The sequence below is a fragment of the Rhinopithecus roxellana genome, chromosome 10 (assembly GCF_007565055.1).
Source record: "Rhinopithecus roxellana isolate Shanxi Qingling chromosome 10, ASM756505v1, whole genome shotgun sequence".
Taxonomy (NCBI): Eukaryota; Metazoa; Chordata; class Mammalia; order Primates; family Cercopithecidae; genus Rhinopithecus; species Rhinopithecus roxellana.
In genome coordinates, this window is record NC_044558.1 from 102616835 (window position 1) to 102757213 (window position 140379).

The 140379-nt window shown below is 60.4% G+C and overlaps 1 protein-coding gene and 1 pseudogene across 24 annotated transcripts; both read right to left on the minus strand.

Moving 5' to 3' along the window:
• Positions 1-848: 848 nt before the first annotated feature.
• Positions 849-94657, minus strand: FBRSL1 (fibrosin like 1). 23 transcript variants are annotated; one of them, XM_030938455.1, is made up of 21 exons: positions 93709-93761; positions 77269-77405; positions 76338-76535; positions 57940-58029; positions 55681-55716; positions 38110-38235; positions 17825-17870; positions 15249-15564; positions 14950-15155; positions 14355-14423; positions 13967-14184; positions 13152-13208; positions 12857-12952; positions 11326-11394; positions 11137-11166; positions 10923-10994; positions 9481-9613; positions 4388-4591; positions 4081-4164; positions 3644-3848; positions 849-3044 (listed from the first exon to the last, which is right to left on the minus strand). In XM_030938455.1, exons 3-21 carry the CDS (start codon positions 76527-76529, stop codon positions 2237-2239), a joined length of 3057 nt encoding a protein of 1018 aa, XP_030794315.1. In that variant the 5' UTR covers positions 76530-76535; positions 77269-77405; positions 93709-93761; the 3' UTR covers positions 849-2236. The 23 variants fall into 23 exon arrangements, with proteins under 23 accessions (XP_030794315.1, XP_030794300.1, XP_030794301.1 ...); XM_030938440.1 differs by lacking the exon at positions 77269-77405 and having other exon boundaries at positions 10923-10991; positions 93709-94657; XM_030938441.1 differs by lacking the exon at positions 77269-77405 and having other exon boundaries at positions 13158-13208; positions 93709-94656.
• Positions 31092-38087, minus strand: LOC115899914 (annotated as a pseudogene). Its single transcript, XR_004059504.1, has 3 exons — positions 33424-38087; positions 33068-33298; positions 31092-32813 (listed from the first exon to the last, which is right to left on the minus strand). The product of XR_004059504.1 is annotated as an uncharacterized LOC115899914 (transcript).
• Positions 94658-140379: the final 45722 nt, after the last annotated feature.

Genomic DNA, 140379 nt, shown 5'->3' on the forward strand with positions numbered 1-140379 from the left:
GAAGCAAACCCTTGCATAGAAGCCCCACGTGGCAGATGGTCCAGGCCCCAGACAATAACCCAGTGGGGCGTGGAGTGGGACCTGCCCCTCCTGCCACCCTGGAAGGGTCTTATGGGACACAGGGCACTCCTTACTGGGCGCACAGTGGGCCCACGAGGCCTCCTTCTTAGGTTGCAGCCCTGGGGCCCCTCAGTGAGGAGTTAATTGGCAGGGCCAGGGTGGAGGTGATGCTCAGGTCAAGGCCAGGTGTGCACCTGGAGCTTTCCTGAACATCACTCAAGGTAGGTGGGCCTGGTGCTCACTGCACAGGAGGGTGGGGGCTGCCACCTCTGCACCTCTCCTGCCCTCTGAGCTCCTGTTCATTCGGGCACAGCCAGGGCAAGGTCAATCCCACAAGTCCCTGCAGGGCCAGAACTCTCTGGCATGAAGGCGGGAACTAAGAGCATCTTCTATGCAGAAAACCCCGTGGATGTGAGGGAAGGCGGCCATGGGGTCACTGGGGGTGGGACGACAGGGAGCCATGTGACACCCCCAAGAACGAAGCGGCACAATGGGGCATCGGACAGAGCCAGGAACTGGGGTTTCCATGGGGAGAGGTGGCGCTGGGGGAGGGGGCTGGGCAGAGCCGGGGACTGGGGTTTCTATGGGGGGCTGGGCAGAGCTGGGGTAGCAGCAGGGCTGGGAAGCTGGGACCTGCTGTGCTTCACTTCCTGGGTGATGGCACCCGACAGCGTGGGGCCGCCCAGGTGCCCAGCATCCCAAGGCGCCTGCAGGAGGGACACACGGCTGTAGGGGGTCAGCCTGAGTGAGCCCGGCCCCCCAACGCCACACAGAACACACGACCACAGTTTCATCCAAATCAAGGCTGTATTTATCATCGATTGATATGGGAACAGAATATTCCAAACAAACGGGGTCCACCGTGGAAACGTGGCTGAAACACAGAACTGAGCAAAGCAAGTGGCTCAACAGCTGACCCTGAAGGCTGGGAAGCCTGGCAGGGACACAGCCCAGACGTAGGGGAACACAAAAGGCCTCAAGGGGGGGCAGGGCTTGGGGGGCTCATGTGGGTGAGGGCAAAACCCAAACCGAGAGGAGGCCAGGCAAAGGGCCCGGGAGGCGACGCCCACACCAAGGTGACGCTGATGCCTCAGGCGAAAGAAAACACACAATGGTGATTTTTTTTTTTTTTTTTTTGTACTCAGCCTTTAGACTCTTGTACTTCTAAACCTCCACCGATCTGGTCTACAGATTCCGAGAACACTGCACCATCCACACAAACGTCCACAGAATCGCCCTTGCGGCTGGAGCTGGCCAGTCCTGAAGCCCACAGGAGCCGCCCAGGAGTGCTGTTCTGCTGGCCCAAGGGCCCTGATGGGGGTACCCAAGCCCTCCACGGACCCAGGGGCTGGGAGGTCGCTGGCGGAACCTTCCTCCCCCCACCAGCGGCGGGAGCGCTTGCATAGTTGAAGGAAAGTTGCTGCCATTAAACTTCTGAGAATGTTTACAACCGGCAGCGCCTGGGTTTTTGTGACCATGTTAGACAAACAACCAGAGGGGTTTCTGGAAACCGATTTATAAAGTCTATCTAGATTAAGAATTTAATAACGTCGTATATTTATATCAACAGACTATTTACACGTTTCGTTTGCTTTTTAAAAAACAAACCAAAAAAGAAATTCTCTTACACTTCTGCATAATAAGGCAAAAAACAAAGTTTTGTACATTATTATTATTTTAATATAGATCTGTAACTTCGGTTCCAAGTACCAAGGGGGGGCCAGGGCTGGCCTGAGTGGGGGCCTCACAGTGCGCTGGACAAAGTGACCGGTTTTTCTCCATAAATAAGACAAAGAAACCCTGGGGGTCTGGAGAAGGATCTGAGGCCATTAAACTGCAAATCCCAACCGAAAACGAAGAAGCAAAAGTTTCTTTTTTGGTTCTTTTAAACGTCTAAATAGCATAAAATTAAGAAAAATACAAATCCATTACAAACACTTCTCATTTGTGGGGGGGAAAGGTACAAACGCGATTTTTTTTTTTCCCAACAGCCGAATCCCAAACTCGGAAAACAAAAGATCACCCTCAGAAAAGCCGACACCCAAGTCCCCGCCTCCGCAGGCTGCGGGTGGAGAGGCGGCGTCGCCCCAGGATCGGCGGGAGCTGTGCTTGAGTTCTAGGAACTGATGGAGAAACGGACCGCGGTGCGCTCGGAGAGGCGTCTGCGGCCCCGGGGCTACCGCGCCTCCACCTCCGGGGGGTTTCGGGACGGGGAGTAGTCGCGCGCCTCGCCGGGCCCGAGGCCCCCCAGCGGCGTAGTCCGGCTCCGCGGCGGCCCGGGGGGCGTGGGAGGCCCGGCCGCGGTCACCAGTGGGGGCGGTGCGCCGAGGGCGGCGGCGGCGGGCGGGGTCCGCGCCAGGAGCCCGTTGTGCAGCGCGCCGGGCGCCAGGCGCGGGAAGTGCAGGGCGCCCAGCGAGGGCAGCAGCGCGCCGTCCAGGGCGGGGGCGGCGGGCGGCAGGTGCGGGGCCCGCGCGCGCTCCAGCTCCCCCTGCAGGCGCTCGGGGCTGTAGCCGTGGGGCTCACGGTCGCGGTAGGGGCGCTCCGGGGGCTCCAGGAGGGCGGCGGGGCCCGGGGCGGGGGCGGCAGCGGGGAAGGCGCGGCGGGGCAGCTCCAGGCCGCGGAAAGGCTCCCACGCGAAGCCCGGCGCGCCCAGGCGCTCGCGGCCCAGGCCCAGCTGCAGGGGCGCGGGGTGCAGGGCGCCCCCCGGGGGTTCGGCAGCCTCGTCCTCCCCGCGCTCCTCCTTGACCTTCACGTTTCCCGGAGCAGCCTTGCTGTGGGGCGGGGACGCGTGCGCGGGCATCTTGGCGGCCTCCTCCTTGGCTGGGGAGCGGCTCTCCTTGACCCGAGGTTCGGACTCGCGCTCCGCAGGGGCCCCAGGCCGGCCCAGCTCGCTCTGGCCCCGGAGCAGGAGTCCGCTGACCGGGTGGCCGGCGGGGGTGGCGGGCGAGGCCCGGCTCAGCAGGCGCGTCTTCTCCAGGAGGTCCCTGGAGGCGGCAGGGCGGACCCGTCACCCCCGAGACCTCTGTCCCGCCGAGCGGCGCAGCCCAGGCTGCTCCCATTGCCTGGCGGGGCCTCCAGCTCCTGGGTGGCCGGTGACCCCTCAGCACCCACGGCTCCCGCACCCCCACAGGCTCCCAAAACCTACACGTCCTCTCTCCGCTGGGCGGCCTGGAAACCTCGGCCGAGACACGAAGCAGGATGAGCCGCCAACAGCGACTTCAGCTCCCCACGGGCCCCTCCCTGTTAGGACGGGGACTCCTCCCTCAAACTCTGTGGGTCAGGCCGACCTGGAGGTCTCCCTGATGGCAGGTGTGGGTGCCTGTGGTGGGGGTGGGTCTTCACCCTCCTCACCCTTCCCAGGCCCAGGGCCCGGCCTTCACTCCCCATCGCAGGGAGTCGTCGCCGGGGAGCAGAACTTTGGTCCCCATACCCGGGGGCTCAGCACAGAGCTGGACAGAGCATGAGTGGGCAGCAGTGCGGCGAGGAGGGGGAGAGGAAACGGGGAGCAGGAGAGGGGGGAGGGGGAGAGAGAACGGGGGGCTGGGGGCTACGGTGGGGGGATAGGGAACAAGAGACCACTCACCGTTCCTGCTCCTCCTTGCCATTGTCCGGCTCTCGGTCATGGTTGGTCAGGGCTGACACCCGCTCCACCTCCACGGACTTGGGCCACGGGGGTGGGGCGGGGAAGGAGGGTGGTGCCCGGTGCAGTCGGTTCCAGGCCTCGTGGGGGCTGGGAAGGCCGTGCACGGAGGAGCCCTCCTTGGGGGCAAAGATGCTGCCGCCAGGAGCTGGGGGGAGGCCACGAAGCGTGAGGTTGGGTCTCTCCCTCCCCAGCCACACTCCAGGAGAACCCAGGAGGGGTTTTAGGAGGGTCCCAGGAGACATTGAGAAGGGGGTGCCTCCAGGGGGCCCAGCCCAGAGAGGAGGGAGGTCAGCCAGGCATCAGGGTTCCTGCGGAGGACACAGGCATGGGGGAGGGGCGCGGGCATCGGAGGAGGGGGCACAGGCTGGGTCACTCACCCAGTGCGTGGCTGCCCAGGCCCCCAAAGGCGTGGCTGCTCAGGCTCCCCAGGCCCCCGAAGGTGCTCGGTCTGCTGAAAGGGTCTGTGGGGGCAACCGCAAGCCCCAGAGGTCTGTGAGGTGTGGGCTGCAGCTCCCACCTGGCCCAGTGGGGCTGCTGCAGAGGCTTCCGGCCTGGTGGGTGCTGCCTGCATGACCCAAGGGGCTCCCTGGGGCTTGGGGCCACCTTCTCGCCCACCTATTTCCCCCACCCCAAGGCTGCTGAGGAACCAGCCCGGCTGCGTGGGCTAAATTCAGAGGCACCCACCTGTCAGGGGGCCAGCGGGCAGGAAGCTGCCGGGATGGGCTGAGGCTCCAAATGGGTTGGAGGCAGGATGGGCGGCACCTGGGGGGGGCAGCCAGGTTTGACAGAGGCCAGGAGAGAGCACCAGGGCCTCCCATCTGCAGCTCTGTTCACAGGGGGGACCCCAGTTTCCTCTGTGAACCTTCACCTCCCATTCTCTCGCATGCCCTGAGGGGTGAAGTGTGTCCAGTCAGAGTAAGAGGTGGAATTTACCCCACAATTCGGAGGAGGTTTGACTTGGGGCTGCAGTTGCAGCCATCCTGGGAACCCAAGGGGGGCAGGGAGGGAGGTGGTGAGTGCAGTACAGCCCTCAGAGCAAAGGGGCCACAACTTGGGCAGAGACAAAGTCCAAGTAACATGTGCCTTGATCGGACCACTCCTGAAGCCCTTATCCCAGAGCTTTCACCTGGGAGCTGATAAATGGTCCTCACTTCTTAATGTGGTGCTGGGCCTCAGGCCCGGATGGACATGGTGCTGTCTTGGAGGCTGCACGTCGCAGCCCCTCGTGGCATTTCTGGGCACAGGCCTAGCCCACAGCGCCATGTCAACATCAGCCCTGGCCCCCCAACAACCTGGGAGAGCAACCATGTGGGGCCCTGGCCCTGCAAGCGGCTGCTGCAGGGGACTCAGTGCTGTTGGGCCAGGGGCCGTCCTGCACATGGGTCCAGAGGGCAGGTTTCTGGTAAAGACCAGCAGGGCGTCATCTTTAGGTTACTCTGGCTCCCTCCCAGCCCTAATCCTGGGGACCCCAAAGACGGGGTGCTCACGCCTCCCATGTAGGACACGGCGGGTTGTGTTCAGAGCTTCTGGTCTCCACCGAGCTCTGGCATGAAAGCTGATGCCACTCCTCTAAACTAGAGAGGAAGACAGCCTGCCCCATGCCATGAAAACACAGCTTGTCAAAGTGTGTGCAGCAAGAGGTGGAAGGAAGCACACTGCCTCAAATGCCTACACTTAGACACTGAGGACTTAACATTCTCAACCTCCAGATCAAGCAAGAAGGGGCCAGAAAAGTGAGCCACACACAGGAAAACACACAGAGAAGGCAACAAGGTCAAAGCTGCTCCTTTAAAAATACCGGTGAAATTGGTCAGGCGCAGTGGGTCATGCCTGTAATCCCAGCACTTTGGGAGGCCAAGACAGGAGGATCACTTGAGGTCAGGAGTTGGAGACGAGCCTGGCCAACATGGTGAAACCCCGTCTCTACTAAAAATACAAAAATGAGCCAGGTGTAGTGTCGCTTGCCTGTAATCCCAGCTACTTGGGAGGCTGAGGCAGGAGAATCACTTGAACCCGGTAGGTAGAGGTTGCAGTGAGCCAAGATCATACCACTGTACTCCAGCCTGGCGACAGAGCAAGAATTCGTCTCAAAATAAATAAACAAATAAATAAATAGAAATAAAATGAAATACTGGTGAAATGGACGAACTTCTGGTGAGATTAATGAAGGAAAAAAGACAAGATGGCACAGCCAAGCAATATTAAGATTACCAGGGCCTGCGGAGTTCAGGCGTGACGGATGGACAGCTATGGAGCCTGCCCCAAATCAACTTACTAGAAACACTCGAGTTACCGAAACCAATTCAAGAAGAAACAGCTTGAGGAATACCACACCCTACGGGGAAAAACAATCAATACCTGGAACCTGAAGTGTGAGCCTGCCAAGCCTTGAAGGAAGTGATGACTGGACCTCACGAGAGCTCTTCCAGACAACAGGAAAAAGGAAAGCTCCGTAACTCGCTGAAGAAGGCAAACAGCCCTCATGACAAAACCTGACAGACGCAGTACAGGAAGGGAAACTACAGGCCAGGCTTACTCGGGGAAACTCATCTGAAACAAAGCACTGGAAAAGTGGCTCCAGAAATGTATCAACCGTTTATACAAGGAGGCAAAACCATCCACTTGTAGATATGACTTTCTACACAGAAAAGGTGAAGGAATTGACAGACAGATGTCTTTGCATTCGTAAGAATTTAGCAAGATTGCTAGTTACAAAATGAAGAGATGGCACACGAATCTTCAAAACAGATATGCACTTGTTTTCTAGCAACAGCTAAAGAAATGTAACTTACAAATTCCAATCATAGTATTAGTAAAATATAAAGCATCTATGACTAATTCTACTAAGACCTAAATGAATGAGATACTCTATGATCAGGGATAGGAAAATGATACCAGAGACGACATATGAATTCCTCGTAGGTTGATGTACACCTTTAACCCAATCCCAGTGAAAGCCGGAACCTAACAGGCAGATTGAGAGTTTATATGGAAGAGAAAAAAAGAGCAACAAGGGATCATCCTGCCCCTGCCAGCCAGATGTCAAGACCTGCCAAGGAGATGGAGGAGGCAGCGCTGGCCCCAGGGGGCCCAGTCTTGCAGGACAAATAGCAGAGCATTGAGAGACAGCCACCAGGTGTCCAGAGGAGGGAAGGGGAGGCAGGGAAGGAGCAGGGTCAGTGGGGCGGGCAGTGTGGGGGGCCCAGAACTGGGCGCCACACTGAGCAGGTATCCTGGGGGCTTGAGCCAGGCTGCGGACAGCCAGAAACTGCAGCCTGGACTTCTGCTTTCTGAGAAACCCAGACGACTGGGAAGCTCCATGGCCCAGAGGCCACCATGCTTGTGAAACCAGCCTCAGGTGGCTGCTGGGGACACTCATCACCCTTGTGTGAACAGGGCTCTGCCCTCGCATGTCCACGTGCAACGTGGCATCAAATGGTCACGAACGCGGAAGAGACTGAGCACGGTGAAGAGAGAGTGAGGGGGGCTGCAGCGGGGGTTGGGAGCTCTGAGGAAGGGACAGGCCTCAAGGACCTGGTGGCTAGGGAAGGTTCCAACAGCAGGACAAGTGGGCAACGCAGAGCCCATGTGTGTGCCTGTGCGTGCACGTGTGCCTGTGCCTGTGTGTACGTGTACGCCTGTGCATGTGCCTGTGTATGTGTGTGCCTGTGCGTGTACGTGTGTGCCTGTGTACTTGTGTGTACGTGCCTGTGCGTGTACGTGTGTGCCTGTGTACATGTGCCTGTGTGCGTACGTGTGCATGTGCATGTACGTGTGTGCCTGTGCGTGTACGTGTGCCTGTGCGTGTACGTTCCTGTGTGTGTACGTGTGCGTGTATGTGCCTGTGCGTGTGCATGTAGCTGACCCTTGAACACTACGGGTTTGAACTGTGCGGGTCCACTTAGACATGGATTTTCTTCCACCCCTGCCACCTGAGACAGCAAGACCAGTCCCTCCTCCTCCTCAGCCACACTTAGCGCGAGGACAAGGATGAAGACCTTTAGGATAATCCACTTCCACGCAGTGAATAGCAAATATCTTTACTCTTCCCTATGATTTTTTTTTTTTTTTTTTGGTGACAGGGTCTTGCTCTGTTGCCCAGCCTGGAGAGCACTGGCGCAATCATGGCTCACTGCAACCTTGACCTCCTGGGCTCAAGTAACCCTCCCGCCTCAGCCTCCTGAGTAGCTGGGACCACAGGCGCCCACCATGCCTGGCCATGATCTCTCTCATAAGGTTTTCTTTTCTCTAGTGGATGTTACTGTAAGAATACAATCCATCATACATGTAACACACAAAACAGGCGTTCAGCAAGTGTTCATGCCATCGTAAGAATTCCTGTCAACTGTAGGCTGAGTTAAGTTTTGGGGGAGTCAAAGTTATACCTGGATTTTCAACTGTGTGGTGGGGAGTGACCCAGCCTGTGGTTCAAGGAGCAGCTGTATGTGGATGTGCATGCTTCATGTGTGTGCACATGCATGGATGTGTATGTGGAACTGTGTGTAACTGTGTATGTGTAGAAAGGCGTGTACCGCACAGGCTGAGACACCATCTTTGGAAAGGTCTGTACAGACGGCTGGCCCTCAGCCGGCCTCTGGGCGCCCAGACTGTGTCCATCCCACACTATGGTTGAGCTTCAAGCCCACTTTCCTCCCGGGGCCTGGAATGTGGACTTGTGCCAGGCAGTGGTGCCCACAGACCAGCACCCTAGAGCCTGGGTGCCTCTGCGTGCCTGGAGGACACTGGCGTGTGGTCACGTTGCATTGCCGGGGGAGGGGGTGATTCGGGAGCGGGTGACTCGGGGAGGGGGTGACTCGGGGAGGGGGTGACCTGGGGGAGGGGGTGACCCGGGGGAGGGCATGGCCTGGGGGAGCGGGTGACTCGGGGGGGGGTGTGACCCTGGGGAGTGGGTGACTTGGGGGAGGGGGTGACCTGGGGGAGCAGGTGACTCCGAAGGGCAGGGAGGTCCTCGCTGCTCCCGGCAGACCCCAACCTGGGCCGTGCCACTGAGAACAGTACAGGCCAAGTCCTGGGACCCTCCCTAGGAAACCACCGCAGCTGGGCTGGTCCTGGGACCCCCAGAGCAGCCATGCACATCAGGAAGGGGCACTGGGGTATGGGCCCAGCCCGGCCTCAGGAGCAGCTTCCTGCTGTTCAGCGAGAGGCCAAACTCCTCCTGGGACGGCGGGGGCTGGAGACAGAAGGGGGTAGCCCTGCGAGGGCCTGGGACGGGGGCGGCTGGGAGACAGAAGGGGGTAGCCTCGCGAGGGCCTGGGATACGGGGACTGGGAGACAGAAGGGGGTAGCCTCGAGAGGGCCTGGGACGCGGGGGCTGGGAGACAGAAGGGGGTAGCCCCATGAGGGCCTGGGACGGCAGGGGCTGGGAGACAGAAGGGGGTAGCCCTGCGAGGGCCTGGGACAGCGGGGGCTGGGAGACAGAAGGGGGTAGCCTCGCGAGGGCCTGGGTCCCTGTCACTCTTTTGCCTCTGGTGGGGCCAGAACAGGGAGCCCCAGAGAGGGGGAGTGGCCAGGACCAGCCGCCTCAGAGCTGCGTGCGTGGGCTGAAGGCCCCCAGGACACACTGGGCAGGACTTGGTGGGGAGGAGAGGTGAGGTGAGGGAGTTGCCAGGCTTTGACCTGAGTAAATGGTGAGCATCAAAAAGCAAAAACTGGTGCTGAGGTCCAGAGAACGTTCTCACTCCTGGCACAGGAAGGCAGGCTCGGCCGGGCAGGAGCAGGTTTCTGTGTCCCCCACCCGGCCCCTGATTCCCTCTCACCTGTGCTGGGGAAGAGGGGCCGGGCCAGGTCCTGTGGGTAGTGGAAGCCAGCAAACACGCCCGGGGCGGGGGGTCTGCCGAACAGGTCCAGCTTGGCACCCACCTCCAGCTTGTGGGGGTCCAGCTGCATCTCCTGGGAGGATAGAGCGTGTGAGGGCTGCCTGCCCGGCGACCAGCCCCGACCACAGGAAGCCCAGGCCTGGGGGGTCGCAGGGACTGGGTGTGAGTCAGTTCAGAAAGGAGAGCAGGTGGGATGAATTTCAAGGATGTATTCTCCAACTCAGAATGATGGAAACGTTACCGTCATCAGCAAAAAAGGTGTACGGGAGGGCTCACGTCCTCTGAACTATGTATGTACTTAGCACATCTCAGCTGGCATGTTATGTGGTCATGGAAAATAACTTACTTTTTCTGTTTTTAGATTCTTTTAAAAGTTAAGGCCAGGCACGGTGGCTCACGCCTATAATCCCAGCACTTTGGGAGGCTGAGGCGGGCGGATCACGAGGTCAGGAGATCGAGACCATCCTGGCTAACACAGTGAAACTCCATCTCTACTAAAAATACAAAAAATTAGCCGGGCGTGGCAGCGGGCGCCTGTAGTTCCAGCTACTCAGGAGACTGAGGCAGGAGAATGGCGTGAACCCGGGAGGCGGAGCTTGCAGTGAGCTGATATCGGGCCACTCACTCCAGCCTGGGCGACAGAGTGAGACTCCGTCTCAAAAAAACAAAAAAAACAAAAATAAACAAAAAAAAAAAAACCAGCGTTCTGCTCTGAGTCCCATCCTGCTGATACCTCTCCCAAAGGGCATTTAGGACGCAACGATTTTTAAGAGTTGTATGCGCAGGTCATGTGTGTCATCGAGAACAGCACAGGGACAGAAGAGGCACAGGGTCCCACGGGGTTGAGGCCACAGTCCCACTGTCCTGGCCTCCCAGGACTCTATCCCGCCCCCACGGCTCCTAGCCTGATGGGACCTGCACCAAGCTGCCCACGGGGCCCTCCTTCCTCAGCCTTCCCAGGTGCACATCAGTTGTGAGCGCCCAGGGTCCACCTAGGTCACTGCTGAAGACCGAGGAATACAGCAGGCACTCAATCGCTGCAGGGAGAGGGGGCGGGGCAGAGGACCCTAGAGGCACCCCAGTGACTTGGGGAACTGGTGCGGCACCCCGTGCCCCTGCTCTGCTCCCCATGACCCAGCCAACACGCCTCGCCAAGGGGAGGGCCTTGCAGCACCCGGGCACCCAGCACTGCCTTGTGGCCTCGCTGACCTGCTTAGAGTAAGAGCCCAGTGCCCAGACGAAGGGGGAGGCAGCTCATGCGTGAGGATCACACCGGTGCACATGCGTGTAAACACACTTGCCTCACGCCTGGCCTTCCAGGGCCCAACCAGGCTGGAGACAGGGGGTCCACAAGCACCCCACACCAGCCCAAGTGGTCTCACCTTCATCTTCTGCTGGTGGCGGTAGATCTGCCAGGCGATCTGCACGTGCACGGCACACCACCTCCCTGGCTTCTGAGACAGGACGGAAGCACTCAGTGGGGCTGGCGCCACCCCCACCCATGTCTTCTGCAGACTCTTGTTGTCACGGGCCCCCCGAGGCCACCCCGGAGGCACCAGTCTTCCCCTGCCACAGGCCTTCCCAACGCACACTCACCTTAACCACCGCCCGGTACGGGTCAGACACCTGTCGAGACAGGAAAGGAGTGTTAGGTCCAAGCCCCTCAGGAGGCTGAGTCCTGGGGGTGCAGGGGACATGGCCCCTTTGCTGTGGCCACCAGCCCACCCAGGGCCGGGCCAGGGCAGGCCATCACGGGGGTGGGGATGGGTGCCCACTGACACCTACCCCAGGCGCTTTCTGCAGGAGTGTGTGAACCGCACCAGCCCGGCGGGCCACCTCAATGGGGTTTGAAGTCTGAGGGGAGAAAGAGAGAGAGAGCTTGTGTGCGCGTGGGGCAGCCCAGGCAGGAGCACACCTCGGGGCTTCCTGGGTCTGGCATGGGCCTGTGCCCTGCTTTGCCTTGCTGTGGGGCCCCGCACGCTATTACCCAGAGGCAGTCTGCCCTCCCTCACAGAACCACCACACCTTTAGCCCGCCAGTTTCTGCAAAGGTGGGAAGAAGGTGCTCTTGCCAGAGAAGGTGGGTGACCCTCCCCGGGGAGCCACCTGCTGCCAGGGCTGAGTCAGCCCCACCCGGACGGGAGTGGTGCCAACCTAGTCTCCAGCCCAGGAGAAGCTGCTGGGAGCCTGGATGGGCCAAGGGAAGACGGTCGTTTCCCACTAGGGATGCCAGGGAAAGGGAGGTCCCAAAGCAAAGACTGGTCGTCACACCACACTCCTTTCCTGCCCAGACTGGCTCAAGTACCCCTTCCCTCTGGGCTACCGCCCTGCCCAGGAGCAGCTGTGCTCAGGGTGAGGCCGGGACAGGTTCCTTCCCTCCCAGACTCCGGGCCTCAGTGTCCTGGCTGTCTGGGCTCAGGGCAGTGCCCCCAAGAGTCCCAGTCTGGGGGTCCCCGCTCGACATCTGCGGGTGAACCACATGCATCCCCCCTTCTCCATTCATCTGAATTCCTCAACCACGGGGTCTGGGGGCCCAAGACCCTCTGGTGCCCAGGGGTGCCTGGTCCTCGGAAGCGCTATCTGCCCATCCACGAGGTGGGTGGTGCCCCAGGTGAGCCCAGGTGTGTGTACTGGGGCCTTCAGGGCAGCTATGGGCAATGAGTTGGGGGCTGCAGGATCCTATCAGGTGAAGGGCTTGGCAGCTACCGGGGATGGCCCAGGCCCCATCTTCAGAACCCAAGGCCCACAGGTGAGGAGGCTTCAGGACTGAGGTGTGTGCCACTCCGTGGAGGGTGGGGTTACAGCACAAGGCCGGGGACAGTGAGGAGGATCACAGGGTTCCCTCTCCCCTGGCTGAAGTGGCAGACAATCTCCTGAGGTGCGGACGGTCCCATAAGGCCTGGGTCCCCTGTGGTGCGGGCGGCCCCGTAAGGCCTGGGTTCCCTGCGGTGTGGATGGCCCTGTGAGAACCAAGTTCCCTGTGGTGTGGACAGCCTGTGAGGCTGCCGTCCACACTGGGGCCTCCTGCCAAGGACTGGAATGTTCTCCATCGAGGCTTCCACAGTGTGCCCTCTGCACGGTCCCACCACCTCCCAGGGCTGCCCCCAGGTCAGACCCCCTGCTCCTGCCACGGTGGCCACACACAGACCGCAGGGCCCCCCACCCTAGCCAGGGCTGCTCATGCCAGCACCGAGATGACGACAGGTACAAGGGAGGGAAGTGGGGGTGGTTGTGGGCAGAGAGTTTGGGGAGGTTGTCATGCACTCCCTCCAAAATCCCCCCACTGTGCCTGCCCCACCTGCCAGGGGCAGTGGTACCTTGGGCTGAAAAGCACCCTGCAGGGAGCCGAAGGGGCCGGGGTGTGGGAGCAGGCTGGGCAGTCCCGGGATGGCAGGTGGGAAGGACGGGAAGAACTGTAAGAGAAGGAGAGTGGATGGAGTATGGGGCCCAAGTCCCCACCTCACCCTCTGCCTGTAACCAGGAGGTGGGACCAACGCAGCAGGGGCAAGGCCAGGCGAGGTACGGCCCCATCCACCCACAGCCCCACCTGCCCGCCCGTAGCCAGGGCCTGCGTGCACAGCGACACGCGCCGGGCCCCTTGGGGACACTCACACTCACGCTGGAATGTCGGAAGTAGGGGCTGTCCAGCTTGGGCGCGTACTTGTCAAACTGGAAGGGAAGGACGGGAAGGTGAGGCCCCGCACACACGACACCCTCGCTGGGCCCCGGCCCCCGCCCACCTGGCCGCGCTGGACAGTGACAGGACGGCGCTGTGCTTCCCGAGGCTGGCGGCTGCAGCCAGCCGTCCCAGGTTCCCCCACGGCTCTGAACTCAGTCTCAGGCCAGGGCGGCCCCTCCATTCTAAGGCTCCCCTTGCATGGGGTGGGAACTGGGGTCACTCGGGCAGTCTGTGTGCCCGGCTGAGACCTCGGGCATGAAGCCCTGGCTGCTGGGCCGTGCTGGGGACACACCCGGTAACTGACAAACTGGCCAGTTTCCAAATAAAACTCGAGAGAGTGGAGGGAACTTGAGCCCCCAGCAGCTCCCTGCTCAGACCGGGCCTCCGGGTCGGGGGACATGGGAGGCACCCTGAGTCCTGGTCCCTGTGTCCCTCAGGCCTGTCTGGGCCTTCCAGCCCTGGCAATGGGATCTAGTGCGGGTGTGAGGGTGTCCCATGCACGTGGGCACGGGGTGCCTGCCTAAGTCCAGGAACACGGCCCAGGGTGGGGACCTCATGGCACGGCTTGGGGTGGGGACACCAGAGGGCACGCTGGGGACTGGACAGACGGACGGATGACAGAGAGGTGCGGCCGGCCCCCCACCTCCTCCTGGGCTGGTGTGCGTGCGAGCGTGTGTCTGCGTGTGCCTGCTGCGTGTCCCCGCCCCACGCCCGCCCCCGCCCCCTGCCAGCACGCGGGCCTACGCACCGGCGGGGGTGCGGCGGGCGGCGTCGGGGGCAGCCCTGCGGGGAAGGGGGCGAATGTGTGTTGGTGCTGGTGTGTGTGTTGGTGCGTGTGCTGGTGTGTGTGCTGGTGCTGATGGAACTCCGCCCGCAGCAGAGCCCCCGGGCCCAGGGAGGCGCCAGGCCGCTCGGCGCTCTGCACCAGAAACCGCGTGTTCAGCTCTTGCCTGAGCAGCTCGTGATCTACAAGAGAAAAAGAGAGAGAGACAGAGAGGCACGTTGGCCGCGGGCTCCCGGTGGGGCGAGGCGGATAGTCACCTGGCACTCCCGGGGTCGGCAGGCCAAGCCGGGGTGGCCGCTCGCCACGTGCGGGCCCAGGGGTGCAGGTAAGAGAGGAGCCTGTGACCAAGTACCAATCAGAATCCCCGAATGAGGCTGGCAATACATGATTGGCTGGCTGAATGAGACCGACAGGCTGGCATCTAGAGGCAAGAGAGAACACGGTGAGCCCCTCCCCAGGAGCCAGGGTCCAGCCACCCCCAGGCCAGCGTCCTGGTCCCATCCCGGGACACATGGTCATCCCCAGCCTGGGCCAGCCTGACTCGGAGCCTGAGGAAGCGCCTGGGGGCTGAGGGAGGAAGCCTTCGCGGTTGGGGTTCCATTGGGATGGCGCCTGCTTGATGTGCGGTCCCCTCCTCCCAGGGCTCAGGACCCAGCAGGCTGCGGGGGAGGCCTGGCCCCAGCAGGGGAGGCCTGTGGGCCTGTCTCAACGTGAACACGTCTGCACATGCACGCGCACATGTGTCCTGCCTGTCCCCGCACGCACACGGCCCGTGGCCCAGCAGGGACCCCTGGGGAAAGGCACACCTGGAGGCACCATTCAGAGAGGTGCCCAGGATCCGCGGAGCCCGCAGCAGGTGGAGGGCCCGGCTGTGCGCCCCTCCCCAGTGGCTGTGTCCCCACACCCCCTACCCCCGCCCTGGGTGAGATCGCGGCCGAGACACCTACCGGCCGGGTGTCCTGGGAGGACCAGGCTGCTGGCCGGCAGCGCCGGGGGCGGGGGCAGTGTTGGGGGCGCGGCAAACATGGCCGCGTGGAGCTGGTGCTGCGCCTGGGCCCGGAGCGCCAGGTGTGAGGTAGACAGGTGGGGGCCCGGCCCGTGAGGCGACAGCGACACGTGCTTCCCCAGGCCCAGGGGGGCGCTGCTGCTCCTGCTGCGGGACACGGGGCTCAGTGCCTGCCAGCCCGGCCCCTGCAGAGCCCCCCAGCCTGAGGCCGCACAGGCCCCGCCCCCGCGGGGACCCCACCTGAGGCCGTGCAGGCCGTTGGCTGCCGCCTGGCCGTGGCCCGCGAAGGCGCCCAGGGATGCAGGCACGTGTGTCGGGAGCAGGCCGCGGGGCTGCGGGGGTGGCGGCTGCGGGGTGTGGCGGGGCGGGGCAGGGGGCTCCTTCTTCACCAGGGGGCTGGCGCGGGAGCCGGGCGGGGGCCCCGGGCAGGGCGCGGCGTGGGGCGCGGGGCTGGCCGCGGGCAGGAAGCTCTCGGCGCTGAGCTCACGGCTGCGCTCCAGGCCTGACACCTTGGGCACCGCCCCGGCCTTGGCCTCCGACTTCTCAAGCGCTGGGCCTGCAGAGAGAGGGTGGCTGCGTTCAGACCAGCAGGGCCTCGTCCCTGCCCCTCCTGTGGCCCAGAGAGCCCTGGAAGATGCCCGGTGCCCAGGCCATGTCTGGTCTCCTGCTGTGCCCCCATTTCAGATGAGGCAGTCACGGAGCCCACACAGCCAGCTGGATCTCACCGAGGCTCCAGGCCCCGCCCAGCGGAGGGAGCTGGCTTGGGAGCCCGGGCCTGGGTCGGGGGTCGGGGTGGGTAGCCCACCTGCCCGAAGGTGCATGCAGGGACAGGACAGGACCTGCAGGAGTCAGTCCCTGGGCAAGGGCTGCTATGACCTCATTTAACAGACAGAACCAAGACATATCAAGGACTTGGCCCAAGAGGGGAGCTGGATTTGAATGCAGGAGCTAGGGCCTGTGTGCCTATGCCTCATGTTCACTGCTCCCGGATGTGCCCCCAGCCCAGGACATGGCTCCATCCCACCCCAGCAGCAGCGCCCACAGCTGGTGCCCACCTTTTCTTTCTGGAACCCCCTCGTGGAAGGCTTGACCACTTCCCGGAGACTTGGGCAGGGACTGGGGGGGAGGCTGCCCCTGTGACTGCCCACCTAGACATGTTCCCTGCAGGTCCTGTGGGCCCATTTGAGCCTCTGGGGCCTGCCCCCCCCCCCCCCCCGCACTCCCCAAACCCTCCTTTTGAGGCCCCTTCAGGCAGGTCTCAGATCAAGTCCCCAGGAGCCAGGAGAGGGCAGTGTCCATGCAGCGGAGCTCCTGTTGCCTGGGGTCAGGAGCTGTCACAGTCAGGGGGTCAGGAGCTGTCACAGTCGGGGGCCAGTTTCACAGAAGCAAAACCAGGTTCCAAATGCGACATGCCTCCTGTCCCTGGCAGACCCTGCTTCCTTCCTGAGGCCTTGGGATGGTGGAGCCATGGCCCACGGGGACAGCTGCAGCCATCCCTGCCCCATGTGACCATGGAGCCTGGTCTGCTGGGGCCTCAGGCAGCTCCTCCCAGGCAAAAACAGGCAGCAGGAAGCAGCCCCATCTTCACCCTTCATCTGGGGCCAGGCCTTCCACAGCAGCCACCACCCAGTGACCACAGAGAGGCTGTGCAGGGGACACAGGAGAGAGGGAGCCCACAGCACTGTCTCCACCAGTTTTCCCAGCCCCCTGGGTCAGCCCCACCGGACCTCTCCTCCTCTCTCCCACATCTCCAAGCCAGCCCTTCGCACAGTAAGAGCCGTGATCAGGATGGAAAGAGACTTGGGCTGCGGGCCTCCTGTGCCCTTCTAGCACCTCCAGCCCTCACTGGCACATTGTCCATCCAGATGCAGCAGCAGCAGCCGCGGCAGTGAGCTGAGTATTCAACAGCCCCACGTGACACTCTCTCTGCAAGGCCAGCTGCCTCTCCTGTTGGGGTCCGTCCCATGCACACCCCTTCCGACACCACTCCATCTGCACCTGCTTTGCTGAGATGCTCTGATGTGAACAAGCTTCCAAAACTTGAAGGCAGGTGAAGGCCACGACTGCTACAGGGCAGTAGGGCCCCTCCCTGCCGGCGTTGGCAGGGCCTGTCCTGTCTAATCACATCCGGGTGAAGCCGTCCCAGCAAAAGGGCGGTTCCAGCTGGAAACCCAGAGAGGTGGGAGCCGAGACCCCATGGTTCTGCCAGAGATGCTGCCCGCCTAGGCCCTGGTGTGGGAATCCCAGGATCCCAGCACCAAGGAGGCCCTAAGAAGACGCGGGGGCTACCCCCTCTGGAGAGGGTTGCTGGACCGTAAACACCCCGCCCCACAGCTCACGGCCACAGGGTATGACAGCCTGGCCTGGAAAGGCTCTTCAGGCCCCTCTACCGCACCACAGGGCCTCGCAGGCTGCAAAGCCAGGGACGTGAGTCTGAGTCCTGTTTCTCTTTCACTCAGCAGCCTCAGGTGCTTGTGATGCCTGTGGCGGGGGGGCCTCCAGTGCCAGCTGGTCCTGAGTGTCTGACCCCACGAGCCTGGGGAGGGCCTGAGAGCAGGCGTTCCTAATGGTTCCACCTTGGCAGCCGCTGCTGCGAGCGGAGCCCAGGCCCTGCCTACGGCTCAGTGGCCTCCTCTACTCTCCCCTGCTCCTGGGGGCTTCCCAGCAATCCCAGCACCCTAGTTCGACCCAGTTCTGCACCCCAGGCCCCAAGGCCATCTCTCCCCAGACTTCAGGGGGATGTCCTGCCACCAAGATGCAGGGCGTACCATGTCCCTTCAGAGGCCCAGGAGCTGAGCTGAGGGGGACCCACTTACCTTTATCAGTTCCTGGGGCAAAGAGCTTCTCGGAGCCCACGGATGCCTAGAGAGAGAGAAAGGGGTCGGGGCAGTCAGGGTGGTCCTCATCCTCGTGGACACTGCACCCGATGCCTACACACAAGTCTGGGTGGGTTTCCAGCAGAGCCAGGCAGGATGTGCCCTTGTGGATGCCCCATGTATGAGGTGAACACGCTTAGTCCTGAGCTCCACACGTGTGTACATGTGCTCACACCGGGGGCACACGGGCCCCTCTCTGCTCAGAGCAGCTTCCTAGAGGGGGTCTGAGTGAAGATGGGGTTTGAGGGGGGATCAGGAACCAAGGCTGTTGCTGGCGTGCCCTGGGGGAGCACTGGCATTTGGCAAATCTGCATCCCTCCCAGGAGAACCAGCACCAGGAGCTGTTTGGGCCCCCACCCGTCAGGCCAGAGGTGGATGATGGAGAATCCCAGAACACACGTCCTGTTCCCAACCACGGCCCAGCACAGGCGCCTTGGCAAAAGTGAGAGAACCAGGATACCGACCAGGCTGGACATCTGGGTCCACCAGGCCGCAGGACACCTCGCTATGCTCCCGGGCTGGCTGAGCTCCAGGCCTGGTGCCCAGCGCCCACAGGACACTGCGCTATGTACCTGGGGCCATTTGAGCTCCCAGCACCCACAGGACAGCGCGCTATGTGCCTGGGGCCGGCTGAGCTCCCAGCAGCCACAGAACACCGCGCTACGTGCCTGGGGCCGGCCGAGCTCCCAACACCCATGGACACCGCACTATGCTCCCAGGCTGGCCGAGCTCCAGGCCTGGTGCCCAGTGTTGCTGAGAGGCAGCTGAGTGTCCTGGGCCACGTGGGGGAGCCTCTCAGAGGGTCAATCACAGAAATTGCGCAGGCCCACTCCTCCGTCTCTTTCAGAGAAACTCACCCAACCACCCACCACAAGCGGATGGCAAGAGCGTGGGCCTGTCAGGGCGAGAGCATGGGCCTGTGGCTACTGATAGGGAGGGGTGGACGGAGAGTCCCACGCTCTGGGGGACTTCACAGCAGTTTTCAGGAATGAGCTTGGTTAAGAATGACCTTAAATAGGTATTTCCCCCCTAGTTTCTTCTTTTTTGTTTTTGTTTTGATTAGACAGCTTCACTGAGTTGTGGACTGAACATTTCTGTACACCTGGAATTCACACGTTGAATTCACCCCCCAGGTGATGGGATCAGGATGTGGAGGGTGATGAGGTCATGAGGTATTGAGTGTGGATGGAGCCTCACGAACGGGATCAGTGCCTTATAAAGGGCTCCAGAGAGCGGCCTAGCCCCTTCCACCATGTGAGGACACAGCAGGAAGGCACGCTCTGTGAACCAGGAAGCCCTCACAGGGACTCTGCCATGCCTTGACCTACTTGCTGCCTCCAGCACTGTGAGCTGTGCATGTCTATTGTGGACAAGGCACCTGCTGGGGTACTGGGCCAGAGCAGCCCGCATGGACTAAAGACTTGAGATGTAATTCACATACCATCCAGCTCACCGTCTAACGCTTACAATTCACTGGCGTTTAGTATGTTCACAGTGATGTATCTGTCACCATGGTCAATTACAGAACATCGTCATCACCCCAAAAAGAAACCCTGACCCATAACCCTCACCCCAACCCTGGGAAACCACAAATCTTTCTGTCTCTGCAGAGCTGTTCTTTCTGAACTTCCATGTGAACGCTGTCAGGAGACATGGACCTGCTGTGACTGGCTTCTCTCACTGCACGGCTTTTGACGTTCACCTACCCTGCAGTGTGCACCCTGGAGAGATCGGGGACACTCCGTGTGTGGAGGAAGCAACTGCAAAGAAGTGTTATGTGGCATCTGGACAATGTGCCTGTGCTTGGGCACGTACACACACTCGGGCATATACACACTCGGGTACGTGTACATGGGCACACTCAGGTACATGTATGTGAGCACACTCTCGGGTACATGTACGTGGGCACACTTTCACTCTCGGGTACATGTACGTGGGCACTCAGGTACGTGTATGTGGGCACACTCACTCTCGGATATGTGTACGTGGGCACACTCTCGGGTATGTGTATGTGGGCACTCTCTCGGGTACGTGTACGTGGGCACACTCGGGTACGTGTACGTGGGCACACTCACTCTCGGGTACGTGTACGTGAGCGCACTCTTGGGTACGTATAGGTGGGCGCACTCGGGTACGTGTACATGAGCACGCTCTCGGGTACGTGTATGTGGGCACTCGGGTACGTGTACGTGGGCACACTCACTCGGGTACGTGTACGTGAGCACACTCTTGGGTACATGTAGATGGGCGCACTCGGGTACGTGTATGTGAGCACGCTCTCAGGTACGTGTATGTGGGCACACTCTCACTCTCGGGTACGTGTACGTGGGCACTCGGGTACGTGTACATGAACACACTCACTCTCGGGTACGTGTACGTGAGAGCACTCTTGGGTACGTGTACGTGGGCACTCGGGTACGTGTACGTGAGCACACTCACTCTCGGGTACGTGTACGTGGGCACACTGACTCGGGTACGTGTATGTGGGCACTCTCGGGTACGTGTACGTGGGCACTCGGGTACGTGTACGTGGGCACACTCACTCTCGGGTACGCGTACGTGAGCAAGCTCTCGGGTACGTGTACGTGGGCCCTCTCGGGTACGTGTACGTGGGCACACTCACTCTTGTGTACGTGTACGTGGGCACACTCACTCTCAGGTATGTGTACGTGAGCGCACTCTTGGGTACGTGTAGGTGGGCGCACTCAGGTACGTGTACGTGAGCATGCTCTCGGGTACGTGTACGTGGGCACTCTCGGGTACGTGTACGTGGGCACACTCTCGGGTACGTGTACGTGGGCACTCTTGGGTACGTGTACGTGGGCACACTATCGGGTACGTGTATGAGGGCACACTCGGGTACGTGTACGTGGGCACTCTCGGGTACATGTACGTGGGCACACTCACTCGGGTACGTGTATGTGGGCACACTCACTCTCGGGTATGTGTACGTGGGCGCACTCAGGTATGTGTAGGTGGGCGCACTCAGGTACGTGTATGTGGGCACGCTCTCGGGTACGTGTACGTGGGCACACTCTCGGGTACATGTACTTGGGCACTCTCGGGTACATGTACGTGTGCACTCTCGGGTACGTGTATGTGGGAACACTCACTCTCGGGCACGTGTACGTGAGCACGCTCTCGGGTACGCGTATGTGGGCACTCGGGTATGTGTACATGGGCACTCGGGTACGTGTACGTGGGCACACTCTCAGGTACGTGTATGTGATCACTCTCGGGTACGTGTATGTGGGCACACTCACTTGGGTACGTGTACATGGGCACTCTCGGGTACGTGTATGTGGGCACACTCACTCTCGGGTACGTGTACATGGGCACACACTCTCAGGTACGTGTACGTGAGCGCACTCTTGGGTATGTGTACATGGGCGCACTCGGGTATGTGTGTACCTGGGTGGCAGTGTGTGCATAGATGTTTGTGCCCATGAGCATCACGTGTGTACGTAGGTGCGAGAGTGTTGACGTCCATGTTGGTGAAACTGTAGAACAGGTCTCGAGCTCGTGTCCACTAGGAGAGAGCAGTCCGCTCTTGGGATAGTTGGGGTGGGGGGCACAAGAGACTCGGCTTAAACCCTCCCATTTTAAGTTTTTACAAAGGAGACTGCTTTCTGGTAATATTTGTGTAACTGAAATGTAACAATGACAAAGGTAATAAAATAAACAGCTTTCGCTACCAGGGAGGGGCCAGCCAGGCTTGCCGAGCAAGCACGGCTGTGAGAGACCAGGGCGTGGGGAGCATCTGACTCGGAGGCTGGGTGCTGGGAGACGGGGGCTCTATGCTTGTCTGTCCCCGATCTGTAACATGATCTGTGACTCTTAGGGTTAAAACAATAAAAAAGGATTTAGGAAGCTGGCTGGTGAAAAGTGCACAAGACCCACAGCTCTCTAACTTGCTAAAATCTGGGAGGGCAGCCAGACGTGGTGGCTCACACCTGTAATCCCAGCACTTTGGAAGGCTGAGGCAGGCAGATCACGAGGTCAGGAGATCGAGACCATCCTGGCTAACATGGTGAAACCCCATCTCTACTAAAAATACAAAAAACTAGTGGGTGTGATGGTGGGTGCCTGTAGTCCCAGCTACTTGGGAGGCTGAGGCAGGAGAATGGCGTGAACCCGGGAGGCGGAGCTTGCAGTGAACCGAGATTGCGCCACTGCACTCCAGCCTGGGTGACAGAGCGAAACTCCATCTCAAAAGAAAAAAAAAAAACCTTGGAGGGCAAGGGCAGGGGCCCTCCCAGAGCCAGGAAGCTCGACAGGGCTTGAGCCAGCCCAGAGGGGCACTGGGCGTTGGGAAGAGGCCTGCTGTCCCCAAGCCACAGCGCACGTTTCCCATCACCCCCATCAAAATCCCAAGCAGGTATCTGGAACACATGCATTACTAGGTCCTTACTACGGGAGCTGCTTCCCCTGAATCCCGCACGGCCCAGCCAAGGGAGCTGCGCTGCTGTCCAGGGTGGAGAGGAGGTGGCTCAGGGTCCACTGGGGCCTGATGTGAGGCTGTGGTGAAGCCAAGCCCAGCTGTCCAGAGGGCAGGGACACCCGTGTTCAGCAACTGGCAGACGGGTCAACGGTAAGCGTGTGGCGAGACAGCGCCTGCCTCAGCCACACATGCACATGGAGGAGCTGTTGACACACGCTCCGTGAGCCTCAGAAACATCACAGGAGCTAAAGCCAGACCACAAAGAGCATGCAGCCATGTGACCGTGAGCGCAGCCCCAGCCACAGCAGCCAGAAGGGTGCTGGGGGTGGACAGGAGCTCGGGGGTTCAGGGGCGACGGTGGTGGGTGTACAGTCGTAGGTATATGTCAAAAAGCAAACCTCACACTGAAAATAGCTGCCTTTACCGCAGAAATAAATAGGTGCATTTTACCACCAGTAAATGACAGCACTGGAAACCAACGAAACGATGCGACACGATGCCGGGACGGACGGACAGACGGACGGAGATCCAAGAGTGGGATGAGAAGCCCCAAAGTTCCCACGGATGCTGGGACGGACGGAGAACCACAAAGCAGAATGAGGAGACCCAGATGTGATGCAGGCTGTGGGGGCGAGGCATGGGGTGCAGGCTGTGGGGACCAGGCATGGGGTGCAGGCTGTGGGGGCCAGGCGTGGGGTGCAAGCTGTGGGGGCCAGGCGTGGGGTGCAGGCTGCAGGGGCCAGGCATGGGGTACAGTGTGTGGGGACCAGGTGTGGCGTGCAGGCTGTGGGGCCAGGAGTGGGGTGCAGGCTGCAGGCTGTGGGGGCCAGGAGTGGGGTGCATGCTGCAGGCTGTGGGGGCCAGGCGTGGGGTGCAGGGTGCGGGGACCAGGCGTGGCATACAGGCTGCGGGGACCAGGCGTGGGGTGCAGGCTCTGGGGGCCAGGCGTGGGGTGCACGCTGCGGGGGCCAGGCATGGGGTGCAGGCTGTGGGGGCTAGGCGTGGCGTAGGTCCTTCAGAGCAAACTCCTGTTTCACCCCCTTCTCGAAATAATTCCAGACAGATCACAGACATAAAAGTGAAAAACCGTCAATGTATCAGAGAAGACCAGGTGTGGATTCCACCTTCTTGCTGGAATTCCACTAGTCATATCGCAAAAGCCCAAACCACAGAGAAGGCCAGCGGGTCCATGCCTGCGAGATGGCAAGAGCCGAACAGGGCCTGCCACACCCACACGCGCCCAAAAGGCCCCTGCACGGGAGGAAGGTGGGCCCCTGGGAAGGGGGCAGTGGTTGGGCCCCGCATGTGCACGTGTTAAAGGGCTGCGGTACAGCTGGTGTGAGGGGATGCGGAGCTCCTGGCACTGACGCTACATGGCCTACTCGCCCTGTGCAGTTCCTGGGGGGGTGAGGGGTCCATCCACCTGCTGAGGTCCGGCAGTGGCGGGGGTCCTGCAGCCCAGCCTCCTGCTAGGTGAAACACCAACTCTGTGTCCAATGTCCCCAGCCACCAACCCCCAGGCAGTGAAGTAGAACGTGCTTCTGAGAGGAGGGGGCCGCTGTTCAGACCCAGCTCAACCATGCAGGGGCTGGGTCAGATGGAAGCTAGGAGATCCCGGCACCCCATGCAGGGACCCTCCCAGCCCCAGCCCAGGGCCCCGATGACCCTCTCCCTTCCCCAGCCTTGCAGCCACCACCCCTTGAATCCTGGCTTGTTACAAAGAAAGAACGACAAGAACCTCTCACCCCTAGGAAGTCGGGGGCCCGGAGGTTGGGGCGTGTGCCTTTCTCCCCTCTGCTCGCCTCAACATCATCTCCCAGAAGTGTGGCTCCCATGGGGTTTGCCTCCACCTCCCTGCCCCATCCAGCCATTGCTGGTGACCCAGGCTGCGCAGTGACCATCCAGCATCAGAAAAGGGAAGGACTCCGAGAGAAATAGGAGGAACAGTGAAGGGGTCTGCGCAGGTGGGCAGGGAGGAGTCCAGACCAGCCTTTGGGCCTCCGGGGGCTCGGGGCTCCTCAGAAAGAGCTTGGCACTTCCTTGGCCGTGCCCGTCCCCAGCAGTGACAGCACCAAGCGCTCCCTTGGGCCAGGCCCCCAAATCTGGGCCCCTCACACAGCAAGGATGGGGATGATGCACCCCAGTGCTGCTCCACGCCAGCCAGAAACCAGGCATTGAACGCCCAGGCCTGCCACAGCCCCCTGGGGTCTCGCCTGGGCCTGCACCATCCTCCTGGGAGGCCTTCCGGACACTCATCTGAGGGGCTGCCCCGTCTCTGGCACCCACACGGGCCCTCTTCTTGGCTGGCGTCCCGGGTTTGAGTGGCCTCTTCACTAGGTGGCCTACCTGTTAACTGCCCCCCCCCGTGGTTGGTGCGGCAGGCCCCACTACGCTGCCAGGACTCTCCAGGGTCCAGGAAGGAGGTGGGTGCTGAGGCCTACCAGGTGGGCAGAGGGAGGAAAAGCCAGCTCAGCCTGCAGTTTGACGGCCAACCCAAAAGGCAGACACCAAAGCACAGTCCCCAAAGCCGGCCCTCGTCTCTAGAGTAACCACAGGCTGGAGCCCTGTCGGGGCTGTTTCCCTCACTGGGACTCAAACACTCTAGTGGGTTCCGCTCCACGTCCCAGGCTCGAGCACAAGCTCCCCTGGGCCACAAGGGGGCGCCCCAGACACCAGCAAAGCCAAGAGGGCTGCAGGGGAGGGGAGGGTCCTCCGCACGGGCCGCGCCACTGGGGCCATCCAGCACCCACGCTGGTCACACCACAGTGGGCCCTACACTTAGCAGACAAGTTTGCTCGGGGAAGTTGAGCATGGGTGCGCCTGGGGTCCTCGGCCCTAGCAGAGACCCGGAGCGCAGCTGGCCTCCACCTCACAGTGAGAACCCGGACACCTGGCCAGGTGCAGCCACGCCCATTCCGGAGGGCTGAGAGCAGACCAGGGGCCGGCCCTCTGGGGGCCTGGCCCAGGCTCCAGCCCCTTCCTAGACCACACACAGGAGCTGCACCTTCTGGGGCTCGTTCTCCCACGCGGTCCCTCAGCTCTTTCCCTTCTAGGACAGGGCTTCTGGCGCTGGCCAGCTGACCTAACGGGGGTGGCAGCCCCAGGGGCCACCAGACCCGCGTTAACTTCCCAGCCATGATATGCAGGAACGTGACCCAGGCGCGAGCAGCCGCCTTCACCTCCTGTCCCGGCGCTGAGCCCGCGTGGGGTGGAGGGAAGGGGGTCACTCCAGCCCGGGGTACAGGTGGGAGGACTCCGGGCCGGCAGGCTCAGGGTCCCTGCGGAGAGGCAGGGGGGACGCCAGGGCGAGCCTCGGCCCCCGCGAGGTGCACAATCCCGGTGGCGGGCGGAGGTCAGGGCGCGCTTTGTCTGCTAGGACCCGACCAGCGGAGCAGCCTCGGCCAGACACGCGGCGCAGCCTGGGCTAGCCGCGCCCCGCCCCAGACAAAGAACTCCAACTCGGGGCAGGTGAGCGCGGCGCCGGGAACCCGGGTGGCCGATTCCGCACCGGGGCGCAGACAAAGGCGCGCGCCCCCACAACGCTCAGCCCCGCCTCCACCGCCGGATCCCGGGTGCCCGACCCGGGCCTGGGACCCTCGGCCGCGCCGCACCCCTGTCCGCCAGCCGCCACGTGCGCCCCCGGGAGGACGCGGTCTCCGAGCTCTGCTCCGGGAGAGGCAGGGTGGGCAGAAGGCCCGGGGATCTCGGGCGTCCCGCTCTTCTGGGGGGCGGTCGCTCCCTCCCTCCTGTCCCCCAAAGTCCCGATCCCTCTCCGGAGTCCGCAGCGCGCACTTACCTCGCCGGCGCCCCAGGCGGTCGCCACTAGTCCCGGGGCCGGAACCCGGGTGCATGGAAGCGGGTGCGGAGCGCGGCCCCTGGGTGGCCCCGGCCCGTCCAGGCGACCCCTCTCCCCGCGTGCCCTGCTCAGCCGGAGCTCGGGCCGGGGACGCGCATGTCCGCCGCGCCGGCTCTGCGCGCTCTGGGCGGCACTCGGTGCGCTCTCGGCGGGCGCAGCGCGGGACCCGAGGCGGCGGGCGCGGAGCTGGGCGCGCGGGAGGCGGGAGCGCGGGCGGGGCGGGGGCGGGGCGCGGGCAGACCCGACTAATCCAGCCCCGAGGCGCCGATCTACCCGCGCCCGCCGCCGGCCCGGGGTCCGAACGCGCTGCCTCCGATCGCGGCCACCCGGGGAAGCGCGCGCAGCGCCGGCCGCACTAAGCGCTGTGTGGGCGCTGCTCCTCCGGTCCTCACAACAAAAAGTTGTGGACAGCTGCCACCCCGCTCCCAGAAGGGAAAACTGAGTCAGAAAGGGGGACAGCCAGGCGCGGTGGCGGGCGCCTGTAACCCCAGCACTTTGGGAGGCCAACGTGGGCGGATCACTTGAGCCCAGGAGTTCGAGACCAGCCTGACCAACATAGGGAGACCCCCGTCTCTACAAAATAAAAAATTAGCCAGAGGTGGCGGCGCGCGACTGTGGCCCCCGCTACTCGGGAGGCTGAGGTGGGAGGATCAATTGAGCCCGCGAGGTGGAGGCTGCAGTGAGCCGAGATTGCACCACTGCACTCCAGCCTGGGTGACAGAGCAAGACCCAGTCTCAATAAAAGGAAAAAAGAGCGACCTCATTGCCACTGTGGAGAGCTGGCACCTTAGGAGAGGAGCCCTCCCCCCAACCACCCCCTGCAAGTCCCGCCCTCCCTGGGCCTCGGTTTCTCCCTCTGTGAAACGGGGGTGCAAAGGCGGAGACGGCTCCAAGCAGCTGCTGTAGCTGCAAACGGCCGCACAGCGCACCCCCCAAGACCACCGCCCTGAACCCCTTGGGAGGGACAGGAAGCACCTGGCTCTCCCTTAGGGTGGGGCGCTTGAATTCGGATCCAAACCCAGCCACGCCTTCCTGCAAAGGCTGCTTATGTGCCCCTGGCCGACCCAGACACCCCGGGCAGGACCTTCCATCCCAGTGCCCACTCAGGCAGAAACCAGGACACCAACTGCGAACCCAAACGTTATGAATAATGGAGGAAGGGCACAACTCTGGACCCGGCAGTTGGGAAGTGTTTAAGGTCTGGTCCCTCCAAGCTGCTGCGTGGCTGGGGGCACACAGGGAGGCCGGCTCTGGTCGGGCCAGGGACAGAGGACTTGGGCACAGGTTTCAGGAATGAGGTGGGAGCTGGGGCCACGTTTCTATTTCTGGGCTTGGAAGCCTGGCCCAGGCAGGGCCATCCATGGGGGAACCTGCAGCCATTCAAACCGCGGGAGCGGCTCCCACACGGGTTCGATGGAGCCCTCTGCAAGCTAGACCAGCACTTTCTATTCCCAAAGGCGCCAGCATGCGCAGGACACCTCCAACGGTATAGAAGGAGTCGCCAAGGTGGGCCTCAGCCAGGGAGTTCCAGCCCTCAGGTTCTATTTGAACTGTTTAACCAAATACACGTATTCCCTTTAGCAGCAAGTGGCCCCCAAATTCCTGCTGTTTCCTGCCATGAAAACGGCATGCACTTGTGCACTTCCAGATGTACTGCGTGCCGCAAGCCACAAGGCCCTGAAGCCTGTACTCTCAGGACTTGGACAGGTCACCACTCGTCTCACTGACGAGCAAACAGACGTGCTGCTGGCGTGGCTGGTCTATGGCAGAGCTGGGCTGAGCCAGCAGGCTGGCTGCAGGGCTCATGGCTCAGCAGGGACACTCCTCTAGGAAGGTGGTGGGCCACTCCTGAGATGGGGATGGGGCTGTTCCATTTGAGATGCGTGGAGCCCTCAGGGAGATGTCAGGGTTAGGGTCAGGCCCAGGGTACTGGCCTGGGCAAAACCAGCCAGGAGGGACCGTGAGGACAAAGGCCATGGAGGGGCCCTGTGTCGAGGTCATTTCTGTCCATTGGGAGTCTGGATGGCGAGGCCCACAGAGAGGGAACGGGCAGCGGGAGGGGAGGAGAGAAGACAGACTCAGGCACAACTCTAGCTCAGCCCCTTCCTGCATGCCTGGCCCTGGGAGGGATGCCATCCCCGGGCCCTGCTCTGGGGTCCCTGCATAGATGGGGCCAGTGTATCCTCAGCCCTGAGAAGCTGTGCTGCCATCGGCTCCTTCTCCGGGTGTAGAGCACAGGGGCCCGGGGTCCGGGGAGTTGGGGGATCAGGAAGAAGGAATTGAGGGGCAGCAACTGGCCAGCTCCAATTGGGCTACGGCCACAGTCTCAATGTGGCCAGCTTCTCTCTTGGGACCTCACCACTCCAATCACAGGAGAAGCCATCTTCCTCCCACAAACGAGGCTTCCAACCCCACTTTCCAACCTCAGTCCCGAGGCTGCCTTCAGCACTGACTGTCCAGGAACAGGTAGAGATCCTGGCCTGGGTCAACAGGGTCGAAAACCCAGCCTCGAGCCCTGCCCCACAGCCCTGCGCCCCAGTTTGGGAGTGAAACTAGACCCTGAGAACCGGGGGCAGGTCTGTGTTTTATTTAGAAAGGAGAGTAGCTCTGATATGAAAGATGTAACGAGGTTAGAAGTCTAGAAGGAAGCAGAGTGGGAATAGATTATCTGGAGAAAGAAAGGCATTCAGTGGAGAGCACGCTGATATTAAACATCAGGCTTCCAGGCCAAATATACATAATCCACTTAGGGACTTGATGGTGGTGTTCAGAGGCACATTTATCCAAAGCTTACGGTTCAGCAACCACACAACTGTAACTGTCTGTCATCGTTATGCACCGGCGGGGGGTCTGGGGGGGTCATCATGGGAAGGTGCTGGAGACCCCAACCATTACCAGGGAGTGCAGGGCACATAGCGTCCTCTCAGCCATGCTGCCCCAGCCACCCCGGGACACTGGATCACCCTGGGAACTGCCCTGGGGGGCACCCAGCCTCCAATTGGCCATGGTTAGCTGAGTGCCGGGGCCGGGAGACCACAAGACTGCTTCCTCAAGGCTGCCACTCTGCGGGGCATATATCCTTGAATTGGGCTGTGTGGCCTAGTGACCATGATGCCGCCAGGTCCGAGGACAGGGGTGGGGGGCAGCAGGAAGGCCTGGAGAGGGGCATCCCACAGGACAGGGGTGGATGGTGGGGGCAGCAGGCAAGGCCTGGAGAGGGGCGTCCCACAGGACAGGGGTGGATGGTGGGGGCAGCAGGAAGGCCTGGAGAGGGGTGTCCCACAGGACAGGGGTGGATGGTGGGGGCAGCAGGAAGGCCTGGAGAGGGGCGTCCCACAGGATGAACACTTAGACACGCCTAGCAGGCTCTGGACTGGGGGGGTTGGGCCTAGGCCTGCGCCTGCTATTGCAGGCCACGGCCATTTTAGCAGTGTGGCTTTGCCATGGAATAACTCTGCAGTTCTGCCTGCCACAGAGGTGTGCACTCTCTGAGCAGGGCTGTGGTGCATAGGTGAGGGGTAGGCCAGGCTCCCCAGGCCCGAGGGTGGTTTCATGGGGAGCCCGGAGAACCGTGCGTTTGCCATCTCCATCCAGAATGTCGGGAAAAAAGCAAAAGCCAGAATCACCTATAGAGATGCTCAGAGGCTGCCGGCCCGGAAATGCAAATCCCAGAAAATTTCAGCTCCTGGGGAAAGGGCAGAAGGCGCCGGAACTTCGCAGAAACCAGGGAAAGCCTCTGAGCAGAGAGGATCCCAGGGGCTGGGGGAAGAGCCCAGGGATGCTGTGCCGAGGCCCTGATGGCAGCACCTTCCCGAACCCTGAGGCCACAACCGGCCCTGCAGGCTGGTACACAGGCACGAGTGCCCTCTAGGAGAAAGATGGGGCCACCTGCAGGCCCCAAGCCCCCACCCATCCTGATCCTCAGATGGGGCTGTCCCAGGTTATCCAGGTGAACCTAAATCCGAGCACTGACATTTTGAGGAGAAGAGACACAAAAACACACACAGAGGAGGGGCCACGTGAGGACGGACAGGGGCAGAGACAGGAGTAATGCGGCCACCAGCCAGGGATGCCGGGGTCACCAGGAGTGGGAAGAGGCAGGAAGGATCCTCCTCTGGGGCCTCTGGAGGGAGCTCGAAACTGACACCATGATGCCGGACTTGTGGGTGTGGCCCCCATGCTCACGCTCGGGTGGGGCGGCTACCATGAAGGCCACGGGACACCACGGCCCCGGGCTGCCTGCCGGGGAAAGCCGTGACCCCCTCCGGAGATACACCACGGCTGCATTCCCAACCGAGCAGAGCTGTGCACAGCGCAGGTTTAACATTTGTTAAATATTAAATCACAGGAAACGCGTACCTCCCCCAAACCCATCGAATTCGGCCATCCCCACAGAGGCCCGGGCCGGCGCTACTCCATTTTACAGGCAAGGAAACCAGGGCTCAGAAGGTCTGCCGTGGAGGTCGCCCCCAGCAGGGGGCAGGATGGGGCCAAAGGCCACACAAGCTTGTCGCCAGAATGTTTGGTTTCCGGTTTCGAGATACAGTTCCAACTGCACATTTTATTTTTCAATTTTTTGAAGACAGAGTCTCACTTTGTCACTCAGGCTGGAGTGCAATGGCACAATCTCAGCTCACTGCAGCCTTGACCTCCTGGGTTAGGTGACCCTCCCTCCTCAGCCTCCCGAGTAGCTGAGACTACAGGCACGCACCACCACACCCAGCTAATTTTGTATTTTTTGTAGAGACGGGGTTTTGCCTTGTTGGCCAGGCTGGTCTTAAACTCCTGACCTCAGGTGATCCGCCCGCCTCGGCCTGCCAAAGTGCTGGGAGTACAGGCACCCGCCACCACACCTGGCTAATTTTTGTATTTTTAGTAGAGACGGGGTTTTGCCATGTGGGCAAGGCTGGTCTCGAATTCCTGACTTCAAGTGATCTGCCCGCCTCAGCCTCCTGAAGTGCTGGGATTACAGGCATGAGCCACCGCAACTGGCCCAATTGCACATTTTAGAAAAGCATTAAGATGCATGTTTAACATCAATTAAATTACATTTATTTAAACATACTAATCAAAACCCACCTTATGAAACATCCTTTCTGTGACACCCTCGTCTGTTCCAAATCCACTCTGGGCCGCTGTTTTCGGACCCCAGTTTCTGCTGGTGCCCTGCAATGACGCCCCCAGCTGGGCCTCCTGAGGGTGTGGGTTGCCCTCGAGGCTTCTGAGGCAGGGCAGCACCTCCTCCACATGCCAGGGGTGAGGGCCTGAATGGGGGCCCTTGTCACTGCTCCCTGCCACTGCCCAGGGTCCTCTGCTAACTGCTGACCCCTCCCAAGGCGGCGAGGCCCTTCCCGACGCTTCAAGGTCTGACGCCCGCTGTGGTGTTTGTGGGACCCTCGAGGTGCCCCGTGGTGACTGATGGCTCTGAGCCCCTTCTCTGGACTTCTGGGTTTCCAGTGCATCCTAAATCTTCCTTTGCCCCGACAGGGACACCACAGAGCCCTCAGGACAATCCAGGCTCTGTTCTTGGAGCCCCGTGAGCGAGGCCAGGCCCGTGGAGTGGAGCAGCTGCCCAGGTACAGCCAAGTGGGGCCTCTGAGGCTGGGAAAAGCAGGAAACCAATTCCCCTGAGGTCGGTACCTTGACTTCAGCCTGGTGAGACCCGCCCTGGACCTCCAGCTCAACCGCTGCCACCAGCTTGTGCCACTCTGAGTGACTGTGTTTACGGGGACTTGTCATAGCAGCTGTGGGACGCTGAGACCCCCTTCTGCTCGCGTTGCCCCGAGTCTGTGATGTCACTGCCTCAGCCAGGCCCCGCTTCTGCTGGGACCGGTGCAGAAGCCTCGCTGGCTGTTGGGCCTTTGATCTGAGGACCCGGGTGCTCGCTCTGTGGTGGTCATGACCTTGGTCCTCAAAGGGACAGACAGGTCCGCACCTTCTGCCCATGCCCTCAGCCTGGCTCCAGTGAAGCATGGATACCAGCTCAGGGTGGGGCGCCACCCCTTCCTGCCCCCAGCAGGCCCCCCACAAACGCCGAGTTCTACCACGTGGGACCCAGGCAAGCCGGGCCCCACAGCCTGCCATACAGACAGCACAGACGGCCTGTCTCGGGGACCCAACCACCCAAGGCCCCCATGCCCCACTGAGCCAACCCTCTCTAGGCCCTGCTGGGCTCAGCAGCCCCAGGTCAAAGTGCAGGGCTCAGGCAGGAGGGTGGCGGCTTCAGAACCCCGCACACCCTGTGAGGTCACCCCATGGTCACCTGGTGTGGGTAGGGTCTATGTCCAGCAAAGGGAGTCCTGGCCCAAGTTCACCAGAGACGGTAGTACCAGGGATACCGCTCCCTGCACTTCCGTCCCTAGGGAAGGATGGATGGGCCTCCAAAGCCCCCGGAACGGTGCTCCCAGGAGTGGGCTGGGGTGGGTGGGTGTGAGTCACACACAGAGGAAGGCCTCCGTGAGCCACATATTCATGCAGCAACCCTTCCTCAGAAGGTGCCTGCCTGGCCTACCGGCAGCCGGATATAACAAAGGCATAACCCACACACTGGAAACTTCCCAGGACCCTGTGGAGGCCAAGCAACTGCAGGGTGAGTGCCCATGGCAGGGGCCTCCAGCCTGTCCAGCTGTCCACTGCCCTTCTGTCTAACCTGACCAGCCGTCCATCTATCCTCTGTCTGTCCTGCAGGGTGAGTGCCCATGGCAGGGGCCTCCAGCCTGACCATCTATCCATCCATCCTCTGTCTGTCCCGTGGGGTGAGTGCCCATGGCAGGGGCCTCTAGCCTGTCCAGCCGTCCACCACCCTCGGTCCATCCTGCAGGGTGAGTGCCCATGGCAGGGGCCTCCAGCCTGTCCAGCCGTCCACTGCCCTTCTGTCTAACCTGACCAGCTGTCCATCCATCCTCTGTCTGTCCTGCGGGGTGAGTGTCCACGGCAGGGTCCTCCAGCCTGTCCAGCTGTCCATCCATCCTCTGTCCTGCGGGGTGAGTGCCTATGGCAGGGGTCTCCAGCCTGTCCAGCCGTCCATCTGTCCTTCTGTCCATCCCATGGGGTGAGTGCCCCATGGCAGAGGCCTCCTGCCTGTCCAGCCATCCATCCGCTCTTCTGTCCGTCCCATAGGGTGAGTACCCCATGGCAGGGGCCTCCAGCCTGTCCAGCCATCCATCCGCCCTTCTGTCCATCCTGTGGGGTGAGTGCCCCATGGCAGGGGCCTCCAGCCGTCCATCCGTCCCTTTGTCCTGTGGGGTGAGTGCCCATGGCAGGGGCCTCCAGCCTGTCCAGCTGTCCATCCGTCCCTTTGTCCTGTGGGGTGAGTGCCCATGGCAGGGGCCTCCAGCCTGTCCAGCCATCCATCCGCCCTTCTGTCCATCCTGCGGGGTGAGTGCCCCATGGCAGAGGACCTCTAGCCTGTCCAGTCGTCCATCCGTCCCTCTGTCCATCCTGCGGGGTGAGTGCCCCATGGCAGGGGCCTCCAGCCTGTCCAGCCGTCCATCCGTCCCTTTGTCCTGTGGGGTGAGTGCCCATGGCAGGGGCCTCCAACCTGTCCAGCCATCCATCCGTCCCTCTGTCCGTCCCGCGGGGTGAGTGCCCCATGGCAGGGGCCTCCAGCCTGTCCAGCCGTCCAGCCGTCCCTTTGTCCTGTGGGATGAGTGCCCATGGCAGGGGCCTTCAGGCTGTCCAGCCGTCCATCCGTCCCTCTGTCTGTCCTGCTGGTAGTGCCTGAACTCGCGGTTCCCAAGAACAAGAACCTACGAACTTCAGCGACGAGAAGGCAGAGGTTCAGAAAGGACCCAGTCAGGCACAGCGCCCCACTGGAAGAAGGGTCTGCTGGGGAGGGGCTGGGTATGGAGGACTGGCTGGCCTCCAGCCCTCTGGGGTCTGGCCTCGGGGTGGTGGGCAGCTTTATCCTCTGCCCAGGCTCCACTGTGGCCCCATTTTGCAGACAGAACATGGAGGCTGTGGATGATGGGCTGCCTGCGGGGTCGACCCCACGCTATGTCTGACCTCATGCCGCTGTCCCCAAGCCCTACCCCTTCCAGGCCGGTGCTCTTGGCCAAGGCCCAGCACTGGGGGTGCTTCCTGGTGGGCTTCTGCAGACAGGCCAGACAGCTGTCCCTCGAGGCGGCCGTGGCGGCCACCAGCAGCAGGAGGAGCGAGGCCACCACCACCTGGCAGCTGCCTATGGAGCCCCATATCGCTCTTCACCCCATACTTTTCCAAGGAAAATGCAGTTAGACACAAACCACAGACTTGCGAAGGGGCCGTCTGGCAGCATCCGAGTCTCCCGTCAGCTACCAAGGGCCAGGAGGGGCTTCGCAAGGCAGGTGCCCTCTGGGGGGAGAGCTGGGCGGGCACAGCGTGAGGGAGGTGGTGGAGAGGTGTCTCGGTCGGTCTGTTCACGTGGAGGAGGGCTGTCCCAGAGTCTCCACCTTGAGTGGCAGGAGAGCCCAGGGTGAGTCCCCAAGGTGTGGCTGGCCTGGTGGGAGCTGGCACCCCAGACCAAGCTCAAACCCACAGATGTGGGATAAGACATGGAAGCACACTGGCCTGAGACGTGCACCCACGCCCTCCCCACCGCGTCCAGGAGGCTTCCTCCAGGTGCACTGCCACCTGCCCCAGCATCTGCTTCTGCAGGCAGGGCTGTTCCCTGCATGTCTGCTGGGTCACTGCCACAGACCGCACCCAGGACGCTGTCTGTGGCTTCTCCGTCTCCTGCCCACTGGGAGCAGCCAGGCCATGTGAGCAATGGGCTTCCCAGGTCTGAGTGAGGGTCTCCAAAGGTCCCTGTAAACGTGGGCACTCGGGGACCTTCTTTCCACATCCAGTTCACAGATGGGTTCCACACAAGCCTGGGGCTGTGGAGGGGACTCTGGGCACTGCTGATGCAAAGCGCCCCCATGTTCCCATCTCAGAGCCAGGAATTCTGCCATCTGGAGCCTACAGGGCTCTGTCCCTCCTGCCTCTGCCGCCTGCTCCCTGGCAGGGGTGCCAGCCTTGCACAGCAGTGCCCAGGGACAGAGATCTGGATGACGCTGCTCCTGGCGGGTAGGGAGGAGGGCTGGGGACGGCCAGTGGGGCGCTGGTTGACTTTCCACACCTGCTTATGCCTCTGTGTGCATCTGGATGGGCTCCATACACACCCTCTGCCCAGAGAAAGTTCCTGACCACCTGAACCCAGCACCGGGCAGAGAAGACCAGGAGGGACCAAGGCCTCCTACCCTCCCAACTCTCCCCAACTCTCCCCAACTCAGAAAGCTGACTTCCGAGTATCAGGGGCTGGATGCCACGGAGACATGGAGACGTCTGGACGGGGGTGTCCTATGGTGCAGCATCCCACACACTTGGAAGGAAACGGAAACTCCTGCTGTGTGCTCTGGGCTCCTCCCTCTAGCTCTGCTGCAGGAGATGCGCTACCGGCTCCCAGAACGCACCAGGGTTGTCCCCACCTCGGCTTCTGTCGAGTCAGCCTGGGACCCCCCTCAGAGCATGCCCCAAGGTCACAAGAGATGGACAGGCTGACGGGCCAACAGGAGAGGCCCCTGAAGTTTTCCTGGCCCGCTCTGCTGCTCTGTCCGGCCTCCGGGAGCTGCCCCCCAACAGAAGCAAACGGGGCCGCAGGCGGGTCCCACCCACTCTGCCAGCACCCTGCCCCACGTCCGCGGGTGCTCAGACCTTGCAGCAGCCAGAAGGAGCCACCATCGCCGGGACTCAGTGTTTGGCGGAGCTGCCTTCTCCGCTCCCGCCCCGCCAGGCCTCGCTGCTCTCCCCAGAGTGGGCGTGACCTGAAGTGCTGCCCTGGAGAAAGGCTGGCAGCCGCTCTCCCTCCCCTGCCGTCCTCCTCAGGACCCGTGGCCACCACAGCCTCAGGAAGCCCCAACACAGCCCCAACAGCACGGAATGCCAACCTTGCCTGCCAGGATCCTCCGCGTGCAGGGATGCCAGCCTCACCTGACTGCCGGGACCCTCCGTGTGCAGAGCCCTGGCCTGGACTCAGCCTCCCGGACACCGCCCAGAGCTGGTCATCGCCCCTGGGGCGGCTCAGGCGTCTCAGAGACACACGCAGACTCCACCTGACCCCATTCGAGAACCCTCTTTCAGCCCGTGCTCTCCCATGGACCCCTCGGCCTCCAGCCCAGGCCCAGGCAGGGGCCGCATCACTGCAGGCACAGCCTGCACAGACACCGGTCAGGTCCCAGAGGCTGGCGTTACCCTTGGTTGCTGGACACTGGGGGTGTGCGGTTATGGGGGGTGGCCATCAGCCTTCCCCGCCAGCATCGCCTACGCCACATGGACCTGGCCTCCGGGGCCGCAGGTGGCTTTGCCTCACCTCTGCAAGGCAGGCGAGGAGGGGAGAGGGAGCCCCCAGCAGGCCCCAGGCTCCAGAAATCCCCTCTTCCTGCCTTTCTCAGAGCAGCCCTGGGTTGTGGAGTGTCTTCCCCAAACACTGCTTTTAAATGAAAGGAGGTGGGGAGGGGCTGAGCGGCTCTGTCCTGGTGCCCGTGACCTCCTTTCATTCCTGAGATCAGGACGAACGTCACTCCTGTGAAATGTTAGGCCCTGTCCGGGTTTGAGAGCAGGAGCTGTGGGCAGGGGCTGAGGGCCACGCGGAGCCACGCAGGGTCCCGGGTGAGGCCACTCGCGTGGGCTTCGTGACCACCAGGACATGTCCCCAACGCTGTCCATCTGTGGACGGGTGAGGAGAGGTGCGTGGCGCAGGAACGCCGTGGCTGGAAGCAGCCCAGGAAGCTGGAGCCCCAGACACGGCTGAACCCGACACTGTGGCCACGTGGCGCCTGCCCCAGAGCCCAGGCTGCAGTGACCGAAGGAGCCAGCACAGCCCGGCGTCTGGCTTCAGTGGCGACTTACCTTGACTTCTTGGGGCATCACTAACTGAACCACCCAGCCCTCCTCTCCCAGCCACCGCCGCTCTGGCTCCAATATCTGGACCCCCACCGGGCCCTCAGCTGTGAGACCCCACAGCCCAGACAGCTCCTGCCGGGACACAGGCCACTGTGGGCGTCCCGTAACCCCTGTGCAGACCCCTCGTGAAACTGTTCCATTCATAAAAGCCTGCCTGGAAACCCAGGGCAGTGTCTCCCTGGCCCAAGTGAGAATCGTCGCACACATGCAGTCCGCCTTGGGCCTCTGCAGGGCCGTCTCTGAGGCCGGGGTATCCACTTCCCTGGCACATCTGGCAGGGCCCTCACCCCCATCCAGGTGTCCCTGACTGGCCCTTGGCAGTCACAGGGGGACAGTGAGGTGCAGTGGTGACGAGCCAGGACCTCACGCCGCCTGCCCAGCCTCCTCACCCTCCTGGGCCTGATGCTCCTCGGCCACGGGAGGTGACGGTTCCTCCCCGAGAGGCTTTGGGATAAGTGGGGCAGGCCTGGGCCCGGGAGCAGCCCTGGGGCACAAAGAGAGCCCCATGGAAGCTGCTTCGAGGCTCTGAGGGGACGCGGCTCAGGGGCTGCTCCAGGGGCTTCTTCACTCCTGGCTCAGGCTGCAGGAATCCTGCACTGGTGGGGACTGTGTTGCTCCTGCACACTGAGGGGGACTGTGATGTGGTCACAGGCTGGGCACCTCCCTCCCGGTTCTGGGGGCTACTGGGTTTAGGGTGGGGGCTGGGCTCTGCCCCTGCTCCCTCAGGACTGATGGGGCCAGTCCCGGGGCACAGGCCCAGCTGCCCTCTGCTGCCCAGGAGCTGGAGCTGATGTGCCCAACCCCACGGCAGCCCTGCCCAGGGCACCCTCCTGGCTGGGGCAGCACTGATGCCCACCTGGGCCTGTGTCCCGCCAGCCATGGTACTGGCCCCAGCCCTGGACAGGCTCTTCCACAGCCAGGAGAGGCCAGCACCCCCAGCACCACCACACCTGGGAGGCCACAAGCCCCCTGCACCCACTGGGCAGGGGGATCCCCCCAGTGCCCGACCTTCTGCCTGGTCTCCAGGGCCCATCTCGCAGGGCCAGAGTCAGCAGGGGAGGGCAGGGCCATCAGCCGAGCCCAGGAGGAAGACGCTGGGCTTACCTTGTCGTCCGGGCCGCTCTCGCTGTCGCACTGCAGGAACAGAGAGACAGAAGTGAGTCAGAGCCACACCAACTGGTGTCACCCGCTCGGGGCATGGTAGCAGCCAGGCTGCAGGGGCACGGGGTGGGGGGGCGGCCCTGGCTGCTGCCAGGAGAGGGAGGTGCCAGCAGGCCCAGGTGGTCGGGGTGGTTAGGAGGAACCTGGGCCAGGGCCCGGCGCTGCACCAGAAAGACCTGGATCACAGCCCGCCGGGTGGGATGGACAATGGGGCACAGCCAGGCCGGCCAACTCACCAGCGGTGGGGACAAGACCGGCCCGGCAGCCTGAGAGGAGCCCTCACTGGTCAGACCCTCAAAGCAGGGCGGCCATGAAGACCCCCATCCCAGGCCAGCCAGAGCCTTCCTCACACCAGGAAGGAGGGCAGCCTCTGGCCCAGGACAGCCCCGCTGTCCCCAGTGACCCCCCGACGGGATCGATGGCACCACATGGGCTGGGAGATCCAGGCACCCCAGCTCCTCATGGTGGGCAGAGCCTGGGAGCCTCTGGGGTCAGGACAGCCGGGGGCTGAGGAGGGGCTGGCAGCACACAGAGGGCCACAGCCACTCAGGGTTAGACACTGGATGCCAGCGCCGTCTGTCAGCTTGGCTGGTTAGGGTGGGGGTGTGACAATCCTGAAAAAAAATCCGCTTTCCATTTTCAGTGAGCAGAGCTTTACCAAGAACACACTGACTGCAGTGTCCCCTAAAAGAATCAAGAGAAAAAATCCCTTCTTGGCAACTGCAATTATGAGGTATTCACGTCGAATGAACGACATGCTGGAAAATAAACTCCCAGTGTATGGAGGGTGGCGAGTGCCAGCCGGACATGTGGGCGGTGCCCTCCTGTGTGGAGCCCCCTGGATTAATGCAGGTTCGAACGCATGGCCGCCCTCCATGTCCAGCCACAGCTGCAGAGCTTTTGGTGACGGAGTTCACGGCACGGTGTGAAACGCGCTTTACAGACACTCTGCAGCCAGAAAGGGCTGCTCCCAGCGCATGACAAGTCACACTCCAGGTGACTCCTACTGGTGGGACCCCGGCTGGGACCCCTGGGGAAGCTGGGCAGCTGGGGTGGGCCTGTGGAGGGGGGTCTCCTGAGGCTGACAGGCTGTCTGTCCTGGCTGTGCACTGCCCTGGTGGGCTGGGCCAAGATCCCCGCGGTGCGTGTTCCTTCCCACACGGAGGAAGGTGTGAGCCACTTCTGGCTACACAGCTGTGGCCAAGCCCTCTCCTAGGGTCCCTCCTGGTGTGGCCTTTCAGCCATGGCCAAGCCCTCTCCTAGGGTCCCCCTTGGTCTGGCCTTTAGGATGAGAGGCAGAGGAGAAGGGCCTCAGTCCCACCCGCACCTGCCCAGCAGGGCCCACCACACAAGTACTGAGGGCTCCAAGTCAGAACCAGGCCCGCCCCGCCCCAGAGGCCGCAGGTGCAGAGCTTGCCAAGGGCTGGGCACAGGACCCCGACATGCGGACCAGCTTTGCTGGTGGCCCTGGGCCCCTGGAGGCCTCCATCTCCCCTGCTGTGATATGGGCGGGCCTTGGTGTCTGCAGAGGAAAGTATGAAATGGAACTGCCCAGGCTCAGCCAGGAACAAAGGAAGCAAAGACTAGGACGTGGGGCAGGGGAGGGCCCAGACCAGGCACACAAGCTCCTGCAGGGAGCGCAGGGGAGGGGAGGAACATGCCGGAACATGCCAGAACACGCCAGGGCTGAGAGGGCCAGAAGAGGGCAAAGCAGGAGCCGAGATTGTGCCGAGGGTGCCCTCTGCACACGGGGAGCCTGGGGAGGACAGAGAGGGAGTGCGCCCTGGAGGCAGGTCAGGAGGCAGCCCCTCCAGCATCTGGAGCCTATGGGGGCATCAGGTGCCCTCTGCCCTCACAGTGGGACTTCTGGGGACCCCCAGGAAGGCCTCTCCCTGCTTAATTTGCGCTGCAGAGCCTTCGACTGGGAAACGGCAATCCCACCACTGGCGGGTTCCGGCCAATCAGGCCTTGAGAGCAGCTTGACACTTGGGGCCACACGGGTGCACCCATGGCCTAGGGGCCACCTGCCCAGTCCGGCCTCTGCTCTTGTCCCTGCATCCAGATCCCTGCTTGAGCCTGGGTTGGCCCTGAGACCCATGGGCTGGAGCTAGCAGCTCCCACAAGCCCAGAGCTAGTTACAGATCTCCCCATGGGTTTCAGGTCTGTGACTGGACCCAGCCAGGCTGACCGCACAGGCGAGGGTTTAATGTATCCAACAGCAAGGAGGCAGTAAGGGGTGCTTTCCAGCAAGCGCATGAATCCTCTAATTAACCAAACAGCACGGCACTGTCAGACAGCGCAGGCGGGGCTGAATTAATTCATGTTATTAAGTCCTACTGAATTAATATTTAACTGCAGTGGAGTCGGCATGGAATGAGGCAATTATTCAGGGCAAGGAGGAAAAGGAGAGAGACACATCTGTCTCTTGGGAGCTGCCTGAGTAAGGCGACCTTTCACGGGGCTGGGGCTGGGGCTGGGCTCAGTGGCCCAGGGAACATCACCCTGTGTGGGTTTGGGATAGGCAGGAATGCCTGGGAGCAGAGGACAGACCTCAGGCCCCGAAGGGACATGCTGGGCATGGTCAGGAGGCCAAGACTCAGGCTCCAAAGAAGACGCCGGCTCCGTGCTTCACTGCCCCACGCTGGGCGAGGCCTTGAGCTCTCTGTGTCTCAGTTTACGCTTCTGTAAATAGGAACAACTTACAGGGTTCTCCCTTACAGCTCATAGGGTTATTGTGTGGCTGAAGTAAGTGAATATGTGCAAAGCACTAAGGCAGTGCTTGATATATAGTCAGTACATTACACACATATGACGGTATCATCACCACCATCATCATCTTCATTGCCATCACCATTACCCTCATCACCACCATCACCACCATCCTCACCATCACCAACACCACCATCCTCACCATCACCATTGCCACCATCACCATCCTCACCATCACCATCACTACCACCATTGTCACAACTATCACCATCACCACTGTCATCACCATCTTCACACCACCACCATCACCATCCTCATTACCACCACCATTATCACTGTCGTCATCGTGTCACCATCCTCGACAGCACTACCATCACAATTATCTTCACCACCATCACCACGATCACCATCATTACCATCACATCATCCTCACTACCATCTTCACCACAGTCACCATCACATCACCCTCATCCTCATTACCATCATTGTTACCATCGTCACCATCATTGTCACCATCCTCACTGTCACCATCATCACCGTCACTATCCTCACCATCGTCACCGTCCTCACCATCGTCACCATCACCACCGTCACCATCACCACCATCATCGTCACCATCACCACCGTCACCATCACCACAATCATCGTCACCATCATCACCATCATCGTCTGCCCACAAAGCCAAGACCGAGAAGATGCCATCTACCCTGGAGTAGGTGAAGTCTTAGTCTGGGAGTTTTAGAGTCTCTCGGCCCTGGCAGTGTTCATGGTTGTCTATGATCCTGACGGCCAAGGCTGGAAAGCTGAGCCCTCCTGCAGCCACAAGGAGACCCTGACATCAAGTCTTTCCTTCTCTACTTGTCCTGAGCTCCAACGGCAGCCAGCAGGCAGCAGCTCCCTGTACCATGGTCTGCCAGCCTACAAGGCCCCTCTGAGTCTGTCTGGCCTCACCATCCAATAATGGCCCTCGAAACCACTTGTCAGTGCTTGTTCTCTCCACCCATGCCCTCAGTCACTCCGGTTTTAAACCGCACCAAGGCTCGGGGCCCCTAGACTATTTAAACCTGGGTGCCTGGGATGGGAAGTAGCAGTCAGGTGATTCTGGTGAGTGGCCATGGGGACAGCCTCTGCCTCCGAAACACTGGGCTCCCTTCCTTCCTCCTGCCCAGGGCTCTGGCCCTCACGCCTAAGGTGTGGGGTGGCCAGAGGGAGGCACCTGCCAGGGGTTCCAGACCACTCAGCAGCGAGGATCAGAGGCCAGGCATGAGCCAGGGCTCCCCACCCTAAGCCCACAGCTCAGCTCCCCCAGGCCCTGGGCAGCTCTATGTGCCCCACCTCCATCCCGAGCTGGGTGTGAGAGCTGTGGTGGGACTCGGAAGCTCCAGCACCTGTTTCTTCCTCCATGACAGTGGGTTCCCCGACCACCCCAGGGGCTACTGCGTGTCACCATATTCACAGATGTGGCTGTGAGGTGGGGATGCCTAGCACCTCCAGGCTCCATTAGCGGCCTTCCCAGACCCTCACCCGTGGGTGGACAACAGCCTCGAGACATGGCTTTTAATTAGCGGCCTTCCCAGATCCTCACCTGTAGGTGGACAACGGCCTTGAGACGTGACTTTTAAAGCCATGAACTGGTTTGGTTTGGCCTGATTTGTTTTTTAAAAATTGGCTGCCAACATTTGAACACCTGGAGACTTCTCAGGAGCACCAACGGCTGCTTCCTGCTGAAAACAGGAAACTGCATCCCCGCATGCCAGCTCCCTGTGGGCTCCTGACACCTCCCCCAGCTTCTGGGCCCCAGCCCTAGGGTGTCAAATGCTGGGCACAGCCCAGAGTTAACGTGCACCCTGGAGCCCGGTCTGGGCCGGTCCTGGCCCCACTGCTTCGTGGAACCCGGTCTGGGCGGGTCCTGGCCCCACTGCTTCGTGGACACTGGACACCGTGGCAGAGGCTTCTTCACTTCTCCAAGCCTCAGTTTCCTCATCTGCAGAGAAAGTGGCACCTTCGTGGGGCTTCTGAGTTGGAGGAGGCAACATGCGTGGCAGGCTCGGGACAGCAGCCATTGGCGTCCAGGCTTCATAAATGGGAGCTGCCATCAGTGTCATCTTCACTGTCACTGTCACCACCACTGCCACCAACCTCTCCCCCTTTCCCCATCCCTCAGAGGCATCTGAGCCCACCCCACAGCCGGGCACGGGCCCTGCCAGTTGGCAGTGCACTGTTGCTACCCGAAGAGCCTGGAGGGAGCTTGTCCCCCATCACCCGGGCCTCCCTGCACGCCTTCCAGACCCTGGGCGGCTATGGGCTGGGGTCGGGGCTGCCTGTCAGCCCTGCACACGGGGAGACACCAATCAGCACGGCTATTAAGCAGCAAAGAACGCCTTCCCTTCTCAGCACAAGCGTTAATTACGGCTTCGCTGCACTCAGGGGCTGTCTGATTCCACTGCTCAAACAAAGGCATGAAAAATTCATGAGCAGGGACCCTGCGTTGAGGTTGCCGCTCCCAGGGGTCCCTTGGTCTCTGGACCCTGACCAGGCAGGATGGGGAGGAGACAGGAGACAGAGGGGCCAAGGGGCTGTCCTGGGGAGGGTCTGGGCCGTGCACTGGAGGAAGGTACTGGAAACACTGCCAGCCTATGCTTCCACCTCCCCAGCTTCCCATCCAGGCGAGCTGCCTGGGCCCGGTGGGTGGGAGAGAGGCTGAGGCAGGGCCAGGGCTGCTCCAGCAGGGCCAGTGAGGGCCGGGTTTCTGCCCCGAGGCACTGCATGAAGGTTCCTGAACACAACTACCTGGGGCAGGGGGCCCTGACCCCTCCTCACCAGCAGAAAAAATGCCCCCACAACATGGGCGCCTGCACCGACCCGAGGTGCCTCGAACGGTGGCAAGGCGTGGGCGGGACGGAGTGGAAAGGCCTGCCCTGAGTGTCGAGTGAGAGGCCAAGCTGCTGGGAATGCTGGTGCAGAAGCCCCACCTGGCTGAGTGTGTGCGGCCCGAGTGTGCACACGTGTCCTCCATGGGGCCCTGTTAAGCCGTGTGTGCACACCCAGGTACCCAGGGACATGAGCATCTGCTGTGTGCACGTGTGCCATGGTGCATCCTACGTGTGCCAGTTCCCAACCTCCCCCTGTACCATCTGGTCATCCTGCCCTTGGTGGCTTCTGCCCTCAGTGTCCTGCCACGTGTCCCAATGTCTGTATGTGGCACGTGGGCGCCTCAGGACCTGCCATGGAGCCGCATGCCACTGAGTGGGGAAAAGGGCCACCTGTGCCGCCTGTGCTGGGCCCTTGTGGGGCAGGTGGCGGCTCAGCTGCTTGACCTATACTGTCTGAACCTGCAGCCTGGAAACTCCAGCTCCATGGATGGCTCGGGGCAGTCGGGGGAGCAGCTCTGGAAGGGATGGGGCAGGAGCATGAGTGGCTGTGGGCCCCATGCCCTGCCCTGTGGGACCCCATCTTCCCAGATGGCAGTGCCAAGGGGCCCGCCTTCATTTGGGCTGCATACCCGGGCGGGATACGGAATGTATTTCAATCAAGTGATTTGGCTGAAATAAGGGGCAGGGGCTGCTGTGGTGCCGGTGGCCCCCAGGGCTGGGAGCAGCTGGGAAGGTTTCGAGTCGAGCTTCACACTGTGTGAAATGTCTCATGATTGGAAAGGTCATCTCAGCCCCTTTCGGCTGCCTCAGTCCCGTGAATCCGCACCCCTCCACCATGCAGGCTCAGCCCGGGCTCCCCTTCCCTTCCCCTCCACAGGCAGAACTGGGCTGCCTGGCGGCGGGGGGGGGTGGCCAGGTGGGGGCCACACGTGCACTCACCCCACGCAGCCGGGCAGCTATCCCCGGGGAGGGGGGGGTGCATGACCACCGGGGGGCTGCTGGCCCCTTGTAGGCAGGGGGTTACGGGTGTGGGTACTAGAGCCTGGAGCCGCAGGGCCCAACTCTGGCACTTGAGGGTGAGGTGCCTTTGGCCTCCCACAGTTCTGGCATGGAATGGGATGGGTGGGGCCCATTGAGTGGATTTGCTCCTGACGTGCCTCGGGGTAGGGGTGTGGTGTGGGGCTGTGCCCCCAGGGTCACAGCAGTATCAGCCCATTTCATAGGTAAGGAAGTAGAGGTTCAGAGGAAAAGCACTTTCTTCAGCTGCATGGTCACTCAGCAAGGGCCTGGAGCTGAGCCCAGGACTCAGAGCTGGGGATCTGGGCTTGTGGGGCCATAGGTGTGAGGCCGGGAGCCCTCCTGACATCGGGGAGTGGCCCCCCCAGGTGAGGCAGGTACAGCGAACAGTGGGCTTGCCCTGGAGCCTGGTTCCAGGTGCTGATGTGGTGAGCCCAGAGCAGGCACCACATACACCGCAGGTGGCTTGGAAGCCCACAGGATGGCCAGCAGGGACAATGTGTGGTACGCGGGTCACGGGGCGTGTGGAGCCCACTGAGAGGGGATGTCTGGCCTCCATTCTGGCAGGGTTGGGTGCAGGAGACAGTGTGGGGCTGGGCTCTGCTGCTGCACCAGGCCAGACGGAGGTGTGCCAGGGACCAGAGTGGGTAGGTGGCCAGGACCAGCTGGGCACACTCTCAGGGTGACCCACAGGGAATGGGGCCCAAGGCCAAGGGAAGGCAGCACCTGGCAGGAGGGACCTGGGGTCAACTGAGAGAGGGCTGGGGGGCAGGACTAGGTGGGTGGGGCTGGAAGGCATAACTGGGTGGGTGGGGGAATGGGGCTGGGAGACTGGACTGGGTGGGCATGAGGCTGGAGGGCAGGACTGGGTGGGCCGGAGCATGGGGCTGGGGCTTCCTGGCCCACCTGACAGCCAGCTTTTCCCTCCCTGACCTTGATCCTGGCACAGACGCCTCCCGCCCATCCCCCAGGCCTTTCTTCTCTGGAGACTGGAAGAGCGGGTGCCTGGAAGGAGCTGCCGTGGGGTCCAAGGGGTGGGGGGTGGGGGCTGGGCAATGTGTGGGGATGTGGCTCATACTGGGCTCACTCGCAAGTTGCCACGGACCCACCTGCTGCCCGGTGGGGACACTGAGGACCGAGTGCATGGGAGCCACCAGGGTGCAGCCTGGGGGTGGTGCTGGGTGGGTTCTGAGTCCTGAATCCAGGCTCTGAATCTGTGGCAGAAGCCTCGGAGGCCACGCTCACCCTCTGCTCAGGGCCCTGCCGCACTGAGGCCCACCAGAGTTCCTCTCACTGTCCTGGGAGGTGGAGGTACCCTTGCACCTGGTTACACAAAATAATCGGGCGGCGGGTCCTGAAAAATGCCATGCTTGCTTACTCAGCAAATTCAGCTTTTATGAGTGTTTAGGCTTCAAAGCACTAATTACCCAATTAATGGGCAATTAACAAGCAATCAAGTCACTGCAGCCAACAGCCACAGCCTCCAGGAGCTGCAGGTGAGGCCCTGGAGCACACACGCCAGAGCTGGACTTGCCTGGGCACCCTCCCCACAGCGCCGAGGCCCCATGGGCTGTGCGCCCGCCTGTGACGGTGCCTTCCGGTTGGGGCTCAAGCCCTCAGGAAAGGCTGTGCCATGCGGCGGCCCCGTGGCCATCACTACCAGGGAAAGCTCTGGGCTCTGCGGCGCCCACTGGAGGTCCCCACTTAGTGCACCCAGCACGGACCGCACTTGCCTCAGGCCCTGCAGGACTCGGGCAGCCCTCCACCTCCAGTCCAGGCCCGTGAAGAGACAGCTGGGGATGGGAAAGGGGAGCGGTGGGGCTGTGGGGCTGGCACCCCTGCCTCTGGCCCCAGGATCTCCGGAGGCATTTCTGAACTCTCCCTGAGAGCTGCCAAGGGAGACCACCTGAGGGGCCTGGTGAGCCACGCGTCAGCAAGAATGTGGGGCTGGAGCCCTGGTTAGGAGGAGAGACAGCTGGAGAACGCACCCTCCCAGGCCCCTTCCGTCTTAGGACCTCCTGTGAATCAAACTAACTCCCTCTCAGGCCTGCCCCGAGGGACTCAGCCCAGCCACAGCGAAGCTCACTCTGACCAGGGATCTGGGTGAGCCCGTTCCCCCAATGTTCTTCCCTGAGTCCTGGCCAGTCTGGCTCCTCCTGGCACTCAGGGCTCTGTGGCCCCTCCCCTGAGCTCTCCGTGCAGTGGCAGCCCTGCCCCTCCACATGAGTTCGGCCAGCCCCTGCTCAGGGCCCTGATCCCACCCAGGGGGGATCTCCGATCGGCTGCTTGCTGATCCACGGTCTTGTCTGTTGAGAACACGGATCCTGTTCCCGAGGGTCGACAGGGTCCACTCAGCTGGAGACATGGCAGGCACACACATGAGCAGCCTGGGCTCCGAAGTCCGCACTGCCCGCAGCCCCACGCTGTGCTTGGAGGGGACAAAACTGTCCTCGCAGGGGCTCCCAACTGTCACAAAGATTGGGGCACTAGGTGCTGGGGCCAGTCCCCGAGGGAGCACTGCCCAGCCCCAGTGCAATTCCAGAACATTCCGCCAGACATTGCAGTACTAGAAACCTGCTTAGCACCACCTGAGCCTTGGACCTAAATGCTCTAAAATGCACAAAATCACCTTTAATTTTCTCAAGTCGCGACTGCCACAAATGGAAAATCTGGACTGGCATTTGCTCTGTGACACCCTGGGACGCGGATGGGGAAAGCGTCCACATCAGCCACCTCCAGGCTCAGCCCGACTCACACACCGGACATGCTGGACCGGCATTCGCGCTGTGATACCCTGGGATGCGGGCTGGGGAGGGCCCACCACAGCCACCTCCGGGCTTGGCCCGACTCACACACTGGACAGGAACCGTCTCACTCAGAACAGCTTTCCATTCTCCACCCGAGTGCCACTCTTCCCATTAAGTACGTGTCCCTGGCCACACGCTCTGTGGGCTTCACACCCACAGCAGAGGGCACCCACCACATGACAGGGTGGCCATGCAGCACATCCCTAACCCTCAGCCCTCATGTCCTGTCGAGCATGGCCACCTGGAGCCCCTGTGCTCTAGCCTTCCAGCTGTCTCCACATAGCAAGGGGGTTCCTGGCGACAAGAGCTGGCCACCAGCCGCTTCCACTCCACCCCACCCCACACCAGCCTGAAGACCCTGGCACGCCACCAGAGCCCCTGGCCTCACCATGATCGTTACCACACAGGCACATGCACAACACGATCATATGTACAGATGTGCAAAGACACCATTACATACACACATGTGCACAGCCACATACATTTTTATGTACACACGTGCACTGACATGCAGTTATGCATGCATGTACACTTATATGTACACATAGGCCCATAATACACTTTCACATACACATGTGCACTCACACACACCGTCACATACACATGGCACTCACACTGTCACGTACACATGGCACACACACCTTCATGTACACGTGCACTCACATTGTCATGTACATATGCACTCACACACACCATCATGTACACATGGCACACACTGTCATGTACACCTGCACTCACAGACACCATCATGTACACATGGCACACCTTCATGTACACGTGCACTCACACACACCATGCACACGTGCACTCACACCATCATGTACACATGGCACACAGTCATGTACATGTGCACTCACACCATGTACACATATCCACACACATGTACACACATGTGCACTGCCATGTACACATGCACTCACCCACAGTCATGTACACATGTGCACTCACACCATCATGGACATATGTGCACTCACACTGTCATGGACACACGTGCACTCACACCATCATGTAACATGCACTCACACACACCATCATGGACACACGTGCACTCACACTGTCATGGACACACGTGCACACACGCAGGACTCCTAACCCCTGGCCCCACAAACCTCCCCTCTGGGTCTCTGCCCAGCTGCTTCTCTGGGGGTTCCTGCACCCCCTGGGCCTAGCGTGCCTGGGACACCCACGGCCTCAGCCTCACTTTCCCGTGCACCTCCTGCTCTCTGATACTGGCTGCACTTGCTCCTGTTCCTCATCTGGCTGGGAGAGCTGGGATCTGGCAGCCACTGCCCCACATACCTGCGGATCAGCTCTGCTCACCTCTTCACACCCAACCAGTACTGTCAGGGGGCCAGGCTGCAGCCTCCATCCTGCCTCAGAGGCCTCAGTGGGGCTTCCTTCCGTCTCTCCCTCTACGTCCCCACAGTGGACGGAGTGTGGGTCTCAAATCCACTCTCCTTTTTCTCATTAGCGTCCCTCCCAGCACAGCCCTGGCTGGACCGGAATAATTAACAAGCCTGTGTCAGGGAATGAATAAAAGATGGCCCCCCGGCCCCGAGCACGTGGCTGACCTTTCTTGGAGCCGATCGTATTAATATATTCTCGTGTTGTCAGGCTCAAAGTGCTAACTGCCTCATGAATTATTTATCAACACAAAAAGTCTTAACCAGAAACAGTGTTAACATTAATTCCTAACCCCCGTGTCACAGCAGCCCAGCCTGTTCCCATAATTGGATTTCAGCTTGACGGACACTCTGGACTCCAGCCTGACCCTCTCCAGCAGGGCTGTGCACCGCCACCTTCACTGTCTGTGCCGCCCTCCTTGGTCGGGCACCTCCCTGCCCCGTAGGGCTGTCCTGCCTGGTAGACGGCTGTGGTCCCCGTTCCTGGGAGTGCTGCAGGGAGCTGTGGGCGAGGTGAAGGGCGGCACTTATGAGGCCCCCCCCAGGCCAGGGTCCAACCCCTCCCCTGGAACCTGGCCTGGGCTGGGGGGCTCTGACCTGCGGGGCTCTGACCTGCAGAATGTGCTGGAATGGTGCCGCCAGCCTGGCTGAGGCTCTGGGAGGGGTGGCCACAGCTGCCTGGGCCTTGAGCCACCGAGGCCCAGAAGCCGGGCACATAAGCAAAGCCACCCTGAACCCTCCACCCAGCCCAGCCACCAGCCATCGTCCCCGGGAGACCCCAGTGAGCGCAGTGCAGCACAGAGGAGCCAGCCGGGCTGAGCCTCGCTCAATTCTGACCCACGAAACAGGAAGATAAAAGAGCACATGCCGGCCGCGGGGAGTGAGCCCTGCATGGGCACAGGGAGGCGGCAAGGTGAAAAGGGTGGACAGGGAGGGGACCAAATCCATTGGCCCCATCTGGACCCTGCCCTGGCAGAGGGTGAGACAGGTGCAGCTGACGCCTGGGCCTCGGCTTCCGCATCTGCAGACGGAGGTGAGGCCTCTTCATGGACGTCACCTGTTTGCAATCAAATACTGCAGGTGGAGAAGTCCGATGATCTATATGCCATGGAGATGAAGGTGTTCTCACACGCAGACACTCCCTTCACCTCGGGCCCGACAATGTACGCCCTCCCACAGCCCACAGAGGCCAGGCCCCGAGTGGGGGTGGATGGCAGAACGGCCACCTCCCAGGACCCCAAGTCCCTGCTGCCCACATGCCAACCTCCCAGAGCTGAGTGGTGGTGCCTGGGCTGCTGGAACAAGCCCGGCCTGGACCCTGCCCCTCTCAGCACTGGGTGGGTCAGCCCCTCTGTCACTTAGCCTGGGGTGTTGGGGAACAGTGGCGCTATCTGCACAGCCTCCCATCCTCCACGACCCAGCTCCCTCGCACCCCTCCCTGTTTCCTCCAGCAGCTGCGCCCGCCCGTCTCAGGTCCCGCACACACAGGCTTGCCCCTACCCAGACGCCCTGGCCTGCCCCTTCTGAGACACTGCCCCGACCCCGGCCCACCTTCCTTCCCAGCTGGCAGCTGCTGCTCTCTTTACCGACTGGCTCCTCTCCCCACTGGAACGGCAGCTGCCTGAGGGCAGGGACCCTGTGTGACGTGCCCGGCACAGAGACCAGCCCAGAGTCAGGCTGTGCTGAGGCCACTGCCCTCGGGCACACGATCACCGTGGCATGGACGGACAGATGGGTGGCAGATGGGGACAGGTGGTGGGTAAATGCATGGATGTGGGTGCGTGAAGATGAACAAATGGGTGGGCAGATGGGCATGGGCTGTGGCCACCACGGGTGAGGACATGGCTCAGCCCCCACCTCTGCGGTCCCCACACAGCAGCCAGCCTGAAAGACCCTCCTACGCTCCGAGGTTGGGAGGAGACTGTGGCTCTCTGACTCCAGGGAGAGACTGATGTGTTTTTATTGCTTTTGTACAAATTATGGCTGCTCAGAAGAGGCCCAAGGAGCCACGTAGTGAGTGTCATAAACCTGCCTCGTAAAGACAGTGCCTGTATCGGGCCTGGTGCAGAGCGAGGGCGACACGGCCTGGGCGGCTGGTGGCATCTGCAGTGTCCCACCTGGCTGGGTCTCTGCCCCTCCCGCCCACCTCCAGCCTCCCTGTCCCAGGCCTGCCCCCAAGCACACGGTGGGCTCCCTCCTCAGGGGCCTCAGAGCCTCCTACCGGCCCCGCTGTTCAAACCTGCACCTGCTTCAGTCGGCCTGGCTCCTCCTCCCACCCACTTCCAGACCTTCCTGTCCCCGTCCCCGCCGACCTGGCCCCCCTTCCCACCCTTCTGCGCTGTGCTTAACAACCCAACTGGGGCAGCACCTCCCTGGCTTCCCTTACCAGGGTCTTTCCCATCTTTCCCCCGACGTGCATGCCCTGGCCATGGCTACGCTCCGCACACAGGGGCTAGAGGGGAGGCAAGGGGACCGATTTCTCCACACCTCAGTTTGTGCAGGGCGGGTGTCTATGACCCTGATGGACGGCCTTGCCATTGGGACAGGAAGGGTCTGGGGGGCTGTGGCCAAGTGGGCGCTACTGGGGGCAGAGGAGGGTGTGTGGGCAGAGCCACACAGGTGGCTCTTCTTGGCGGGCACAAGGGGCCGGGCAGCCGCATGGAGGACAATCCTGGGCAGGCGGGGCTGAGTGGTGAGGGAGGTCTGAGGGTCTCAGCTCCCAGTCACTGAGGTGGGTGCCCATGGGTGGCCCCATCGGCCTCTCTGGGCCTGCGACCCTGTCTAGAGAACGGGATGATCTGGTAACTAAATGCCGCGTGCAGGGTGAGATGGGTCCCTGAGGCCTGGGCCTCACCATGGGCTGTTACCTCTACCCTGCAGCTCATCTGGCCCCTCACCCTGGCCCCTGTACGCCCCCTGCTGGCCACGGGCCCTTCCAGAACATTCTGTGCTCCGGTGTGGGAGGGCAAGCCAGGCTCCTGTGCCGGCAGGAATGGCTCCAACCCCAGCAGGCTCTTGTGGATCCTCATTCTAACGAATCTGCCAGCCCCTGCCACGCTGCCCCTGCCACGCTGCCATCAGTCACCACATCCTCGGGTGGAAGCAGCTTGACCTTACAGTGCTGACGGTGGCCGAGGAGGCCAAACCACACACTCGGGGCAGCAGCTGCTGAGGATGAGCAATAGCTGGGGCTTTGCTGGCCACCGATGTGGACAAAATTACACCACTTTCAGGATGGTTCATAAAACCAGACCAGGTGAAGAATGCCCGTGCCGCTCAGCAACATGGGAGGCTGCCGGCCTGGCTGTGGCTCCTCATTATGCTGGAGGCCCTAGTCACAGATAGGCAGGCAGCAAGGGGTGCACACGTGAGCAACACATAACGCCTCATCCACAACACGCAACGCCACATGCACAACACACTGCCACATGAGCAACACAACGCCAAGTAGTTCACAACACACACCACGTGCACAACACACGCCAAATTCACAACACACAATGCCACATACACAACACACGCCAAGTTCACAACACACAACGCCAAGTTCGCAACACGCAGCGCCACGTGCACAACACGCAAACACACACAGGTCACACGCGTGGGTGCGTGCGCGCGCACACACACGCAGAGGCCCAGAAAGGAACCCATGACACTGCTCGACAAGGCAACACACAGCCCCACACAGCGCACCACACGGGGGTACCGCGGACACGCGGTGCACACGGGCACATGCGCACTTGCATGCACACACACGCACATGCACACACGCCCACACACATATGGCAGCCCCAGCCTAGGGAGCACCCCAGGAGTCTGAGGGCCTCAGGGAAGTACCGAACCCCCACTAGTGGGTCCCAGGCTCCAGCACAATCCAGACCCTCAGCCAGGCCCCCTGCCTGCTCCTGGGTCCTGCCTGTCCTGCTCCTGGGCACGTGTCCCGTGGGGCTGGTTCTGGGTCCTCCGCCCCAGGGGTTGTGGGGCCGGTTCTGGGTCCTCTGCCCCTGAGGTGGTCTGGCCTCCACCTGCCTCCAGTCCTCAGTGCCGGGGAAGAGCACTTCCGAGGAGGCCGGGCACCTCCCTGCTGTCTGCCTGGAGCCTGGGCTCTCCCCTGTACCCCCCCACACACACTGGACACAAGGGGTCCCCAGGGCTGACAGCGTGGGCGACTGAGGGCTACACTGGACCAGGGCCCCGGGTGCACACCTGCACATGGCAGGGCCCACCTGTACGCACCAGGGTCTGAAACACACGTCTGTGTGCGCCGGGGCCCAGGGCACACACACAGGACCGTCTGCAGCCCTCAGGGTCCTCCCGGGCTCCTGTGGCTTGGAGGGGAACCCCATCCCTGTGCAGCAGGCCGGCTCCTCCCCTGACTTCCCCCTCCCCCCACCCCACCATCTGTCACTTCTGTGCCTCGGCTGTGGGGGTTAAGCTGCAAGCAGCTGGCAAGTTAATGATGGGCTTTCTCAGGAAACACAGAGAGTGCTCTGGAGAGAAGACCTGAATAACGAATGGAGACTAAGAAGCAGAAGGGCACCCAGTGGCTCAGGGCAGAGAGGCCCAGGTGCCCTGGGGGCCTCAGACCAGCTGGGGTGGCCATGGGAGGTGACTATGTGCACACCTCACCAGTAACCGGGGCAGAGCCCACCTTCCAGAACTTAAGACCCAGCCCTCCCCCTGGCCCACAGTAAGCCGGCAGGAGCCCTGCCCGGCACTCGGAGATGTCACCAACACTCAACAGTCTGGCACCTACGCAGGGGCCGCAGCCCTCCTCCTGCCCATGGAGTCTGCATCAGGGCACCCCACTTGGCCCAGGTGCTTCCCAGCAGCCAGGGCCAGGTGGCTTTAGCCCATTTCCACACTCTGACCCCAAACATGCACACCAGGAGCCGGCCTGTCAGGATATGGCTGATGGCCTGCCCAGTACACCGCCCAGAGAAGGGTGGGGGAGTGTCATCACACTCATGACGATGGCTGTCAGGACAACCACAGCCACCTCTGAGGGGCTGTCCCCCGCGCTCAGACGACAACAGCAAGACTGCCCAAGGCCCGCCGACACCCCACGCAGCACAGGAGGAAGAAAAGCCCCAGGAAGAAGCCCCTTGGGCGGGCGGATGCTCCAGGAACCACTGCCCAGATGTGAGCTCCGGCCGCCCCAGGTCAACGGCTCATGGACTCTGGGCCAAACCAGGTGAGAGGCCAAAGGCAGAACCCGGGGTGGCAGAGCCGAGCCCAGGGTGGCAGAGCTGAGCCCAGGGCTTTACACAGACCCTCAGGTGAAAGGGCAGCCTCAGGGGAGCTGGAGTGAGGGTGCAAAGGGCCCAGCTGAGCCCCTGCTTGACTGAACCCAGTCAAGTGGGCGATTCCTGCCCATGATCCTGGGTCCAGGGATCATGGGGTCCACTCCTGGCCTGTGGCCGCGCCGCCCATGCCACCCCCTCACCGCCTCCTGCTCTGCCACCAGCAGAAGCTGTGGGACAGAGACAGTGGGGGGCTGCCACACCAGTCCGCATCCCCTCTGGCCTGGCCACACTGGGTCACTGATGGTTAATTACACACCCTATGAAAAGCTGCTGTGGTTTAGTGAGGGAGCCTCTTCGGCCTGGAAATTGCGGGGGCTGCAGGGACAGGGCGGGCGGAGTCCAGGCCCCCACCCTCCCACGAGCCAAGCAGGCCGTCAATCTGTAGAAATGGCTTTTATGGAGCTCTGGGTTTTACGATGTCATTAATGTCCTTCCTGACACTTGAGGGAAAATGAAACCCAGTCATAAGGAGGGCAGGGACAGCGGTGATGGGAGTCGGGGAGATGGGGCTGGGCCTCCAGGTCTGGGGGGCAGGGGTCGGCGCCTGGCCTCCCAGGCCATTCCCACAGTAAGTCCAGGCACATGTGCAAGGAGACCTCCGCCGTGCCATGTGCACCCATGGGGAGGCACGGCACACCGAAACACACCCACTCCCCCGGGCAGACACCCACCCCCCCGGGCACATACCCACTCCCCCCCGGGCACACACCTGCAACCCCCTGGGCACACACCTGTCATGAAGGCTGCACACGGGTCTCCTTCCCCCTGCCCGCCATGGGGTGCTGGCTCCCTGGGTGTTGCCCTGCAGTGCCCAACCTGGACCGAGTCCTCTCTGTCCAGGCTGAGGCAGGTGCCGGTTGGGGCATTGGAGGCGGCTGCTGACACCACGGGCACCTCCCACACCAAATGTCCCAGGCCCCCAATAGGACCCCAGGAAGCAGCCCGGCCATGGTCCCGCGGATCCCAGCAGCCTTAGCCGCCGCTGGGGTCTGTGCAGGCTGACCACTCCGAGGCTCCTGGCAGGGCCACAGCCACAGGGCCAGCCCGTCCCCCTGGGGCAGCATGTCAGCCTGGGGGCCTCTGGCAAACCGTGAGCAGGACACTCCCCCGATCTTCACTCTGGAGCTTGTCCACTCCCCACCAGCCCCACGTGCCTGAGGCCAGAACCAGTCTGGGGCTTCAGAGGGAAAGCGGGCACAAGACGGGTGAGCTAAGTTGTGGGGCCTCCAGACAGGTGAGGTGGGGGCCCGGTCCCAAGGCCCCAAGGGGACAAAGATGGTTGTGGGGGTGCTGGGGGACTTACAGAGTAGCCTCTCCCTGAGACCGCCTGCGCAGAGCTCTGCAGGAAGGAAGAGGGGACAGTCAGTGAGGCTGCGGCTCTGACCCAAACTCCTAGGGACACACCCGGCCACCTGCCCCGCAGCCCCACAGCCCATAACCCGGCTGAGCACCTCTCCCGGGTGGGGACAGGTCCAGATGCCCAGGCCCAGGACCGCCAGTGAGATGTCCTCACAGGCAGGGGCCACGAGGACTGAGGCCACGGGGAGGAGGACAGAGCTCGGCGTCATGGGGGCGTCATGGTGGGGTCCTCCCCAGGGGCTTTTGTCCTCCTGGCCCAGCCAGTCTGAGGCTCCCCTGCAGCAGCTCTGGGATCCAAACCCGAGGAGGCTCCCACAGGGATGCCCTTGGCTAGCTCCCTGTCCCCAAGAGGGCAGGCCCCACCAGAAACGCTCCTCAGAGGAGGCAGGAAGACCTGGGGGAGGCTGGCCCAGGGCCCCAGCTTCTGCTGACCTCCCTCCGTGCCCACCCACCAGAGGGGTCCACAGTTGCAGGACTTTGGGGAGGGTGCCCTGGCTAGTCATGGAAGGCTTCCTGGAGGAGGTGCCAGATGGAGCCCTCAAAGGAGGGCTCACCACAGGGGCCTGACAGGTGGGGGCGGGGGTCGGGGCTGGCGGATGGCAGCTGGGAGCCCCTCAGACATCAGGGAACACTCTGGTCTGCAGGGGCTGCTGGGGTCCCCCATACTCTTGGTGGGGATCCCTCTGGTCTGCAGGGGCTGCTGGGGGCCCCCTATACCCTTGGATCCCTCTGGCTTGAGTGGGTGTTGTGAGGTCTTCAGGACAGAGGTGTGGATCACACCAGCTACACACTCGGACCACCAGGGCCTCCCCCAGCCGGAGTGGGGGGCAAGCAGACTCAGGGTTGCTGTAGTGGATGGGGTGGGTCACTGAGCCGGGCAGGGTGGGGCTCATGGAGAGGGTCCAGAACAGCCTGGGGAGCAGGGGGCAGATGCAAAGATCCAACACTCCGAGGGGCAGGGCAGAGGAAGAAAAGGGGGGCTATGGGGCCAGCTGAGAGCAGCCCCCCACTCTCCCTAATCAATCCAAGACCCCCACTGCAGAGTCGGGGAGGACACCCCCTCCCCCTTCCCCAGACAGACCCTTGCCAGGGCCAGGTCAGCTCCTAAAGAGCCCCAGGGTGTCAGGGGACAGAGCCCAAGGCCCTGGGTCCCGATGGCCCCACCCGTCAGCTCCCGGCTGTCAGAGGGGTGGGGGGCCTTTGTCGCCCCGAGTTTGAGCCTCAGTCCCAGCTGCTGCGTTGTGCCCAGAATGTGACTTCATTCATCAGGGGCTGGCAATCAGAGGACGAACCAGGGCAGCAGCGACCCCAGGTAATTCCCAGTCTATTTTCCTAACTTGTGGCAACAAGATGGGGAGACGGGAAGTGAGGCCTTCATTTAAGTGATAATGAGATGCCTCAGGTTCCATTCATCAGAACTCCCCCCACTGCCCACCCCACACATCCTGCAGGAGCTGGGGAAAAGGTGTCAATGGCCTCCGGCCTCTTCCCGCCCCGGCCCGATGCTCCCACTGCCGCGCGCTCAGGGTCCAGCCCTGTCACTGGCCAAATCCAGCATGAGAGCCTAAGTGTGGGGGGTCCCGGCCCCCCGGTGACCTGGGGCCCAGGGGCCTCTCTCAGGGACACCAAAGGCGTGTCCTGACCCAGGTCAGCGTGTGCCTCTGCCTGGCACGGGCATGTCGGGAGCCTGGGACGCTCGGCCCAGACCTGATCAGGGTGAAAGAAGCACCTTCCGCTGACGTTTAACAAACCCCGGCCCCTGCTGCCTCCACACTCCGCCTGTCTCCCGCCCCAGCCCATGAGGCAGGTGGGTGTCCCCAGCAGCAGGGCAGGACCCACGGCAGCCCAGGCGTCCCCAGTGGCAGCCCAGGGGTGCCCATCTCGAGGCTCGGCCGCCATCCGCCTGCCCTCCACCCCCAGGGCCAGTGGTGCAGGCGCAGTGTCCAATGCAGGCTGAACGTTTTGGGCTCTGGGCTCCTGCTAGCTCGCTCACATTTCTTCATTTAAATCTCTCCTAATGGGGAAAGTCCTAATGAGTAAAAAATCATGCTTTAATGAAGGCAAAATGCTAACTGCTAAGACAAAGCCTTCATGGGAAACCGGGCCCTAACCAGCGGCTTCCTGGATGCCCTTGTGCAGGACACAGCGGGCAGGCGGCCCAGACTCAGGGAGCCTCCGGGCGCAAGCAGCTGTGGGTACTCACATCACTGAGCGGGTCCCGGGAGCTGGTGGCTTCGAGGACGCTGTCGTCGTCACTGTCCCGGTCGCCCCCTTTGGACACGGTGACCTTCATCTGGGACAGAGAGAGACACTGTCTCAGGCAAACACCCACCTCACCATGTCCGCATCGGGGCCCGCTAGCTAGGGCTACGTGCCTGCTCCTGGCACCCTGGCCCCAGGTGCCCCGACAGCCACTGCGCGCTCTGGGATGTGACGTGCTGTGGTGGGCCGGGTCCTGGTCTGGGGGCGGGAGCAGCAGCAGTACGGAGCTCTGCAGAGCCAGGAATGCCATCCCGGCTGACGGCTCACACACAGATAACACACTCTACCAGGATGGGGAGGACCTACCCAGGACCCACCGGCTCAGTGACATGAGAACCGCCATGTGCTCGGAGCCGCCCCTTCCACAAGCCGCTGACTCTGAAGACATCCTGGGGGTGCTGGGGACCACAGGTGGGGCCTTCTCCCACACCCTGGGCTCTTCTCAGCCTCAACGGCCAAGCCGCCCCCTGGCTGGTTAGCACTACCCCATCTGGCTGTACAGGGCTATGACCTCCAGGCCAAGCCTCAGTACCACCCACTGTCCCTTGGCTGTGCCCACTCCACCTCCTTCGGTCGGCACCATCTCGGGGCAAGCAGCAAGGTGGTAGTGGGACCTGCCTGTCCCTGGCCGTGTGCCCTTGGGCCACTGCTCAGCCTCCCCATGCCTCAATTTCATCACCTGCAGAAGGGAGTGCCCACACTCACTACCCACCGCCACCACCTCTGACACCAGCCAGCATGGGCGCCGCTGCATGCCAGGGCCTGGCCCAGGCGCTTTGCACGCACTCACATGTTTGCTCACACAGTGGCCCCGAGTAGAAACTATTTTCCTTTACGTTTCACGGATGAGCAAACAGACGTGCAGACAGGTTAAGTGGCCACACAGGGACCAGACCCAGAGCCCTGCACGTATTTAATTTTCCTACTTAGAAATAATTTCAAGCCTGCACAACGCTGAGGGAAGTGAGAGGCCAGAGCTCCTGCTGGCCGGCACCCAGCAGGGATGCCCCTGCACAGCCAGCTCCACAGGAGCCTCCCGTGGAGGCCCAGCACTCTCTCTCTCTGGCCACCTTGGATCTAGAACAATTCTGCACCTTGTGGCGACATGCCCCAGCACGTCTGGGCCCCCAGGCCTCGCATCCCAGGGCCCCCAGTGAGGCCCTTTACATTGAGTCATCCTAGGCAGGAGTGCGCCCCAGCCAGGGAAAACCTGTCCCAGGACTGGCTGGTGTGGCTCGCTACAGCCATGAGCCTGGCTCCCCGCTGACCTCGGGCTCAGCCAGAGCCCGCTCCGTGCACCTCCTGCAGCAACAGGCCTCCGGGGTCCCGCACCCCTTTCCCTGTGTGGCTGACAGGGTGCACACAAGGCAGACAGTGCCAGTACGAATTAAGGGATGTCACCCAGGCCCCTGAGGTCCAATGCCCCGCGCCCATGAGGTCCATCAAGCCGCCGCACAGTAGCAGGAACCCGCACTGGAGGAGGCCCCGGCTGGGCGGGGGACGCAGCCCCCGAGCATTCTGAGCCTACTGGGCAGGTGCTGGGGGCAGGGTGGTGGGCTAGTGATCTGCTTAGCTGCACAGTAGCCCTCACAGACCCTGGCCAGGCTGCCCGGCTCTTCCCTACACTGTGGCCTTGGGCAAGGGACTGGCCTCCCCCAGCCTCAGTTTCAGCGTCTGTAACTGTAACATTCCGGAATCCTGGCAGGGCCCCTTGGTGCAATGAGGTTTAGGTGGTGGCATGGCCAGTGCAGCGGATCCTGGGGCCGGCACCTTCCAGGCCACCAGGTGTCACTGTTGTCACCAGCTGGACTCTCACGACCCCCCCTTTCTCACCCCTGGAGCTGGCACCGCGGTCTCAGTCGGGCAGCCCTGCCCGCTGCATCCCACACGTGCTGCCCTGCTGGGGCCGTCAAGGGTTCCGTCCACCTCCACAGGGAGCCAAGGGTCCCACTCCTAGTGGTTCTCAAAGTGGGGTCCTGGAAATGCAGCATCACCGTCCCCAGAGGCTGTCAGGAATGAGTTTCCAGGCCCGCTCCAGGAACCATGTGTCACCGGCCCCCCGGGGAGTCTGACCATTGGCAACGGCCCCATGAGCCCTGCACTCACTTCTAGGGAGAGCGGTTCAGGGCAGGACCTGGCAGCAACAGGAAAGGCTGCCACAGGGCTGCTGAGTACAGTGGTGCAGGCTGCTCACTGCCCAAGGACACCCAGCCGGTGGGAGGGGAGGCGGGGCTAAGATACACCCACACAGCAGAGCTGAGGAGTAGGGCACCTCTCCACACCTCACACCCACACAAACGCCACCTCCGGTCTTCACCCCCACGCCACAGAGGAGCTCAGCAGGCTGCCCTGCGTGTGCTCCTCCCACACCTGGAGGCCCGAGAGGTGGCCAGGCAGGTCGTGGTGTGGGGTCTCTTCCCCTTTCTCGGGTGGCCAGTTTTAGCTCTGAAAGTCCCAAGTCTCGAAAAACCCTGTAGAACTGGGAACCTGTGTCCTGGACACAGGGCACGGCTGGTCACCCCACTCTGTCCCCAGGCAGGACCCCAAACAGCCAAGGTGCCTGCCCTCAGTCCAGCCGCTTCTCAGTGCTGCCCACCAGCCACGCCAGGGGCCAGGGAGGCCACACGTCCACTCCCAGCAGGAGCTGGAGAGACAAGATCACAGTCCCTGAATGACATGTCCATGTCTGGGGCCAGAGGGTGCCCCTTTTGCCCTGGAGGGTAGGCAGGAGCTACTGCACCTGTGCCCACCCCAGCCTTGAAGTCTGCCCACCTATCTGTCCACTCGTCCAACCAACACCTGTGGAGCCCCGACGAGTCAGGTACCGCTCTGGGCAGTTAGCAGAGCAGACCCAAGCCCCTGCCCTCCCAGAGTGACAAAGGAGCAACCGTTCCTGGTGCACACAGAAGGTAGTTCCATCTGCCAGGTGGCAGGTGCTGGGGGACAGGCAGCGCAGGCCGGGTAGGGCCCCGGACACAGTTCACTGATGGCGCCAATAGCCCAGCAGGCCCAGCACACACACTGCAGCCCCAAGTTGCCCTCCTCACGGTGCGCCCTGCTGCCCCACTGAGCCTGTGCTTCCTGGGGTAGGGGAGGAAGGCTGAGTCTGTCCAGTTATGTCAGCAGGTGGGGCGTGCGGCAGGAGCAGGGTGCGAGGAACAGCTCCCTGTGGGCCAGCGTGGAGCGCCTGTCAGTTTCTGCAACTTTAGTACCCAAACCACAGCTGATGGAAGCCACTAACAGTTTAACAGCCGGCTTCAAATTTCCTGAACCCTCAGCAACCTGCTCCTGCAAGCTGCACTCCACTGGGCAGCCACAGACCAGCTGCTGGTGGGGCCAGGACCGTGTCCCAAGAGCACTGGGGCCCTGAGGGTTCTGGTAGTAACCACAGGAACATGGTGGCTCCAGGCATAGAGAGCTCCTCCCCCAGGGTCTCCTCCCCTCACCAACCCCCTCCCTCCACACCGTCCCCCAGCTCCAGGCTGCACGTCCAAAAATCACTGCCTCTGGGTTGGCCACAGACACGTGGTTCCACTGGGAGGCTCAGGCTCAGTCAGGGGCTCAGGTGCGGCCTGGCCTGTCCGGAACTAGTGCCCTTGAGCTGTCCTGTTGCTGGGAAGGGGCCAGAGAGACAGGAGCCAGCAGAGGTCCCATCATGAAGCAGCCAGGAAACCCTCTGGGGCACAGAGAGACCCACGCAGACCCACAGGTACTGGCAGGCACACACACCGCCCCAGGCTGAGGGGATGCACCGGCCGCATACACGCACCCACACTAACCCCTCTCCACCACGGCAGTCACACTGGCCCTGTACAGACTGTGCCCCATGCACATGGCTCACTGATTCATCGCCCCACCTACTCCCCAGACCCGCCCCAAGGCTCTGAGCACACACTGTCCTGCGTAGGCCCCGCCCAAAGTGGAGCACCCAAGAGGCCCCACACCAGCCCCCGTGTCCCTGTGTACAGACTGAGCAGAAGGTGTCCTCCCTGGGAACGTGCAATGGTCAAGGCAAATGTGCGCACCACATACGGCACAGCAGGAATGGCAGCCTTGGAGTGGTGCAGTGCACCACTCCAACAGCTACACTCTGCAGCCCTGGTGAGCCTCACACCAATCGGATCACACCCAGGGGACTCTCACACCCCATCCCACGGTGTCACATTCAGACTAGGGCTATCCTACAGGCGCATGATCTCAGACTGGCCGGCCACGATGCCTCCAGCCTCTGCACCCGCAGGCCTGGGAGGGAGGGTGGGAGTCAGGGGCTGCCAGGGCTGCTGTTCTAATGTAGACCCTGGAGAACCCTGAGAAGGGGCCTGTGGCTTCCTCAGACCTGCCAGGCCAAGGGCAGGCCCCCTGGGAGATGGGGCAGAGGTCAGGCCCCCACACCCCCTAGCTGGGCTGGGCCACAGTTCCAGCAGGAGACGGGAACGTGACGCCCCTGCAGAAATGGAGCACAGATATGCAGAGGCGGAGCTGCCACCATCCCGTGTCCTAGTGGAAATGTGTGTGGACCCAGCATACCCCTGCCCCAGCCCCGCAGCCTGTGCTCCCTCCTCCTTGCAGTCCCTGCTTCCTCCTAAGGAGCTGAGCCCCTTAGAACAAGGCTCCTGGCCTGGTGCAAACAGTGCTCCCTTGGGGAGCTTTGAGGACTCCGGGCCTCCCCCAGGGACTGGACGTCATGGGTCTGGACTTGAGACTTTCCAAGTTCCCCACCCGCCAAGGTTGGGAAGCCTCAGGGGACCGCAGTGGGTGTCCCGCTCCCTGGCTCAGGGCAGGGCAGGGCAGAGCAAAGAGGGTGTGGCTGCTATCGTCCACAACGCTCCATTTCCCCACCTCCCACAGTCCCTACCAGCTCCCAGCTGGTCCTGGTTTTCTGTGTTTTATGAGCCCCCAAAGCCGTCCCTGAATCCTGAGAGCAGGTGCCTGGCACAACTGTGGGTGGGTGGTACCTCTCTCTGCTGCCTTCGCTCCCAACAGGACAGCCCCGGATCCCTCACAGCGTCTCTAGGCCTTGTTGAGCTATGAATGACGACTATGGGCCCCTCGTATTTGGCAAGGGAAGAGCCCGACTCTGGGGCCCCTCCGTCCTGAATCTGCCTGGGCCACAGGTGACTTGCAGGCAGACGCTACGCCCTGTCCTGCCCTCGGCCCTACCACAGGCCCCTGCCGCTGCCTCCTCGGGGCTGGGCTCACGTTCCTGGTCGGGAGGAGCTGATGCTGCACCCACAGCACGTGACACCAGCGACTGCATCCTGCTCTGTTTTGTGGACTGGTGTCCCCACCCTCGGGTGCTCAGAGGGCAGGGGCTTTGTGGCGGTCACTGGTGCTGCTCCAGAACTTGTACTCCCAAGGTGATCCTGATGGGGAAAGGAAGTGACCCAGTTCTGGGGTCAACCTGAGCAGGGGCTGCCTCAGGAAAATTGCCATCTGCAGAGAAAGAGATGGGAGAGCCCTGGGGAGCATCCCAGACAGCAGAAGCAGTCAGGGAAAGGGAGCTCTCCCACAGCTGCTGGGAGGGTGTGCTGGAGAGGTATAAGGAGGGCTGTGTACCTGCTGGTGGGGGCACTGGAAAGGGGGGCCCAACTTCCTCACCACTCATCCATGCTACCTGCATAGCCTCTGGGCTCTCTTCCACACATACTCAACCTACAACCCTCAGACTGGAGGAATAGCCACTTTTTTTTTTTTTTTTTTTAAGACAGAGTCTTGCTCTATCACCAGGCTGGAGTGCAGCGGTGAGATCTCGGCTCACTGCAACCTCTGCCTCCTGGGTTCAAGCGATTCTCTGCCTCAGCCTCTCTACTAGCTGGGATTACAGGCACTCGCCACCACACCCGGCTAAGTTTTGTATTTTTAGTAGAGATGGGGTTTCACCATCTTGGCCAGACTGGTCTTGAACTCCTGACTTCGTGATCCACTTGCCTCGACCTCCCAAAGTGCTGGGATTACAGGTGTAAGCCACCGTGCCCAGCTAGGGGTAGCCACTTCTTAGCACCCACAGCTCGAAGCTCAGGCTGGAGTCACACTGAGCTGAGGGCAGCACCTACTGGTGAGGTCTGGCACTGCAGCCCAGCTGTATGAGACTGCATAGACTATGGGAAGAACGACTCTCAGAGTTGGGAGTAGGGAGTCAGAAGCTCCAGAATGAGGGACACTCTGTTGTCTGTCTCCAGGACCCTGGTATTGGCAAAGCATGCCTTCCCCTCCTCCAGGCTAACACCACACAGTGTTGTTGTGGCCCTGCTTCTTCCAGAACTTGTTCCTGACACTCTGTTCACTCCACATGCCAACCAGGCTGGGTAAAGAGCTCCTCCAGGCTCCCACAGTCCCCTAAGTATTTGTTTCTGTGTCTCTCTTCAGTAGACTATGAGCACCCAGTGGGCAGGGGCTGTCTTTTATCCTTGCCTACCTAGCATAGGCAGGCACAGTAAAGAGGAACTCAGGCAATGTTTAGGAGAGACCAAGCGTTCCCTGAGTCAGCACAGTGTCAGGGGAGCAGGGTACTGCCCCCCAAGTATGGGACACTCCAGTATGCTGCTCCACCTTCTTCTATTGTGATTCAGATGGGTGGATGGATGGATGGATGCACGGGTGGATGGATGGACAAACGGGTAGATGAATGGGTGCATGGGTGGACAGATGGACAGACAGGTAGATGGATGGACAGATGGGTGGGTGGATGGATGGATGCATGGGTGGTTGGATGGACAGGTAGATGGGTGGATGCATGGGCGGATGGATGGACAGGTGGATGGGTGGATGGATGCATGGGTAGATGGATGGATGCATGGGTGGATGCATGGGTAGACGGATGGACAGATGAATGATGGATGCATGGGTGGACGGATGGACAGACGGGTGGATGGATGGACAGATGGGTGGATGAATGGATGCACAGGTGGATGGACAGATGGGTAGATGGATGGATGCATGGGTGGATGCATGGGTAGACGGATGGACAGATGAATGATGGATGCATGGGTGGACGGATGGACAGACGGGTGGATGGATGGACAGATGGGTGGATGGATGGATGCACAGGTGGATGGACAGATGGGTAGATGGATGGAGAGATGGGTAGATGGATGGAGAGATGGGTAGATGGATGGATGGATGCATGGGTGGATGCATGGATAGACAGGTGGATGGATGGACAGATGGGTAGATGGATGGATGCACGAGTGGATGGATGGATGGCTGCATGCATGCATACATGGGTGGATGGATGGATGTATACATGGTGGATGGATGGACGGATGGATGATGGACGTATGGGTGGACGGATGGACAGACGGGTAGATGAATGGGTGCATGGGTGGACAGATAGACAGGTGGATGGATGGAGAGACAGGTGGGTGGATGGATGCATGGGTGGATGGATAGATGCATGGGTGGTTGGATGGACAGGTAGATGGGTGGACGCATGGGTGGATGGATGGACAGACGGGTGGATGGATGGACAGACGGGTGGATGAATGGACAGATGGGTAGATGGATGGATGCATGGGTGGATGGACAGATGGGTGGGTGGATGGATGGATGGATGCATGGGTGGATGCATGGACAGACGGGTAGATGGGTGGATGGATGGACAGATGGGTAGATGGATGGATGCACGAGTGGATGGATGGATGGCTGCATGCATGCATACATGGGTGGGTGGATGGATGGATGGATGGATGGATGCATGCATGGTGGACGGATGGACAGATGGATGGATGATGGACATATGGGTAGATGGATGGAGAGACAGGTAGATGAATGGATGAGATACACTACAGACGATATGAGCAATGTTGGCTGAGTTAAGGCCTAGGAGATGCATTGCCAGCAGGCTCTTGGGGACACTACTGTGTCTGGGTGAGTGCATGTGAGTGTCTGCAAGTCCCTGCCCGTGCAGTCCTGTGTGCTGGAGGAGGGGTGGGAGCAGCAGCTATGCTCCGTGTCAGAGTGGACTCCAGCAGGTGTGTGTCGCCAGGTCTGGAGTTGGCCCCTCTGGACTCCCGGGCTGCACTGCTTCTGCAGGGGCCACCTGGGCTGCATCACCTGGTCTTGCTCAACTGCGCCCCATCTGACAGATGAATGACCTAATTTGAGCCACTGCCACCCTCCTGAACAGCTGCAGCAGCCCGCCGACTGGCGCCGACACCTCCACAACCGTGCTGCCTCCGTCATGAGTTTGTAAAAACACACGAGCTCACTTTGTTCCCTGGCTTAAAACCCTCAGTGGTTTCCCTCTGTATGAGACCAGGCCCCTCCTTAGCCCTGTCTGCCCACCCCATGCCCGCTCGGCTCCTCAGGCACACGCCACCAGAGGCCTGGGCGGCTGTGCTATCTACCCAGAGCTCTCTTCCCTGACCGCCTGGTCAAACAGTCCTGCTCTCCTTCCCAGGCACGGCTGTGCTCACACTCAGAACGGTCTCCACTTGCTCTGCCATCGTCCCAGTTATCATTCAACTTCCCGAGGGCCGCAGAGTCACTTGTCTTGTCTGTCGCTGCAGCCCGGGCCCAGCACAGGGGCTGAATAACCAAAAGTACAAAGTGGATGCTGCACAGAAGCGCCTTCTGGAACAGAAGCGCCTTCCGGAACAGAGTGAGGCTGGGAAAGTAGAGGTGGCCACACCCCCCCCGACCGGCTCTCCCCAGGCTGTGGGGAGCAGTGCCTGCCAGGCCCAGGTGCTCAGCCTTCCTCTTCCACTCCCACCTAACAGCACCCTGGCTGGCGAGGCCCCCAGCCTCCCAGGCTGCTCCTTCCCCTGCACCGACTCTTGGTTTGCAGGAGGGCCCTGTCGGGTGGGAGGAGGCTCTAGGACCCTGTGACCCAGCCTGCTGCTCCCTGCAGGTGGCAGGCCCAGGCCCAGAGTCTAAGGCACTGATAACCGAGGGCCTCTCTCCACAGGCCCTGCACAGGAAGACCCTTGCCCGGCAACCAGGACAAAGACGAGCCTCTGGCATCCGGGCCTCAAATCAGCCAGGCCGGGCCCAGGAGGCGGGAGAAATTACTCTGAGAATTCATAATAATAAAAGCAAGAATCAATATCATCATCGCAGCTATGCAGACGGCATACACCTTGCATGTGAGCTCATTGTATCATCTCAACAACCCGAAAACAAATGGACTATTTAGTAACATCCCCATTTTACAGAGAAGAAAACTGAGGCCCAGATAGCTGCCCTCCAGGGAACGGCCAAGGGTAGATTCCACACCAAAGCTGAGCCGCTGGGCTTGGATCCCGGTCCAGCTGCTCACTGCATGGACCTTGGGCAAGTTATTTAGAGGCGGCTTTTTTCCTTCGGTATCCTCATCTGGCAAACGGGCACAGTTACAGGGTTGCAGCTAAACAAGCTGATGCATGTCAACTGGTGGAAACGTGCCTGGGACAATCAGAAAAGACTTCATGTGTCAGGCTGGTGATAGGGCTGCTGAGCGGGCTGGGGCAGGTGGCACTGAAGACAGTAAATGTGGACATCCAGAAACTCCAGCTAACAGATTCAGAGTCTTCAGATTATCGGCCGGGCGCGGTGGCTCAAGCCTGTAATCCCAGCACTTTGGGAGGCCGAGACGGGCGGATCATGAGGTCAGGAGATCGAGACCATCCTGGCTAACATGGTGAAACCCCGTCTCTACTGAAAAATACAAAAAAAAAAAACTAGCCGGGCGAGGTGGCGGCGCCTGTAGTCCCAGCTGCTTGGGAGGCTGAGGCAGGAGAATGGCGTGAACCCGGGAGGCGGAGCTTGCAGTGAGCTGAGATCCGGCCACTGCACTCCAGCCTGGGCGACAGAGCAAGACTCCGTCTCAAAAAAAAAAAAAAAAAAAAAAGAGTCTTCAGATTATCTAAGCCGGGCATGGTAGTTCACGCCTGTTCCCAGCACTTTGGGAGGCTGAGGCGAGTGGATCACCTGAGGTCAGGAGTTCAAGACCAGCCTGGCCAACATGGTGAAATCCCATCTCTACTAAAAATATAAAAATGAGCTGGGTGTGGTGGCACTTGCCTGTGATCCCAGCTACTCAGGAGGCTGAAGCAGGAGAACTGTTTGAACTAGGGAGGCAGAGCTTGCACAAGATGGTGCCACTGCACTCCAGCCTGTGTGATAGAGCGAGACTCCGTCTCAAAAAAAAAAAAAGGCCGGGCGCGGTGGCTCAAGCCTGTAATCCCAGCACTTTGGGAGGCCGAGACAGGCGGATCACGAGGTCAGGAGATTGAGACCATCCTGGCTAACACAGTGAAACCCCGTCTCTATTAAAAAATACAAAAAACTAGCCTGGCGTGGTGGCGGGCGCCTGTAGTCCCAGCTACTCGGGAGGCTGAGGCAGGAGAATGGCGTAAACCTGGGAGGCGGAGCTTGCAGTGAGCTGAGATCCGGCCACTGCACTTCAGCCTGGGCGACAGAGCGAGACTCCGTCTCAAAAAAAAAAAAAAACACTATTCGGATCATCTATTTCATCTTGCATCAGTTTTGTTTTCCAAGTAATTTGCCCACTTCACCTAAGCTGTTGAATTTGTTGGAATAAAACTGTCCCCATGTCACCTTTTCCGTGTCTATAGCGCCTATAATGGTATTTCCTCTTTTGTTCCTAATATTCGTAATTTGTGTTTTCTTTTTCTGATTCATCTAGCTAGGGATTTCTCAACTTTGTCAATGTTTTCAAAGAACAACTTTTGGCTTTATTTCCTCTATTGTGTTTCCCACCTTATTAATTTTTTTTTTTTTTTTTTGAGATGGAGTCTCGCTCCGTTGCCCGGGCTGGAGTGCAGGGGCGCCATCTCAGCTCACTGCAAGCTCCGCCTCCCGGGTTCCCGCCATTCTCCTGCCTCAGCCTCCCGAGTAGCTGGGACTACAGACACCCGCCACCGCGCCCGGCTAGTTTTTTGTATTTTTAGTAGAGACGGGTTTCACCATGTTGGCCAGGCTGGTCTTGAACTCCTGACCTCAAGTGATCCACCCTCCTTGGGGTCCCAAAGTGCTGGGATTACAGGCGTGAGCCACCGCGCCCAGCCTGCCTCATTAATTTCTGCATTTCTGTTCCAGTCTATACTACAGCTTTCCTTTATGGGTTTACTTCCTTTTTTTCTGGTTTTTGTTTCTTAAGGCAAAACCTTAAGATTCTCGACTTTCTTTTCTTTTTTTTGTTTTGAGACGGAGTCTGGCTCTGCCGCCCAGGCTGGAGTGCAGTGGCCGGATCTCAGCTCACTGCAAGGTCCGCCTCCCGGGTTTACGCCATTCTCCTGCCTCAGCCTCCCAAGCAACTGGGACTACAGGCGTCCGCCAGCTCGCCTGGCTAGTTTTTTGTATTTTTAGTAGAGACGGGGTTTCACCGTGTTCGCCAGGATGGTCTCGAACTCCTGACCTCGTGATCCGCCCGTCTCGGCCTCCCAAAGTGCTGGGATTACAGGCTTGAGCTCTTCTTTTCTATTATAAGCACAAGCTAGTTTTCCTTTAAGCATTGCTTTAGCTGCATCCCATAAATTTTGACGTAGTATTCCTTATTTTCCAGTGAAATTCAGCTCAGAGGGAGACTCAGGAGGTGGAAGCTAAGAACCTGCCTGGCTGGGTGTGCTGGGTGGGAGGACAGGGGAGTGAGGACAGGAGAATGCCTGTCAACTTCTAGCCCAGTCATCTGGGTGGTTCCAGGTTCACCCACTGAAATGGGGAAAGACAGAAGCTGGTGCGTCTGGTTTGTCCATGCCAAGTGAGGGGAGCATCCTGGGTCCCGGAGGGACATTCTGGGCTGATGCATGAGGGTGCTCAAACCATACAGCCGATGAGGTAGAGGATGAGGAGACGACAGCAGGCGCCTGGGAACAGCACGGGCATGAGATAAGCACTCACAGAGGGCACATCGTTCTGGGCCCCCCACACCTCCATGCTGTCAGCCCTGTGGTCACTGCGCACAGAAGCCACCAGTCTAAACTCAGAAGTGTTGTAAATGTAAGACACCAACTGGCTTTCCTAGACTCAGTACAATAAAAAAAGAGTAAAAAAGATCTGATAATTTTTATATGGATCACATTGTTGAAACACTACTTTTAAAGTACATGGAGTGAAATGCAGTATTTTATTAAAATGAATTTTACTTTATTTCTTAATTCTATATGTGGCTCACACAATACTATTAAACAGTGCTGCCCTAAGAGAGTCCAGGGCCCTGCCCACCCCTGCTGGATGAGAAGCTGAACTCTGCCAGGTCCCAGGGTACCCCTAGGGAGCCCTCCAAGGCGTGTACCAGCCCTAGGAGAGGCTTCTTGCCAAATCCCCGCACCGTGGCCGGGCCTATGGCTCAGCATGGAAACCCTTCTCCCTCAGAGTCTTCCCACAGCTTTGTGAACTGCTAGGGATGTCCCCTATCACTACAGCTTCTGGCTAGAGGAGGATGGCCGGTGGCCTCGGCCTGGTCAATGCCAGTCCAGTTCAGTCTGGTACGGGCCACCTGCGAGGACGCCAGGGCGGCCAGGGAGATCCCGGGTCAGGTCGCAGCCCTGTTCACATCCCTCCGAGGCCCCAGGACTCCCCTGGACTTCTGGGCGGCCCTGGGTCTCCCTTGGGCATCTGTGGGTGGTCCTGCCTTCCGGCCTCTGCGCATCCAGGTACCCCCCCACCCCGCCATCCCCTCTGCGTCTTTGGCCTCACCACAGTCGCCCAGCACGCTATCCCAGCCTGTCTCCCCACACACGGAGGAGCCGAGCCCTGACGCTAGAAGAGGCGGAGCTCATCGTCCTCAGTGCCTAGACAAGGGTCCTGAATGAGCAAACAGGAAGGCCCAGCAGGTGGCGTTTCCAACACGCAGGGCAGGGCCTGGGGGTGGGACTGTGGCTATTCACCTGCAGTGAGGGGTTCAGTCAGAGAGACAGGGCCCTCAGAAGAGGGTTGGCAGGCAGAGGCCCACACACCATGCGTGAATGCTGGGCCAGCTGCCGGGAGGTCACCCACGCTCACACCCCTCCCTCCCTGGGGGCTGCTCAGCGATGGCTCATGGACTTGGCCTGACCTGGGGAGGACCTGAGGGCCTTAGAGCTCCAGGCCCCTTGTGGGGCTGGGCCCACTGCCACAGCCTCAGTGTCACCCACCTTCCAGGAATCCACCCCGATCTCCCCTTCTCCGCCCCCAACAAAACCACCACTGCCCTCATCAGCCATGGGCTCTGCAGGAACATGCCTCGGCCTCTCCCAGAAGGCTCATGCCCTCGCCACAACCCCTTCTGCAGATGGGAGGGGACCAGCCTGCCTGTGCCAACAACAGCAAGGTGGGCAGAGGCCCCCGCAGAGGTGACCAGAAGGCTGATGGTCACTAAAGCACTGCACCCAGGCCCCAGTCTCCAGGGGGGTTCCTGAGGCAGCAACACGGTCTCTCTCCGTAGTCAGGCAGCGGACAGCCTCCCCCATATCCCCACTGTCACCCCCCGAAAGACACCTCCATCCTCAACCTTCAGGCTGCGCTGCCCCCACCCTCTCTACAGCAGCCAGGACCCAAGCCCACCTTCCCACTGAGTACCGACCCCTTCCAGAAACAAGGGAACAAGCCACGTCCCACCCAGGCCTCAGGCTCCGATCTGCTGCCTGTGATGGGAGCCAAATCCCACTTGCTGAAGGCCTGGCAGGCCCGCAGCTGTGTCTTCCGGTCAGCAAAGTCAATCATAAAAATTAGAATTGACCACCAACATTTCAACATTGCCAAATCCAGAGAAACCTGGATTTCCAGCTCTTCAGAAACATCAAAGATCTGGCCACACAGAATCTGCATTTCCCAGGGCAACGCCTGGCAGCAGTGTCCCCACCAGGGTGCGGGCCTCAGGACACAACACAGATGTCCAGCCCCGTAGGGCTTTGGTGTCTCTGCCCTCCCCATGGTGGCACCCTGACCCCAGGCCAGTGCAGACAGTGGGTTCAAGCTGGAGGCTGCAGGGTCATGGCCAGGCCTTGTGAGTTCCTCTGGGTCCTGAATGTTTCCTCCACAGGTGTCCTCTGCACCCCCAGCTGCTGGTCACGGGGACCTAGGCTGCAGTTTCCAGCCCTCCTCAGCCCTCCCTGGCAGCCTGGCCTTCCCCATTAAGGGGCAGCCAAGTGCCACTGCTCAGCTCCAGCATGAATGGCCCCTCCCCACTCCCTCAAGCCGTTGGGGCCTGCCCCAGACATGACTCTACTCACTTGGCCCCCTCCGTACTCACGGGAGCCTGGGGGTGGGGCCGGGGGCCTGAGCGTGGAAGGAAGGCAGGAGGCTGTTTAAATCACCACTGTCCCCCACGCATAACAACAGAGACATCTGAAGGCAACTCCAGCCCCTTTGTGAGACAATGGCTTGTGTGGGTGACTGAGATGGCACCGCCCTCCAAGCCCGCACCCCAAGTGTGCCAGGTCTAGCCCAGAGCTCAGCCAGGGTGCCGGCAGCCAGGACTCGGCCCCTCCATGCCCCGGCCTTCTGTGAGAACACAAGCATCTGACAGGCCGCACAGAGGACACTGGGCTGAACCACGTGCCCTCACCCATCCTACCCCGGGGATGGGTGCCCCCAAGGCATGAGCCGAGAGGGGGATCTCGACCCCTGACACACTGGCCCACACAGTAGCCTTGCATTGGGGGATCGGGAGGCCAGCACCCTGCATGCCGAGCACAGTACAGACCCCCACTCCAGGCCTCAGATGGGTGGGCAGGAAGGCCAGAACAGATGCTCCTGGTCGCCCCTCTGTTTGGTCAGAGTGCAATGAACCCCGAGCCAAGCCCAGCACAAAAGCCGTTTGTGGGAATAAATCACGTAAGACACAAGCTCGTCTGTTTAAATTACAAACGCTGATGCTGTTATAAAAAATAGTGGCACGGCACTTTTTATTTTCTTTAATCAGAAAAATAAGCCCTGCGCTTCTGCGATGGAGGACCCAGGTGAGCACCGGAGGAAGGGGTCTGCGTGGATGGGGAGCGAGGGGGCCCACAGGCCAAAGCAGATGCTGCACCAGAGGCTGGTCAGGACCCAGGAGGGCCTGCGGGGGTGGGGTCCTCATGAGCAAGTGCAGGGAACTGGGGGTCAGCAGCTGCCTGGCCTGGGAGCCAGGGACACCTTCCTGACACCCGAGGCCGCCCAGCTGGGCGAGACCAGGCCTGTGGGACCAGGGTCACTTGGCGCAGGGGTCCAGGTGGTCAACGCTGCTCTCTGGAGGGCCACTGGCTACAGCCTGCCCAGCTCCCCTGAGGTCTGGAGACAGTCAGAACCCCCCCAAACACCCTCTCCCTTTTGGGGCAGTGGCGTGCCTCGGACTCCAGAAGACTCGAGTGGGGCTGCCTCGAGACCAAGTCCTGAGGGGGTGGCAACCCCTGACCACAGGTGGGGGCCGTGTAAGGGGCAGGGATGGGCCCAGGAGTAGCCTTGTAGTGTGAGATGTGCCCGACTGCATGTAGGTCAACAGTCAGACGGGACACTGCGGGGGACTGTGGGGAAGCCGGGAGAAGGCGCTGCCCACCCTGTGGGCTCCTCCTCGCCTGGAGACCCTGCGGGCAACCCATCAGTGCATGCCCGCAGGAGTGGTAGAGGCAGAGTCCTGAGAGGTGGGGGTGGGAGCCTCCGGGTCCCCTGCAGCTCCTGACCCACCAGATAGGCCCGTGTGCCCCCTGTAGCTTGGGGGCCCTGGAGGTGGACACCAGCACCTCCTGACTACCAGGGGGAGGGCCTGAACTGAAACCCACACCTTCACCACTCGCCACTGGGCCATTCTGCAGGAACTGCAGCACCCCACAGATCCTTCCTGCCCAGTACGCCACTCACACCCTCTCGCACGCACGCGCACACAGCACGCACACACCAGGCTCACGCGCTCTGCACAGGTGGCACGCCTGGGGCAAGCGTGCACGCAGACTCAGAGATGCAAGGACAGTATTGTCAATTCAGAGGCACAGAAAGACGCTGAGGGGCCCCCGGCAAGCTCCCCGCCCTCGGGGGCTGTGTTCCCCTCCCAGGGCACGCACACCACAGGCAGCAACGCGGGTGGGGGCACTGTGACACCAGTGGGGGGAGAGGGAGCATGGCGGGGCAGCAGGCAGATGCCGGTTCATCTCTCCTCCTGGTGTGGTGGGCCTCAGCCTGATCACGGCCCTGCAGGGGCTCCCGCCTCCAGCCGGGCCTCAATTTCCAACGACAAACAGCCCAGCCCTGTCTAGAGAAGGCCTCAGGCTAGTCCAGCAAAGCATCTCTGGCCCGAAGGGCAAGGCAGCCTTGGCCCTCAGGGCCCTGCCAGGGTGCAGCTCACACTGGAGTGGGCTGGAAAACCCATATGGGGAGGTGCCTGCAGGCATCAGGCTCCAGGGCTCACAGATGGGGCCTGACGGGCCACCCCGGGGGCACAGGATCGAGTCCACCGTGACCTCAGGGGCCGGCAGGGATGGCCTAGGGCCAGAAGTGAGCGCCGCGGCTGACGGGCTGGCACTAGATCCAACAGGGACCGCCGCGGCTGGCAGAGAAGCCCCAGGAGAGGCCGGCAGGGTGGGCCTGGCTGCCCCAGGAGTGAGGGGCGATCAGGAATGGGGAGCAACGGCTGGGGTTTGCAGGGCTTGTTGGGGCCCATGAGCGGCCGCAGGGGCTGGCAGGGCTGCTCCGGGCCCATGAGCGGCTGCTTCTGCTGCCTTGGCCGTCCCGGGCCCAGGAGTGACGGCGTGAGTGGGCCGGGCTGCTCTGGGGCTTCCACTAACTGCTGGGGCTGCCTGGGGCGCAGCAGTGACCGCCGGGGACGGCTGGGCTGGCCCAGCAGGGACCTTCGGGGCTGGCCATACTGACACGGGGCCAGGAAGGCCCGCCGGGGGCAGCAGCACTGTCCTGGGAGGAAGCTGGCGGGCCGTCGGCGTGGTCGGAGGGTGAGGAGTGGCCGCGGGGGCTGGTATCGCTGGCATTGGGCTAGCAGCGACCACAGGGGCCGGCTGCGCTGTCCTGAGGATGCCCTGCCAGGCTGGCCACAGTGACACGGGTTGGCCCATGGCCGCAGGGGCCGGCAGCGGTGCCACAAGGGTCAGCAGGGACCGCAGGCGCCTGCAGCGGTGCCTTGGGGCCAGGAGGGACCGCAGGCGCCGGCAGTACAGGCAGGGGACCAGGAGGGACCGTGGGGCCAGGAGGGACCGCAGGCGCCGGCAGTGGTGACACGGGGTCAGCAGGGACCGCAGGCGCCGGCAGCACTGCCTGGGGCCTGGGAGTGCCCAATGCGGCTGGCAGGGCTGGGCCAGGCGTGACCGCTGGGGCTGGCAGAGCTGATCTGGGGCTGGAAGGAGCCGCTGGGGCCGGCAGGGCTGACCGGGGCCCAGAAGTGACCGCCGGGGCTGGCAGGGCTGTTTCAGGCCCAGAAGTGACCGCTGGGGCCAGCTGCGCTGACCCAGGAGTGGCCGCTGGGAGGGCTGGCAGGGCTGCCCGGGGTCCGGGAGTGCCGACGGGGCTGGGAGGGACCCCTGGGGCTGGCTGGGCTGGCTGGGCTGGAGCTGTTGCTGGCGCTGGGCCGGGCCGTTCTGGTCCCAGTGGTTGGCTGGGAGCGGCCCCCCTTCTGGGGAGCACACCTGCATGGAAGAAAGAGCACGTGTCCACCTGGGCAGGTGTCACCGCCCGCGGAACCCCCGTCCAGCCCGGGCCCAGGAGGCATGCTGTCCTTCTCCAGCAGCCCAATTCCCAAGGGGGCCGAGGGGAGCCGAGGACACCGCGCAGAGCCCCACCCTGGAAGGAAGGCGCACACCAGTGGACCCCCTGCAGAGGAAGCAGCTGCAGGCTGAGCCGCACCCAGGACAGAGCCCCACGCGCTAGGGAAGCCCCCACCTGCTCTGACAGCCCCTCCTGGGCAGGAGGCCCCTGGGCAGGGCAGGCAGAGCCCTGTTCCCAGCTGGGCCACGCACCTGACCACTGACCACAGTCACGTGCCTGCAGCCACTGCCGGGACCAAGCGTTCCCCTCCCCACGCCGCACACGTGAGCAGATGGTGCTGCGTGTGGACAGGACAGCCCTCGGCAATGAGCCTGGACCCCTCCTTATAGACATGCTGGACACCTGTAGTCGGCGGAGCCTGATGGACACGGCAGGGAAACGGGGCCGGCCTATCAGTTTGGCGCCCCAGCCCGGCACGCGCGCCTTGCTGCCCCAGATAGGCACCTCTCCTGCTGTGGCCCTAGGCACGTCACGGCCCCTCCGTGACCCAGCGGGCTCCTGCCTCTGCTCAGCCCAGCCCTGTCCACGTGTCCTGCACCCCAAGCCTGACAACGATGGACGCGCTGCCAGGCAGGCCCGGGGGCCACGTGGGGTGGTGTCCAGGTGCTGGCGTGGCCCCGGGGCGGTGAGCACTGACCCGACGCAGAGCTCCCGGTCGGGGAGGGACCTGCTCACCTGCTTGGAGGGTTGCAGTGGGACCTTCCTCGCCCCATCGCAGGCGGGCTCGAGGTCCTGCCCGGGGCTGCCTGCCTCCAGGGGCCGCCTGTTCTCACTCGGCTCCGCAGGGGGGCAGGTTTCTGACTCCCGGGGCTTCTTGATGAGGCGACGCTCCCACTTCTCCTTCCGCTCATGTGGCTTCAGGGCCATATCCTTCTGCAGGGAGACAGAGAAACACCAGTTAATTGGCGGGACCCCAGGCCCTTGGGCCCAGGACAGCACCCACCTCAGCAGCTCTCAGGGGAAGGAGCCTCCAGACTTGGGAAGGGCATCTCTGAGGGGAAGGAAGATGGCAGGTGAGATGCCGAGGTGGGACGGGGGATGGGAGTTTCCCAGGGCTCAGCCAGCAAAGGGGCAAGATAAAAAAGCTTAGCCCAGCAGGGAATCTCCAGCAAGTTTCACAGGAGGCCAGCCCAGGGCTGCCCAGGACTGCCCCTCTGAGCCCTGCTGAGACCACGGCTGTCTTTCAACATTGAGCGAGTGCCCTGAAGTGGGGGCCAGGGACCACAGGAGCCTCTCCAGGGCACACCCAGGCCCCACAAGAAGTGCTCCCCCAGGCGACAGCCCACGGGAAGTGCTTCCCCAGGTGACACCGTATTCCAGAGAGCCTGAGGAGGTCTGGCCAGTGCTCCCAGACAGGTCTGTGGATTTGGGACAGAGATGCTTCCCAGGGCTCACCGTTGGGCTATCAGACCCTGGGGACACCCCCAGGTCCCCTGTAAACCTGCTGGCTTCCCCTGGTCCCTCTCGTCCCATCTCAACTCCTTCAGAGAACCAACTAGCCTGTGGACAGCCCCAAGACACTCCAGCTCCCGCCCTGCCGGTGGACACTGGGCAGCCCCAGGTTCTGGGGTCCCACCTCCACACTCAGTAAACCACTAGTAAGCACCTTCTGTATGCTGGCTCCGCTCCTAGCACTAGGGCTGGCGTAGACATACACGGTACATTAAGTCTAGGATACAGAGGAGCCAGCCGGCCAGCGACAAGCATCCATGACAGGACAGAATCCTCTCAGGAAGAGCATGGCTGTGAGAAAAACAGCAGCAGTGAAGCCCAGGACGGGACCCACGTCAGAGCTGCTGCCAAAGACCCTGGGAAGTCACTGGGGAGGACCCGCCCCCACGGAGGGCCACGGCGTCCCTGGGGAGGACCCGCTCCCACGGAGGGCCATGGTGTCCCTGGGGAGAAGGACCTTGGCTGTCCCTCCAGTAAGGACAGACGACAGAGAGAGAGCCATGGTGTTGCCGGCCACGCCCTCCCCGGCTGGAAGCCCTCCCCATGACACAAGCGCCACCCTCACCAGTCTGAGCTGGAGGCCCTGAGAGGCCCAGCAGCGTTTCCGGGCCCCCTGCCCATGAGGGCTGATCCTGTCACTCCAACTCTGCTGTTTCCGGCTCTAGGAAGCCACCTTGCCTCCCCAAGACCCAGCTCCTGCCATGTGCTCTCCGCAGCGCCACCACTCAAGGCCCAGAGCCCTGCTGTGAGCCGCCTGTTCAAGCCCGAGAGCCCGTGGTCTCGAGAGTTCCTGCTCATCCACCCAGGATCTGTCAGAGCTGCCCATCCCAGGCAGCTGTGGATCCAATCTGCTAACATTGCAGAAACAGTTCCCAGTCCCACTGAGTCTGAAGGTCTAAGCCTGGACAAATCAAAGGCTGCAGCCGAGAGAACGGCTGTTCACAGCGCTGATCAAAAGTAGGAACAAATCAAGGTGTTACCTTTCACAGTAACTATGAACCCTGCAAGGGCAGCCTGCCACGCAGGCCCTGCTGAGCTGGGCTTTGTCTTTCTAATGGGCGAAGAGTCAGAGGAGACAGGCGAAGGGCAGATACGAGGAGGCACAACCGAGTGGTGCCCTCAGGGCACAGATGCTCCCCTAGGCCCGCTCCACACCTCTCTCCATCGTCAGTGTTCACAGCTGGCCAGAAGGATGCATGTGTCAAGGGCAAATTGTTTACATTTACCACATTTTCTGTAAACCTGCTTTAGTGTTACTCTCCTTTCAAAAAAATATAAAGATTTCTGCCGGCCCCTCCTCCCATCCATAGACCCACCCTCCAACTCCCTCCCTGCCCCGGCCCCAGTCACACCAAGCACAAGGCAGTTAGTTTCCTGTCCCGTTTGACCCCCACCAGAACGTCCATCTGTCCTGCCCCCTGCTCAGCCCCAGGCAGGGCTCACAAGCGCTGCTAAGTGAACATTCTAGAGAACACACAGCACAGGGGTGGGTGCCCACACCGGGCAGGAGAGGCCTCCGATGTCTCCGGCTCCAGGCGCAGCCCCTGTGCCCACAAACCCCCAGCCAGCGCTGCAGCTACGCTCTCTGCAGAGAACAGAGGCCATTCCCAGGAAGCTCTGGGAGGGCTGTCCCAGGAATCTACTCTTGAGGTGTGAGCCAGCACTTGGCCTGCTACCCTAAGACAGTGGGAAAGGTACCCAGGCCTGAGATAGCTATGCGGCTGGCCCCTCTCCTGGCCACTCCGGGGCTTTCCAGGGTGAGGCTGGCCCTGTGGGCTGCGCCTGACAGGTTTCAGAGGCCCCACAGCAACGCCACAGCACTGCCCCGCGCAGCTGCTGAGAGAGGCATGACCAAGGAGGCCCAGGCAGGGGCCCTTGCCAGCCCCACCGCTGCACCTGACACCCCACTCTGCCCAGTGGCTCAGTCACTCCACATACACCTGAGGGGTTAGTGGTGCAGCTCAGAGACCATACAGCGTCCCGTCCAAGGCCACCATGACAGGCAGCAGCGTGGCCACCCCCACTCCTGTGAGGACCGGAGTTCCCCTTGGGGCAGACCACGGGTGGGGGGTGGGGCCAGGACAGGAGTCCAGGCCAGATGGGGGGCAGTCCCCAGGGACTGAGCAACAGCGCGTGCCCTGGGTAGCCCCAGGGTCCTCATTTGTAAACTGGGCAACGGCCCCACCCCCATGGGTGGCGCCAACCACCACACCAAGGTACCTGGGCTCCATGGAAGAAAGGGCCCAGAAGGTTCGCACCAGGAAATGACGTGAGCTCTGGGTGGGGACCCTGCACCGAGCCAGCGAGACCCGCAGCAGCCGCGCTCACCCACTTCGTCGCGCTCACCGCAGCAAGGGCCGTGCCAGGCGCTCTGCTAAGTGGTGGGTCAGGCCCTGCTTATCTTTTTGTTTGTTTTTGAGACAGAGTCTCACTGTGTTGCCCAGGCTGCAATGCAGTGGCACAATCTCGGCTCACTGCAACCTCCGCCTCCCAGGTTCAAGCAATTCTCCTGCCTCAGCCTCCTGAGTAGCTGGGATTACAGGTCACCATGTGTAGCTAATTTTTTGTGTGTTTTTAGTAGAGATGGGATTTCACCACGTGGTCAGGCTGGTGTCCATCTCCTGCCCTCAGGTGATCCGCCTGCCTCGGCCTCCCAGAGTGCTGGGATGACAGGTGTGAGCCACCACCGCGCCGGGCCTGGGCCCCGCTTATCTAATCCACACACATAGGACTCCACGTGCTGGCCGCAGTGACCACCCCAGTGTGGAATGAAGACCCAGACAAGAGAGGCCTGGAAAGGCTTCAGGAGCTGTGTCCCCAGCACCACCCACCCCCCAGCCCAGCTCTGGGGTGCCAGCCAGGGCCGCCTCAGGCCACTGTCCCAGCTGCAGGAACCCCTGCTAGGCTGAGGCAGTGGAGGCCTTGAACCCCCGGCCCCACAGGTCTGCAGTGCACACTGGGGTCAGCACACGTGGCACACACAGGGGCCCTCCAGGAAAGCGCGGTGGGGCCCTCCCTGCGCAAGGCCACTGCCCTGCAGTGGCTCCAGCACCCCCAGTAGTGGCCAGGGCCCCAGACCTCCCTGCTCCCCTCCCGGAAGGACCACCAGGGCTGGGCACAGGCTTCTGTGACACTGTTAGACAGATTCTCCTGCAGCAATTCTATGCGACTACTTTTGGCTCTCTTAATGTCATTACCGTACAGCACCATCAACATTCCTAACTGCACTACAATGAACCAGACAGAGATAAAATAATTCTACCCCAGCACACACAGAGCCCTACTGCCCCCTCTTGGGGACGGGGCTGCCTGTTCCCACCCAGGCTTGGCCTACCCCCTGCAGCCAGGTGGCCACGCCCTACTCCTGAAACCACAGCAGGGGCCTCTCCCCTCCTTGTCACCAGGCAGGAGGCTCTGGAGAACGGCCTACCCAAGACCTCACCTCCCTGGCAGGCCCCTCTGCTTCCCACCCAGAGTGATGACCACGTTCCCCCAGGCAAAGCCAGGCCTGGAACCCCCAGGGATCGTCTCGGATGGGACGGAAGCTGCTCTCCACTGGGGGCAGGAGGCTGAGGAAGGATGCAGCTGCTTGGCTCCCAGAACCTTGTTGGCTCACATCTTCGTCAGGTCTGTCTCTGTCATTCCAAGAGCTCAGGCCCACAGCCCAGCCTCTGCCTCTCAACTGTGTTCAGTCTGGGTGCAAACCCCACAGCTCTCCCTGCAGAGCACCTGAGTGTCTGCTCAGCGCCCAGCGGGCACAGCTGCCTCCCATACCCGGGTCCTGTGGTGGCCTGTGCCCCGCCAGCCCCTCTGCCTTGGGATCAAAAGCTGAACAGAAGCCGACACAGGAGACCCTACAGGGAGCCCCACTCACAGCCCCGTGTGGGGACTGGGTCTATTACCCCTCCAGCTGCAAAGGTGGGAATGGGACCCTTTCCCACCATGACCTATCTCTCCCTTGGCTCACACCCACCCAGTGGGCGACAGCCCCCACGTCTCCCCGCTGCCTAGGGTGTCCCATGTCCAATGTCACCTTGGCCGTTTTTTTCTCACAGGGACCCCACATTGAGCACCGACGGGGACTGCTCCGGCAAGCCTCACTGACACCTCAGTTGTTCCAGAGGCCTGCAGGTTGTGCCCAGCTGCTCCCATGGCCTCCAGGATGTGGTCCTGCGGGCTTGCGGCTCTCGCCTAGCAAGGGACCAGCAGCTGGCAGCTGGGCTGCCCCTGCAGGACCGCCACAAGCATGGTGGCTGCTGCTTCTCAGGGACGGCTGAGATTCCCGAACATCCAGTGAGGGCACGTGGTTGCACTCCAGGGGCAGGGCGGCAGGGTCAGGGCTCCCGGGGTGGTGGGGTGGGAGGTGGGGCGCTGTGAGGCCCAGCTTGGCCATTACTGCTGCACCCCACTCCTTGGGAGCTGTGGAGGCTGTGGCCTGGCCCTGTGTGGACCAGGAAGAGCTACCTGGAGATAAGTCGGAGACCCAGGCCATTGGTGACGGTGCCAGGGAGAACAGCAGTGCTGCCTGAGATGGAGTGGTGCCCGGACAGGTGTGAATGCAGGGTGCACGGCAAGTGGACAGGAGGGGGTGGGGACAGAAGCGGGAGAGGACAGGAGGGGTCCTCTGGTCCAGGGCCAGGAGCCTCAGAGACCAGTGTGGGCTGACAAAGCCCAGCCCCTGTGGTTGGTGCGCTAGGTGCCCTCACTGCTCTCGTGAGTTCACAGGGCCAGAGTGGGCCACGGAAATGAAGCCTGAGCCTGCCTTCCGCTTGGGGCCCAAGGCTTTGGACAGGAGTAAGAAGAGCTGCCATGAGCAAATGCACGGCCCATTCTGTGCACGGGGATAGTGGGCGTGAGGCCTGAGGCAGGGAGGTGAGGGATGGTGTGAGGGGCAGGCTGATGTGAGGACCACAGTGGAGCCACTGCTTGGCCCTGGTTTTATCCCAGGGTTCCAGTCCAGCCACGCCTGGAGAACCGTCTGATAGGGGCTGAGCCTGGAGAGTGAATGAGGTTGCCCAGTCACCCTCTGACCGGCCCGACCAGGAGGCCACTGTCAGGCGCCACGCCTGGAGGTCAGTCCTGCTGCGAACTCGGAGCCTCATTGATGCGTTCCTCCCTCCAGCTCCAATTTACTGGAAGGCCACGGATCACACCTGGCTGTGGCCCTCAGCCTCGCCCTTCAAACCAAAGGCCTTCCGCAGGATTCCTCTGGGCGGCCATGAGGGCCAGGCATGGAGAGCCAGGCGTGGAGGGCTGAAGCAGCACCAGGGAGATGGCCCAGGGTGGCAGTTTGCCAGGAGGGAGGTGACAAAGGGCTGGAGCCTGCCCTGGCCACCAGTGGGGTCTGCCAAGGATTCTAGAAGGGCCCCCTGGAGGGACAGCCCACACCAATGCTGGCAGTGGGGGAAAGCAGTCAGCTGACCCCTCTGTCCCTAAGGACCTGGGGGGCTGCCGCAGTTTGGGGCATGAGGACACATCAGGATGGTGGTCAACACACTGAGAGGGACGTGTCACTCAGACCCAGGAGGTCAACTCTTCAAAATGAACATACATCCCGTTCGTGCACTCTCTGTACACACGGACTTCCTCACTATAAAAAGAATGAAAAGAAAGGTAGGTCTTTTGGATTTAGATTTAGATGAAGACAACAGAAAGCAGCCAGGAGATGGAGACACTGGGCAGGTGAGGCTGTCGCCAAAGAGGGGATGCAGGGCAGGACCCTGTGAGCTGAGGTCTGGGCAGCCAGCCGAAGGAAGGGGAGGAGTCACCGGCCTGGGTGTCCTGCTCCAGGGCCGTCCTACATGCTGGGCCCTGCTGTGTGGCCAGCGCTGCTGGGATGATGAGGAGTCCACTGCTGGGGCCCCAACCTCTCCAGAGACCCCTGTCCCGGCCCCTCCCCTCACTGGCCCCTGCACAGGAATGGGCCGTGCATTTGCTCACAGAAGCCTCTCTCACTCCTGGCCAAGGCCTTGGCCCCGAGTGGAAGGCAGGCTCAGGCTTCATTTCCGTGGCTCACTCTGGCCCCTGTGAACTCACGACAGCAGCAAGGGCATCTAGCGCACCAACCACCGGGGCTGGGCTTTGTCAGCCCACACTGACCTCTGAGGCTCCTGGCCCTAGGAGCCCCTCCCCCAGCCACTCACCCCTGCTGACAGCTGCCACAGGCGATCCCACGCAGCAGCCTGGGACACACAGAGCCTCTTCCTCAGCCATGGGGGAGCGGCCCGGGCCCGCGCCAGGCAGGTGTCGCTAAAGCCACAGGCCTGGGGTACGAGGACCACAGGAGCAGCCGCCGCTCGGTCCCACCTTTATCCCGGGATTCCAGTCCAGCTGCGCCCACAGAACTCACGACCCCCAGGGCTGGGGGCTGGTAGGGGCTGAGCCCCAAGAATGAACAGGACTGAGAGGCTGACCCACTTCTGACCTCAGGGCCTCGGGGAGGAGAGTCACAGGGGGACCAATGTAGCCCCCACCCAGTCCAGTCCACGTCGGGGGCCTGGTCCACATCAGGGTCCCCCTCCCTGGGCAGTCGCTGCAGGCCCCTTGGGCTCCTTCCCCAACCAGCTCTCGGCCACACGGTCCCTGGGGAGAGGCACGCAGCCATGCCGGCCACAGGACAGGGTGTAGCGGGCAGGTAAGTGGGGTATGGGATTAGGGTCTGGCCGAGGACAGCCAGAGGCCTGCTGTGGTACGAGCAGCAGCAACTGGGGCAGGGGCCAAGGGCTGTGGGTGATGCCACAGCAGGACAGGTTAGTGAGGGTGGGGTTGTGGCAGGGCCTGGGCTCCCCGTGAGGGCACAAACAGGCTGTTCCAGGCTGGACAGAGTCTGCAGGGCCTGGACTCCCTGTAAGAGTGTCAACAGGCTATCCCGGGCTGGACGGAGTCTGCAGGGGTCTGGGCTCCCAGGCAGGGCAGCAGTTGGACGACGTCGGATTTAGAAAACTGTAGACCGGGTGGGTGGAGAGACCAGGACAGGGGACAGAGACAGGGCCAGGACTCCCTGGAGGCTGGTCTGGACACACAGCAGGTCTGGACACACAGCAGGATCAGCTGGCCCTATGGGGGACAAAGGACAGGGAGCAGAGAGGCCGGCCCCATGGGCCCAGGCCAGAGATGGGGAGCCCCAGCCTCCAGCCTCCAGCCCATGCCTGAGTTCTGATCCTGCTCAGCCACTCGCCAGCAGTGTAGACGCGGGAAGTGACTGCATGGCTGTGCCTCGGGTTCCTCATCTGTAGCATGGGGACAGCACAGCACCCGCCGTGGGGGCTGCCAAGAGAGTGGGCGTGATGCACACTAAGTCCTGGAGCTGTGTCTGGGCCTGGAGCCAGGGCACTGCTGCCCTTTCCGTTACTGTCACGACCGCTCAGTAGCAGGGCTTGGTGGTGGGGCTGCGCGTAAGCCTGGGACACACTCAGCTGTTCTGCTACCTACAGCCGCCCAGGCAGGACCAAGTTCTCAACAGACGGAAGGTAGTGGCCACAGACTGGGCAGGCGATCCTCTGGCCTCAGTGGGGCAGGGTCACAGCGTGCGGCTTCCAACCCCAGACGCTTGACGGCTCCTGCAGAGTCCAAAGGGCAGTACCTGTGCCTCCTGAGCCAGACACCATGGATTTTGGCCAGAGGGTCCTGGGTGCACGCACATGGTACACACGTGGGCTGGGAAGATGGGCGTGGAGACTTCAACGCCTGTCTGGGATGCAGAGGGCCCAGCAGCCCACCCAGCCTCCTCTCTGATGCCAGCACAGCTCTGGGGAACCCCATCCACCCCACAGTCCAGCTTTCTACACAAACCAGATCAACACAGCTCTGCTGCGCCAAGAGAGCTGGGGCTCGGTGGCCGTTCTGTCCCTCACACTCCTCAGGACGCCTGTCGTCTCTACAGGTACGTGGAACCAAGTGCCCCACTTGCCCTGAGTCCTCAAAGGGCCTGATCTCACGGAGTTTAGGTACTGCGCAGTGCCCCACCCCCAGCCCTGCAGTCCCCCAGCCATAGCTCCCAGCCATCTCCAGACAGCCTGCCACCGGCACCCCAAACCAGTACCACCTGGTACACGTGCCCTTCCTGACGGGATCTCAGGAACCGCCACGCCACAGTGCTGCCCCTCACAGCCTGCACTCCTTCCTCGGTGCTGCCCTTCACACCTGCACTCTTCCCCAGAAGCCCTCACGGTCTCCTCTGTGACTCCTAGCCTCCAACGACAGCCTCTTTACTGCCATCCCAATACTCAGTGGCAACGGGGCCTGTGGGTGTATCTTGGGGGCTGGCCCAGGGCCTGGCACACAGCCAGGGCTCAATAAATGCTTATAGAGTCCGTCAGGGAAAGCAGAACAGCTCAGAATCCTTCCCTGCTGGCCAGCAGCTCACCTGGCCTTTCCCAGAGGTCCAGCACCACCCTGCCGGGCTGGCCCTGGAGGCTCCACTGTGCAGCAGCAAGACCTGGGCAGAGGCCCACCAGTCCCAGGGACCAGTTTGGCCACCCAGGCTCCTGGAGGCCTTACAGAGCACTGTCCCGGGGGACAGCAGAGGTGGCAGGTACCCTTGGTCACATACACAGGCAGAAGCGGCCCAGCCTGCTGTGGTGAGGGCGGAGGAAGCCCGCTGAGCGGACGGGAGCATGGGCAGGTGGCCACGGGACCTGGCCGGGGTTGTCGGCCTCTCTGCCCAGCCCCCAGTGGGGTGAGTACCATGGCCAAGCCTCAGTTTCCATCCATCACACAGGGTAGCCGCAGCTGCACCTCCAACTGTCCTGGCCCACAGGGACACCAACACCTGATGGTTCTTCAGCTTCCAGCCTCCCTCCCCCAGAACAGGTCGGTGCCCATCCAAGCACAGCCCCACCCAGCTCTGCAAGGCCCACCCAGGGAGGGGCACAGCCAAGTCCCACCTAGGGCCACCCTGCTGACCAGGATGGGGGGCCCTGTGCAGTAGCGCCTCGAGGGGCCCCGGCACCTCCCACAGCTCCCAGAGGATCTGGACGTTCCGGGCTGTAGAGCAGGAGACCCCAGACTTCCAGGACCCACATCCCCACATGGGGTTGGTAGGGGCAGAGCAGGACATGTGTGTGGGGATGGCCCATCCTCTTCATTTCTCTGGAGGGTCTGGAAAAGGATGAGAGTGGAGAGCTAGGGGCCGGGAGGGGTGGGCAGCCACAGATCCACTCTGCTGCAGTCCTGGACAGCCTGTAGCTCAGCCTCCAGCCGGGACCTCCAGAGATTGGCCAGAAGGTGTCTGACAGGCAGGTGGCCGCTGTGGCACCTCTGCAAGGGTGGCTGGGGGCCTGTGGGTCCTGCAGGCCTCCCCACTGGAACACTCTGACTGCTGTCACATCCTGACACAGCCCCCGGCCCCGTGCCCCCCCGCACAGGCCTCACTGTGAGCGCGGGGCCCGGAGAGGGATCCACACCCATACAGGGGGCACGCAGTTGTGGGGCTTGACAGATGTGGACGGCCAGCTCTCCCCACCAGCCACCTCCCCAGGTTTCCAAAGAAACAGCAGGCACCCTCCTCAGAGGCCCTGTGGGCCAGCTCTCCCAGAGCATGCAGGCCAGGCTCAGCGACAGGCCTCCCAGCTGCTGCCACACGACCACTCTAGATGCCACATGCTCCTGGGGTGGGGCCGGGGAGGACATCAGGCCCGAGGGGTTTCTGGGGGAGGCACATGCATGGCACGAACACACACATCGCACGCCACAAGCCCTGGTCCTCCCTCAGAGACCTGGGGGCTGCTTAGATGCTGACCCTTGTTTAGGGACAAATGGCTTTGTCATGGGCCACATAGGGGGAGTCAGGGCCTGACCCTGGGTCACGGAGAAGGGTTAGATCCCCAGCCCGGGACTGCCTCAGCAGGGGTGAGGTGGCGCCCCGGGGTCCCGAGGCCCAGAGCCTGGATTCTAGCCTGGAGCCACCCACTGAGCTCATCTTGACAGGAGCAGGAGGCCTTAAGGGTGGTCACGCCTGTGGGCTCCTGAAATATGCAGGAGCTGAGGCCAGAGCGGGTCCTGGTGCCATCTGGGTAGGGGAGTATGGAGGAGGAGCCCGGAGGGAGAGGACAGCCTGGGACACAGGGGTCACTCAGACTCCTAGAGACTCAGGTGGGCTGGGCTCCTCCTGTGGCTGTCTCCGACTCAGAGCAGCCAGGCTGGGTCCGCCCCGGGACCCTGGCCCAGATCTGTGGTCCTCCTGCTTAGAAGGCCCTCCTGACCCAGCCTCCACTTCTAATGAGGTGGTCCCGTGGCCCCTCCCTCATTACCCGTGTCCCCACCCCAAACCATGTTGACTTGGGGTCTCTAACTGGTCACCATTAAATGGGCTGGAATACTGGGACCCAAGTGTTCTGTCCAGGTGCTGAGAAAGCACTTAATTCTTATGCCATTTTGTCGTTACAGAAAAAGACGAAACGTTCCCAACCAAAATGCAGAACCAGCGGAAGTAACACTACCAGACTAACTCTACTAGAAACAGGGCGGCAAAACTCCGAACCATCGGCAAAGCAACCCGAAATGAGACTCCACCAACACAGGAGATGCCAGGGCCACGTCCGGAGTTCAAGGACAGACCGACAGCAGCAGCATGGATGCCGTGGGGCCTGGGAAGGAAGCGCAGGGAGGCCGCACAAGCTGGGTGAGCAGGGCCACCCCTACCTGATGCTGGACCAGAGACGCATCCCGCACAACACAGGGCGCCCATCAGAAGGCCGGGAAACAGGGAAGGAGAGAGGGACACAGATACCCACAAACAGCAACACCAATCCTCACGCTCCGGACACACAAACGCAGTAAGGCGCGAGGAGTCCCGCAGCGCAGACGCGGGGAAGCAGCAACATCACAGCCATGTGCAGACGCTGGCAGGGCCTATGGGAACCCCCAAGAGTCCCCTAGAAACTGTCTGTGCTGATAAGAGAATCCAACAAAGTGCCCAGGTAGAGATGCCAGGTGGGAAGAAGCTTTCTTAAACAAACAGCAACAACAGCCAGAAAACACAGCGAAACGAGGCTTCCAGAGTGACAAAAACACAAGCCCGGGTGAATATCCACCACGGGCCCCTCGGCAGGGAACAGGCCCTCACGACCATCAGGAGCCTTAAAACTGCCACTCACAGACAGCAGGGCCAGTTCTGGGCACTTCTCTTTCTCTAGAGAATCAATCCCAGAAAGGCAGGAGATGGGGGCGTCTGGGGACAGACCTCCCATAAGGACAGCTGGGGCAGCTGGGGCACGAGAGTCTAGTCGGGGAAAGAGTGGGTGGGGCCAGCCCGGGTCTGGGGTGGGTCTGGCTCCCTGCTGGAGGACTGTGCAGTGAGTCACAGGGACCCCTGGGAGACCCCGAGCGCGAAGGTGCGCAGCATGTGTGGACGCATAGGCACGCGGCGTAGCCACAGCAAGGATGGGAAGGCCTTGGAAACCTGAGCCAAGAAGTGACAGGGCCAAGCAGCCAGGCAGGAGGGGATGGGGAAGAGGGCTGGGGACCGTCCTACTGTAACAGCCTTAACCCCGAGGCCAGCAAACCACCAGGCAGGGGACCGCGAGGGGCAGAGCCACAGGCAGAGGACGCGGAACCCTTCCCAGAGCCAAAGCGGCCAGGTGCAGGCCCTGCCCCAGCCATAGCAAGGCCTGAGAAGCTGCTGGCCCCCAGACAGGGCCTGGACAGGTGACGGGCACCCACGTGGACCCAGGGGCCAGTGACTGCTTTCATGGCCCCTGCATCCACCTCCCCTGAGGGAGCAGCCCCCTGCCCACGGCTGTGGGACTCTGGGAGGAAGAGGAATCCACACAGCTTCCAGGCAGCCCCTCACTGTCACAGGGCGGCCCCGGCTCAGCTCCGCACCCCTGCCCCATGGCTGTGGGTAAAGCACTTCCTCTCGCTGGGCCTCAGTTTCCCCACCTGGAGACCAGGAAGCAGCCACAAGGAGTTCCCTGGGCCGAAGCCTGCCCTCTCCCTGGCTCTCCTCACTGAGCCCAAATGTCTGCGGTCTCAGCCCCCACCCCCAACTGTCTGAGAGTTGAGCCAGGCATAGACTCACAGCGCCCACTGGCACCACCAACAGTGTGGTCTCAGCAGTGCCCGGAGGTCCAAGTGACACTGTCAGGCCCCACATGCAGTGCTCAGCGGGCCGGGCCGGGCCCAGCCCCCACATGGCCAGGTCACACTTCCAGCCCCAAGCAGCCAAGAGCCAGCCCAGATTCTATGCCTGGGCCCTTGCTCCTGGAACCCTGGCCACTCTGTGAAGCTCACCAGGCCCATTAGGGGTTCGCAGACAGACCACCTGGCTCAGCCTCCAGGATGCAGGGCAGGGCAGGGCAGGAAGGTGTCTGGGCCAGTCCCTCATACCGTCACATTCCCCACCATGGGCTGTGTCCAAAAACCTGTACCCTCCCCTTGGCCAAGGCCCACTGGTTCCAGGCTCACACCCTAAGCCCACCAGGGTTCTGGGCCATCTTTAGCAGCGGTCACAGCTCACCCACGGACAACCCTGGGAGGCTGGGGGCCGCACACAATCAGTAGCCTGGGGTTTCTTAAGCACAACCGTCTGTGCAGGGCAGGTTCAGCAGCGTTTTGGGTGATGTCCTGTGGTTTATGCTGAGCAGAGAATGTGGAAGCACAGGCGTAAGAGGAGGCCGCTGGCCACCAAGCTGGGATGCTGGGTGCTTTCCTTCCGCCTTTATTCCTGGGACACATGTGGATCTTTTGAGTGGCCCGTGTGCCAGTCAGGGAACAGCTCAAGCTTCGGCACACACCTTCTTACGGAGCTTGATGTGCGAACCAGGTGAAAGTCACCAGGTGAAAGTGATTTGTTGTTTGAAAAATACAAATCAACAAAAAATCACAGACACCAAACCAGAATGGTGGTGTCCACCTGGAGCTGGTGGCCAATGTACTCCCGGGCACTCTGCCACCTCCCTGTGGCCCAGGCCCAGCCCAGAGCACCGTGGCCAGTGTCGCTGGGCTTGTGTGGCCAGCATGCGGGAATGGGCGGTGCAGCCCACTGGGCTAAGTGGGCCTCGCCTATCTCCCGGGAGATATAGGGACTGGCACAACCTGTTCTGTGGCCTGAGGCCAGATAAGGATGGCCTTTGCTATCTGGGAAGACAGAGTCTGGCTATCTGGGAAGACGGGGTCTGATGGCAGCCCTGGATACACCTCTCAGACCCCAGCCTTCTTGGGAGGACCCCAGCCAGAGAATAGCAGCACTGACCGGGCACGTACGGTCACAGCACTGCTTCAAGGGCTTCCTGTGTCCTCTGGTCAGTACAACTAGGGGACAGAGTCGTCACAGGAAACAAAAGGGACAGCAAGAGCCATATTCCCAAGCACCCAGAGTCCCCGGTCAGAGCAAGAGCAGGGGAGAGGCCAGCAGGGCTTCCTCAGGCCTCCTGTCCCCACAAACCACTGCCCCTGGTTTGAGAGTAGAAAATCAAGAAGGCTGGCTCAGGTCAGCCATACCGCCCCATCCACCCCAGCACACCCAGTCCAGCACGCCCCTCTGCAGGTCCTCAGCCTTGCCACAGGGCTCCCATCTCCATCCTCGGTTAATCATTAATGCTGTCTCCAGGGCTGCAGGCACACCCTGAGCCAGGCCAGACCCTGGCCCTCCTCAGCCCACAACCACCACCGCCAACATTTAGGGAGTGCCTACTGTGTTCACAGCATATACAGACACAGGGACAGGACAAGGGGGGACTCCTCCTCCGCCACAGGAGCACATATAAATGTGCAGGTGGTGGGGGCCTGCCCCGGGCACAGAATGGCCTGTGTGTCCCACCCAGGGTACAGAAAGGGGGCGGGGGCTTTCCCAGGGCACAGAACGGGTGTAGGGACCTGCCTCGGGCACAGAACAACCTGTGTGTCCCATCCAGGGCACAGAAAAGGGGCAGGGACCTGCATGGGGCACAAAAGAGGTACAGAGACCTGCCCCAGGCACAGGGCAAGGGGGCCCTGTTGAAACAGGCAGGGAGGGTGGTCTGCCTGGGGGCAGAAGAGGTTTTGAGTCGGGGGCCTGTCCCAGGGGCCGGGGCTGGGAGTTGGTCCCAGCACATGTGGGGTCTGGGGGGAGGTAACAGGACTCCCGCAGGCAGGCTACGCCTCCCCGGCAAGTCTACACTTGTGTTTGGTTGTTTACATCACTGCAGTGTCCCGCGGGCAGGAGCCGGCCTCTGGGGTTACAAGGGCTTCCTCCAACTCCTGAGCGTCCCATCCTCCAGCATCCCAGAGGAGGAAGATCCCCCAAGACGTGGGTGGGGACAGAGAGACTGTGAGAGAAGGAGGCTGAGCTGAGGACAGGCTGCTCCTCCAGGAGTAAACGAGTTGATGCCTGTGAAGGGCAGCTCAGAACACTGCCTGGTGGAGAGAATGTTTACTTAAGCAGTCATTACTATTGATATGATTATGATTTATCTGAACTTTGGGGAAAAACCACTACACTTTGACAAAAAATATGGTCAACCAAGAGACACGTGTGGGACGATCATGAGGTTATGACTTGTGCAGAAGCCCCGTACTTTCCCAGGCAGGCTCCGAAGGGCAGAGGAAGGGACATGAAACCACCCCGGGGTGCCGTGGCTGTGTTAATGCCATGCAGCAGACTTGTCTCACTATGACCTGGGGGGCCGCTGGTCTAAGCTGAAGTCACCAAAACCCACTGAACCCACTGCCTGCAGGCGGCGGCACGTGACCCTGCTGGAGCAGGTGGACAGACAGTCAGAGCCACTGCGGGCAAAGCACATGGACCTGGGATTGGCCCTGGGTCTCCTGGGCACTTTCTACACGCCGAGCTCTTCCCAGCACCAGACACCATAGGAGACACACAGGACAGTGTCTGCTCTCCTTCAGTTTACAAGTTTTTGTGGGAGACAAAAATGGAGAGCAAAGACATCCTAAAACAGCTTCACAGAGCGCGGATGACAGGAAGAAAGTGGGCAACACTGACATGGAAGGGGGGCACCACTTCAGAGTCCGAGGTGACATTTTTGCAGAGACACAAAGGCACCAAACATCAAGCAGGCAGAGAACGGCAGGGTACAAGGGCTGACCCGCTTGGAGCAGCAAGGAGGCCACGGTTAGGGACCCAGGAGGTGCGGGCGGGCAGCAACGGCTCTGGAAGGTGGGCATCGTCGCGGTCTCAGCTGCAGTGCAGGAGCCGAGCGAGCACAGGGCCTGGCTTGCAGTACATGCTCAGTACACATGCAGTCCATGTCATTATCACCACTGAGAGGGCAGAAGGCAGCCCCAGGGCCATCCCGTCCCAGCACAGAGCATGGCATGTGCCAGCCCTGGAGTCATTCAGTGTGCATGACAGAGGATGGCCAGGCTCTGTGGGCCTAGCACCACCCCTGCGTCCTGGGCCCACAGGAGCCCCAGCTCTGCCCGTGCACTCGGGACACAAAGCCCCCAGCTCTGCCCGTGCACTCGGGACACGAAGCCCCAGCTCTGCCCGTGCACTCGGGACACGAAGCCCCAGCTCTGCCCGTGCACTCGGGACACGAAGCCCCAGCTCTGCCCGTGCACTCGGGACACGAAGCCCCAGCTCTGCCCGTGCACTCGGGACATGAAGCCCCAGCTCTGCCCGTGCACTCGGGACACGAAGCCCCAGCTCTGCCCGTGCACTCGGAACATGAAGCGGCACCTGTTCTGGGGCCACTTCCTGGCCACCAGCCCTGACCCAAGGCTCTCTAGTTTGGAGAGTTTGGATGAGAACTTGAAGAGGACTTGCTGCCTCAGGGGCCTGCAGTAGCCATCTCCCCTTTTCCCAAAGCTCAGCTTCCGAGACAGGGGGATCTCAGGCCATGGGCTCCCAAGCCCCTGGAAAAGTGAGAGGGGTTGGAAATAGGGTGATTCTGGGAGTCAAAGTCCAGCAGATGAGGGTCCCCCAAACTAAATGCCACAGGAGACACACCTCGCTGAGGGGGTTTCTGTCCTGGTGGAGGGCACCTGGCTAGCCATTCCTGCCCACGCCAGTCCTGGGGAGACAGTGCCCGCCCCAGCTCTGGGACAGCATTTAGTTTCCTTCGCTGCTCAACTGGGTTCACGCAAGAGGGGCAGTATTTGCTCAGCAAATATTGTCCATCAGCCAGACAAGCAATATTTTTTGCCAACGTATTAACCATGCAGCAAGCAACGGTCACCAAGTGGGGTCTTGGGATTAACCCTCCTTCTCCCCTTCTCAGCAGCGCCCTCGAAGGGAGGGAGGAACGGGATGGCCCGCGGAGTATCCATTTTATCACCACCTCCCTAAGATCCAGCACTGCTCCCTGGCACGTCCTGAACCAAGCAGAGCCATACGCTGGCAACAGAAACACAACTGATAAAAGGCCGACGGTGCCGTCAGACAGCCCTCGATTTCTAAGCGTAGATTTCTTTGCCTCTGAAACTCAAAACGTCCCTAAACCCACCCAACGCTGCTGGGTCTTCCAGATGCGACGGTCTGGGAGAGCGGTCAGCACCCAGGGTCCCTGGAACGGGGACCGAGTGGCCGGGGCTTCCCTCAGGGGTGCCCACGGCGCGGGCGGTCGCAAGTCCAGGGGTCCCGGGACCGCCCAACGCGTCAACTCCAGGCCCCGTTCTCGCCCCGACGCGGGCGAAGCCGCGCCCGTCCACCTACCTCTAGGGCCTCCAGGGTGCTGAAGCTGGCGATGGCGAAGCCGTCGATGACCTCCTCCTCCTGGGAGCTGGACTCGCGGCGGCGGCGGCGCGGGGGACGCGCTGCGCGGGGCGCGGGGGCGGCGCCTCGGGGGGGCGCGCCGCGGAGGCCCGCGTTCTCCTTGCCGGGGCTGGACTCGGGCTCGTCGCCCGACGACGGGCTCTGGGCGCGGGCGTCGCGGGCGGCCTCCCGGCGCCGGCCACGGTCCCGCTGAGCGCGCGAGCGCCGGCTCGGGCGGACCTTGGCCTCCATGGCGGCGCGTGCGCCCCGTCGGGCCGGTGACCTTGACGCCCCGCGCCTGGCTCGCGGCAGGCGGGCTCCCTCGGCTACGCGGCGCCGCCGGACTGAGTGTGCGCCGCGCGGGCTCGGGCCCTGGGCGGCGGCGGGCGGCGGGCCGGGCCGGGCATGCCGGGCGCGGGGGGCGGCTCAGCCCCGGGCCCGGCGTGGCCTGGGACCCCCGGCGCGGGCGGTTGGGCGCATCGGCGGGGGCGGGCCCGGCGTTCAGCGGCCCTCGGCCGCCCCCCCGGGGGCGCGCCCCATGCGCGCGGCGCGGCTATCGAGCCGAGCGGGCGGGGCCGGGCGGGCGCGGCGGGCAGCGGGCAGCAGGCGGGCAGGCGGCTGGGTTCCTGGGCACCGGGCTCGTGAGGCGGCGGCGGCGGCGCCCCGAACAGATAACAACTGACGCACTTCCGCCCGGCTGCGCTCGCCAGAGGAAGTGAGGGCCGCCGCGGGCGCCCGCGTGCCCCGCCCCGACCACGCCCCGACCACGCCCCGCTCACACAGGCTTCGCCCCCTTCACGCTCACGCGGCCTGCCCCGCTCACGAGGCTCCGCCCCTCCCCGCCCCTTCACAGAGGCCCCGCCCCTCCCCGACCCGCAGGCTCCGCCCCCTCCCCGACCCGCTCACGCAGGCCCCGGCCCCGCCCCGTCCGGCCGCGCTAGGTCATTCAGGTCCCGCCCCGCCCCGCCTGCAGGTGCCCGCCCTTCGGCCTCGCCCCCTAGCCGCGTCCCGCCCCTGCGCCCCGACTCCTCCTGCAGCCCGCGGTGGTCGGCGCCGCTCCTTCAGGGGAGGGCGCTGGGCGCCCGCGGCCCCTCCAGCCCCTCCGTGGGCACCTGCGGGCGGTACTCTCCAAGCGGGAGGCGGGGGCAGCGCCACCCTCCTCTGCCGGGCGGGGGTCCTCGGCCGCGGGCGAGGGGCTTCTGGTCCTGCGGAACCGAAGTCCTGCCCTCGGCTAGCGTGGAAGGGACGGGGAAAGGGCGGGGAGGACCGGGGGGGAGGGTCCTCCGCCAGGCAGTGTCCCCTCCCCGCGTCCCCGCGGACCCGCCCGGGCTTCCTAGGATGCGGGAGGGGTCTGCCCGCGTCCCCGCCCCGCGCCACGTGCCCCCAAGTCCCACAAGAAAGCGACTCCCGCCACCGAGACCCCCGGGAACGCGCCCAGCGGGGCGGGGGCTGCTGCCTGGCACGGAGCTCAGTGCGGAGGGCGGCGCGGGCAGGAAGCGCACGGGGGCGGCTGCGGTTGCGAGGCAGGCGCGGGGCGAACTTCCTCCTCCACCCCCAGGACAGGCCGAGCTCGGAGGGGCCTGCCCGGTGGGGTTTCGGGGCCCCTTGCGCGTGGGCACTGGAGTCATTGATTCAGCGCGTATTCGCCAGATGCCTCCTGTGTCCAGGCGCTGTTGGTGACCCCGCAGCGGCTGAGACAGATGATCCCCTTAGAAGTGGGAGAGAGACCCTGAACACAGGGCCAAATAGAATATCAGCCAAGGATAATCTTAAGAAAATCGTACTGGGAGGTGTCACAGAGAGTGGGCATTGGTTGCTCCAGAGGGCCTCCCCGAGGAGTGGCGACTTCGCGCCCTACACAGTCATGGGGACCCTGCTTCAGGTCGGGGCTACAGCCCTGCACAGGCCCTCGGAGGAGAATGGTGGTTTGCTGGAGGGCAGAAGGGAGGGTGCCCTCAGTTGCCCTTAGTGGGGAAGGGTCCCTGCCCACTCTGCGGGGTCCACATTACCATGCCTCTGGGAGAGCCGACTGGCGGCCTCTTGTGCAGGGCAGGAAGGGTGTGGTGCGGGCATCACGGGCTGTTTGCTGGGCTGAGGCAGTCGGGAAAGTAGGTCACTGGTGTGGGGGGACTTCCTGTCCACCCAGGCCGCTCTCTGGTTCCCCGTCAAAGCCTCCCCAGGGTGGGGGCAGGGTCCCCCTCCCCCCTTCCCATTCCGGGTTTTGTTAAACCGTGGTTTCACCCTCCAGCATCCTCCCTTTTGATTTTTAAAAGCGTCATTAGGAAGACAGAAACGGACCAGGAGCAGTTTCTCCATGCACGCCTGCTCCTGAATTCCCCTCCCTGGACAGAAGGCCAGGAAATGTGGGCGAGGGTCACCCAGATGGCATTTGAGGCTCTTGTTTAGATACAGACCCCTTCCCGAGCCGCCTGGGAGTCCTCACCTGCTCCCGAGGCTCCCAGAGGCCACCCCACCCCAGGCTGGGCCCAGAGGTCAGTCAGACCTCAGGGGGCATCCTGTGGGCACCCCATTCCCCCAGAACAATTGCTTGGGAAGGTCTGAGGTTCTGGTTTTGAAGTTTTTTTTTTTTTTTTTTGAGACAGGTTCTCACTGTGTCACCCAGACTAGAGTCAGTGGCGTGATCTCTGCTCACTGCAACCTCCACCTCCCGGGTTCAAGCCATTCTCATGTCTCAGCCTCCCGAGTACCTGGGACTACAGGCCTGTGCCACCACATCTGACTAATTTTTTTTTGTATTTTTAGTAGAGATGGGTTTCACCATGTTGGCCAGGCTGGTCTCGAACTCCTGACCTCAGGTGATCTGCCCGCCTCAGCTTCCCAAAGTGCTGGGATTACAGGCATGAACCACCACGCCCAGTCAGAAGTTTCTGATTATAGAAATACACTGTTTATCTGGTCTCTGAAGATGTTCAGATGCGTGACCCCAGTGAAGGGCAGGGGCTCTGTGGACCTCCTCAGGGGCTTCCTTTTTGGACTCCCCTGGGTTTCCCTGGCTGTCCTGGGGGAGGCGTCCCCAGGTGCCTTCTCTCCTTTGATCCATTTCCAGGTGTCCAGATGGCCAACCAGGGACCAGCCGCCGTCTCTGGAATTCTGGGCTCAGGTGCTCCCTAGAGAGGGCTTGCTCTGGGAACCTTCTCTTCCAGGAGAGCAGCTGGGCTACGTGCTGGATGGGAAGCCCTTGGGAGGGAGGCCGGGCTGGGGGTGGTTTCCGACAGATGCATATTTGCCTGCCTGTGGACCCGGCTGTGTGTCTCCAGGAGCACGCATCGCGGTGACCAGACATCCCACCCAGGACTCCGAACCTCCCCGGGGCTTGCCAGGGCCCTGGGCAGAGCTTGCACCACGAGCACCCCCCCCCCACCACCACTCCCACTGACACTGGTGTGGTGCAGGGCGGACCTCTCGTGCTTGTTTGGTTTCAGTTTGTGTGCTCACACATCTGCCCTCTCTTGCCCAAGGCAGGATGGGGTGCTTTGGAAGGTAGAAACTGCGGCAGTTAGGAGACCCCTAGACCGGCAGCCTGCAGAGCTCGGAGGTGGAGGGAAACAGCTGGGTTGTTCTGATGGTGGCCACCAGCCACAGGTGGCTCAAGCCTTTGTAACGTGGCAAGTGCAACTGAAGAAGTGGATTATAAATTTTATTTATAGACTTTAAAATATAATAGCCCGTGGGGCTGATGGTTACCATGCTGGATGGGAAGTTCTAGAGTCGGCTCGCCTCGGCCCCAGCCTCAGCTCTGCCATCCACTCAGAATACTTTGGGCAAATGATTTAACGTCTCTGTGCTTCCGTTGTCCCGTCTATAAAGTGGGGGTGGTGTGGTGATGAGGCGTCCCGCTGTCGGGGGTCTGAAAGCCCCTGGGTGTGTGTGAATCGATGTGTGAGTCAATAGCGGCCTCAGATCCGTGACGGGAGAGGGGTGTGAGCACACACGTCTGAGCCCACCCCAGGATTCCCCACCCCTCAAGTCTGAGGTTCTCTGGGGCTGCTGGTCTGGGACCACACTTTGGGAAATATGGGTTTAAATGTGCCACAGTCAGGGCCCTGGGCACAGTCAGGGCCATAGGTGAGTGCCCGGCATGTCCCTACCGCACTGTCACCCATCAAGCCCTCGAGCCCGCTCCTCACCCTCTCTTCCCCAGCCCTTGCCAGCAAAGCCCCTTCTCTTTCCGCTCTGCTGGAGGCCCACAGATCCTGCCCATGACTCCTTCCCGGCCTCTGGGGCTCAGCTCTCTGGCCCCACCACCAGCCCAGGTCCCTTTCCTGCTCACATCACACCCCTTAGCACTCATCCTTCTAGTCACCCAGGAAGGGGGTCCATCCTCCACGCACAGCGACTCGCAGGCAGGGGTTCTGCAGAGCATAACTGCATCTCCCACCCCAGCCTACCAGGAAGCACAGGCTCACTGTAGTACATCCTCCTGCAGCCCAGACCCTCACATGGCCATGGCCACTGCCCCCAGCCCAGGCCGTCACATGGCCACAGCCGCCAGCCCAGACCCTCACCCAGCCACAGCCCTGGCCCCCAACCCAGACCTTCACCCAGCCATGGCCTTGGCCCCCCAGCCCAGACCCTCACCCAGCCATAGCCCTGGCCCCCAGCCCAGACCCTCACACGGCCACAGCTACGGCCCCCAGCCCAGATCCTTACATGGCCACAGCTACGGCCCCCAGCCCAGACCCTCACATGGCGATGGCCATTGCCCCCAGCCCAGATCCTCACATGGCCACGGCCACTGCCCCCAGCCCAGGCCCTCACATGGCCACAGCTACGGCCCCCAGCCCAGACCCTCACATGGCCACAGCCGCCAGCCCAGACCCTCACCCAGCCATAGCCCCGGCCCCCAGCCCAGACCCTCACACGGCCACAACTACGGCCCCCAGTCCAGACCGTTACATGGCCACAGCTACGGCCCCCAGCCCAGACCCTCACATGGCCACGGCCCTCCCAGCCCAGACCCTCACACAGCCACAGCCCCGGCCCTCAGCCCCCACCTTCACCCAGCCACAGCCCCCAGCCCAGACCCTCACCCATCCACGGCCCCTGCTCCCTGGCACAGCGTCCTCTGGCAGAGCCCTGAGTGCTGCTGTGAGCATCTGTGGCTCCGGTATGGCGCGTCAGCTCCTCCGTCTTAGCCACTGGCCTTTGCTTTAGAGATTTCTTCACTGCCGTCTGTAATGCTGTGTGCAAAGTTAAGTGACATGAAATTGTATTCAAAATTCAATTTGCTCCAACAGATCCAAATTAGGCCCTATAAATCAGCTAAGCCATTTGTCCTTTGGGTTTCAAACTTGCTTGTGGGATGACAGCCAGAAAGTATGTTCCATTTCTTGCAGCCCCCAGCCCCACCTTTGAGCCAGCTGTCGGCTCCAGCCCTCCGCATCCACCCCTCTTCCTTCCCATAATGGCACCTCAGTGGATTTTAGATGCATAGTCTGCTCTCGTGGGTGCCGTCTGGTGACACAGCAGGTCCCAAGGCCCCATGCTCCCCTAGAAAAAGAACAAAGGAACGTCAGTCAGCTCTCACTTCGACAACGCTGTGTAACAGCCCCTGGGCTCTCAGTGACGATGCCTTGCTCACGGGGCTGCAGGGTGACAAGAGGGGCTTTGCTGCTTCGTTCGGACTTTTGTCAGGCCCCGCTGTAATCCACGGGCCTCTTTCTGTGGGATGCAGGCGTTTATTCTCCCTCAATGGCTCAGGAGGCTGAGCAGAGCCACAGAAGCCTAGGAGAAGCCCATGCTTGAAGCCTCATGTTGTGTCTGTCCAGGAAGTTTCAAGGCTAGGACCAGCCTCCACGGGGCAGAGAAATCATGCCTTCTGCTCTTATGGGGTGTGGTGGCCCAGTTTGTCATGCAGGCGACCCAGGTGACACCAGTCAGGTGGCCTCTTCCTGGAATTGCAGTTAGAATGTGCCTTGAGCCACATGTCAAGGCAATTGAGAATTTGGGGTCCCCAGCGTGCCCCCTTGCAGTCATCCTGCTCCTGAAGATATGCTATTGCCTGGTTCTGAGCCTGCTGCAGCTCCGTTGGCCGCCCCCTCCCTGTTCACCCAGTGGACAGGCGTCTTCTCTCCGCAGGGGCTTGAGACCTGCCGTCCCTTCCCCTGGGCCCTCTCTGTCCCCCAAGCTCTAACCCAATGCCACTCCTTCCTGAGGCCGATGGTGGCTTTGTGCCAGGTGGGCCCTGCTGAGCAGCAAACAATTTCCTAGAATTTTCCTCGCCAGACGGCTCTGGGTTAGGGCTGACCACAGAAAACCAGCAGGCATTTGGAAGGCAGGAGTGGAATACAGAGGGCAGAGGGAGTCACACAGAGTGGCCCGTTACACTCTTGCCATCGTGCGACTGCTGCAGACCCCTGTTCTCTGCACCCCAGGGGGTTCGGGCCACTCCAGGCCTGCAGCACCGTGGACTCCAGCCACCGCCTGCCACTGCCCCTCCCAGTCTGGGTCAGGAGCGCTGGAGTCTCCCTGAGGAGGTCAGTTCCGCAGGACATGGCGTCACCGTCACCGTGATCTCCATGAGCTCCCGTGCGCCTGGCTCTCCCCATTACCACACTCACTTTTCTCTCCCGGCGGCCACTCCCTGGCTCTCCTTGGAGAGTGTTTCAGCCGGCCACGCTCTGTGTGCAGTGTGAGAGTGCACAAGTTTGCACAGGTGCTCACACCAGAAAGGGATGTTGCGGGTCGGGAGGAGGGTCCCTGTGCCGGGCCCCGGCCCCCAAGTCTGCCCCTTGCAGTGGGGTGCCCAGCCCGGTGTGAGATCAGGTGTGGGAAGGAGGAGAGGCCAGAGACAAGCAGCCGGGATGAGCCTGGGCTGTTTCCCTTGAAGATGGCAGAAATGCAAACCCAAAGTAGCCCATACCACGTGGGGTTCCAGACACGCCCTGGCTTCAGGCAGGGCTGGATTTAGGCAGCAACCCATACCCCATGGGGTTCCAGACACGCCCCTGGCTTCAGGCAGGGCTGGATTCAGGGACAGGGTTCCAGTGGCCTCAGCTTTAAGTGGGGAGTTAAGGGGTTCAATGTCAACAGGAAAAATAGAATTTTATGAAGCTCTGAACAAAGTCCTGAGTCCTCTCTGAATGGGCTCATCTCAGGCCACCGAGCCCCCATGGTTGGGGGGTGTGAAGCTGTGACTGAGAGGCCTCGGTCTACCCAGACCACAGACTGAGGAGGCAGAGGCAGGCCCTAAAACTAGATGGGAACGGACACTGTACGGGGCCAGGTCCCCACCTGAGGCCCACCTGCCTCACTGGGCTAGCACTGGGGCTCGAGCCCGCACCCCACCTACCCACCTCCCCGCAGGTGTCCCAGCCGCCCCACACAGCTCTCCGGGGCCGGGGCAGCTCTCTGGACACCTTTCTGCTGCTTGTGCCACACTGTTGGTTTTTGGGCCCGCGCTGTTCCCACCTCCTACGCCCGGCAGGTCCTGGTTATGTCCCAGTTATGTCCTGGTTATGTCCCAGTTATGTCCGGGTTATGTCCTGGTTAGGTCCAGATTACATCCGGGTTATGTCCCGGTTAGGGCCTGGTTAGGTCCCGGTTATGTCTGGGCACATCTGTCAGTCATTGCTGCGTCCCAGCAAAGGCAAATCTCAGTGTCCGCAGCCGTGATGGCTCATATCCCTCCCAGCTCTGTGGGTCAGCTGCAGGGCTCCCGTCCACCCCCGTCATGCCCGGCTGGAGCCTGGGTGACTGTGTTTCCCCATGTGAGACCAGGGGATGGGTGAGCCAGGCCTGTGAGATGTAAGGCGATGTCTGCAAGGGCATCTGGGGAAGATGCCATGTGTGATGAAGAGAGAAGGACATGCAAAGATGTCATCCGTTTGTCATCCCGCCCACTCGCCCCACTCCTGGCTTTGAGCATGTGCTCCCTGGAGCTGTGGCAGCCTTTTCGCACTCATGAGGCGGTGAGCTCCAGGAGGAAGAGCCAGCGTGCTGAGACAGTGGGGCAGAAAGACAGAGACAACAGAATGGGGAGTGGGTGGCCTGGATCAGCTGCCTCCAGACATTTCATCTGGGAAGTGGCTGTCTGTACAGTTTGAGCTGCTCCTCATTGGATGTTCTGTCTGCATTTGGCCTCTGGCTGCAATCTGACAGCATCAGTTTGGGGAAACAAAAACATGTCTGTATTCAGGCAGAGAGGCATTTAACATGGGGATGGGCACACAAATGTTGGAAGAGCTGTGCAGCCATCCCGGACTCAAGGGGGCTGGGAAGCTCTCGGGGCCAACAGGACCAGACAGCAGGGGCCTGGGACACTGGGTCAGGCTCATAAACGTCAGAAGGGCTGTGCAGCCATCCTGGGCACTAGGGGGCTGGGACACTCTCGGGGCCAACGGGACTGGATGGGAAGCTCCTGGTGACCTGTAGAGTGTGATTTTTGGCTGCCTCTGTGCAGGTGTTTCCAGAGGAGACTGCAGTGTGTGTCCCAGTGGCAGAGGTGAAGATGACCTGCCCTCAGTGTGGGTGGCACCTTCGGTGGGCCGGGGGCCGGAGAGAAAAGAAACAGAAAAGGGGAATGCATCTCTCCCCAAGGCAGCCAGCCGGGATGCATGCTTCCTCTCCTGCCCTCGGGCCGGAACTCCAGGCGCCCCAGCCTTTGGGCTTCCTCTCCTGTCCTCGGGCCAGAACTCCAGGTGCCCCAGCCTTTGGGCTCCATCTCCTTCCATCCAACCACAACTCCAGGCACCCCAGCCTTTGGGCTTCCTCTCCTGCCCTCCGACCAGAACTCCAGGTGCCCCAGCCTTTGGACTCCAGGACTTGCACTGGCAGCTCCCAGGTCTCAGGCCTGTGGCCTGGGGCTGAGTCGTACCCTCAGCTCTCTGGGTTCTGATGCCGTCTGACTTGGGCTGAGCCACGCTCCCAGCATCAGCGTTGCCTTCAGTCGGCCTGTTGTGGGACTTCCCAACCTCCATCTTCCGGTTCGCCAGCAGACCCCTCGCACGTCTCTCTCTGTGTCCTGCTGGCTCTGTCTCTCTGGAGATCCCTGACTAACGCAGATGCGCTGCAGGTAAAGGAAGTGAGGAGGCTGTGTTACGGGTTACTTTGTGTCCTCAGTATCACTCATTGAAGTCCCAACCCTCAGGACCCCAGAATGTAACCCTGTTTGGAAATTGGGTATTTGCAGATATAATTGCAAATCTTAAAATGAAGTTCCTAGATTTGGCTGGGCTCTACATCCAAACATGGGTCCCCTTGTGAAAACAGACACAGGCCTAGAGGAGACAGCATGTGGGGATGGAAGCAGAGGCTGCAGCAACACATCCACACAGCCGGGAAGGCCAAAACCACCAGGAACGGGAGAAGACACAGGTCCTCCCCTGGAGCCTCCCCAGGCAGCGTGGCTCTGCTAACACTGATTCTGGACATTGGGTCTCTGTGCTTTAAGCCGTACTTTTCTTCCTTTTTTTTTTTTTTTTGAGACGGAGTCTTACTCTGTCACTCAGGCTGGAGTGCAGTGGTGTGATCTTGGCTCACTGCAACCTCCACCTCCCAGGTTCAAACAATTCTCCTGGCTCAGCCTCCCGAGTAGCTGGAATTACAGGCGCCTGCCACCAAGCCCGGCTAATTTTTGTATTTTTAGTAGAGACGGGGTTTCACCGTGTTGGTCAGGCTGGTCTCGAACTCCTGATCTCAAGTGATCTGCCTGCCTCAGCCTCCCAAAGTGTTAGAATTACAGGCAGTGAACCACTGCACCCAGCCTTCTGCTGTACTTTGTTATGGAGCCTGGAAAACGACCATGGGGCACTCCCAAGAAGGGGAGCTTCTACCCCACGCAGATGAGAGCCCAGCAGGACAGCCTCAGGGAGGCCCACAGTGCGCAGGGGCCAGGGCTGCTGATGGGAGGGGCCGCTGGGTCCCTGGGGGTGCAACCTCACTGGCATGGAGGCCAGAACGGCTTCCCTTCCACTTGGCAGGGCTGCCTGGAACCCCAGCTGCAGGGGAGCCTGGGGCACACAGGGTGTGGACAGCCAGCCTGGACATGCACCATGCCCCAGGGCCAGGGTGGCAGGGCCACCAGGACGAAATGACAGGGGCCTGGGGCCTTGTGGACAGTCTGGAAGTTTCTCTTTCCTGAATGCATAATCAGCCCTTCAAAGATCCCACAAACCCAAACCTCACCCACAGAAGCTGACCAGCGTGTTGGAGGCAGCAGCTCCGGTGAGGCTGGCCCCTGAAGCCAGTGTCTTTTCTGGAGGACACAGGGGACACTCCCAGCTGAGGGCTGGGAGTTTCATTCGAAACCCCCGAGGGGAGCAGCAGCCCCAGAGCCCTGTCTGTTATAGAACATCAGAAACACTCCCCGTGGCCTTCCTTACGGAAAAGGCTGGCGCGGCAGCATCCTCAGTGCAAACGCTGCTGCGGCAAAGGCATGAGCTCACTCTGCAGGTGATGTCGCTGAGGGAAGAGGCCATGCCGCAGGAGGGGCGCAGCCGCTCGTGTGAGAGGGAGGAGCCCAGCGGGACGGTGCTATGCCTTTCCTGAGGGTCCCTGGGAGTGTCCGAAAGTGCGGAGAAAGGTCTGGAAGGTGCCCACCTGCTGCCGCACTCAGCAAGTGTGAGCTTCGGAGCGCAGCGAGACACGGGCATATGTCCTGGGGTGCGTGAGATGGAGGTGCCACGGCAGCCCAGGCATCCCTGTGGCTCTCCCAGAGGCTCTGTGAGGGCTGCTGGCGACCCTGGAGGGGCTGCCCCTGCAGAGTTCAATCCTCCGGCAAGGTCAGGGGTGGGGCGAGGGGCCAAGCTGAGCTCCCCACTTCCGTATTTCCCCCGTGCACTTCCCAGTGTCATGGAGTGTGCAGCCCACACAACCTCCCGGGACGGCCCTTGGAGCCCTTTCCTCCTCATTTCTCCAGTCTGAGTTTGGGGCGAGACTGCCAACATCTGACTTGTATTTAGAAGGGTGTCTGCACTGCTCTGTAGACCGTGGGCCGGGGGCCAAAAGTGGAAGTGCTGAGGGGCTGAGGAGGCTGCTACAGGGCCCAGGGAGAGGCAGCGGTGGCCTGTACCTGTCCAGCATGGGGACTCACTGGGGGGCAGTAGGGGAGTGTTTCCAACAGGACTTGTTCCTGGCTGTTTGGGAAGTGAGGCAGAGCTGACAGCCGCAGCCGGAGGTGCAGTCCTGACCCCTCACCAGTCTGTTCAGGGCATTGAGGGAGGATTCTGAGGCCGTGGGGACCAGCCTTGGGCTCTGGGAGCTCCATGCCCGGTCCTGGGAGCCTGTGATGTGGCACCTTCCGTGGCAAGGAGACTTGGTGGATGTGGTTGAGCTGAGGATCTTGAGGTGGTGACGGAGCCCTCTGTGGTCCAGGCAGCCCTGGACTTGTTCACAAGCGTCCTTGTGGGAGGCTCGGCACCCTCCCGACGCTGGAAGATTCAAGGGTGGGACCCTCCCACAGCCTGCAGAGGAACCCGGCCTCCCACACCTCCACGTCAGCCCTAGGAGCCCCTCTGGGACTTCAGGCTGTGAGAGGGTAAGTGTGTGGTTTTAAACCACCCAGTCTGTGGTGGTTCGTTTATGGCAGCTGCAGGAAGGGAGATGGTGTCCCAGCGACAGGTGGCTGCAAGCCCCGCGTCAGGAGCATAGGTGAGAAGAGCAGCCCACCGTGCAGGCGACACAAGGAAGGGCCCACTCTGGCCTCCTGTGGCCCACTCTGGCCTCCTGCAGTCCATTCTGGCCCACTCTGGCCTCCTGAGGCTCAGTCTTGCCTCCTGCGGCCCCCTACAGCCTCCTGCGGCCCACTCCTGCCTCCTGTGGCCCACCCCAGCCTCCTACAGTCCACTCTGGCCCACTCCCACCCTTCCCGTGGCCTGGTCAGTTTGGAGATCTGAATTTCATTCCTAAGGCGGGTCTGGGAGGTTGTGAGTCACACAACGCAGGTTCCCTCCTGAGAGCATTGCTCCTGCTGGGCTGGACAGCACCCTGTGGCCTGCACGGAGAGACAGGCATCCTCAGAAGCACCTGCTGACTCCCAACGCGGCCTGCGTCCTGGGACCCCCCACCACCACCTCTGGGCACTCTCTCCACCCCTGCCCACCCTGCATGCCGGCCTCAGAGCGGCTCCTGCCTCGGGGCCTCTGCCCGTGTTCTCTCCTTGCTGGCAGCCTCCGCTCGTGCCTTCTCAGAGGGGCATGGCCGGGCCCCTCAGGGTGGCACCAGGTCACCTTGCCCCGCCTGGTGCCCACGGGACTGATGGTGGCTTTCACTGGTTTAGTGCTGCCCACACTACACCGTGAGCCCCGGGGACTCTGTCCCTTCTCTGCTGACCCCCGTGGCTGGAACATCGCCCAGTGCACAGGGAGCTGCTCACGTGAGTGGCATGAAGAAAACGGTTCCCAGCAGAGAATGTGGTGCGTGGGACACCTCGAAAGGGGAGGCCTCTGAAAGGTGCTCATGAGGCCCAGATCAAGGTGTGGGCAGGGGGGTTCCTCCCGGAGGCTCCCAGGGAGCGCACTTCCTGGGAGGATAGGAACCGGGCCCCTGTGGGTATCGTGCGGGAAGGGTGACCTGGTCTGAGAGTGGAGCTGACCCCAAGAGTGAAGGTGAGAGGGAGACAGAAGCAAGGCCCGCATGATGTCCTTTGAGCCCCTGGATCCAGCTAGACCGAAGCCGCCCACTCCAGGACTTCCTGGTTATGTGAGTCACTAAACTCTCCCTTGGCTTCAACCACTTTGTGTTGCCTTTTCCGTCACAACTCAGAATGCCCTGACTTGTGTGGGGTTGTGCAGTCAGGAGAGAAGAAAATGTCTATCAAGAAGGGGAATCCCCAGGGTCAGAGCTCAGGAATCAGCCCCCAGTCAAGCACCAAATGTTGTGGATGGAGCCCAGGGCCCCCAAGGTGCACGGCCTGGCGGATCCTCAGGTGCGGAGCAGGAGGGTGCTGGGGATGGCGGCCTCTCCCGCCCCCACCTCGGCCTCTCCCACCCCGACCTCGGCCTCTCCCGCCCTGACCTCGGCCTCTCCCACCCCCACCTCGGCCTCTCCCACCCCCACCTCGGCCTCTCCCACCCCCACCTAGGCTTCTCTCATCTCCACCTCAGGACCCGGCCAGCTGTGGTGCTTCACAAAAGGGATGGAAGTGATTGTGAACCTATCACAAGCCCAACTCCAGACACTGATGTCAGGAGGATGCACCCAGGCTAGTCCACTGGCCCCAAAAGGACACACCCAGGCTAGCCCACTGATCCCAGGAGGAGCCCAGACTAGCCCACTGAGGAGGCAGGGGAGACAGACGCAGGTGGAGTGAGAGGAGAGTTGGGGATGGGTCTTGGTGATTATGATTGGGGAGGACCTCCTAGTGCCTCAGCTGTAGGGAGGTGGGGCAGGGGGTGGGAGGGCACTTTCAGGCTCCCAACCTGGGAGGAGCCACCACAGTCAGCCCAAATGTCACTGCTCCACCAGGCTGTGACAGCTGCAGTGTGGTCAGTCTGGGAATCAGCCCTCAGTTCTGCAGGGACTTGGAGAGCCTCTGTGGTGTGCAGGGGGTGGATGCTGACCCGGGGCACAGGCCCCACCTGAACAAACCGGAGCAGCTGCAGCAGGGCTGGGGAGGGAAGCTCAGGGGCAGGAACTGATCTGATCTGTGTGTTCCAGGGCTTCCCCTGGAAGAGGTACTCGGGGTGAAGGGGCCCTGCAGGGAGGCCCAGAGCCGGGGAGGCCAGTGGAGCCGGGAGCCACCTGGAGGGAGGAGGAAGGTGCAGTCAGGCCGGCAGTGGGAGGGGTATGGCTCAGCCTGGGGGCCAGCAGTGGGAGGGGTGTGGTCCAGCCTGGGGGCCGGTGGGGAGGCTGCACCCCATGAAGTGCCGGAAGCACCGAGGGGAGCTCAGGGCTGGGGTTGTTTCCAACAGGCCAGGTGTCGTGGGGAGAACGTGTCGGAGGAAGGAGAGGGTGGGCTGGGGAGAGCTGGACACAGTGATGGAAGCTGGGGGCACTCCAGGCGTCCTGGCCTCTGGGGGCTCCTGCCAGGGCACAGGGCGTGAGGACACCCTGGCCGGCATAGCTGTGGGTCTGAGGGCCTCTTCAGGAAGGCTTGTGGGGTCAGAAACTGCATGGTCAGTGTGGGGGGTGGCAGCCATGAGGTTCGCGATGGCAGGATGAGGGCTGTGGGGTCTCCGGCATGGGCACTGGAGACTGCGATGGAGTCAGGTTCTGCTGGACACAGAGCAGAAGTCCCCAGTTCGGTTCCGAGCACATGGGTGAGGAGACTCCTGGGGGGCCACCAGGGGCTCTGAGGAGATGTGGGCTTGGGAGCTGTGATGGCTGGGCTATGTCCCCCACAAATCTACACACCGAAGTCCCACCCCCACGACCTCAGGATGTGACTGCACTCAGAAAAGCGGTCTTTAACGAGTCCCTCAAGGTAAAACGAGGTTGTTGGGGTGGACCCTGATCCAGTCCCACGGGTGATGCAATATGAAAAGGAGATCGGGGAGGAAAAGTTCCCAGACAGTGGCTTAGAGAGTGATGACCAGCTCGTGATGACCAGCCTGTAATAACTGGCCGGTGATAACTGGCTCGTGATGACCGCCCTGTGATGGACAAGCAGGAGGTGAGGATGCAGACAGGTACAGGCGACCGCCAGGTGAATGCACGGAGGAGACACCGACTGCCGGCCAAGGAGGGAGGCACAGGATGAACCCGCCCTGCCGGCCCTGAGGTGGGGACTTCCAGCCTCAGGGATGGGTGATGGGTGCCCCTGTCTCAGGGATGGGTGACGGGTGCTCCAGCCTCAGGGATGGGTGACGGGTGCTCCAGCCTCCGGGATGGGTGATGGGTGCTCCAGCCTCCAGGGTGGGTGATGGGTACATGTGATTTGAGCCACCGGCCTGTGTTGTTTGTTGTGGTGTCCCAAAGAGACTCACACGGTAGCTGAGTGTGGTGGATGGGCTGAAGCTGCAGGCAGGAGACGCCCAGTGAGGCTGGCAGGACCATGTGGTGGCAACAGCCACCCCAAGCCTCAGGGGCTTCCTTCAGGAATGGCTGCTCAGATGCCGAGGCCTGCAGCGCTGATGAGGGGGTGCCTGGGCCACATCGCTGTGGAGGACGGGAGGGGCCCGTTTGTTTCTAGAGGGACACGCTGGCCACGCGGATGCAGATACCACGTCCTCACGGATGCGCACACGTTGCATAGACACCATCACGTGAGCTTTTTGAACTTTGAAGGTTGAGAACATTCCTAACTAAGAACACACATCAGCACCATTTAGCGCTTCTAAGGGGTCACCGCGGGGGGAGGGGGCGGGGTCACCGCGGAGGAAGAGGGAGGGGTCACCGCGGAGGGAGGGGGAGGGGTCACCGCGGAGGGAGGGGGCGGGGTCACCGCGGAGGGAGAGGGAGGGGTCACCGCGGAGGGAGAGGGAGGGGTCACCGCTGAGGGAGGGGGCGGGGTCACCGCGGAGGGAGAGGGAGGGGCCCCAGCGGAGGGAGGGGGAGGGGTCACCGCGGAGGGAGGGGGCGGGGTCACCGCGGAGGGAGGGGGAGGGGTCACCGCGGAGGGAGGGGGTGGGGTCACCGCGGAGGGAGAGGGAGGGGTCACCGCTGAGGGAGGGGGCGGGGTCACCGCGGAGGGAGAGGGAGGGGCCCCAGCGGAGGGAGGGGGAGGGGTCACCGCGGAGGGAGGGGGAGGGGTCACCGCGGAGGGAGGGGGAGGGGTCACCGCGGAGGGAGGGGGTGGGGTCACCGCGGAGGGAGAGGGAGGGGTCACCGCGGAGGGAGGGGGCGGGGTCACCGCGGAGGGAGGGGGAGGGGTCACCGCGGAGGGAGAGGGAGGGGTCACCGCTGAGGGAGGGGGAGGGGTCACCGCGGAGGGAGGGGGCGGGGTCACCGCGGAGGGAGGGGGCGGGGTCACCGCGGAGGAAGAGGGAGGGGTCACCGCGGAGGGAGGGGAAGGGCAGTTGTGTTTGAAAATTCCTGTGCAATGACAGTGTTGTTTCCGGAGGCGCCTAAATGATCCCCCAGCGGCTCTGAGGAGGACCCTGAGGGTCGGGCACTTCTGGTCCTGACCGGCCTCTGCTGGACGCCCACCCGGGAATCAGGGAGATACACCCGGCCCGGCTTGCAGGAGCGCAGCCAGGCCACAGCCCTGAGGACCTGCAAACCCGCGCAGGCGCGGTGAGAGGGAGGCCGCCCAGGCCTGGGGCCTGGAGGCAGGCGATGAAGTGGACCAGAGCCCGGTAAATCCCGAAGTGGGTGAGGAGTGAGCCTATGTGGCTGCGAGTGGGTCCGTTTCGGGGCTGTTTGTTCCTGCAGCAAATGGTGCCCGCCCTGGCGATGGAACCAGTGTGCGTCCACCACGAGCTGCCCACGCCCTCTCCAGGAAGGGACCCGGGTCCACGAGGTGCCCACGCCCTCTCCAGGAAGGGACCCGGGTCCACGAGGTGCCCACGCCCTCTCCAGGAAGTGACCCGGGTCCACGAGCTGCCCACGCCCTCTCCAGGAAGGGACCCCGGGTTCAGGGCTCCTGCCAGCCCACGTCGTGCCTTTGTATAAATTAGAAAAAAGATCAGAAACAGGCCCTGCTGTCTCTCCAGGCAGGCTTTGGTGGAGGGGCTTGATCTCCTGTCCCACCTTCCCTGGCAGGGCTCCCTATGCTTGACCCCCAGAACTGCGGGCGGCTGGCAGAGAAGGGGTCCATGATGGCACCTTGGTGCGCAGCCTTGGACCTGCCCCCATGGACCTGGGTGAGGACTTCCCAGCCCTTCCCCGGCTCTGGCTGCTCTCCCTAAGGGCCGCCTCACCCCTTCTCCCTCGGGCACGGGGCAGTGGATGAGTGTTCCCTCCCTCCAGAGGATGCCCCCACACCCCTACCAGGACTTGGCAGATCCAGCTTCTCATCTTGGCAGCCAGATGGTGGGACGGGATCATCGTGGTGGTTTTAATTTGCATTTCTCTGATGACTGATGATTTCAAGCATCTCTTCATATGCTTGCTGGCTTTGGGGATAGAGATAATTATTCCTAAAGCAAAACCTGATTATGTCATTTCTGCTTCAAGATGCCAGTGATACCTGAGGTCTCAGTGCAGACGCTCATCGCCTGGCCACTCAGGAACCTGCGCTTGACCCCCAAATCCGCCCCCCAACTCCTGTTCCCGGCTCACTCCTTCCAAGAGGGCCTTCTCCGGGGATAGCCGACGTTCTTCTGACGGCTCCTGCCCTTGCAGAGTGCTGCCCCTGCCTGCCCACCCGGCCTGGACCCTCGCCTGAGCCCCCTTGGGGCTCCGTGCCACCTCTTCCCTGGCGTTTGTTCTGCAGGAACCTCCTACCTCTTCCCACTTGGGAAAGGAAGGCTCTGGGCATGGAGGTCGTCCAGGCCCCATCCCTGTACCCCACGCCCTTCTTCCTGCTTCCTGTTCGTCACTGCCCCAGGGCCTTTGCACCTGCATTCCTGGTCTCTGTGAGTGTCCTGGGGCCTGTTGCCCCATCACCGTCCTGGAGACACCTTTTCTTTTCTTTCTCTCTCTTCAGCTTTGTTGAGGTATAGTTGACAATTCAGGACCGTGTGTACTCAAGGTATGCATCATCACAACCTGACACATGTATGCATTGTGAAATGAGTCCCACAGTTGGGCTAATTAATACACCCATCACCTTACATGGTTACTTCTGTCTGTGGTGAGAACACTTGAAATTTTAAATAGAGGACACGCAGCCTGGGCAACAGAGCGAGACCCTGTCTCTACAAATATAAAAAAAATTACCTGGGCGTGGTGGTGCGCACCTATGGTCCCAGCTACTTGGGAAGCTGAGGCTGGAGAATCACTTGAGCCTGGGAGGCGGAGGTTGCAGTGCACTCCAGCCTGGGCAACAGAGGGAGGCCCTATCTCAAAATAAATAAATACATAAATAAATAAAGGACACATTATTATTAGCTGTAGTCACCATGTTCATTCCATCTTAGGACCTGTTAATCTCATAACTGCACCTTTGTTCCCTGTGACCCTCAACTCCCCATCCCCTCTCTAGCCCTGACAGCCACTGTTCTCTCTGCTTCTATGAGTTCAGCTTTTTCTTTTTCTTTTTTTTTTTTGAGGCGGAGTCTCGCTCTGTCGCCCGGACTGGAGTGCAGTGGCCAGATCTCAGCTCACTGCAAGCTCCGCCTCCCGAGTTTACGCCATTCTCCTGCCTCAGCCTCCCGAGTAGCTGGGACTACAGGCGCCCGCCACTTCGCCCGGCTAGTTTTTGTATTTTTAGTAGAGACGGGGTTTCACCGTGTTAGCCAGGATGGTCTCGATCTCCTGACCTCGTGATCCGCCCGTCTCGGCCTCCCAAAGTGCTGGGATTACAGGCTTGAGCCACCGCGCCCGGCCGAGTTCAGCTTTTTCACACGTCACTCAAGTGACTCCACGGGCTATTTGTCTTTCTGTGCCTGGCTTATCTCACTTAGCACAACGCCCTTCAGGTTCATCTATGTCCTCACAAATGGCGGGCTTTCCCTTCCCTCCCCTTCCCCTTCCCCTTCCCCTTCCCCTTCCCCTTCCCTTCCCCTCCCCTTTCTTCTCTCCTCTCTCTCTCCCCCCACCCCTTCCCTTCCCTTTCCCTCCTGTGGAATAACACTCCTGTGTATGTGTGTATGCATGTGTGTGTATTTCTCACATATTTTCATCCATGCATCCACTGATGGACACTTGGGTGGATTCTGTGTCCTGGCTGCTGGGACGGTGCTGCGATGAACACGAGGGTGCAGACCCCTCTTTTACGCGCTAATTTCAACTCTTTGGCTAGACACCCAGCAGTGGGATTGCTGGATCCTGTGGGAGCTCTATTTCTACATTTTTGAGGAAGCTCCCTGCTGTCTCCCACGGTGGCTGTGCCAATGACGTTCCCAGGAACAGAGTGCAACAGGTCCCTTTCCTCCATGTCCTCACCAACACTCGCTATCTTTTGCGTTTTGATGACAGTCATCCTAACAGGTGCCAGTTGGTACCTCGTGTGGTTTTTATTTGATTTTCCTGATGATTAGTGATGCTGGACATTATTTCTTCTACACATCGGCCACTTACATGTTTTCCTTTGAGACATGCAGATTCAGGTCCTTTGCACATTTTAAAATGTTTGTTTGTTTTTGTTATTGAGTTGTTTGAGTTCCTTCTACAATTTGCAGATTAACTCCTCATCAGATACATGGATCGCAGATATTCCCGCCTCCCCGTGTGGGCTGACTTTTCACTCTGTTGGTTTCCTTTGCTGTGCAGAAGCTTTTTGGTTTGTTGTACTCCCACCTGTCTATTTTTGCTTTTGTTGCCTGTGTTTTGGGGCCATATTTAAAAAAAATCATTGCCCAGACCAATGTTAAGAAGCTTTCCTCCTATGTTTTCTTCCAAGAGTTTTGTGGTGTCAGGTCTTACGTTTAAGTCTTTAATCTGTGTTGAGTGGATTTTCGTAGATGGTGTTGGATGAGGCCCTTTCATCCTCCTCCACTTTTCCCAGCACCACCTATTGAGGACGCCCCCTTCCCTGTCGTGTGTCCTTAATACCTTTGTTGAAGGTCAGTTGGCCATGACTGCACGGGGACCCTTCCTGGCCCCCCTGGTGCCCTGTGCCCCACATGCCCCACCCCCTCCCTTACTTTTTCTCCATGGCATGAATCACCCCCGACCTACTATACATATTTTATTTTATCTTATTTTATTTATTTATTTTTGAGACGGAGTTTCACTCTTGTTCCCCAGGCTGGAGTGCAATGGCACGATCTCAGCTCAGTGCAACCTTTGCCTCCCAGGTTCAAGTGACTCTCCTGCCTCAGCCTCTCGAGTAGTTGGGATTACAGGTGTGCACCACCACACCTGGCTAATTTTTTTTTTTTTTTGAGGCAGAGTCTGGCTCTGCAGCCCAGGCTGGAGTGCAGTGGCCGGCTCTCAGCTCACTGCAAGCTCCGCCTCCCGGGTTCACACCATTCTCCTGCCTCAGCCTCCTGAGTAGCTGGGACTACAGGTGCCCGCCACGTCGCCCGGCTAGTTTTTTGTATTTTTAGTAGAGATGGGGTTTCACCGTGTTAGCCAGGATGGTCTCGATCTCCTGACCTCGTGATCCGCCCGTCTCGGCCTCCCAAAGTGCTGGGATTACAAGCTTGAGCCACCGCGCCTGGCTGAACACCCGGCTAATTTTTGTATTTTTTTGTTTTGTTTTGTTTTTTGGTTTTACTAGAGCAGCATTTCAACAAGCTGGTCAGGCTGGTCTCAAATTCCTGACCTTAAGTGATCCCCCCACCTCGGCCTCCCAAAGTGCTGGGATTACAGGCGTGAGCCACCACACCCGGCCATGGATATTTTGAATTTTCTTGTTTGTTGTATGTTTTCCTCACTGGGCTGCACACTCCTGAGGGTGGGGCATCTGTCCCATTCTTCAGTGCTGGGTCCCTTGTGTCTGGGACAGTGTATGCATACAGCAGGTGCATAATCAGTGTTGACTGGAAGGGTGAGGGAGTCAACACACATGGCAGGCATTGGACTATGTGTCTGAGAAGCATAACTCGTTTAATCTTTTTTTTTTACACAACTCCATTGAGATATAATTTATGTACCATGAAGTTCACTTATGGATTGAAGTGTGCAATTCAGTGACTTAATATATTTACCGAGTTGTGTAACCATCACCACCATCTAATTTTAAAACACTTTCATCATCCCTAAAAGAAACCTCACTCACTAGCTGTCCCTGCCCCTATTCCTCCCACCCCAGCCCTGGTCGCAGCCCCAGGTTGCTCACCTGCATCTCTCTGTGGATCTGCCTGTTGTGGGCATTTCACACACCCAGGTGTGGTCTTCTGTGCCTCCCTCTTTCACTCGGTGTGATGCTTGAGTTCACCCATGTTGTCATCTACATTGGTACTTAATTCCTTTTTTTTTTTTTTCTTTGAGACAGAGTCTTGCTCTTGTCACCCAGGCTGGAGTGCGGTGGCGTGATCCTGGCTCACAACAATCTCTGCCTCTGGGGTTCAATCGATTCTCCTGCCTTAACCTCCCGAGTAGCTGGGACTACAGGTTCATCAGCCGTGCAGGGAGGTCGGGCTTCCTCCATGGCACGGTGGAAGGAGAATACTGGGCGAGGACCAGACCTCAAGGACTGAGGCAGGGATTGGAGCTTTGCGGAGCCCAGAGCAGCTCCAGGTCCAGGCTCCTCCCTTAGAGCTGAAGGCCTTAAGCAACTGGCAATTCATTCTCACCTCGGGGTAATGGGATTACAAAAACAAAATCCTTCCACATAGGGGCTGTCATCATAATACATGAAATACAAAGACAAGCAACCCAGTCAAATGTGGGTTTTTGTCCTGCTAATTTTTTTTTTTTTTTGTATTGTTGGTAGAGACGGGGTTTTGCCTTGTTGGCCAGGCTGATCTCGAACTCCTGACCTCAGACAATCCACCTGCCTCAGCCTCCCAAAGTGTTGGGATTATAGGCATGAGCCATTGTGCCCGGCCATCATTCCTTTTTATTGCTAATAGTCTGTTGTGTGAATCCACCACTAAAACCCACTCATCAGTTGATCATTTGGGTTGCTTCTGCTATTTGGTTATTATGAACAATGCCAGAGCAAAAGTTCGTGTGCACTCTTGGGCATATGCCTAGGAGCGGAATTGCTGGGTCACCTGGTGACTTTACATTTAATGTTCTGAGGAGCCACCAGGCATTTTAACACAGTGACTGCACCATTTCACATTCCTGCCAGCAGTGTGCAAGAATTCCAGTTTCTCTACATCCTCAACCCTTCCCTTTAAAAAACAAAACAAACAAACAAAAAAAAAACCAGCCATCTAAGTGCATGTGGAGCTGACTCTCCCTCTGGTTTGGGTTTGCATTGCTTTTATGGCTAATGATGTCTGAGTGTCTCTCCCTGTGCTCATGGCTATTCGTGTATCTACTTTGGGAAATGCTTATTCGAGTCCTTTGCCCACATTTGACTGGGTTGCTTGTCTTTGTATTTCACGTACTACGATGACAGCCCCTATGTGGAAGGATTTTGTTTTTGTAATCCCATTACCCCGAGGTGAGAATGAATTGCCAGTTTTGCTCAAGGCCTTCAGCTCTTAGGGAGGAGCCTGGACCTGGAGCTACTCTGGGCTCGGCAAAGCTCCAATCCCGGCCTCAGTCCTTGAGGCCTGGTCCTCGCCCAGTATTCTCCTTCCACCGTGCCATGGAGGAAGCCCGACCTCCCTGCATGACTGCCCTGGGGGGTGTTCACGACTGAGTCCAGGTGTCCCCAGCACAAGTGTCCCCAGAACAGATGTCACTGGTCACAGGTGTTCCTGATAATAGGTGACCCCAGGCACAGGGTGTTCCTGATCACAGGTAAACCAGGCACAGGTGTCCCCAGTCACAGGTGTCCCTGGGCACAGGGGTCTCCAGGCACAGGCATCCCTGGACACATCCTTGGTCACAGGTGTCCCCAGTCACAGGTATCCCCAGGTACAGGTGTCCTTGGTCACAGCTGTCCCCAGGCACAGGCATCCCTGGACACATCCCTGGTTACAGGTGTCCCCAGGCACAAGTGTTCCTGATCACAGGTGTCCCCGGTCACAGGTGTCCCCGGGCACAGGTGTCCCCAGTCACAGGTGTTCTCGGTCACAGGTGTCTCTAAGCACAGGCATCCCTGGACACATCCCTGGTCACAGGTGTCCCCAGGCACAGGTGTTCCCGGTTACAGGTGTCCCCGGCCACAGACAGCCACAGAAAGCTGATGCAGGGAGCAGAGAGAAACAGAGACACAAAGAAAAGAGAGAGACAGAAGAGACGGCAAAGAGAGATAAATGGTTGGAGAAAAGCATCCTGTGGAGATGAAGAGAGAGGAAGAGGAGGAGGGGGACGGGCAGCAGAGACCCAGGGAGGCTGCGGTGCCTGGACCCTCCCTCACCACACTTTCTGTTCTGTCCTTCCTGGGGAGATTCCCAGAAAAGTGGGCCAGGCTGAGGGGATGATGAGGACACACAGGCCCCGGGGGAGGGTGGGAGGAGCGGGCTGCCTGGAGGGGCTGTGGTCAGCTCAAAGCCTCAGGAGTCAAGGATAAATCCTCTGACCTTTGACCTCTGACCTCCCTCTTCTTGGCTCCAGGCTCCCCACACAGCTTTCCATGACCAAATCTTACAGGAAGTTGGAGGGCAGCCTGGCAAGGGTCTGTAAGTTACTGCCAGGGCACAGAACAGAGGTTGGCAGGGGAGGAGAGACCCCCAGGCCGCCACCTGCCTTCGCCCTGCACAGCAGGCCCATGTGGGGGTGTCACCATCCTTAGCTCCCTGGCATCTGATCCAAGATTACGCCTGGCAGGGTCTCTTCTCTGGGCTCAGCTCCGGGAAAGCTCCCACCAGTGAAGGGAGGGGCTCAGGCTCTGTGCACACAGGAGTGCCCTCTTCCAGGGAGGGAGCAGCTCTCCCGCATGGGGCCTGTCATTTCCTGTCAGTGCTCTCCTGAGCACACGGATTAAACTGAGCAGCAAGCACTCCAGGGGGCTGGTCTCCTCTGCAAGGCAGCTCCCGCCCCGGGGCCCTGCCTCTGAGAGCAAGGTGTGCAGGCTCTTCCTGTGGTCTCCCTGGCTCGTCCCCAGAATGGCCTGCACTGTCCCTTGCAACCTGCACCCAGACACAGACACTCACCATCCCCAACCCCTGAGACATTCAGGTCCACACTGGGGACTGGGCTGCCTTAGCGCCTCTTCTTTGAGTGTTCCCTCCACACAGAGCCTGCTTCCTGTCCGGGTGGTGTTGGTCGCCCTCTGCCTCTGGGAGCACCTGCAGGGGCTGTTACCCTCGGCTCCTTGGAAATGCAAGCCCCTGGGCCTGCCGGCCTGTTCTATGTGTATTCACTAAGCCCATGCCAGTGGAGGTCTCAGCAGGAAACAGGCACAGGTTGCGAGGGGGCTACTGAGGCCTGACTTCCCCAGGGGCAGGCAGGATGGGAACCCATGAGAGTTGTTGAGGACCCAGGGATGTGCACTGTGGGAAGCCACCACCACCCAGAAGCCGGCAAGGGCAGGGGAGAAGTTAGTGGTGCCAGAACATGGCTAAATGAGGCAGCCACGGAAAGGGGATGCAGAGGGGAAGTGGAGAGGAAGGCGGTTCTCCAGGAGCCCTAGGACCTGCTCTGGGGCTTCTGCTGTTGAGCCCAACCGGGAACCAGAGCACAGGATAATGGTGACACTGGTGATGATGGCGATGAAGATGATTATGATGGTGATGATGCTGGTGGTGGTAGTGGGGTGGGGAATGGACATGGTAATGGTGATGGTGATAATGGTGGTGATAGAAATGATGGTGGTGATGATGATGGTAATGATGGTGATGATGGTGATGATGGTGATGCTGATGGTGTTGATGGTGATGATGATGGTGATGATAGTGATGATGGTGATGATGGTGATGGTGATGATGGTGATGGTGATGCTGCTGCTGATGGTGATGATGGTGATGGTGATGATGGTGACAGTGATGGTGATGATGGTGACGGTGATGATGGTGATGATGGTGATGGTGATGATGATGGTGATGGTGATGCTGCTGCTGATGGTGATGGTGATGATGGTGACGGTGATGGTGATGCTGGTGATGATGTGATGATAGTGACAGTGATGGTGATGCTGGTGATGGTGATGATACTGATGATGGTGATGATGGTGATGATGCTGCTGATGATGGTATGATGCTGATGATGGTGATGCTGATGATGATGGTGATGGTGATGATGGTGCTGGTGATGGTGATGATGGTGATGATGATGCTGATGATGGTGACAGTGGTACTATTTAATCCAGTTCAGATTCCTAGGTAGGCTCCCCTTTTTCTCTTCAGGCACACTGTGAGTCACTGGCTGGTATTTATGCATGGTCAGAATGCCTGTGTCCAATCTCTGTTGTACTCCCTTTCTCAAAGAGAACTCAACTATGCTTTCACAAGGAGGGGGTTGTGGGAAGAAGTGTCCCCCAGGAGAGAAAGCTGGATGTGCTGGCACCAGGAAAGAGCTTCGTAGTTTACTTCCCCAGGCGGCATTCCCATCCACAGCTGAGCTCACCTTCCGGGTGCTTGGCCAGAGGGCCTTTTGAATCTCAGCATCTCTGGAACAAGACTAAGGCTGGGAGACATCTGGAGTGGAGTTTCTGTCCAGCAATGGCAAGCTCCCTGCTGAAGCTGGGAATGGGGAAGGCATGGTTCTCAGGGCTGAGCGCCCTTATCCTGGGCGGTTCACCCGTCAGCAGGAAGAGGAAGGGAACTCTGCTCTTCAGGGTCAGCCTTGGGGTGTGGGGATTTCCTGAAGAGTGCACCTTAGTATTTTGCCACCCAGCCTCCAGTCATTCTTTGGGTTAGTCAAGAATGCATTCAGCTTCAAGTATTAGAAAACTTAGTAATTAAGCAACAAAGCCATTTTATTCTCTTAATCAGAAGCTCAGAGTTACAGTATTTGAGGCTGGTTAACCAGTTCACCCATGTTTTCAGGGGTTTGCTCTGCCATCCTCAGAGTGTTAGATTTTTACTTGTTTTGGCGAGGTGTGACACAGTGTTGGCGAGGTGTAACAGTGTTGGCGAGGTGTGACACAGTGTTGGCGAGGTGTAATGGTGTTGGCGAGGTGCGACACAGTGTTGGCGAGGTGTGACACGGTGTTGGTGAGGTGTAACAGTGTTAACGAGATGTGACAATGTTAATGAGGTGTGACACAGTGTTGGCAAGGTGTGACACAGTGTTGATGAGGTGTGACAGTGTTGGCGAGGTGTAACAGTATTGGCAAGGTATGACATGATGTTTACGAGGTGTGACACGGTGTTGCCGAGGTGTGGCACGGTGTTGGTGAGGTGTGACACAGTGGTGAGGTGTAACAGTGTTAATGAGGTGTAACAGTGTTGAGGTGTAACAGTGTTGAGGTGTGACACAGTGTTGTCGAGGTGTGGCACAGTGTTGGCGAGGTGTGACACAGTGTTGGTGAGGTGTAACAGTGTTAATGAGGTGTGACACAGTGTTGGTGAGGTGTAACAGTATGGGCGAGGTATGACATGGTGTTGACGAGGTGTGACATGGTGTTGGCGAGGTGTGGCACAGTGTTGGTGAGGTTTGGCACAGTGTTGGCGAGGTGTGACACAGTGTTGATGAGGTGTGACAGTGTTGGCGAGGTGTAACAGTATTGGCAAGGTATGACATGGTGTTGACGAGGTGTGACATGGTGTTGGCGAGGTGTGGCACAGTGTTGGTGAGGTTTGGCACAGTGTTGGCGAGGTGTGACACAGTGTTGGTGAGGTGTAACAGTGCTGGCGAGGTGTGACAGTGTTGGCGAGGTGTGACACAGTGTTGGTGAGGTGTAACAGTGTTAATGAGGTGTGACACAGTGTTGGTGAGGTGTAACAGTATTGGCAAGGTATGACATGATGTTGACGAGGTGTGACACGGTGTTGCCGAGGTGTGGCACGGTGTTGGTGAGGTGTGACACAGTGGTGAGGTGTAACAGTGTTAATGAGGTGTAACAGTGTTGAGGTGTAACAGTGTTGAGGTGTGACACAGTGTTGTCGAGGTGTGGCACAGTGTTGGTGAGGTTTGGCACAGTGTTGGCGAGGTGTGACACAGTGTTGGTGAGGTGTAACAGTGCTGGCGAGGTGTGACAGTGTTGGTGAGGTGTAGCAGTGTTGGCGAGGTGTGACACACTAACAAAAATGCGCAGCTCCTTGAATTCTCACAAAATGTTGTGTGTTACATGCTACAAATGTAACAATCAGGAAATAGAGTATTACTAGCAGTGTTGGCTTTTGCTTCTCCTACTTGATGTCTTATTGACCCAACAAGGCTGCTGCAGCTCCAGGCATCATATCCGCATTCTAGCACCCTGTGCAGAGAGGCAAGTAAACAGTGGTGTAGCAGCTAGGAGCTCCCACCTGGCTTCTCAAATCTCATTGACCAGAACAGAAGAGTGTTTGATGGCATTGCTTGTTGCAAAGGAGGCTGGGAAAGTGGAAATCAGGCAAGGGTGATGGACTTACTGTGACTTACTGTGACTCAATCCAAATAGAATTCATCACAAGGCTGGGGGATGGAGTCTATGTTTCCTGAGACTGAGAGGCTTCTGCCTCTTATTGGAACAAAACTGGGGCTCTCTGAGCAGGACAGAGGAGGCACGGGTGGGCACACGGTGGGCAGTAGGACTGTGCACCATGCCTTGTCTTTGGCAACAGTTCCCGTTTTCCTCTGGGAAACGCTGCTCTCCTGTGTTCGGCCCATGGTTCCACTCCATCCTTGGGTCCAGGTGTGTGTGTATCCCTCAGGCGTTGCCAGTGGGAGCACCCTGTTCCTCTTTGCCCCGTGATTGGCCCAGTCTTGGGGCATGACCCAGGACCTCGATGGCAGTGAGTGGAATAAAGTTCCCTCCTTTCCTCAGGTCTTGGGGCAGGAGGTGTAGGCTTGGGTTTCTGGATGCTCACATGGAGGATGGCGGGCAAGGACACAGAGAGACAAAGACCGGAGGACACCGATAGCCTCTGGATGCATCCATACCTGAAGCTGGCACTGCTCGTGGACTTCACAAATGCACGGTTCTTTGCATTCCTTTGCTGTGTAAGCTGAATTTTCCGCCGCAGGCCACATCTTACTGGAAGAATGCTGTCTGGAATGCCACTATCACCTATCAGAAGCCCGAGGCAGCCATAGAAGGGGGATGCGGCCCAGTTCTCCAGCTTCTGGGCCTAGCGCCCTGATCCTCCCTGCCCAGGTTCCTGGCATCCCCTCAGTCAGGGCTGAGGCCACGAACTGCCTGCTCAGGGCAGGAGACAGACCTGAGGGGTCTGGCACCCACAGCTGTCAGGAACCAAGCTGTCCTTTTCTTTGTTTATACATCAAACATTTCCTGAGCTGCCCTGAACTCCAGCATTTATCTCAGGTTATGGAGAACCCACAGGTGAACGAGCTTCCAGACACCTGTGTCTCTGGATGTTCCTTTTTTGCTGTTGCTGCAAATGGCAGACACCCAACTTTAACTTCAACTGACTTGGGCAGAAAAAGGACCACATGGGAAGGATCCTGGAGGTTGTCCAGTTGGAGGAAGGCTGAACAAAGGACTCCTTGGGAGGTCAGGCGTGGGTGGGCCTCAGGTGCAGCTGGAAGGGGGGTGCGGACGTGCTCCATGCGGTTAGGACTTGTTTTGTTGTTTGTTTTTGTGTTTTTTTTGAGATGGAGTCTCTCTCTGTCGCCCAGGCTGGAGTGCAGTGGCGAGATCTCAGCTTACTGCAACTTCCGCCTCCTGGGTTCAAGCGATTCTCCTGCCTCAGCCTCCTGAGTAGCTGGGACTACAGGCACCTGCCACCATGCCTGGCTAAGTTTTGTATTTTTAGTAGAGACAGGGTTTCACCATGTTGGCCAGGCTGGTCTCGAACTCCCAACCTCAGGTGATACTCTTTCCTTGGCCTCCCAAAGTGCTGAGATTCCAGGCGTGAGCTGCTGTGCCTGGCCTGCGGTTAAGACTCCGTAGCTGCTTTCGCTGCTGCGTCCCTCTGTCTCTCTGTCCCGCGTCTTTCCGGGCACAGCCTCTCCCAGGCAGCATGAAATGTGGAAACGTGGCCTACAGCAGCGTCCCCTATTGGAGAAAGGTGAGCTTTCTTCCTCAATCTGGTTCCAAAGTCCCAGGGAAGGGCTCTAATCGGCTTAAACAGCACTTTTGTTGAGCTATGTATAATTCACATATATGACTCATCCATTTAAAGTGTAAGATTCAGAGGTTTTGGGGATTATTGATTATTTATTTATTTATTTTGAGATGGAGTCTCACTCTGTCGCCCCGGCTGGAGTGCAGTGGTGCGATCTCGGCTCACGGCAAGCTCCACCTCCCTAGTTTGCGCCATTCTCCTGCCTCAGCCTCCCGAGTAGCTGGGACTACAGGCGCCCGCCACCTCGCCCGGCTAATTTTTTGTTTTCTTAGTAGAGACGGGGTTTCACCGTGTTAGTCAGGATAGTCTCCATCTCCTGACCTCATGATCTGCCCGCCTCGGCCTTCCAAAGTGCTGGGATTACAGGTGTGAGCCACCGTGCCCGGCTGGGATTATTTTTTAAGAGTCGTGAAATATATACGGCATAAAATGTGCCATTGTAACCATTGTGAATGTGTCTGGAGTGGCCTTAATTCCAGTCACACTGTTGTGCTGTCGCCGCCACCATCTGTTTCTGAGACTTCTTCATTGCCCCAAAGAGAAACCCTGCAACTGTTAACCGATAACTCTCCATTCCCTCCTCCTCAGCCCCTGCTAGCGATGGATAATTTTTTGGTCTCATGCACCTTTTGGGATGAACTCATGCCAAAAATCACTGTGTTTTGGCCAGGTGCAGTGGCTCACGCCTGTAATCCCAGCACTTTGGGAGGCTGAGGCAGGCAGATCATGGGGTCTGGAGATCGAGACTGTCCTGGCTAACATGGTGAAACCCCGTCTCTACTAAAAATACAAAAATATTAGCCGGGCATGGTGGCAGGTGCCTGTAGTCCCAGCTACTCAGGAGGCTGAGGTAGGAGAATGGCATGAACCCAGGAGGCGGAGCTTGCAGTGAGCTGAGATGGCACCACTGCACTCCAGCATGGGCGACAGAAGGAGACTCTATCTCAAAAAAAAAAAAAAAAAAAAAAAAAAAAAAAAAAAAAAATCACTGTGTTTATCTGATGTTCTAATTTTATTGGTTATCCTGTCTTTTATCCGGCACCTCTGCCTAGCAGGGAGTGGGGGCCGTGAGCCACAGCATCTGCACAACACAGTCTGCTGCTTTGGGCCCAGCTTGGGGGGCTGAAAGGTGAGGCCTGGGTGAGCACAGGGTCCACATGGTGGTCCAGTGTGGTGGCAAGACCGGGGAGGGCCTGCCTGGGACAGAGGTGGGAAACGGGACAGACAGGCGAACACTCCACACTCAACGCTCGGCTCTTTGCTGGAGACTTGGTTTTCTCTGGTTGGCTTTTGTGTTCATGAGTGTCATGGGCACTGGATGGTCCCCCAACCCTCCCTACTCCTGGGTATGCTGGGACGTTGCTGTTGGTGTCCCCAGCCGTGTCCCCCCTGGGACTGCCCTCCGCTGCGGAGAGCCGCCCTGCACAAAGTTACACCCCTCCCAAGGTGGTCTCAGCCTGGGGCAGTGCTGACAGCGTCTCAGCCCAGGGCATCCCATGGGTCAGTCCGGCCGGTTGGGTCAGCTGCACTCTGCATACCCTGCCTTCCTCACCTCCTATGGCTGCCTCCTAAGATCACGCCCCTATAAACCTGCTCCCAACCCAGCTCCTTTGCAGGGCTTATCTCCAGGAGATCCGAGCTAAGACCCGAAGTACGTGGGTGGCTTTGGGAGTTCTGCTTTCTGTGCCTACTCTGGCTGTTGCTTCCATAGTGACGTGCCTGAGATGGGCTGGCTGCTGCCTCTGGCCTTTCCTCATGTCCACCGTGGTTCGCGTCTGCTTTTTAAACATAGATAGGATCATGTTTTGAGTTTATAAATGGATAAAAATGTCCTGTGCCTTCCAGAGGTTCAACAGACATAAGCCTTTGTGTGCTGAGCAGTACAGAATAGAACTAGACCACACACAACTGGAGGAATTGGGCTGGGCATGGTGGCGGCACCTGTGGTCCCAGCTACTCAGGAGGCTGAGGCCGGAGGATGGCTTGGGCCCAGGAGTTCCAGACTGCAGTGAGCTAAGATCACACCACTGCGCTCCAGCCTGGGTGACAGAGCAAGACCCTGTCTCTGAAAAAAAAAAAAAAAATAGGAGGAATTTCAAGAGAAATTTGATAAAACCCCAGTCACAGGGGAGGCCTCCTGCCCTCTCTGGACAGGACAGGTGCGGTGGCCGCTGGCCATTCTTTGCCTACCCAGCATCTGAGCCCACATCCTATGTGGGGAATTCTCCACCTCACGGGCGGGTGGGACGCAGAGGCAGCCTCTTGCTGTGAAAGCCAAAAGTGTGATGCTCAGTTTCCTGCCCCCTCACCCCTGAGGTCCCAGGGGCCTGTCCCAGGCTCAGCTTTCGGGCACCACCACCCCTGGAAATGAGCTGGGAGCTGGTGGCATGGAGGGTGCACCGTGGAGGGGTGGACCCAGTGGAGCATGGCCGGGGCCTGAGGCCAGTGCAGGGCTGAGGTGGTGCAGGGCCCGAGGCCAGTGCAGGGCTGAGGTGCCGCCGGTAGCGTTCATATCTGCACTCGGCCACTGATCCTGGCAGATCACTCCATCCCTCAGCCTTAGTCTCTTCACCTATAAAGGGGGAGGATAGCAGCACCTCCCTTGTGGATGCTGCAAAGACCAGATGAGTTAAAATTACATAAGTGTGGAGAAGAGTGCCAGACACACAGTGAATGCTACATGAGTGCGAGAAATGGTCAATCAATACTGACAGCACACAGAAGGTTTGAAGGAGTGGAAACCGGATTCGATACATGCCTGTATTCATACGGCTGAGATCTCTTTTTCTTTTTCTTTTCTTTTCTTTTTTTTTTTTTTTTTTTTTTTGAGACAGAGTCTTGTTCTGCCACCCAGGCTGGAGTGCAGTGGTGCCATCTCGGCTCACTGCAAGCTCTGCCTCCCGGGTTCACACCATTCTCCTGCCTCAGCCTCCCAAGTAGCTGGGACTACAGGTGCCCGCCATCACGTCCGGCTAATTTTTTTGTATTTTTTTTAAGTAGAGATGGGGTTTCACCGTGTTAGCCAGGATGGTCTCGATCTCCTGACCTTGTGATCCGCCCGCCTCGGGCTCCCAAAGTGCTGGGATTACAGGCGTGAGCCGCCGTGCCTGGCAAGGCTGAGATTTCAATACGTATCTGCATCTCCCTCTAATTAGGATACAAAGTTTCACAGCCATCTGTCCACCCACCTGCCTGCTCACCCACCCACCCACCCACCCATCCACTCACTCGCCCACCCACTCACCCACCCGTCCACCCACCTGTCCACCCACCCACCTGTCCACCCACCAATCCACTCACCTGCCTCGTCTTCACCTTCCCGTCACCTCCCCTCTTCCCACATCTGCTTCTCCCTCTTCCATCTGGAGGCCGCCCACGACACCCATCCTCCTGGTCCCTGGCCTTCCCTCCTGCTTCACATTGCTGACTTTTGACAGGCTGCTCTGGAACATTCTCTCTCTGCTCCTCCTAATATTTATTCTCATGTTTTTGTTTGTCCATTTCAGTCCTGTCTGGGTCGAGGGACACAGTCTCTCTGCAGACATGGACTGAACTGCTCATGGTCTATTTTGAGCCTTCCCTGCAGGCTCAGTGTCCCTTCTGTGGCTCTGCCCCTGCTGTGCCCTCCACCAGGGAGGACTGGGTGGCTGTGGTCCTATGGGGTCCTGGCCTGCCTCCCCTGGGAGGGGAGCACCGCACGGTGCCGTGGGGACCCCGTCAGACCAAAGCGGCCTCAAAGGTGGTGCTCTTGCTCCCAGGGGACACCTGGTGGTGCCGGGACACGCCTCTGGCTGCCAGATCTGGACATCGATGCCTGTGGGGTGGGGATGTCACCTTCCGGGGCTGCTGCCACAAAGTCCCCGGGGCTTAAAACGTCGGCGTTTTTCTCTCACATTTCCGAGGGCAGAAGCCTGAAATCCAGGTGTCTTAGGGCCACGCTCCCTCTGGAGGCTCCCGTGGAGGCTTCTTCCTGCCTCTCTCAGCTCCTGGGGGCTCCAGGCATCCTTGGCTTGTGGCTGCCTTGCTCTGTTCCTGGCCTCCAGGCGCACACCTCTCTCTCGGTGTCTCCTCTTGCAGGGACACTGGCCGTTGGATTTAGGGCCCACCCAGCATGACTTTAGCGGGTTTACACCTGCAAAGACCCTGTTTCCTAAGAAGGTCACTTTCACAGGCACCTGAGTTAGGATGTGAGTGTATCTTCCACGGGAGGCGCAGTCCGGCCACCGTACCAGGCACCCTGCTAACTTTCCCATGGTGCACGGGACGGCCCCACAACCATCTTCCCTCCAAAATGCCACAGCAGCACCAGGGCTGAAACCCAACCCAGGAAGGAGAGCCCTGCCTGCTCACTGCTGCTACGGGGAAAAGGCAGCTCGCTGTGCATGTCTGTGGGAGCCGCGTGTCTGTGGGAGCCGCGTGTCTGTGGGAGCCGTGAGCAGCCAGCCCTCGAGTCGCAGGCCACGTCAGGTGCCTCCTAAGCATGAGTTCCTGGGCTCCGCTCTGTCCCGCAGTCTCACCTTCCAAGCTCAGTCCCCTGGGGCCCAGTGCAACACCTGTGTGAGACCCACTGGCCCAGCCCAGCCCTTCCGGGTGGAGAAATGGGCTCAGGAAGGGGTTCGGGCACAAGGACTGGGTGGGTGTGGAGGCCGACGGAGCCCTCTCTCCTGACGCCTTGCCATATGAGAGCTTCCTGTGGCCTCTGGAGCAAGTGACCGCAATGCCGTGCAGATTTATCATCTCGTAGCTCTGGAGGTCGGAAGCCTGGCATGGGGTGAGTGGGGCCAGCTCCGCTGGGGCCTGGGGAGGACCCGCCATCCGCCTCGTCAGCCCCAGGAGTGGCCCGCCTGGGCCAGGCCCTCCCTCCGTCTTCAGAGCTGCTGCGTCCGCGGAGTCTCCCTGCAGCGTCTCCCGGCCTCGTCTCCTGCCTCCTCCTCCCCGTTCAAGGGCCCTTGTGATTGCGCTGGGCCCACAGAGAATCCGGGTAACTGTGTTTAAGGTCAGCTGATCAGCAGTTTGAACATTTGCTGCCGTCACTCCCCCGCCCAGTAACCTGACGTAGGCGCAGGCTCTGGGGATTAGCACGGCGGCCACGTCTGACCTCCATCTAGCACGAGCTCCCTTCTCCACGCAGGGGCACCTTCTTGGGTGCTGGGGCCGGGACAAGACAGGTCTGGGGCACGACTCAACCTCACCAAGTCCTGGGGACAACGCCTGGCACCAGGAGCTCCACGCACCCTGGCCAGGTGGTCCTGCTCAGCCTGGGGCAAGGGCAGGGGCTGGCTCCTCATTCCACTTCACAGGACCCTCAACCACACCAGGCCTCTTGCCCCCATGGACCCCTCACCCTATGGGGCCCTCACCTCCTCTCTGGCAGGTGAGTGCGCTGGGGTCCAGTGTCTGCATGTCACTTCTGCTACAGGGCAGTGAACACCTGCTCTTGCCGAGGGTCTGCAAGTCTCAGGTGCAGGGAGTTGCTGTCCAGGCCCCTCTGCTGAGCTCCCCGGGTCACCTCTGTGGCGGTCATCAGCTGCTTGGCTGGGCGGAGGTCTCACCTGGCCTTGCTCACACATCAGGAGCTGTCGCTGGCTGTGGCATGGCTCCTCTCACGCGGCCCTGAGTCCCCAGGGCTTCCATAGCGCGAGGGGAGATCTCACGGCTTCCCAAGGTCACGCCCATCCTAAGGTCAAAGCCAGATGCCAGGGCAGCTCTGATGGGGGGGAAGCAGAACCTGCATTGAGCTCCCATGTTCATACACAAACACATACTGATACACGCACACCCTCTCGCACACACCCATGTTCACATGCACACACCCATGTTCACACGCGCACACCCACTCACACGCACATACCCATGTTCACACGCACACACCCATGTTCACGCACACACGTCCACATGCACACACGCACATCCACACGCACACACTCATGTTCACGCATGCACATCCACACGCACGCACGTCTACACAGACATGTTCACACACACGTTCACGCACACACACACAGGGTCTGCTGTGGGTGGGCATAACCCATGCATCCCAGACCTTTCTATGGTCCCCCACTGGTGTCTGCCCAGCTGTTGCTGTGAGGTGGGGGCTGCTGCCCGCTGCCCTCGGCTGCTCCTGGTGGCCCTGACCCCACTCTCCTCAGCCTGGGCCTCTGCCCAGGGTCAGCACCTTCCTCTCCCCTGGCAATGTCTGCTCCTTGGAAACCAGGTGGCCCCCTGACCTGCTGCCCCTCCCAGGGGTCCTGCCCAGACTCACGTCATCCCCACTGGACTCTGCTCTCAGAGGGTGACAGATCTCCCACGTTTGCCTGGGACCCCCACGGCCCCCTTCGTCTTGGGGAACATGAGTGGTTGGTCACCCTGGCTCCCACCCCATCTGCAGCCGGCTCCCCTTGGCCTTCCAGATGCTGGCTTAGCATGGAGGAGAGCCCTGGGGTGGCTGCAGCCCTCCCCCAGTTGCCCCCTGCACAGCTGGGCTGCTCAGAGCCGCCTCTGGCCTCAGATTCCCTGCAAGAGGCAGAGTCCACTTCCTCGCCCTGCCCATCCTCCAAGCTGCCTGCCTGGAAGCCAAAGGCGGCCCTCACTCTTACCCCAGAGAAGAGCAAACTCAGGGAGGGGCGTGGGGCAGAGGGAGGGGCGTGGGGCAGAGGGAGGGGCTCCAAGGACACAGGGGTAGAGGGTAGGGGGAGGGGTCTAAATAGCATCGGGTCAGAGGAGGAGGCTGGTGCTGGGGCCCTGTTCAGCTCAGTGCAGCACCTCCCCAAAAATAAAGGCCAAATCATCCTGTGACCACACCCCAACACCAACCCTAATCCTAACACCCCCACCCCTCACCCCCACTCCCATCACATGTACCCCAACCATAAACCTAACAACATACCACACCCCCAACACCAACCCTAATCCTAACACCCCCACCGCTCACCCCCCACACCCATCACATGTACCCCAACCCTAAAAATAACTATATTCCACACCCCAACACCAACCCTAATCCTAACACCCCTGCCCACTCACCCCCTCACCCATCACATGTTCCCCAACCCTAAACCTAACATACCACACCCCAATACCCATCACATCTACCCCAAACCTAATCCTAGCACTAACCCTAAACCTAACACCCCCCACCCCCACACCCATCACATCTACCCCAACCCTAATCCTAGCACTAACCCTAAACCTACCACCCCCCACCCCCACACCCATCACATCTACCCCAACCCAAATCCTAGCACTAACCCTAAACCTAACACCCCCCACCCCCACACCCATCACATCTACCCCAAACCTAATCCTAGCACTAACTCTAAACCTAACACCCCCTCACCCCCACACCCATCACATCTACCCCAACCCTAAACCTAACAACATACCACACCCCAACACCCATCACATCTACCCCAACCCTAATACTAGCACTAACCCTAAACCTAACACCCCACAGCCCCACACCCATCACACCTACCCCAACCCTAAAACCTAACAACATACCACACCCCTACACCCATCACATGTACCCCAACCCTAAACCTAACAACATACCACACCCCCAACACCCATCACATCTACCCCAACCCTATCCTAACACCCCACACCCCCCAACACCCATCACATCTACCCCAACCCTATCCTAACACCCCACACCCCCCACCTCTACCACCAATCACATCTACCCTAACCCTAATCCTAACAACACCCCACACCCAACACCCATCACATCTGCCCCAACCCTAAACCTAACAACATGCCAAACCCCTCTAACATCCATCATATCTACCCCAACCCTAATCCTAGCACTAACCCTAAACCTAACACCCCCTCACCCCCACACTCATCACATATACCCCAACCCTAAACCTAACAACATATCACACCCCCCAACACCCATCACATCTACCCCAACCCTAATACTAGCACTAACCCTAAACCTAACACCCCCTCACCCCCACACCCATCACACCTACCCCAACCCTAAAACCTAACAACATACCACACCCCAACACCCATCACATCTACCCCAACTCTATCCTAACACCCCACACCCCCCACCTCCACCACCAATCACATCTACCCTAAACCTAATCCTAACAACACCCCACACCCAACACCCATCACATCTACCCCAACCCTAAACGTAATACCCTCTCACCCCCCCAACACCCATCACATCTACCCCTAATCCTAATCCTAACAACACCCCCTGACCCCCCACCACCAATCACATCTAACCCTAACTCCTAACCCTCCTTCCTCGGGACCTAAGACTGACTGTCCCCTCAGCGCCAAGAGCCGTTCCCCTGACTCCACCCATCTCTCTTCGTCTGGCCCAGGAACTCAGACGGGGCCTTCCCAGGAGGCCCGGGGGGCAGAGCTGGCCACAGCTGTCTTGTGTCCGGACTCTGAGCAGGCATCTCTCTGCCCCATCACTGCTGACCAAGCCTGCTCTGCTCTGCCCAGCCCCTGGGATGCACTTGGGATGTTTAGCTGGCCAGGGGTTTCCTCTGCCCTGCTCATGACCACGGCTCCTAGTTTCCTCAGCAGGGTGCAGGCCAAGCACCCAGAGGGAGCGGCAGGGCTGCAGGGTGCTCCCCTCCCCCTCAGGGCCTGTCACCTGCAGGCTGAGCCTGGGCACTGATGCCAGCAGCCCCCAGCCCCAGCCCTGACGCCCGGCTCCGCAGGGCCAGGGAGGTTAACTGGAGCTCAGAGCCCGCTGGAGCAGCCAGCTGGAGGCAACGCAGAGCTCCTGGCTCTCATCAGCCTCCCCGTGTGAGGAGTGACAAAGCCCCAAAGGTGTCGGCCGTCAGCTGAGCCCACAAACCGCAGGCATCTGCTTCCTGGTCATGACGGATTCTGGAATTCAATGACATCAGCCGTCCTCCGGCTCCTGGGTTCCTGGAGAGGCTGCCCAGGAAGGTGATCAGGAGCCCGGCAGGCGAGCCTGGTCTGAAAACAGCCGGGGAGACCCTTGGTCATGAAGGCTGCCCCTCCCCTGACAGGATCCAGGCCTACCTTGAGCCGGGAGGCGCTGTAGACCTGCGGGACAGAGCTGTGAACCAGGATGAGCCCTGGCTGGGGGGCTTGCAGTCTGGTCGGGAGGCACAGTGGGCGGAGGCACCTGTGGTCAGTGCCCCTCAAGGCTGTGGAGTGCCAGAGAGGGCGTGAGCAACGTCTCACGGGGTGACCAGGACGTCTCCGTGAGGTGATGGTAGAATGAGGAGGTGTGGGGAGATCCTGGTGTATTGGGGCGTAGGCAGGGGCACACAGGCAGAGGAGCAGCCAACTCCAGGCCTGAGGATGGAAGGCTGCAGCGTTTGAGGCCCCTCCCGGAGGCGCGATGGCTGGGGGGCAGTGTCATGGGGCCAGCGAGGGCAAAGTGGCCAAGGCTGTCCCAGCAGGATGTTGGCTTGCTCTGTGGGGGATGGCGCACTGGGTTGAAGAGAGTCCCTGAAATTCACCAGGATGAACTCAGAATGTGGCCACATTTGGATGGGATTAATGAAGGGGAGATTAGTGAGGGGTCTGACCGCCGGGCCGCATGGTCCAAGCGCACCTGCTCCTGGGAGTTGCTTTCAAAGCTGGGTCAGAGGAACAGGTGGCTGTTCAAAGGTGCCAGAGGGTAACCAACGCAGCCAAGACTTGAGGGGCAATGGCTCCAGGGAGAGGGAGACCTCATGTTTCCCTGAGGCAGCCTCAGGGTGCCTGAGAGTCAGAGCTGGGAGGGAAGAACTTGCATCAGGCTTTCTGTTGATGCCCTTGAATGCTGCAGCCTGGGAGTGAGGGGGACCAGAGAAGAGTAGCCTCATAGATACTGGTGGCTTCCAGTGGTCCCGGCCCTGAAGGGGTCATGGCGGTCGACCCCTACCCTAACTACCACCCTAAAGAGAAGCAAGTCAGGCCAGGCGTGGTGGCTCACGCCTGTAATCCCAGCACTTTGGGAGGCCGAGACGGGTGGATCACAAGGTCAGGAGATGGAGACCATCCTGGCTAACACGGTGAAACCCCGTCTCTACTAAAAAATACAAAAAACTAGCTGGACGAGGTGGCGGGCGCCTGTAGTCCCAGCTACTCGGGAGGCTGAGGCAGGAGAATGGCGTAAACCCCGGGAGGCAGAGCTTGCAGTGAGCTGAGATCCGGCCACTGCACTTCAGCCTGGGCGACAGAGCGAGACTCCGTCTCAAAAAAAAAAAAAAAAAAAAAGAGAAGCAAGTCATCTCCAGAGGAGGCAACATCAACATCACCCAAGCCCGCTGTAAAGTTGTATTCACAATGCCAAGCATTCAGCCAAAAACATCCAGGCACAGGGGTGGCAGGACCAGGTAATAAAACCAGCAGCAGCACCAGCAGCAGCAAAGTCAATAGAAACAGATGCAGCAGCGACTCGAGTTTAAAATTGCAGCATCCAGTGTATTCAAGAAAATATGCAAGAGAGAGAATTTCATCAGAAAATTGGAAATCATGACAAAAGATTCGTGGACATTTTAAGACTGAAACATGTAGTAGGTGAAGTTAAAATCCCTGAGCGTTTGACGGCCCCTCTGGTCTATTGTTCGTCTTCCCTGAGTATTTGTGTATCTGTGTGCATTTCTGCCTCCATCTTCATGGTCATCCCCTCTCTGTGTGTATCTGTTTCTCCTCTCTTATGACACCATTCATTGGATTTAGGGCCCACCCCAATCCAAGATGACCTCATTCTCACTTAACATCACACCTACAAAGGTCCCATTTCCAAATAAGGCCATATTCCGAGGTTTCAGTGGATGTGAATTTGGGGAAACACCATTGGATCCCGTGCAAATACCCTCTCCTCCAGCTGGGCCGTGGCCACACCACTCCAGCCTCATGGCCTCCTGCTGTGGCCACACCACTCCAGCCTCACGGCCTCCTCCTCGTCTCTGCCTTGACGGATGGGGGCTGGGAACCCTCCTCAGAGCCCAGACCCCATCCTCTGTGGGCCACAGGCTGTGCATTTCAGGGGCTGCCCTCCCACCTGGGAATCTGAGTTGGGAGTAATGAGGGAGATGTGGCTGAAGTGTGGCAGGATTTAGGGCACAGAACCCGGGGAAATCACTAAAACCATCCTCAGCCTGGACCGGGGAAGAGACAGGTCCTGGACGGCGGGGAAGAGACAGGTCCTGCAGTGTGAGATGGACGAACCACGCAGCAAGACCCCGGTTCGGGAGAATAGACGCCCCCACCCACCCTCTGCCCTCTGCCTTCCAACCTTCACCCCTGACCCTCCACCTTCCTGTGATTGCTCCTCACTGGCCCAGCCTAAGAGGACGTCAGAGGGCAAGGGGCCATCCCAGACCACCCTGCAGGACTCGCGTGGCCAGACGAGCTGTTGGGGGGACTCTAAGCTCCCACCCCTGCTTGGTATCCTCCCCTCCCTCCTTGGAGCCTCCAGGGTCAGGGAACACCCGGCAGCCCTGCTAGCCTCTGCCCTGCCCTGGAGAGTCACCACCTGTGTCACCCAAGCCGCAGAAAGGATGTCAGTGACAACCCCCCAGAGGGGCCACCGGGAGACGTGGGCCCTCCAGATGCCTCGCGGGCCAGTGACAGCAGGAGGGGTGACCTCCCGGGAGGACACCCCAGCTGTGCAGAAGGTGCCCCGGCACCTCCTGGACACCCTGAACTGGTTGAGGTCTCAGAACGGTTCACCTGCTCTTCCTCGGCCCCCCCCCCGGGCTGGAGGCAGGGGGCTCCGCTGGGGTCTGGCCTCGCAGGGGCTCTTGGGCTTGATCGTGGGAAGGTTCCTCACTGGCCTAGATCGGAAAACCCAGCACAGCCAGGAAGAGACGGACCCCTCCCTGCAGGAGCTAGGCAGGCGTGCTGGGCACGCCCAACTCTCGACAGGGGACCTGGGGCCCTCCCTGAGGGGATTCAAGGCTGCGTAGCCCCTGGGGGCCTGCCATGGGGCAGCGTAGGAGGAGGGGCGGGAGAGAGTGGGCACACCTGCACTGATGCTGCCTGGCCCTCCCTGGCGGGCGTGATCCTCATCAAGGAGAGGTCCAGCCTCCGGAATGGAGATGGCTGAGGCTCCACATCAACCCAGGGGGCCCTGGGAGAAGCCTCCCCTCTTCAGATGGCCCTGTTTGGAAGATCAGCAGCCGCAGCCCAGGCGGAGGGCTCCAAGGTTCAATGGCACTTCACTAACCTCCTCCGGGGCTTCTCATCACCTTCCAGGAGGAGCAGAAGCAGCTGTATTTGATTTTGGAGGATTTTACTGCGTGTGACTCTCCCGAACTGGCAGGCAGCAGGCCACCAGCTGATTACAAGGTGACAGCCTCTCAGCCTGAGGAGACGGGCCCTGCCGGCTCAGCTCGCCCTGCAAGCAGGTCTGTGTGCCCTCAGTCACTCCAGGCCAGCCCAGGCCCCAGGCAGTTTGGGGCGGGGACTCTGGGACATGTCTGGGAAGATTGCCTGTGCAAACTGGGGCCTCCCGCCTGCCTGGCGCGGCTCCAAGCACCCCAGCGGGTTAACACTTCATTACCAAGGAAATCAATTTTCCTCCGCAGAGCTGCTGGCAGAAAAGCGCTTCTCCCAGGCAGCTTAGGAGGGCTTAGCCTGCAACTGCACCCTGAGCGTTCACTACCTCCACCTCAAGCCGGCTGTTTCCGGGACCAAGGCTGGGGGAAAGGGACTTCGGGCGAGGCCTGGAGGAGCCGGGCCTGGGCCCTTCCTGGGCTGTAAAGCTGCGAGATGGACAGGCAAGGACTGTGTGATGCAGGCAGGTATCCGGGGACGCCAGGGGATGCATTTACTTGGAATTAGGTATTACAAGTCATCCAGAGATGACAAAGTATCGGGAGAAGGTGAGTAGGCTCTATGCAAATACCAGGCCACTTTATAACAGGCCCTTGGGAGCCTGCCGATTTCAGGATCCAAGGGCGGTCCTGAAACCAACCCCGAATATCGAGAGATGACTGTACTGCAAGTGGATTAAAGGCTTACATGTGAAAAGTAAAACTATAAAAAAAAAAATTAACTGAACATTTGCTATGTACCAGACACAGTTTTAAGCACTTTCAAAGCAACAGTGAACAAAGCACACGCTCTCTGCCCTCCCGGGGCCCTTGGAGGTTGATGGGGGGATGTGAGCCGCGGTCATCATAGGTAAGCACATCACTCAAACGAAACAAGCAAGGGGAAGTGGGGTGCGGGGAGGGGCAGGCTGCATTTACTCCTTACCTAAAATACGCTTGCTACGGGGAAGGTGACATTTCAACAGACTTGAAGGAACTAGAGGTATCATGGAGGTTTCATCCTGCAACCTGAAACTAGAATGCAAGAAAATATGTTTTGTATATTTATGAAACTGGGTAGTGTTAATTACAACATTCATTTTTAGAAAGAAACACAATGAATCCACAGCTGATTTTTGGAAGTTGCTTTTCAGACAAAATGGTTGAATGCCACAACATAACAGCCTTTATTTGAGACTTTCAAAGCATGCTCCAAGAGGGGCAATTTCTGAAAAAAAAAAAAAAAAAAAAGGAAAGTTTCTTGAATTTCCTAAGCACTTCTCTCTTCTTAAAAAAATAAATTTTTGGCCGGGCGCGGTGGCTCAAGCCTGTAATCCCAGCACTTTGGGAGGCCGAGGTGGGTGGATCACGAGGTCAGGAGATCGAGACCATCCTGGCTAACATGGTGAAACCCCGTCTCTACTAAAAATACAAAAAACTAGCCGGGCGACCTGGCGGGCGCCTGTAGTCCCAGCTACTCGGGAGGCTGAGGCAGGAGAATGGCGTGAACCCGGGAGGCGGAGCTTGCAGTGAGCTGAGATCTGGCCACTGCACTCCAGCCTGGGCGACAGAGCAAGACTCCGTCTCAAAAAAAAAAAAAAAAAAAAAAAAATAAATAAATAAATAAATAAATAAATAAATTTTTTCAGCAGGGTATGGAGGCTCATGCCTGTAATCCTAGCACTTTGGGAGGCCGAGGCGGGCGGATCACGAGGTCAGGAGTTTGAGACCAACCTGGCCAACATGGAGAAACCCCGTCTCTACTAAAAATACAAAAATTAGCCGGGCGTGGTGGCAGGTGCCTGTAATCCCAGCTACTTGGGAGGCTGAGGCAAGAGAATCAGTTGAACCTGGGAAGCAGAGCTTGCAGTGAGCTGAGATCGCACCATGGCACTCCAGCCTGGGCGACAGAGCAGGACTCCCTCTCAAAAAAAAAAAAAAAAACAAAAAAAGGGTCATCGGGGGTGAGCTTGTTTAGAAATAGGGCCGTCGCAGACGTGATGAGCAAAGATGAGGCCTGGACAGGGGTCCTTTCACAAGGGGAGGTTGCTGGGGTATCCTCAAGCCAAGGAACTTTTGGAAGCCGGAGAGAGGCTTGTGTAAGTCACCCAGTTTAGGATGATTCAGTCGGTAACTTGGGGCCAGTCCAGATTCGTCGAGGGAGAAGCCAGCACAAGGGGTGGCCGCCCTCTCACTTGACCCTCCACGTGAAAACACACTCAGCCTCTGGAGACCTCGGCCTCTCATCCCGCTGCGTCCTCGGGCCCAGGCTTGGAGTCCTTGATCATGTCAAAATGAGGGCTGGGGAGGAGGCCGTCAGTGTCTCTCACCCACATCTCCATCTGCAGCTCCTCTCCATCTGAGGAACTGAACTAAGAAGCCTGGGATCACAGGCATGCACTTATCTGGGGGGTATCTGTGATGGCAAGGCAGGGGCGGGACACCTCCGTTCAAACAGCAGGGACAGGAGGGGCAGACACGGTTGGCAGAAACCTGAGGTCCAGCCAGGTCCACACCTGCAGCTTCTAGGTGAGCGCCACCTGCTCCTGGGAGCTGACTCTGTGGCCTCAGGCTTTGTCTCCTGGGCTCTTGGCTGTGGTCAGAGTTAAGGTCCCTCTTCTGTAGGAGGTGGCCTGTGCCTGTGGCTGGGCAGCTTCTTAGCCTGCCGCCTGAGCATAAAGGGGCCTCTTTCCATACCAAGCCACCTCTCTCTGATGGCACTTCCACAACAGAGCTCTCTGTAGAACCTTGTGCGTCTCCTGTGAGCGTGACTGAGCTAACCCACACCTGCTCACTGGGGCAAGCCCTTGTCTCCTTGGGCTGAGACCTGGGGGCTACGGAAGGGCATCCTCAAGGTTCTCAGAGGCTTGTCTACTGAGTCTACAAGACACACTTGTGAATCTTGCAAATCTCAACAAAGCTGCTACAACCATGCCTTTGAGATCTTCACCCTTAGGCCAGAGGCCATTTCTTGCTTTGAGAAACTGGTACTGGCTTAAAAGACTGTCCTGGGCCCTCCTGATTCCTCCAGATTCTGCAAACTCCACGGCTCCTCACATGGAGGAGCCCCCCTCGCCTTCCCGCCCCCCACTTCAGCCTCTGTCTAGACAGGTCCTCGCCGGGTCACGACCTTCCCCGCAGCCAGAGGTTGTCCATCCCAGCACTACACCTCCCTTCAGCGGGGGTCTCCTTTCCATCTTCCTCCCCGGCCTTCCCACCATCCCCCGTAGACTCCTGGAGGCCCCCAGGTTCTGTGTGACTGCAAAGGTGATGGCAAATATTTGGGGTGCTAATCATGGTGGCACCCCACTTCCTGGGACCCACTTCTCACTTGTAAGATGGCCTCTCAGGATGGTGCTTCCCGGGACTCATGAACTCTGGGCCTCTGTAACCAGTGGCATGAGCTGGAGGTGGCAGAGTATGACTCTGAGACTGTGTCTTAGTAGCCCTGGAACTCCTGCCTCAGCTTCGTGGGATGTGTCCTGGGGGAGGCCAGTTGCCTGCTGAGAAGCTTGATGACCTCGGCAGCCATGCTGTGAGGGGGTCCAAACTGAGCGTGAAGAGGCTACTCAGAGAGCGATGTTGGACAGCTCAAGCCTGCATTTGCTGCAACCACATTGGAGACCCCAGGCAGGACCCACCCCGCACAGCCCAGTCAACCCCGGAGCCCTGAGCACTCACAGGAGATTGCTGTTTATGCCATCAAGCTCTGGGGAGGCTTATTTATTTATTTATTTATTTTTGAGACGGAGTTTTGCTCTTGTTGCCCAGGCTGGAGTGCAATGGTGCAATCTTGGCTCATGGCAACCTCCACCTCCTGGGGAGGTTTATTAGGCAGCAGAAGATAACTGAGAGAAAGTGCATTGTGTTACATTTTGTTGGCTGATGGGGACATTGTCAACAAAGCTGTGCCAGATTGCAGGCAGTTTGAGCAGGGAGGGTGTGGGGGTGGGACCTACGCATAAACAGGTATTTAATTAGTGGATATTTCTATGACTACAGCCTTGAAACTGTAACCACCCAACGGGTTCTCCTGACCTGGCAGAGCCGATATATCAAGACAGGAGAATTGCAATAAAGTCTTGTGCATCTAGAGCCAGCTAGCGGGAGACTGGAGTTTTATTATTACTCAAATCAGCCTCCCTGAAAATTTGGAAGCTAGAGTTTTTTTAAACATAGTTTGGCAGGCAGGGGGCTAGGGAGTGGGGGTGCTGGTTGGTTGGTCCGGGAAGAAATCACAGGGGCTGAAGCTGTCCTGCTGCGCCCAGTAGGTTCCTGGATGGGAGCCACAGACCGGAAGAGCTAGTTTACCCGCGGGTGGCGCCAGCTGAGCCGTCAGAACGCAGGGTTTGAAGAACGGCTCCAGCATCAATCTTAGGGCTAACGGCGGTGACGTCATCTACAGGAGCGGCTGGGAGGGAGTCCTGTGGGCTTACAGCGGTGACGATGACGTCATCTACAGGAGCAACTGGGAGAGCGTCCTGTGGGCTTAAGGCGGTGACGTCATTTACAGGAGCGGCTGGGAGAGCGTCCTGTGGGCTTACGGCAGTGACGTCATCTACAGGAGCGGCTGGGAGGGCTTACCGTGATGACGTCATCTACTGGAGAGACTGGGAGGGCTTACCGTGGTGACGTCATCTACAGGAGCAACTGGGAGAGCGTCCTGTGGGCTTAAGGCAGTGACGTCATTTACAGGAGCGGCTGGGAGGGCTTACCGTGGTGACGTCATCTAGAAGAGCGACTGGGAGGGCGTCCGTGGGCTTACGGCAGTGACGTCATCTACAGGAGCGGCTGGGAGAGCGTCCTGTGGGCTTACGGCAGTGACGTCATCTACAGGAGCGGCTGGGAGGGCTTACCGTGGTGACGTCATCTACAGGAGCGGCTGGGAGGGCGTCCTGTGGGCGTACGGCAGTGACGTCATCTACAGGAGCGACTGGGAGGACGTCCTGTGGGCTTAAGGCAGTGACGTCATTTACAGGAGCGGCTGGGAGGGCTTACGGCTGTGACGTCATCTACAGGAGCGGCTGGGAGGGGTCCTGTGGCCTCTGCGTGAATCCTGAGCTGGAATTCCTAATCCTGCGGTTTCTCTGTTGGTTTTACAAGAGGGTCTGGTGGTCCTCCCAAGCGAGGAGGAAGTCTGTTTTGGGGAGGGGGTGTTACCATTTTTGTCTCAAACTTAAACTGTAAACCAAGTTCTTCTCAAAGTTGGTTTGGCCCACGCTCAGGAAGGAGCCCTGCGGCTTGGGGTGGAGGCAGGTGGAGTGGGTCAGGTTGGCCTCTTCCACTGTCGTGATTCCTCTCTGCGACTGTCTTTGCAAAGGTGGTTTCAGAACAGGGAGGGCTGAGGCCAGGAGCACGCAGGTGGCGGGGCCCTCTGCCCGTGCTGTTTGTTCATTGGCGAATTTTGGAGGCGCCAGGGGAGTGTGGTCCCTTCAGGAGGCCGCAGAGGGAGGTGGGAGCTGTCTGGGGAACTGGCAGTGAAGTGGGGCCAAGCTCACAGCCTTCCTTACAGGGGAAGTAGGGCGTCAGGATCTGAGAGCTCCTCCCCGTGGCCCTTCCCTCCTTCCTTAAGGGCCTAGAGTGGGTGGAGAGTGGTGCTGGCTGGCAGGGTGGGGGTGGGGGGACAGCGAATGAGGGGCTAGTGTTTGCCTCCTCTCAGGCCTGGGGGCTAATTCCACATGGAAGTGAGTGCTCTCTGTCAGCAGGTCGGGGTAATTGGCATAACTGCGTTGTAATTACAGGAAAATTGCTCATTAATA

Bases quoted from the DNA above. Each gene is read 5' to 3' on its own strand.
- FBRSL1 (XM_030938438.1), bottom strand. From the start codon at position 93,999: ATGGAGGCCAAGGTCCGCCCGAGCCGGCGCTCGCGCGCTCAGCGGGAC. The intron at 11,167-11,325 runs GTAGGTGTCAGT...CTGTCTCGACAG, and splicing joins TCCTGCAGAAAGCGCCTGGG to GTGTCTGACCCGTACCGGGC. The intron at 3,045-3,643 runs GTGAGTGGTCTC...TGCCGCCTCCAG, and splicing joins GGCAAGGAGGAGCAGGAACG to GGACCTCCTGGAGAAGACGC.